The sequence below is a fragment of the Lepisosteus platostomus genome, chromosome 13, assembly GCF_059453375.1.
Source record: "Lepisosteus platostomus isolate fLepPlt1 chromosome 13, fLepPlt1.hap1, whole genome shotgun sequence".
NCBI classification, from domain to species: domain Eukaryota; kingdom Metazoa; phylum Chordata; class Actinopteri; order Semionotiformes; family Lepisosteidae; genus Lepisosteus; species Lepisosteus platostomus.
In genome coordinates this window covers 24,736,224-24,854,484 of record NC_142623.1, presented here as the reverse complement: position 1 = coordinate 24,854,484, position 118,261 = coordinate 24,736,224, and the positions used below count along the sequence as shown (strand labels likewise).

Here is a 118,261-nt window from a genome sequence, read left to right as displayed (position 1 = left end):
CTGTGAATGAGTAATGAACAATAAAGGGAATCAAATGCCACATGAGGAAAGGGAACTGGTGTGAGGAAAGGGTCTGAGTATGATTAGTCACTCCCCTAGGCCAATTATGAGGCTTATAAGAGTAGCTCAGACACATGATGGTGCAACAGTCCTGGATTCAATGTTGATCCTGGGATGTTAGCTGTGTGGAGTTTGTGTTTTCCCTGTGTTGATGTGGATTTCTCAGAGTGCTCCAGTTCCTCCACAGTCCAAAGATGTACTGGTAGGTTAACTTGCTTCTGGAAAAATTGGCCCTGATGTGATGTAAGTGTATGCATGGCAGTGGTTGGCCTGCAGTATACTGGTGTCCCATCCAGGGTGTATAGTTCCTTGTGACAGTTGATCGCAGGTTTAAGGATAAGGCCTATTATTTCTCTTACAATTAAGCATTATCAAAGTTTCTGTGCCTTGACCAAGCAGCTTGTGCCTCTCTCTTAATGCACAGGAATGTGGCTAGGGAGCTCCTCTAATAAGAAATATCAGTAGACTGTATCAAGCTGAACAATGTTGTGATGTATAGCACAGATGGGCTCCAGCAAGTCTCCAGGCTGGTTCATTCCTAAAAACCACAGGTCCAAGGTCACCATTCATCACCCAAAGGAAGATCCACAAATTGGGGATCTGCAGGTGGGTACCAGAACCAAACCTAATAGCATTGTGGCCAGTCAATAGCATATGTCACCCCATACAGTATGTTACAGTTGTCATCCCTCCTCTAGAGGGTGCTCCTACATTTTTCGTTGTGTTCACAGTTTTATTTGTCCCAGCTCTGTCTTATCCCCTTTTCCCTATTTAAGCCTGGCGTCTCCGTAGTTTTGGGCTCAGCTTTGGAAGACAGATGACAGGAGTGGCCCGAGGCCATAGGCTTCATCATGGTGTCCTGACCTACTGAGTCCGGGGCTCAAAACACCTTATCCCGTCAAGGTTTTAATTATCTGTATTCCTAGTTCCCCTGTGTTTCGTCTTGGATGGATCTCCCGGCACCTGGACCTTGGACTCCGCCCTGATTTTCCCTATTGGACTTCCTTTTGGACTCGTTTGCCCTGCACTCCCCCCATGAACAAGATCACGGCTGTCACCACCCCCTGTGTTTCTACCTGACCTGATCCTGCTGTGTCTTCCCTGATGTCCTACTACAGTCACTTCCGGATTATACCGCCTCGCATAGGGTCTTTAACAACGCATTTCACAGGAGTCAGAACCGACATCCGTGACAATATAAAATGGAACACAAATCATTTTTCTCCGGTCAACCACTGCATCTCTAAATCTCTCTCTAAACTCTTTTTTTCTCTCTCTCTTTAATGATCATGTGACTGTAAGCAGTTCAAATCAAGACAAACTTTTCTCCAAGAAGCCAGGCTGAAAGTGTGAGTCAGTTAAGTATAGAACTCTGCTGAACTCTCTCGGAAACAGAAGCAATCTTGTGTTTGCGAACCCACAGTTATTTTCAAATGATAAACAAAATTGGACAGCTGGACTTTTTGTTGACAGAATATTCTCAACAAAACTCTATAGCACGGAATAAGCTCAGTTCACCTTTTGTCTATTTTGTGAACCTCAAGAGGACAAACTATGCACACTGTCTTAAAGACCAAAGCAGGGCATGATTTTAGCAGGGCTTCATGGGGCCAACGCAAGCTGCTAAGCAGAGCAAAGCAAAAGCTCTCACTCTGGGACTCTCCCAGGACCAAGAAGCTGCTACGGAAGCCCAGCCACCTTTTACCAGCACAAAGTTTAAACTCATTAAATTAGAATTTGTGTTCACAGCAAATTGTTTCACAAATCTATATTCTATTACATCATTGTTTGTTATGCATGTTTTGGTTATATCAAGAAATTGGATATTTAGAATCTGTGTGTGAGACTGTAAATTGGCTTTTTGGCTGCTTCCAAAAATTAAGTACTCTTGTAATTTACTGTTACTGTTTTCTAATTGTTACAGCAAACTAAAACCCCCAATGCAGCGATTTGTGCCTTGACTCTAGTCTGAGTGTGAGGAGAGAATGTGTGAGAGCTGTACTGCAGAGAGTTTTGGATTAAACTGGCTTACAGGCCCGTGAGACGCCGTGAGTGTAGAATAGTTGAGTAAATACAGCATAGGTTTGCACTGAGGTGCTTCAGATGCTCTGTAATTTGTTTGCCAGGCTCAGTGGAGTATTAGCATGCTGCAGAGAATCAGGGTGGGCCAGCTGAACAAAGGCAGACAGGAGGCATCAGTGCCTGAATGAGTTGGGTATTGCCAGGCAGTGTAGCAGTGTGCTCTTCAATTGTTGAAGAGAAATAGTAGTCTAGATTTTCACACTTGGTTTCACCAGAAAACTGGACAATGTTTGTGTTCTTCTCTAGCCTATACCCAGGTTTTTTTCATGATCCTTTGAGCCAGGAAAGCGAGTTGCTTACACAGATAGCATGTTGGTCCTTGAGTAATCCCTGGCTTCAATATCAGCAGACTGATGGGGAGCCTTGGGTTGTCATTATTGAGAACCACAAACTGGCAGTTGCTGTGTCAGGGGTGCAACTTTTGTTTGTAAGAATACAGTCCCTGGCCAAACAGGATCAGCCAGTGGGTAGTTATGGGTAAACTTAGTAGCTGCTATTCAAGATTTAGTACTTTGTGATGTGTGAGATAGAATAGTCATTATAGGGCTTATTAAAGTGAAGACTGGAAAATGAGTGTGAGGCCAATGCATTATATCTCTTTGTGTAAAATTGACATTTTAGTAAATATTTTAGTGAATATTGGCCAGCAGCCATATCTTGCATCTCACAAATAGCAACCCACTGAAGCTAAGCAGATGTAAGCCTGGTCAGGACCTGGAAGGGAGATCTCCTGGGAAAAACTAAGGTTGCTGCTGGAAATGGTGTCAGTGGGGCCAGTAGGGGCACTTACCCTGCAGTCTGTGTGGGTCCCAATGCCCCAGTATAGTACCAGAGACACTATACTGTAAAAGGGCACCGTCCTCTGGAAGAGAATTAAAACTGAGGTCCTGACTCTCTGCGGTCATTAAAAAACACAGGGCACTTCTTGGAAAGGGTAATATCCTGAAAAGGGTACTACCCTGGCATTCTGGCCAAATTTCCCATTGGCCTTAACCCATCATGGCCTCCTAATAATCCCCATCTATGAATTGGCTTCATCACTGTCATCCTCCCCAGTGATAGCTGATGTGTGGTGAGCATTCTGGCGCACTGTGGCTGCCATTGCATTATCCAGGTGGGTGCTGCACATTGGTGGAGGTGGGGAGTGTTGATTACTGAGAAATGGAAAAGGAACTATAGTGAAGTGCAACTGAATAGAAAATGACTTTTTGGTCTTCAGCAAGAGGTTTCAACAAGAGGCAACAAAAGGACAGACCAAAAGTGAAATACCATTGTCAGCCATTTGATAATCAGTGTGCTAGTATCCTCACATTACAATATTAAGGAACCAACTAAATCAAGTCAATTTGTTTGGGGGATGTAGTGATGTGAGAAGCACTGCTATATACACTGAACCCAGGAAGGAGTTAATGTTAATGGAGAAGATGCTGTAAATTTGACTAACGTATGTGTCCTTCAAACTGGCATTTGTATGCCTACAATAAGCTAAAACAATTCGGTGGTGCTTTGATGCATGTGTGGATGCTTTCTCCAGAAATGTAATTAAATTTTATAATAATAACAAAGGGAATCCAATTAACAAAATTAATATAAATCTTTTTAAGGTTATAGTGATTAGAGTCATAATTACTTGCTCTTATCATTAATTTAATCTTCTGAGTCTCACCTTGTAATCACTTAGACACTTGAATCAGATGCACTCCCCAATGATAATGGTAGTGCAAATAATACCTTAATCATGAGTCTTTGGATCTTGTGTCTGGCCATTTTATAGTTCAATTAATCAGCTCAAGACCCAGATTTCAACATTTCCAAACATTGCACTATACTATTTTGCAATTTACAAAACCATCCAAGCAAATAATGAAAAGAGTGAGAATAATGAGTAAGAGTACAATCAACTTTCCATTATCTGTAAAACTACCTACAAGCATACAGTATAAAACACAAAAATACATTTAGATTTTTGCCCTTCATCGTAACATTTAACTCTAAAGCAGAATCACACTTTCAGGGCTTTAACAATTAAACAATTGTGGATGTGTTAAAGATATATTTGGATTTCTTCGTATCCACATACAGTACGACACAGTTGTTCTTCCACTATGAATCTAACTTACTAGAATTCGTCAAACAAGCAACAAAGATAATTGATTACAATAAAGCACAGGTCACCATAAAGTATGTTTTGATTTGCAGAAAGTTTTTGATAAAATCCCTGATTCATCTGTGGAAAACTGTAGTTTTTTAGTCCAAGGTAATATAATAGACATGAATGGAGACCAGTATAACAAAAAGGGAAACTGATTCTTAAGAGCCACAATCACTTATTGGGAACAATGTAAGCAGTGCAGGAATTACAATGCAGGAATCAGTTTGAGGCCTGTTGACCCTGATCTATCAATTTATTTGTTATAATATATATTTGTTTATTATATATAAGTATAGGTTTTTGTGATGTCAGCAGCCATATCACCCTGCAACTCACAACTGGCAACCCACTGAAGCTAAGCAGGTGTGAGCCTAGTCAGTACCTGGATGGGAGACATCCTGGGAAAAACTAAGGTTGCTGCTGAAAGACGTGTTAGTGGGGCAAGCAGGGAGCGCTCACCCTGCAGTCCATGTGGGTCCTAATGCCCCAGTATATTGACGGGGACACTATACTGTAAACAAGTGCCGTCCTTCGGATGAGACGTAAAACCGAGGTCCTGACTCTCTGTGGTCATTAAAAATCCCATGGTGTTTCTCAAAAAGAGTAGGGGTGTAACCCCGGCGTCCTGGCCAAATTTCCCATTGGCCCTTACCAATCATGGCCTCCTAACAATCCCCCTCTATGAATTGGCTACATTACTCTGCTCTTCTCCCCACTGATATCTGATGTGTGGTGAGCGTTCTGGTGCACTATGGCTGCCGTCGCACATTGCACATTGGTGGTGGTGGAGGGGAGTCCCCATTACCTGTAAAGCACTTTGAGTGGAGTGTCCAGAAAAGCGCTATATAAGTGTAATAAGTAGTAGTAGTAGTAAGTAAAGCCAGAAATCAAGATAAATCGTGTCAGACATTTTTCCATCTTTACATCTTTAATATGACCTTGCAACCAACAAAATTCAAGAGAAAAACAAATAGATAATTATTAGGAAAAATAATTAAAATTAAAAAACCTACAACACCCTGGTTGCATAGGTGTGCACACACTTTTATAATGGCTGTAGCTGTGTTCACAGTTAACCAATCACATTCAAAATCATGTCCAAAGGTAAGTAGCATACACCTGGCATTAATGAAAGTGATTCTGATTAACCCCAAATAAAAATCAGCTGTTCCTGTAGGATTTCCTTGAAACTTTCATGGTTGCATCCTACTGGGATAGCCATGGTCCACAAGGAGCTGACAAAACATCTACGGGATCTTATTGTTGAAAGGTATCGATCAGGAGAGGTGTATAAAAGAATACCAAAGGCATTGGATGTACAATGGAGCACTGTGAAGACTATCATCAATAAGTGGAATAATGACTAGCTCCAAATATCAAGATATTTTGGCACAAAACCCGCTGGCCTCTGTCAGAAAGCTGAAGATGAAGAGGAATTTCACTTTCCAATATGATAATGACCCAAAGCACACATCCAAGTCAACCAAGGAATGGCTTCAGAAAAGTAAGATCAAAGTCTTGGAATAGCCCAGTCAGAGCCCAGACCTCAATCCCATAAAAAACCTGTGGAATGACCTAAAGAGGGCTGTGCACAGGAGATTCCCTGGCCATATGAAGGAGCTTGAACTTTTTTGCAAGGAAGAGTGGGATAAAATTGCAAAGTCCAGGTGTACAAAAAGTTGATAGAGACTTATTCAAAAAGACTTAATGCTGTAATAAATGCAAAAGGTGCTTCCCCAAAGTATTAGTTATTAGTAATTATCAATTTGTTTTTCTCTTGAATTTTGTTGGTTGCAAGGTCACATTAAAGATGGAAAAATGCCTGACATGATTTATCTTGATTTCCGCCTTTACATCACAAAAACCTGCAATTTCACTAAGGGTGTGTAGACTTTTTATATCCACTGTAATCCTTTATATTGTCTCATTGTTTTTTCAAATATTTTTATGATTTGCAAATTTAACATATTACTGCCATGGAGAAAAAAATATTTATTGTGTTTAAAAGAGAAAATTATTGCAATTATAAAAGAAAGAATTGCAGTTTAACAAGTAAAGTATTGTGTCCTACATATACGGTAGGAAGCTGCTAACAAAATATATCTGGGTGTTTATGTAGACTTTTCTGTGTCCTCATCAAGACACTGTGGGGAAATGTTAAAAAGTCAAACAGAATGCTTGTGTTTATAGTACAAAATGTTTAATTTAAATCCATGCAGGTGTGCTCAGGTTTAACAGTATACTCATGAAAACAGAATATTGTGTTTAGTTTTGGTCAACATGCTACAAAAGGGATACTACAGCCTTAGAAATAGTTTAAAGCAACAGACATTATATAAATTTATCTACAGACAGGTTAGGTCAAGATAAGGTCAAATCAAGGGACTATAATATACTATAATATTGAAAGGGCACAGGGTCACCGATGGAAGCTAAAAGAGAAAAAATGTATGCATTAAAAAACATCTTTCACAAAGAGTTGTGGGTATTTAGAATAGGCTTCCCACCTTGACGAGAACAGTTCAGCAATGACTGGACAAAAATGTAAACTCACTCTGATGCTAAACTACTAAATGATCAAGATTCCTCTGTTTAAAAAAAATTATATCCCTGTGTTCTTATGATAATGTGTACTTTCCCACAGAAAGCAAGAATATACTTCTATTACCAGAAAACCTCCTGGATAGCAGTTTCCAACAACACTTTCTCCGTTTCCAGTAATTCAAAGATTCAATTACAATGCAGTACAGAGTACATTGTATTCATTGCATACAGGTACACACCGTACGGGTAATGTACTTGTTAATTATAACTCTCAGGCACTTCGCTCCAGCTCAGCGGTTTGTGAAATCAGCTTCCCACTCACTCCATCTCTCCGCTAATGTGGGGATCTTGCATCAAAGAGAACTTTGCTAGGTATGCCAAATTTACACTCTTTTATTTGCCAGTGCAAGAATACTATCCATCCATTTTCTATTCACCTTATCCAGTTCATGGCCGAAAGGGAGCTGGAGCCTATCCTGGCAAGCAACTGGCACAAGGTAGGATATATACTACAGTAAATATGACACCAGTCTATCAGAGAGCACACACAGACACAAACACATCTGCATCTCTCTAAACATATAAACATGTACTGAGATCATTGCTGTAACTTATAAAATGATGTCCCATTTCACCATAACTATGGTTTTGCAATTCTGCTCCAACAGAGCTACCTGCAGCAGCAAATCTGTATTCCTTAGAGATCTCCTATTGCAGTACTTTATAATGGTCCAGTCCATAATAAAAAAAAACCCAAAAGACTTAATTTTCTGGTATCAGATGAGATCAGGCTGCAAGACGTTAATACCTATGGACTTTTGGTGGGTGTAAATTGCTTTTTTTAACATACAAACACTGCTAGAAATTATGTGCAACTGACATGTAAAGCTAAAAAAGTAAAAACTATTTAGTCTTGAACAATGAATACTGGAAAGAGATTTGATACACGTATTCAATTTTCTGAATGTTATTAACAAAATCATTTCAGCAGATTACTTAAGGAACATCAACAAAAGAGACACATGCTGAATTGAAACAGGACTGCACGTGTGGTACATTTTGACAGAATGAATGTCCATAGGTGTTTATGTTTGTGCAAAATAAAACGATGTTTCCACATGATGGAACTATCTGTGGGTTTTCATTATTTGTTGTAACTTTCTGTTGATTTAACATTGTCTTATCAGGAACAGCAATGGCAAAAAAATGGCAAATCTAATGTTCACAACTGCAGTTATCTATTGTTATTCATGAAGGGCACACTTGCACAAAAATAATTGTATCCTCAATTTGAAATAAAATTATGAATTAATTCAGGATTGCATGGTGGCACTGTTGTAATTGCAGCCTTGAAGTGATAGAACTCTGCATTAAATTCCTGGGGTGCTATCTGCAATGAGTTTGTATGTTCTTCCCTGGGTTTTCTCCCACATTCCTGCTTGCTTCCGTTGCTTGCTGGGATGACACCCTGTAATGGATAAAGTTGATAGAAAATTGATGGATGGATTAATTTGCTTTGTTAAATAATGTGTATTAAAATTATTTTTCAGTACCATATTTCAAAGTTCTCACAGAGTTCACTATGCAAATATGTTTAATGTCTTAACATTGTATGATATCAGTTTAATAGCATAAATTGTAACTGAAAAAATATAAGAAACATAAAAACTAACAAATTTAAATTAGTCAAATAAACTACTTTAAATAAACTACTAATAACTGAATAAGTCTCAACAGACGAAACCTTAATTCTCTATTATTTTAATTTCCAGTAGAAATGAACCTTCCCACCCACTCCAACGGCAGGCGGAGCGACGCGCAGGTTGGAGTATTCTTGGTCGCATTTAATGGCAACGTCAGCTCAAAGATTTGGTTCAAACCACCAAATGGAGACGGGCGTGCCGACAAGCGGACCCTGCTGATGCGGCATTAACGCTAGGATGAGAGAGAGGGTAGAAATGAACCTTTACTTGGTTATTTACGTATTTTACTCCAAATAACGTAGAGGAACCATATTACCTGATGGCAGGGCAGATGCAGGGGAACAATTTATTGAAAGCACTTCCGAATTGGTTCCTGCCTGAACCGGAAGCGGAAGTAGCTCTTTTTTTGGGGGGGGAGATACAGTGGAGGAGGAGGTGACCTGTCAGGATACTTTCACACAAACCGGGTAGCAGAACGTTTTGCATTTGATTTCAATTGTATACCAAAGGAGTAAGAAGCTCTATGCCGCTATGGGAGCGCACCTTGTCCGTCGTTATGTGACCAGTCCAGACACCGAACCGGACCCCCTGAAACCTGCAGGGTTTGCCCCCGACTTTGGATTTCCCAATAGGAAAGAGCGAGGTAATATTAATTTAAGGTCTTCGTATATAGCTTTGTGTGCTTCCACTCCTCTTACGAATCGGATGCTATTTTTCTTTTTATAGTTTGAAGGTTATTTGGTCATAACGAGGCTGAAGCTTCTTATTCACGTTTTTCGTTCCACCTTAAATGCTGCTGCTGTGATATTATATCGCCTTTCGCCTGTAGATGGCTCTCTTCGGTTAGTACTAATCCGAACTGAATACTGTAGACACGAATTTGCACTGGCAAATTGTGACTGCACTTTCTGCTGAATTGCTGTGGCCCTCCCTCCTGATGATACAATTCTCACAATTCTGACACCAAGATGTGAGAGACAATGTGATAGACTGTCAAAATCCTGAAGTACAATACATTTTACTGTACCATTTTTTAAATATGACCCTCTGAACATGGCATGAGAGAATGCATTGGGAAAAGCTGATTGCACTTTCTGCTTAATTGCTATGACCTTTGTCTCAGAACTCTGACACTGAGGTGTGAGAGACATTGTGACACTGTCAAAATCCTGAAATAAAAGAAAATTTACTGTACCATTTTTTAAATATAACCCTGTGAACATTGCATGTGAGGATTTATAGTTAACAAAATAGCGCATCTTCTGCTGATTTGCTTTGTCCCTCCTTCCTCATGACCAAAACATCTTAATATTGCGACACTAAGGTAAGAGAGACAAAATCACTCATCATGTACATTTGTAATTACAACACTTCACTGTTGCATTTCTGCGTTGTGATTTGTCATTGTCTTGCTTTCTGAATGGAAAAACGTCTTTTTTCAGTGATTATGATACTTCGGTATGACATAAAATATGCTTCAATGCCAGAATAAATAATCAAGGAAAAAAATGCCCACAGTGGTCATTCAAAGATTATAGGAATGCTATATAGCAGGTGGGTAGCTGTGTCAGCATGTGTAGGCTTCAAAGGAACAAGTAAAGGTTTATTCTATGCTGAAAAGATATGAAAGAAGCAACTTTTTGGCTGTAGAGCCTTCTTCAGGTGTAAGAAAGATAGGGAAGTCAGCAAAGATTATCTTTTGGTAAAAGCAGATGAGGTTGACTTGGTTTTGCGGGATGTCCAGCTTGTTGGGGACTAGTACAAAACTAAGGCCTTTGCTGAGAAGAGATCACTCATCCTGTGAAAGGAAAAGGGCAGGGGGTATAGTAACAACAAGGTTAGGATTGGTGGGAGGGGTGTTGAGAAGTTGAGAAACTGGTAGAGCTGGGAGTTGAGGGATCTCATGAGGTTAGTTATAAAAGGAATATGATGTGGAGCTGTTACCCATAAAAATTCCTTAACTTTTTTTAATGTTGTCATCAAAGATAAACTGCAGTCAGCAAAGATAAAAAGATAAGTATCCTTCAGAGGGTCATATTTAAAAAATGGTACAATAAAATCTCCTGAAGTTTGATAGTCTGTTACATTGTCTCTCATATCTCAGTGTCAGAATTTTGAGACGTTTTTATAACTGGGGGTAGGTTCATAGCAATTAGCAGAAAGTACCATCACCCTATATTCTCATATGCCATGTTCTAAATGTCCCATTTAATACTGCTATATTAAAATGTCTTGTAAAATGCAATAATTTGAGACTTTCTTAAATGTTTCATACAAAAATGCAATTTGGACAGTCACTACTTAAATATTCCCCTTTACTGAGGATATGTACAGTAATCCATTAGTACATTTAAAAAAGATTGTAGAGAGCCATCTACAGGCGAAAGGCGACGTAACATCACAGGAGCAGCATTTAAGGTAGAACAAAAAACGCGAATAAGAAGCCAACTTCAGCCTCGTTTGGTCATACTGAAATAATTTCCAAAAAACATTATTTCAATAAATTAAAAAAGGCCTCAAAAGTAGGTGCTTTCATCAGTTAAAAATCACAATGAAATAAACCTTTTAATCCGTTTTAAATGTTCTCCTCGGTGTTAGATGCAGAGACAGACTAAAAAAGTCTTAAAATCCGATGGCTTTTGGAATCGGAGGATCCGGGTCCTGCAGGATCACAACACCAGCAAGTTTTCTTTCGAGCCCAACTCAATTACATAATTCAATCCTTAATTGAAATAAGTTTCTTGACTGGAATAGTTGCATTTTTTTCAGAAAGTTTGGGAATTGATTTTATAGTCTAAATCAAATCGCTTAAAAGGTGACCTCCAACATGTTTAAGAGATGAAAACAATCAATATTAATCTTTTATCTATATAATTGAGTCAATTAAAGATTCAATTGTGTAACTGATTGCTTGGCTGAAACACAAATCAGCAGTTACTTGCTTGCAGGACAAGGATTGTTAACTCCAGAGTTAGATGCTATAGCGCATAACATGTCAGTCTACTCAGCGATTGATCTGAGACCATTTTTTCATTTGTTCACTAACCCTGAGAAACATTGGGATCATTGCAACACACACAGCATGTGCTTCAAAATGGTTGTGATTCGTGATTTGATGACAACTCATTTAGAAAGTGAATAAGATAAAAAATGATTAGTTATAAATGGTGCATGTGGAGGGAGAGGGGGGTTAGTGCTTTTGTGAAATAAGTATTTGTGCCATTAAAGCTTCTGCTATCTTCCAAAGGGATTCCATTATTAACATGTAAAGTTAGAGCTCAGGCTGCAAAAGACCTTGGTCAGGGTCTAATAGGCCTAACTTCAGTGTCTTAGTTTTCATTTCAACTAAGCTGTCTGGTACATGGTACATTGCAAACATGAGATCACAAAATATTAAACACAACTCGTCATCAAAAGGTGCTCTAAAGCAAAGATGTCCTTTGATAGTAGGTACATCCTAATGCACAATGACATCACATGAATCCAATAATGAACTGAAAAATCTTTGGTCTGTTCAGCAGGTACAGAGTCTAGTGTTTCCTGTCTGTTTGTGAAACAATATGCATAAAAGTAACATAATGGAATTACAGTGCTCCAATTGTGTGCTTGGCAACATTATTATTATTATTATTATTATTATTATTATTATTATTATTATTATTATTATTATTATTATATCCCTAAACTGTGTGAGATGTGTCCTAGAATTTCTATACTCTTATCATGGGGTGAAGCAGGACCATACCATTCTGGTCCCAAGCACATTATTTAGTTGTTCTAATTTAAAATATTCAATGTTGCATTTTAGAAATTAAAACTTGTGTTTCTCTCATTACAGCAGTTATAAGATCAGCCATCTGCAAGTCCATCAAAGTACATTATAGCACCAGGCACCCAAGTCTTATTTGGGATTATGGAATAAAATATGTGTTCATGTAATGTGTTTAATTACCATGTGGGACATATATGAAAAAATAATAATGACAACAATAATATAACACTTTTCTGGACATTCTACTCAAAGGGTCTTACAGGTATTAGAGACTCTCCTCCACCACTACCAATGTGCAGCACCCACGTGGATGATGTGACGGCAGCCAAAAAAAATAAACCATCCAAATTAGACCTGATCTGACTATTACTGCACAGTGTGGGTATCCTGAGTGTAGAGTTAAAGTTTCCTTTCAGTCCTTTTGTTAACTAGATTTCTTAACTTCTAGTGTTTTACTTGAAAACACTACATGTTGACTACAAATTATTTGTACCAGTTCAATTTTAAAGCTAAATGGCTATAAAATGCCTATTGATAAGCTGCTGTCTTTCCTCTACATCATGGTTTAGGCACAGATTTGAAATCTTGAGAAAGTGATCTCTACTTATTAATGAGGTAGTGTACAGTATTACAGACATTGTACCAATTTCGGCTATGCCTTTAATGTAAGAAAATGCTCATCAGAGCTGAATGCATGTTCCTGTTCTACTTTTTATATTAATGTCTTAAAGTAGTGTCTTAAATTTCCTCTGCTTCCATTAATGACTGCTGTAATCAGTCTGTTCATCTTTCAAACTGTTTAACTTTTGTTTGAATAAAACCGGATTGAGAATAAACATATTTGACTATCATTTGATAGGTTAAAAAAAGTTTAACTAGGTTCAAATTATGGGCTGACGATAATAGTCAAGGTTAATATCTGGACTGAATTAATATCATTAGGTTTATTTTGTACCACATTAGTGTATCTTTGCATTACTGTTTCTAAAGTTGCTTGGTTATATTAAGTTTAAGGTATATTAAGGTAAATAAGCATTTATAAGCATTTCATTGCACTTGTGCATATGAAAAAATAAACTGAACTGAAACTGATAAGGAAAATATCATATTTGAATTCTGTTAAAAAACATATCTTTGACTAGATCTAGATTAAGAAAAGACCTGGAAACAGTATTTGATAATATCTTGAGTTCTGTATACCCCTCCTGCATAGGTTCACATGTTTATGACATCAGCAACAGACCCTGAATTCATCCTATGTAGTGTTGGGAGGTAGCCTATTTCCTTTTTTGTGCCCAACAGTGATGGTAGCCACACAGCAGCAGATGGACGATGCCCAGCTGCCTCTATCGCAGCGTGATTACTGTGCTCACTACCTCATCAAGCTGATGAAGTGCAATCGAGACTACTGGCCCAACTTCCTGGCCTGCAAGCAAGAGCGCCATGACTGGGATTACTGTGAACACCAAGAGTGAGTCCTCGCTTCCCATTTTCTTGCATGGAATTGTTCTTCAATCTTGCTTTGCCTTCCAGAGAGTGATGAGTTGCAGTTAGGTCTTGGAATTAACCAGTCCACGGTCTGCACTATCCCGGGAAGCATTGGGCATAAGGCGGGATACACCCTTGACAGGACGCCAGTCCATTACAAGGCACACGCAGACCCAAACACACACATGCTCACACCAAGGCCAATTTTTATAAAAGTCAATCAACCTGCCAGTATTTGGACTGTGGAGGAAAATTTATGCAAACACAGGCAGAGCATACACACTTCATACAGAGAGAACCTCAGTAATTTAATCCAGAGCCCCAGCACTGCTAATCTTGCCACCCAGTTTTATTAAATATGGCGACCTTTAAACAAAGCATTGACTTCAATGTGGCCACCTTCTTTCTACAGTACTCTCAAATTCACAGGGTACGTAGAAGTAAAAAATAAGGGGAAATTTATCTTATTGTGTTTTGTGTTGCAGTTGACTATATGTTGCACTACTTATTGTAATCGATTGTTAAGGGATTTTTTTGTTTTTCTCTTTTATCTTGCTTTTGTAGAAAAGTCAGAAGTAGTTTCTGACATCGAAGGACCCTTATCTGCTAACATCATAAAAACAAAGCTTAGATTTCTGAAACATTTTTGTCATGTCTGTTTTTGGTACAGAACTGAATTAGGCTGTCTGGTTAGAAACTAGTTCTGCCTGCAGTAGTGTATTCAGCCTACAAATTCCAGATGCCCTATAGCTGCTTTATATAGCTTTGTACCAAAAGCCTGAGAAAATAATTTGATTTAACTTTGTCTTCTTTTAAAAAATAAAATTTAAGAATGAGAATTTTCTTCCACCTATGTTAATATGGACATCTTGTCATTGTTTTTTTCCTTTATAGATGGTAACTAATGGATCTATCTTCCAATTTTATTCGGCATCATTCTGAAAAGGTCACAGTGTAAAGGAGGGATTAGTCTTAAATCCTAATCATACATTTATTCCTTTTGCTTTTACTGAAGTCTTATGTTATCTGATTAGCTTAATACAGCTCGTTTCATTGCTCATGACAATGTCATGGTCCTGGCAACTTGTTCTTTCTTGAACAATTTTCCAAGTGATGTTCTGTTTATTCTAAAACAAAATTGATTGCTTTCGAAAAGTAAAGAGAATTCTATATCATTTACTAGTATTTGCCAATAACTTTTTCATCATAAAAAATGATAGAAGAAGAATTATTTCATTTTTGATGTTGCTCCTATTTATATGACACAAGCACTATATGACAATGTGTAAGTGGACTGAGTTAACAGGCTGAAGTAGAGTACTTATGGCAATCATTTGTATTTGAAACAGAAGAATTTCTAGTTTGAACTCTAGTCTATACCCTAGACAGGACATTTAATCCTGAAATCACTGGACTATAACCTTGTGATGGGAGAACACTGTGCTATCTGGTTTACAGATAAATACCAAGTTTAAAGATGCAAATGCTGGATAAAGGATTATTTTCATTATACCCTGTTCTGGTGTTCATATAAGAGATGCAAATTCTACAATGGAGATGAAAGCACTAAAAGCTGTCTATGCATTAAACTTAAACACTTGTTTCCATCTTGCCTCCTCATCTCCAGCTATGTGATGAGGTTGAAAGAGTATGAGCGAGAGCGGCGTTTGCTGATGAGGAAGAAGAGGCTGGAAGAGACCAAGGCTGCATGATCCCAGCTTCAGCAGAGCTGCCTCACTTTGCGAGAAAATGGAACCCTTTTCTGTACATCGAAAATAAAATCATAATTAATCTAGTTGGTTCTCTACCTTCTTCCCTTTTGTTTTTCAAAGTTAAAGTCAAATGGTTATCAGGACATTTATTGTTTCTGTAAAGGATTTTCAAAGCCTGCACATAACCAGCCTGCTCTGGTTTGTGTTTGTAAAGGAGAAAAATAGTAAAAAAAAATCAGGTTGCTCCTGGAAGTAGGGTTGGTCCCTAACTGTAGGAATGGGGACTCTGTGAAAGATGCCTTTTTTTCACATATGATGTTAGGAATAAATTTGTGACTGCTCATGTTTATTAAATGTTACAACGCTGTCAAATAAGGGTGCTGAAACCTGGTTACAAAGCTTAAATTCCAATTCTGGTGTGTTTCATCTCTCCACATGGGTTCCTCAATGTCTGTCTCCAGCACCTGTGCTATGTAGTCAAGCTGCACGCAGAAAGCTGTTCCCTTATATTTTGGAATTCTTTGGCATTAAAAGTGCTGCATTAATTAGTTCTGTTACTCCTAGAATCGTTTTTTGCTAGTACAATATAAAAAATACCATGCAGTCAAATGAATAGTGAATTGGTAATGTCATGTCCTGGGCATGCATGACCACCTCTGAAACTGGCTCACTCATTCTTATTCATTCCTCTTTATAATGTAACTAATGATGGCAGCCACAGAATGAATTTACGGAAACTTTGTTTTGGTAGAAGAAAGGACTTCTGGGTTCTTAAGCAGAGCTTTACCAAGGAACATTACAAAAAATACAGCAAATGCAACCAAGAATTTCTTCAGGAAAAAAATGAAGGAAATCCTAGATGCCTATTCTTGGGGTGTTTTAGAAGATTGAGGTGTAAAATGCTTATCATTTTAAACATTGGGGTGGAGCGGTGGCTCTGTGGCTAAGGATCTGCGCCTGTGGCTAGAAGGTTGCGGGTTCAAATCCCACAGCTGGCAGAGGAATCCTACTCTGTTGGGTTCCTGAGCAAGGCCCTTAACCCCAGCTGCTCCAGGGGTGCTGTACAATGGCTGACCCTGCACTCTAACCCCAAGCTTCTCTCTCCCTGTCTGTGTGTCTCATAAAGAGAGCAAGCTGGGGTAGGCAAAAAGACAGATTCCTAATGCACGAAATTGTATAGGGCTAATAAAGTGATCTTATCTTATCAATTGGATTTCAATCTAGAGACTGACAAGGCCAGAATGGCTGCAGCAAAGGCTTGGGAGAGCAGCTTAAATTGCTCCATAAAGCTAGGTTTTGGTCACTTGAAATTACTGGGTTGAACACTGTGTTCTAATATGAGCAAATGTATTTATTATCCAAAATTATAATGTGTATTGTACTTATCAGTCATATTAATCTCATTATCACAAATACCAATTGCTTTCACAGTAAAATACTTTTGTTTGTGCTATCCCAATACTTTTGAAGGGCACTGTAAAGAAGTTCTATAAAGCACAGTAAAAAACAAAATATTTTATAGTCCAGAAGCCCACTCGGATAACTTTGAAATTAAACAGGAATGCAAAAATAAGTTGCTGTTAAATTATTACTGGTCTTTTCAGATTCACAGTCATTTCTCCTCAAGCACTTGTGGGGGTTTCAAGAAATTAAAAAATGACCTAGGAACAAAGGTGACTCAAACATGGACTTGTTTTTAAGAACAAGCAAGGACTGGTATCTTTTATTTGTCCATTACAGCTTACAAGACACACCATTCGGAAGGTAAGAAAAATGTCCACATTAAGTAGAAGCAAAAAAGACAACCAAGGCCAGCAGATGTCTGCATTCTATGTATTTAGACTGTTCTGTAAACAATCATTCACATACAAGAAAATGAGTGACAGATCAAATGAAAAAGACAATCGCAAATTAACATTTTATAAATTTGTCTCATTAGTACATAAGCATATTACAGAGCAAATCACGTGATTTTTTCAACCTCATTTCTAACTCTGTTGTATTAACAAGACTGAGTTTAATTAGAAGACAGAGAATGAGTTCTTTCAAAATTAAGACCAGGAGTTAGACGGCATTACAGACAAGTAGGTTGCCACAAGACTGGAGTACTTCGCTGCACTTCGACAGCAGTAATATGAAAACGCAAGCAGAAGACAAGAAAATACATCACTCTTAACTATAGGTTGTAGATTTCTGTTCATTTTGATGGACTACCCAAATGTAATAATCAAAAAACATCTATAATGCAACTCAAAAGCCTCAGAAGATCCTTTACAATGCTAATGGTGGCTACTGTAGCGCTTTAGAAATTAAAATGCATTATTTAACATTGGCTGTACTACTAGCACTGAGCTTCGACAGATTTAATCCAGACTTCTAGTTTTGAATGGATTGATCTACAGTACACAGAACATGTCTTGCAAATTAAAAACTGGAATCCAGTCTGTACAAAGAAGAAGCTCTAAGAAGAAGAACAAAATATGTATGGTACTGACACTATTTTGTTAATATTCATATTCAGTCACTAGACAAAGTATTAAGAACCCCCAGTCAAATTAGTATACTTTCTCAGTGGCAGGCAATGCATACCTGCCTTGAGGAGCAGGAGACAGACTTCTGTAACCATATTTAAAAAAAAATAGCATTTAGGACTGAACATCATGTTTCTGCATATGTACCATTACCTCAATAGATTCCTGTGCTACTAGGAGAACAGGACTGATCCGCACATATTTAAAAAACTTGTTCAAACTGTTACTTCTGCTCAATACCTTATTCAATAGATTTCTAATACACGTTGCTGAAATATGTAGGCCAAGGCATTTCCGTTTGAAACTGTAGAAAACGTTGTTGTACAAATAATTCAACCCATGCTCCTAAATCAAGACTCCAGTCCAGATGCCAAGAAGAATTTATGGTTATAATCCACACAACTCCATTTCTTAGTTACTCTGCATAGTTAATATGTGCCACACAAAAAGATGGGTGGCCACAGAGATGTTACTGAAGTCTTTTAAAAAAGATTTTTAAAGTCTTTCAGTTCTGTGTATCCTTCTTAGCTATAACTTTCTCTTTCTGCTACAGACATCCTGTAAACCTCACGTTGCTACAATTGCAACATAGCACTTTTTCAAATTCAGCAGCTCTCAATCAATTTTAAAAGTAAGTCACAATTCAGTTAATTTTTTATTACAAACAAATCCACTTTTAGCCTTTCTGTAGTATCATACTTCCTTCTACGTCACTCCTCAGGAGGTTACAGGGATATAGCAGTCATCTTAATTCTTCAGATTCTAAACGCCCCATATTTCTAAAACATTTATGAAAACAGGGGTTCTGACTCTAAAAAGCATATCCCTAGAGAGTAATACTGCCCCATACCACTCTCATCAGTGTCATAAAACTTGATATAAGTACCTTTCTGTTCACACTTTCTATTACAATCCATAAATAGACTAAAATGTTTTTGTTGTAGAACAATGATTACTGGAAGAATCAATAAAATCTGGTTGGAAGGTTTTAAGTGAATGAAAAAAATGGTTTGGGTTTAGGTATAAGTATTTGAAAATGACTTTTTTCTGCAGTTGGTCTTGAAATCCTGACACACATTAACCAATAATGAATTATCATGTGGGACATGTGAAAATGTGTGGATCTCACCACAAAACCTTTGTGTCTTCAGGAATAAGAGCAGCATTTTTAAACATTTGCCTTTTTTAACAAAAATCAAGTGCTTTTTCATACTTAACATGTCAGCAGGAAGGAGAAACTGCATCAGGATCCTCACTGCAAAAACTAAAGAAAACTGTTAAAAATATTAAGAATTTTTTCTAGCATTCATTATAGGTATACAATACTGAGAATGTTATCACAAAAAAATTGCAGGAAGACTAAACAGAAACAAAGCTGTAATTTGAATGGCAGCAACAATTTCCACACACCACTAGCTACATCAAAAGTCTTTTGAGTTGCATTATGACGAATATTACTGTAAAGATTTTTTTCTCTCTGTTTAGACCTCCCTCTTTCTGATTCCAAGCTCCTTTCCTGGCCAGTTCCCAATGGTAATGTGAGGTGATCTACAGTAGCTCACAGTAGGAAAGGCATAATAGGGGAGCGCAGAGGAGGGTAGTCCCGAAACTCCTTCAGGTAGCTGCGGTGCTTCCCCTTGGCCCACACGGTCATCTGGATGAAACCCACCAGAGTGAAGAAGGCCACTGGCAGACATTGGGTCATCACCGTGAAGCCCACCCAGGAACCCAGCTGTCAAGAGAATCTGACATAAGCACACATCCCCTTCAAACTTTACATGAAAAATGCTTTAAAGAACATTTAGATCTGCCCTCATACTAGACATGTGCTAAAGTTTTTCCATCGCACATCTCCATGGCCAGTGCCATTCCATACCAAAAATACCCTGAATGGATGGAGCTGCCTGCCTCTCACCTTCAGATTATTAAAGAAAACAACTACCTAAAGTGCATTTAAATTCCATCTAAGGCCAACTAAAATTCTCAATCAATTAATGACTACTAAATGGGCAAGACGAGCCTAAGGGCCACCTATTATTTGTTATCTTTATGTCCTTATATCATGACTCCAAAGCAAAGTTTTCATCTTTCTCAATAAACTATACTTCTGGATAAATTGTAAAAAGAGAATAACTGTATAAAGGAAAGGTTATTCACAGAATTAAAGTTACTGACCTTTGAAAGAAAGGTCATTTGAAAGGAAGGAGAATAAAAAGGGTCAATAAATATGCTGTCAGTTGTCAATTTATAAACTTTTATTAAAACTAAAAGTTCAGTGTTTTCTGTAAGGATTCCTTTGTGTCAGTGCCACCACATGCTATGACCATCTGAAAACAATAATATTATAGAGCTAAATTATTAATAATGATAAATTATTTGACATGAACAGCTAGCAGCCATGTCATCCTGCAACTCACAACTGGCAACCCACTGAAGCTAAGCAGATGTGATCCTGGTCAGTACCTGGACGGTACTGGAAGAGGTGATAGTGATAGTTGAGATTTTGATTTTTCAGCTGAAACAAACGCATTTTTGAAACCATGGGCATCCCACTGTAAGCTGTGGCCAGAAATGCATACACCAGCAGAGGGCACTCACCCCACCAGTATAGTGATCGGGGACGCTATACTGTAAAAAACCGAGGTCCTGACCATCTGTGGTCATTAAAAATCCCAGGGCATTTCTCGAAAAGTGTAACCCCAGCATCCTGGCCAAATTTCCTATTGACCCTTTCCAATCATGGCCTCCTAATAATCCCCATTTATGAATTGGCTTCATTACTCTGCTCTCCTCCCCACTGATAGCTGATGTGTGGTGAGCATTCTGGTGCACTATGGCTGCCGTCGCATCATCCAGGTGGATGCTGCACATTGGTGGTGGTGGAGGGGAGTCCCCATTACCTGTAAAGCGCTGTGAGTGGAGTGTCCAGAAAAGCACTATACAAGTGAAAGCAATTATTATTATTATTATAAGGTCTTGAAAAGCAACTTCTCAAGCTGCTTTACGGGAAAAAATAACAAATATAAGAGATAACAAAATTAGCACAAAGATACATAAGGGATTAGACATGTAGTAGAAGATGCAAGGAGAAGACAGATGCCAATTACATAATAGTCTTTCTTAAGAAGAAAGTTTTGAATCAGGATTTGAATGCACTTACAGATGCAGCCATTCAAAATGGGTGAGGTATTTCGCGGCATACCGCGACACGCCCACCGGGGTATCACGCGGTATCACGTGTGTCACGTGACTAACTATCCGGCGTCGCCTTGTAAAACCGCCAGGGGGAGCTTAACCTCTCATGTACAGCATTCGAGCCTTTAATTTTGAACTGTGTATTACAGCATGTTAATCATCAGTCATTCAAATGTTGGTATATTTTACGAAAGCAAGATTGCTCAGTTGGACAAAAGTACACAACCTACCTTTATCAGAAATATTTATGCATCAAAGCCTTTACTGAAGATATTACTAATAGTATTAATAATGGATGACTTTGGACAAGCTGTATACTCAAAGTATAATTTCTTTAGCACATTTGTACAAGCACTTGGAATCTGTCCAAGCCATACTTTGTCATGCATTTTGTTTTACTTCAACGGGCATAAAAACTTCCTTGCTTTTAACAGGGCGTTTCATAATTTCTAACTACGAAAATGATTTAAAATGCGACACCTATCATGAAAAGAAAAAAATACACACCAGTATTCCATTTCTCCCTAAACATTGTAAGCTTCGAAGTCTTTAACTAACGTGATACCGGAGTCAACAAGCATACTTTTAGAATTTGATTAAAAGGGAATATAATATGGAATCGCGTATCTCAAGAATTTAATAACGGTATGATTATATCCGTGTACTGCGGCAGGGCTGTGTAGGGCTGTTTCGCCTGCCTGCTTATGCGAGCTGTCTTGTAGCCTACTGGTCTAGGTGCGTGACTACCAACTGGCAGGTTGTGTGTTCGAATCCAGCTGGTGCTGGACCTTTCAGTTTTATTTATTTATTTTTTAATCGCGTAACATAAACATATTACCGTATGCAAACTGTACTGTATACAATATGTATATGTATATTTAATGTCTTAACTGTGCCCGTTTAAGTATTGAATATTCATATCTAATTTTACCACTGAAGGGAAATCTTAACATAAACATGCAGTATATGGCTGGTCTCGGTACTTTAAAGAAAAAAATACACACCAGTATTCCATTTCTCCCTAAACATTGTAAGCTTTGAATGAAACCACTAAATAAAGACATAAATATAGAAATCTTAAGATTTGTTTTATTTAATGTTGGTAGCAGGATGAACAGTCAGAGTGTATATTTTGTCGCAAAGTTGCTACAAGATGTTAACAGTGAAAAAGGTATTTAGAAATGAGTTATTTCAAGATGAAAAAGAAAACATACACGAAACATGGTTTCATTACGACCAGAATCGGTCTTGAGATATTTTTAACTTGATTTACAGTATTTGAGAGGTATGTCTTAACACCGATACTACAGTGCTTAAGTACTGCTCACGTATATGTTTCTAGGTTTATATTATGCATTTCATACGGTCAAATTACTTTTGAGCAATTAATAAGAAGTGCGAAACGGTATGCGTTTTAGTTTCGTTTTGTGCTGGAACCCGTGGATTGATTAGAGATATCAAGTACATACAAGTCATTTATTAAATGTTGTAGTTCGTCTTGAAAAAATGTTACGAGTACATCATCTATCAACAATTACACAGGTTCTGTTTCCATATTGCGGATTTTGGTTAGGTACAGTATTATCAAATCCAGTGGCGCTGTGTGTTACTTTACTGAGTTCCATGTCACATGGTCTGTGATTGAAACCTGTAAAACCGGTTTAATTCGTCACAGCCAGCACTCTTCAGGTGTGAGGGTCTTCTGCTCAGAATGAAACGCTAAAATGTTTGTGTATATTCTAATGGTAGTGGGGGCAGGGTGCGTGGGAACACCCTGCATTGGAGATCTATGTTCTTCACACCTGAAACATTTTCTTTGAAAGGATTTTCTTCGCAGTTTAACCGATCTTGTTACAGCATGTTACAGTTTACTATTATTAACCATATTAATTTTAAGTGCTTAATGTAAAATCTTGTAAAAATATATTTTCATTGTTCAAATATACATTAATATACATTAAGTCTGACTATCATATAATAAGTTAAATACAAAACTAAAGAAAAAATAGGGTTAAATATAATTCAAAATATTTTGCTAACAATGTTAACTGTTTATGAATAATAAAATGTATTAACTAAGGAGTAGGATGGCACAGTTGTTAGTATGTTTTTTGTTTTGTTTCTTTTTCATAAATACAACAGTAGTACCTGATGTCTCAGTGGCTTTCAAAATTAAATTATGCATGCAAACCTGTGAACTAGAAAGATAACTAAGATTTTAATACTAATTAAATGACCGCGGGCACTTTCCACCCCCTCTACGTTCTCAGAGTAGAACAGACTAACCTTCTAATGAAAGACGGTCCACCCCCCACGGACAGGAAAAGTGCCCACAGGCACTTAAACTTAATATGGTCAGTAACAGTAAACAGTAACATGGTAAGAAGGAGCACGTACAAACGTTTTCGAAATAACCACATGTAAGACTCTGATGCTTAAAATGTTTAGGGAGAAAGTGGAATACTGGTGTGTATTTTTTCTTTAAACTACCAATACCAGCCATATACAGTCTGTAACGTAGGGATTTCTATATGTCTTTATTTAGTGTTTACATTAGTGACAAAGGCTAAACTTTTAGCTTCAGTAACGTGTACATATCTCTTTTTATAAAACGACTTGGTTGAAAACTGTTCCAGAGCCACTGTTGTTTCATCAGTGAAAAGTACATCATGAAATGCCTCTCCCTGTTCAATCCACTGGAAAAAAGAAAAGGAGCATAAAGCTTCTGATGGTCATAAACGATATTCATTTAGGAGCAGCATCAGAGGTATGTTTTTAACTGCACTGCATTGGAGAGAATACCATAGTGTGTTTTTTTTTTTACTCCCTGGCGGAAACTGGCTTCCAGAAGAATCAGTATGGCTCAGAAATTAAATAAAACTTCACAGACATTAACGAAGAGCATAACGCGTGTACTGTATACACTGCAAGTACAACCCAACTCTCTGCAGGAGTGCTGGCTGTGACGAATTGAACCGGTTTCACTGGTATTTTCAAAGTAGGAGGCGAGATTTCCAGCGAAAGACACCCCCCCCCCCTCAAAAACCCAGTAAATACAGTACTTACTAGTTAAAGGCTAGGCTCCCGACTACGGCGAAAGGAACCCTTCTTTCATTAGAAGACAATGAACATATTTTAGCCCTGAATGAATTAATAGCAAACATGGTTTACATAAAAGACATTTTTCCAAGAAAGTTTAGCCTTTGTCACTAATGAAACCACTAAATAAAGACATAAATATAAAAATCTTAAGATTTTTAAAATACATGACTTTGCTAAAATTTATTTGAAAATAAAAACAATTACAACCGCCAGGGGAGAGAGAGAACAGGGGAGGGATGTTGGTTTTGCATACGGGGCGGGGCTATGGAAATTAGGTATGTTTGGGAATGAGTAGTTACATGTTCTGGCTGTTTGTGAATTATCGTTGTTGAGTATGGAGTGTTGAGGTATTGATTTTGTGTAATGCTTTATGTTGAAAATTGAGGTGGATTTTGTTTATGATAAACAGGATAAACTGGGATGGGAGGAAGGTTTGGTTTTGCATAAGGGGCGGGATTATGATAATTGGAGGACTTTGCGAGAGTAAAATGGTTTGATTATTTGATTTTGTATTGTGGTTGTTATCTATGTTTTTGGTTGGTATTATGTTTATATGGTTGTTTTTGTTGGTTGGTTGTTATTATGGTTATTCATAATACGATCTATAGTTGAAATCTGAGCCTAAATAAAAAGAAAAAGCAAGTGATTAGGTTTATGAGCAATCTAATTACTTATTCGTTTAAAAAGCTATATAAAATAAAGTTTATTATTAATTTGCTGGACAGAACGGTGAACATTATTATGCATAAGACAAAGATAACGATCCTGATCAGTTTAGAAATCTGTGTACGCTGTAAGGTTTTTACTTCTTAAACTTTTAAAATACACGTTTTGAATAGAAAGAAATCCTCTTCCTGGTACAGTATGTATAGCAAACCAGCACGTCTTTTTTCTCCAATCAGAGGGGTGTCAGATGGTGTCAGCCAATCACCATTCTGCGTTGGGTAGCAACGGGTGACTGTTCTCAGGCGGAAGATGTAAACAGCTTAATGTTCGTGTTAAATAATTTTTTTAAATTAAAATTCATTCTATACAGCAATCGCATATTTGGGTACCGTTTCATAAAACTTTCATGCTTAAAATGTTTAGGGAGAAATGGAAGACTGGTGTGTATTTTTTCTTTAAACTACCAAGACCAGCCATACACAGTACAGTTTACATACATACAGTAATGTTTATGTTCCTAAATTAATATCGTTTATGACCTTCAGATGCGTTATGCTCCTCTTCTTTTTATGCTCAGCTACTAAAATTTCCCTTTAGTGGTAAAATCCATATAAATATTCAAAACTAAGCAGATTAAAATGTGCACAGTAAAGACATTAAATGATTAAATCTTTGCACTACCAACCAATGCACCACGAGTGCCCCTGTCGGTCATTTTGGCCAGCCAATCACTTGCCCTGCGGTACCCTCCGGTGCCCCGCGGTGGCTTGTGGGTAGGTTACCGTACCGCGGGTTTTTACCGCGCATTTTGAATGGCTGCATCTGTAGGTGCAGGTAGGTGACTCTCTAATATCATTTGAGATAGAATTCCAGAGCTTTGGGGCATAACTAGAGAAGGCCCTGTCACCCATAGAGTGTAAGTGAGCTTCTGTGACAAACAGGAGACAAGATAGACAAACAAAAATTGCCAGGTGGAGTGTAGAAAGATAATAAACCAGATATGGACTTAGGAGCCAAGCCATGAAGAGCCTTAAAGATAAGCATGAGGATTTTACAATACAGGAGGAATAAAATCACTTGCACGAGACCTGGTCAAGATTCTGGCTGCAAAAGTCTGGATATACTTAAGTTTGTTTAGTGTGAATTTAGATACCTCAGCGAGAAGGGCACTGCAGTAATAAATTCTGGAAAAGACTGATTTGCTGACCAGCTCTTCTGCTACAGTCAGAAACAACAGCAATTTTTCTGTAATGGAAGAATTATGTTTTTATAATATTTTGCACATTTGATCCAGACACACATTTCACCCCCAATCTCTTCAGTTTAGATTGTACTTGAATGTACAGTGCCCTCCACAGATTGGGTTTCTGCACTGGCTTTAGATAGTTGATGGGAGGTACCAAGAAGCATGACTTAATTCTCGTTGCAGCTTAAATGAAGGAACTTTTGAGTCATCCAGGGTTTTATGTCAGAGATCCAATTAAAGAGGTGTTACTTTCAGGGTGTTACATATTTTTTTCTTTGTTTCTGTAGCATTCACATTAAAGTATGAAAGATCCAAAACAGACCAACTCAAGAAAAGCAATTTCTAAAGTTAAAAACTAACAAATGTTCCAGCGACCACTGCTCTTTGTGGTCCAGAAACAGGGAGACTCACCTCGTAGGTATAATTGGGACAAGAGACCAGCAAGAAGAGCCATGTGAAGGGATTCTTTGTGGGGTAGGGAATCTTCCGGGTCTTGGAGCCTAGGGGACAGAGAAAGAGGCCAGTCTAAAATCATATCAACTTTTGGTTAATGTTAAATGACCACCAGTGTTTATCAGGGTGGAGTCTCTGCATGTTCGCAGTGGTCACCTGTGAATCTTTCAAATCCACGGCAAGCTCCATATTCGCCCTAACATTACTTAAGCATATTTGCTTGACTTGATAATTTATTCTAAAGCATTGCTTTATCTTTTGCTTTTCTTTTTCCTAATTAGCTGGATAACTCTCAAGCGGTCTGGCAAACTCCAAATGGGCTTTAAGAGTTTTTTTTGAGTAAGGGCTTCTTTCCTGCCACTGTCCTATGCAGGCCAGTGTTAGAGCTCTGGATATAGTTCACTGATGCACCTTCACTCCACTCTCAGCCACTCTTTCAGGTTCATTGTTGGCCTTTCAGTGGCTTTCCTCACAGGTCTCCTTCTTGTGAGGATGCTGACTTTTCAGGAATGGCCTTTCCTAGGCAGTGTCTGGGTAGCGTGATGCAGTTTCCACTTCTTGACTGAACTAACAGCGCTAACTGGGATATCCAAAAACTTTTGTTTTGGACTTTTTACTTATGTATGCATTTTTGTTACAATGTTCTTTAGTCTTTTTTCTACCTTTCCTTAAAATTCACTGCCTCACCAATGATCCCTAAATAGACTGGAGATTTTATCCAGTTAATGCAATAATCACTTCAATGGCAGACAGTCAGATGCCAATGGTACAGCAATTACATCCATGTTAGGGTAATTTATTTAAGCTCTGTAAACTACCAGAGCACAGGATTCTGAATAAAGAAAGCAGGATATCTCAGCTTTTTTACTTTCTTTAAGATATCTGCTGACAAATAACTAATTTTGTCTTTAAACATTTTCTGTTTAAGCTTGTGAGTTTGCAATAAAACCGCTGATTGGAAAAAGATGTGCAAGTATCATTTGTGCTCAGTCCAGCTTTGCACTCTGTGCTACTAAGATTAGAGGCTTTGTGGTGATGAATGAATAAATTCTAAGGATATATTTACTATTTTTAATTTTAAGCCTTACTAATAAAAGTGAATTGAACTGAGTAAGAGGCAAAACAAAGGAGGCTCTGACAGTGACAAAGTATGACAAAGAACATAAAAGAGACAAGCACGATGCAAAAGCCAGTAGTTTGAATTACAAAGTGTACTTTAAGTACTTATGCCAAGGTAGACCCACAACAGCAATTATCACAGATGATGTCAACAGATGAGAGATCTTCTGGCAATTATGGAAAAGCAGAGGCGATTAAAAATTAAACCAATGTTAAATTCTCACTCCCCATCAAACCTTCACACATGTTCCGAGTCCGACCTTCAACACTGCCCTTAAAAATGCTGTTGGACAACAACACTGTGCATTATACAAAACTGATCTTTCAAAGAAACTATTGTTTAGAAAAATGCACGTAAGCAATGCATGCTATCACACATACAAAATTTATGCAATGTGACTACAGTACACTACTCGCAGAGCATCAAGGCTGCTTTTTCTATTAAGCCAACTATTAAGCATACATTTAATACTGCTTCAACACGTTTACAATGGCATTGGAGTGGTGACAATGTTATATTAGTTTAGTACAAAATGCTTCTAGCTGCTGAAGATGGTTAAGAAAAAAAGTGGCTGCTTCACAGCAACATGACCTTGTATATTAGTAGACCTAAGCCACAACACTAGTAGTGTTTGTGAGTTCAAGTTCAAGCTTATTGTCATTACACTCATATACATGGTATATGGTATAACGAAATGCTATTTAGCTAGCTCTCGGACATAAGTAGTACAAAGAGAAAACAAAACAACAATAACAACAATACAATTGTGTAGCAAAAGAAAGACAGAGACAACAGGCAGTGTGCAAAATACAACAACAGACGATGTGCAAAAAAACAACAACAGGCAATGTGCAAAAAACAACAACAGGCAATGTGCAAAACAACAAAAAGGTAATAGGTTATGTGCAAAAATATGCATCAACAGAATAAAATAAAGGGATAGAAATTATGGGGAGTGAGCTTTAATATGTATGGTAGAGGTAGATTTTCAATGTGTGTTTGGGTTTTTGGTAAGAAAGAAAGAAAGAAAGGAAGAAGGCACTGTGAGGTTCAGATCATAGGTGAGAAGTGAGGTGAGAGTGAGAGTGGCTGGGAATTTAACAATTTGATAGTGTGGGGGTAAAAACTGTCTCTGAGTCTGGTAGTCCGGGCCCGAATGCTCCTGTACCGTTTTCCAGATGGTAGCAGATCATAAAGTCTGTAGCTGGGGTGTGTGGGGTCTTTGATTATGCTTAGAGCTTTCCTCAAGCACCGTCTGTCATAAATGTCCTGGATAGATGGGAGGGTAACCCCAGTGATGGACTGGGCTGTTTTCACCACCCGCTGTAGGGCTTTGCGGTCAGCAGCACTGCAGTTGCCATACCACACTGTGACGCAGCCTGTCAGTGTGCTTTCTGTAGTGCATCTGTAAAAGGTAGTGAGAATCTGGGGACATATCTTGGCTTTCTTCAATCGTCTTAGGAAGTACAGGCGCTGTTGCACTTTCTTGATCAGACAGGTGGTGTTGAGAGACCATGTGAGGTCCTCGGTGATATGGACACCAAGGAATTTAAAGTTACTGACCCTTTCCACTTCAGTCCCGTTGATGTGGATAGGGGCATGTCCGGTTTGCAGTTTCCTGAAATCAATGATCAGCTCCTTGGTTTTGCTGACGTTGAGGGTGAGATTGTTGTCATCACACCATGTTGTAAGGAGATTGACCTCCTCCCTGTAGGCCCTCTCATCATTGTCTGTGATCAGACCTACAACTGTGGTATCATCGGCAAACTTGATGATGGAGTTGGTGTTGTGTTTGGCCTTACAGTCGTGGGTATAGAGGGAGTAGAGCAATGGACTAAGCACACACCCCTCGGGGACCCCAGTGTTCAGAGTTACTGTGCCGGAGGTGTGGTTTCCAAGCCTGACAGCCTGAGGTCTGCCTGTCAGAAAGTCCCGAATCCAGTTGCAGAGGGTGGTGTTGAGACCCAGTGCACTGAGTTTCTTGACTAGTTTCTCTGGGATGATAGTGTTAAAAGCTGAGCTGAAGATGAATAGTAGTCTTGTGTATGTGTTCTTTTTGTCCAGATGGGATAGGGCCGTGTGTGTGGCAATGGAGATTGCGTCATCTGTGGATCTGTTGGACCGGTAGGCAAACTGGTACGGGTCCACTGTGTTTGGGATGGTGTCCTTAATGTGCTTCATGACCAGCCTCTCGAAGCACTTCATGATGACAGGTGTTAGTGCCACTGGTCGGTAGTCATTAAGACATGTCACTGTGGTTTTCTTTGGTTTTGGGATGATGGTGGTTGTCTTGAAGCAGTTCTTATCATATTTATTATAACTAAAATACCCTGAGCCTAGCACACTTCATCTTCTGCTTAATTCTCTGTATCCATTTCTTAACTCATTCCCATCTTTCTCTCCTTGAAAATGTTCTCAAACATCAATCATTTCCACTGCAAGCTCTTCCCTAGCCACTGCTAGTGTAACAGAACTTTATATAAGCTGAGTGAACTTCTGTACTGTGAACCTTTACACTGAGGTTGAAATGCTATTGGTTTAATATTCAGGATGACAATCACTCTTAAGAGAACTTCCCTTTCTCTGGTGCGGGGAAGTACAATAATCCTTATGTTGCTCTCACCTTTGCTGCCCGAAAAGCCGATTGCCACGTCTCTTCATAAATATATCAATGGCGTAAAATGTTTGCTTGGAAAAAGTATTGGTGCTTTCTGAAGGCACAATAAATTAGCCTTTTCTTTTACTTCAAAAACAGAAAATAAAGCAAATTATTGAGTCTTCATTTGATAATTAACGGTTGTTAATTTTTGAAGTTAGCATTAGGGAACTGAGAATTCATCAAATGAATTACAGTATTTTTTCCCCAACAGACCTTAGAACGATGCCCTTTTACTCAAGATTTTGACAAATTAAACAAAGCTATTTGGCCTGCACCCATCAGTGTTGTAAAAATAACCAAATACAGTTCTGACTGGATGCCTGAAAAGTGCAGTCATCCAGTCACATGCCTGCTAGAAGGCAACCATGGGCTTGCACTTCACGCTGTGTTGATGGCGGCTGAATACGGCGGAGATTAGTTATAATTGTCTTCACTGACAAGAAGCTCAATGAAATCAGCTCACTAAAGAGATACATTTTAAACAGATAGGAGTGTCTCACACCAGTGGACATCCAATGGGAAAACAGCTGTAAAACAAGTAGTGCACCTGCACAAAGACAGGCCAAAATATTAGGAACCCCTGTCACAATTTAAAATTGGAAAAGCTAGCTAAAGTTAGCTGAAATCTGTTAAGAAAACAAGAAGCCACCAGCAACTTACAATTTTGTAACATTTAACAAATGGCATTTAAAGAAAATGTGTCTGTAATTTTAGTATAAGTCAATCCCCTTAATCACTCAAGAAAGCTAGCCTGCTTGAAAGGCCATCTCTCTTTGCTCTGGAGACTTCACTTTTATGTTTAAAATAAAAAAAATCACAGGAATCAATTTTCTACACAATTGTAAAGGAAGCACAGAATTTGAAACAGAGTGCAAACATTTGTTCAGCACCAAGAGACTGTACATTGTTACGTCCCAGTGTGTGGTCCATGTGTGTTTTGTTGCTATGTTTCACACTTCCTGACCTTGATTGTTCTCCCTCCTCCACTGGTCCATCATTACACAATTGTTTCCCTGTGACGTCATCATCAATCAGCTTCTCAGCCAATCAGAGTGCAGCTTATTTAGTATATAAGTTGGAGGTTTTCTGAATTCGTTTGTCTTCGGTCCCGCTCGGCTTAGCTTTGGTTTCGTTTCGCTTTTGGTTTTGCTTCAGCTTCGTGTGTTATAATATAGCTTCAGCTTTGTTGTTTTGTTGGTTTGTGTTAGTCTCTTTGTACTTTCGTTTGTTTTTGTGTTATCCTTGATTAGCCATTACCTTGCCCAGATGTACTGTATCAACCTCTGTGTTCTTTTGTACCCTGTTACTTGTTTCTACTCTTGGTTTCCCTTATTGGTATTCGTAGTTCATTTGTGTATTTGTGCGAATTTTTGTGTATAGGGTTATTGTAGGTTGTTGGGTACAATTTGCACACGTAGCTGATTTTTGTATTAGTCGCACTAGTTTAGTACGGTGAGTGCCTTTTTTGTCTTGTATGGTTTTGGGTAGTCAGTGAAGGTTAGCTAGGGCGTTTGAAGACGCTGAAGACCGCGTGTTTCGGGTTTTCTTTTGAGGTTAGGTCAGCTTCCCTCACTTTCTTAGCCAGTTCCATTCTTTTTGTTGTTTTCTTTTCTTTGGCACCACTAGTTCCTTTTCACTGTGTTATTGTGTCCTATTACGTACCAGTCACTTATTCACGTTAAAATAATCACTTTTGCATCAACCTTTGTGATACGCTTCCTAGTCCCTCACCAGAACCCACCTGTATCCAAAAATTATCCTAAATGTTACACCCCTTTACCCTAGACACTTGGGTCGTAACATACACATCCAGGCTGTACCATCTCCAGCTCTCTTAAACAATGTCAGTTTAATAAGTCTCTTCAACGTTTACCTGGTGGCCGAAGGTTTCTTAGCGCAATATGAATAGAGAAGTTTCCGATCTGACAGAACTGTAGAGGAAAAAAATACAAATTTACATTTCACAATGAAGTATTGATGTTAACACAGGGAAGGTTCTTGAAAGGGACACCTGAAAGTGCTTTTATGAATATTACATGAAAATGTAATATTCACTGCTGTTATACAGCAAACTTTTCTGTTCTCATTTAAAGATTACCTACAAAGATAAATGATGAAAACACCACTGTGAAACTTGAGTTGATTTATAACCTCCTTATTCTCGTCTGCACACATTACTTTAAACCACTCTGTGCATTAATAATATGATTCACCTAAGAGCAAGAAGGTACAAAACAATGATGTGACACCTGACAATCAGAGATAAAACTATGATTTGATCCATAAATTCTGTTCAATTCAATTCAGTTCAAGGAAATCTTTTACTTTATGCTCCTTGCATTCTTTTACCCGGAGACAGTGGATATAAAACGTCTACACACCCTTAGTGAAATTGCAGGTTTTTGTGATGTAAAGCCAGAAATCAAGATAAATCATGTCAGACATTTTTCCATCTTTAATGTGATCTTGCAACCAACAGAATTCAAGAGAAAAACAAATAGATAATTATTAGGAAAAACAAATGAAATTAAAAAACCTACAACACCCTGGTTGCATAAGTGTGCACACCCTTTTATAATGGGGGCTGTAGCTGTGTTCGCAGTTAACCTAAACTAACGATCTTCTAATAGCTTCTGATTCTGGTTCTCTTTCTATACTCATTCTTCTTGATCTCAGTGCTGCTTTTGACACTGTTGACCATGACATCTTACTTTATCGTCTTGATACTGTGTTTGGAGTTTCTGACACTGTTCTCAAATGGTTCAAGTCTTACCACAATGATCGCTGTCACTTTGTCTCTCTTAATGGGTATAGGTCTGAAATTGGTCATTAAGTTTGGTGTTCCTCAGGGCTCAATACCGTGCCCCTTGCTCTTCAGCATTTACATGTTTCTGCTTGGTCAGCTTTTAAGACCAAATGGCCTCAGCTATCATTCCTACTCTGATGATACTCAAATATACATCCATACCAAACCTGACACTGATGTGGCTGTCTCTATTCTATAGTATATAATTGCATCTCTGACATAAAAACTTGGATGACTCAAAATTACCTTAATCTTAACTGTGACAAGACTGAAGTCATGCTTATTGGCACCCCCCATCAACTTCGTAAAGCCAATCATGTAACCCTATCTGTAGATGGTTCTGTACTTGAGCTTCAGTCTAAATTGAAAAACCTTGGGGTGATATTCGATTCTGGCTTAACATTCGACCCTCACTTGCAGCATATTGTCAAAACATCCTTTTTTCACCTCCGAAATATCGCTAGACTACGCCCTTTGCTATCACTAACTGTGGCTGAAAAGCTGATCAACACATTTGTGTTCTCTCAAATTGCATACTGTAATGCTCTACTCACTGGGGTATCTAAATATACTTTGAACAAACTGCAGTATGTCCAAAATTCAATTTATTGTTGTTGTTATTCTGTAAAGCGCTTTGAGAAGCCACCTTTAAAGGCCCTATATAAAATAAAGTTTATTATTATCATAAAACAATCACACAAAATCATGTTCAAAGGTAAGTAGCATACACCTGCCATTAATGAAAGTGATTCTGATTAACTCCAAATAAAAATCAGCTGTTCCTGTAGGATTTCCTTGAAACTTTCGTGGTTGCATCGTACTGGGATAGCCATGGTCTGCAAGGAGCTGACAAAACATCTACAGGATCTTACTGTTGAAAAGTACCGATCAGGAGAGGGGTATAAAAGAATATCAAAGGCATTGGATGTACCATGGAGCACTGTGAAGACTATCATCAATTAGTGGAGAAAATGTGGCACCACAAGGACACTGACAAGATCAGGACAACCGTCCAAAGTTGATGACAGAATAAGGAGAAAACTTATCAGGGAGGCTACCAAGAGGGCTACAGCAACATTAAAGGAGCTGCAGGAATTTCTGGCAGGTATTGGTCACTCCTTGCATGTGACAATAATCTCCGGTATTCTGCACACGTCTGGGCTATGGGGTAAGGTGGCTAGACGGAAGCCATTTCTCACAAAAAAGAACATCCAAACCTGTCTATATTTTGCCAAAAAATTCATTTAATCACCCTAAAACATGTGGGAAATGTCTTATGGTCTGATGAGACAAAGGGTGAACTTTTTGGCCTTAATTCTAAAAGATATGTTTGGTGCAAAGACAACACAGCTCATCATCCAAAGAACACCATACCTACTGTGAAGCATGGTGGTGGAAGCACCATGCTTTGGGGCTGCTTCTCTTCAGCTGTGACAGGGACTCTAGCCAAGATAGATGGGATAATAACTAGCTCCAAATATCAAGATATTTTGGCACAAAACTTGCTGGCCTCTGTCAGAAAAGCTGAAGATGAAGAGGAATTTCACCTTCCAACATGATAACAACCCAAAGCACACATCTACCAAGCAATGGCTTCAGAAAAGGAAGATCAAAGTCTTGGAATAGCCCAGTCAGAGCCCAGACCTCAATCCCATAAAAAACCTGTGGAATTACCTAAAGAGGGCTGTGCACAGGAGATTCCCTGGCAATTTGAAGAAGCTTGAACTTTTTTGCAAGGAAGAGTGGGATAAAATTGCAAAGTCCAAGTGTGCAAAGTTGATAGAGACTTACTGTTGTAATAAATGCAAAAGGTGCTTCCCCAAAGTATTAGTTGGGGGGGTTCCACACTTATGCATCCAGGGTGTTGTAGTTTTTTTCCCTAATAATTATCTATTTGTTTTTCTTTTGAATTTTGTTGGTTGCAAGGTCACATTAAAGATGAAAAAATATCCGACATGATTTATCTTGATTTCTGGCTTTATATCACAACAACCTGCAATTTCAATAAGGGTGTATAGGCTTTTTATATCCATGTCTTGACATGCACTATTAACTGAGAAAAATAAATAATGTTTTATATTTGGCTTCCAAAAGGGGATGACCATTAAATGTATGGGAGCTCACTTCAGGTAGTCAGGTCTCTTCAATATGACTATAAAGTACTAAAATAAGGACTTTGGAATCCTCTGTCTGTAGTAATCCTCTGCAGTACATCTAAACTAGATTATTCACAAGCCAGGTCTTGAAAAAACATACCAGGAAAATAATTAGAGCAATCTTCACTTGCTGTTCTCCATACACTGTAAACAAAAATAAAAATCAATTTAGTAATTTGTCACAGAACTTGCCAACGAATCACCAACCCAGCCACTTAGCACAGGCAAGGAGAAATACAGAATATTTAATTTTATCATTAATTTTACTATCTCAGTTTGAAATTCTAAACTGTTAAATCATCTCACAATACAATCATTGGACCAACAGAGACGGAAGAAAGTTTGTGTACACTTTGCACTTGGAAGCACAAGTTTTCACACTGGCCGAGAGCTGCAGATTGAGATGGAATAAGCCAATCATATGAGTACCACTGACACAGCCAAGACTTGAACAAACAATTGTCTATAGGGCTCAATACCAAAACCAAATGAGTAGCTGGACCACTCAGCAACCATTTCCATACATGTCCTGTTTTGCTGAATTAAAAGTCACATATATGGTTTAAGTGAATATTTCTAATCAAAACTCGAATGCTCAAGCTAAACAGTTTAATGTGTAAAATGACCTTAAATATCAGTATAACCTTCCAAGAAAAATCCCAAACTATGTTGTTTGCTTAAGTATTCTCACAATTAGTTGGGTGGCCTCTGTGTTCAATAATAATGGGTCACATGATTTCAGAATAAATATATCTCTCTTAGTAAGGTTCCTCAGTCAGGTAGTGAATTTCAAGCATGGATTCAACAATGAAAACCAAGAAGAAACCAAGAAAAAATACTCAGGGATTTCGTCTTAGAAAGGCACAGATCAGAAAAGGAGTATAAAAAAATCCCCGGACACTGCTTAGATCAGGCTGTACTTCAAAACTGAGTAGCCAGGCCTTCATATAAAGCCTTCTGCCACTTCTGCAATATGAGATTTAATATACTTGGTCACATTTAAAATCTTTTGTACTTCTATGCAAGTTTAGAACAAATTCTATACCTAAGAAAACTTAACAGAGATGCATTTATTCTGAAGTCAAGTTAAATCACAAACAGGCTATTATTACACTACTTTTGTGAACTATCAAACTATTATTTTCCACTTGAACAGACTTAAGATTCCAGTTACAAAGGGGTTAAATAATTAAGCAATTTAGAATCTTCCATTATACTTTAAATGTCATGTACAGTAATGTAGCTTTAACACTTTTTGGCATGATTTTTGGAATAGATTGTTTTCAAACAAAGTCTGATTTGAAAGTGTCATTGACACTCAGAAGCCTCAAAAATGGGGAACTTCACAGGAGAGTGAATATATTTGCAAGGCACTGTATCAACTAGTACAGTCACAGGTTAAAATAATCAGTATAACATCATATTTGATGTTTTTCTTCTCTCTGGTAGCCATCTGAAAGGCACAGCAATTGAACAGTAAGAACAGGCCTGTCTGTGCACAGAACAGATACAGTACTTACTTGGAGGTGTGTAGAAAGGGTGATTGATATAGTATGCCATCCACGCTGCAAAGCCCCAATAGTACGTACAGTTCTGTGACAAAAAGTGTTAGAATCAAGGTATTGTATTATTCTAATCATCCATTCAACCATTTTAAGCCAACACTTTATCCTTAGAGGATCAGAGTAAGCCAGAGAGGGCTCCAGAATCCAAGCAGTTTGGAATCCAACATTTTACTTATGTCTTCCTAAAACGATCTACTCTTCCATTGTGCTGTTCTACAGATGTACAGCAGTTTCACTGTTTTATTACAATACTGTAGCAGCATATGATTGTGTAATGGTAAATGCATACAAAGCTTGTAAAGCAGGCAAAGTTTTGAAAGTCCCATGGCTCCTTCCTACCTTGAAGATGTTCCTTAGTGGCATGGTGCCATGAGAGAACCGGTGAACAAACAGCGTCTCCATTAGCCTTTTCACATAGTGGAAAGAGTGACACATGCAGGCCAGGCTGAGGGATGGAGCAAAGATCAGTCTGTTAATTACATGCAGAATTGTACACACTTATTCTAAAACTCGAGCAGAGTAAAACTAGAGAAACTAAAACAACCTGTACTAGAAATGTCAAAATTCAGAAGAAACAATATAAACAAAATACATTTTACACTTTCACCTCCCTTGCCATCCAAAGAAAGAATCTGAACTGAGCCAAAGTTCACAGTGAAGATCAATGCTTGTGCTCAGTAACAAGAGCATGAGGAATTAATACCAAGGAACATTAACATCTTGTATTTGTGAACTTGCACTGTATTCTGGCCTCTCGATATAATTTACTAACATGGATCCTTTAACTGCTAGGCCCCGTTACATGGGGGTTCCATAGCACCCGTTTGTACTTCAGGGGTCCTAAATTTGATACCTAAATACTATTTTCTTTAATACTCCACTATAAACACTGCCCTAGAACTAGTAGCATCAGCATCTGAATCCAGAAGATTTGTGATGAATTGAACACTAGGGCACACCTCTGACATTTGCAGGTTTCAAAGGAGATACTGCACTGTTGCCTGTCTGAGAGCGTTCTATGAAATCGAACTGGTGACGCACTTAGAATGGCCAATCAAATTTATTCAACAATCCTCTAGTCAGCATTACAAAAGCAATGTCCCTCCTCTGGCGACCTCTCAAGGAGGGTGACTTCAGAGAGGTGAAATCTGACCCGTACAAAAAATAGAGTCAAAGCTGCTGCTTACTGTACAACCCAATGCTTGCTGGTGGTGAAGTCATATTTGGGTGGGTAGATGAAGGGGACCCTGAAGTAGAACAGCAGGTAGATGAGAAGAGGTCCAGTGTACTCAGTCAGGAACACCTAGAAAAGGAAAGAGACACTGCCACCATTAAGCAATTTGTGCCAACCTCTCATTAAAGATCTTATGAAAACCTTACCATACACTGCCAGAAACATTTCTCTTTTTGGTTGAAAATTTTGAATTTCAAATAATTTGAAACACCAGCCTAGTATGGAATCGCCAATATTTTATCAACTTGGCTTGAGGGCTGGGACCAATAGTGTTCTAGGCTCTGGTTTCCCAACTGGAAGATCTAAGGAGTGGGAGTTGTGGAAAACCATGGAAAGCTGGAAAAGACTGGATCTACTCCATAATGGGGAATTATACTAAATTCCATTACTAAAAATATCCTAGATTTTGAAAAACTAAATTAGCTTTAAATTATACTAAGGTTTTTGTGCAGAGAAACAACATCAGACTTTGATCTTAAAAAAGGTAAGCAAGTGACAGCCACTTCATTACCGTACATAAAAGAAATGCTGTCCAAGGTGCTTGAATGCACAACAGGGAGCCTGGCCAGGCTGTATTCAAAATGAAATGAGAAGAATATTGTACAAACAAAATATTTAATTATATAATAAAACCTTGACATTAGGTAAAAAGGTTAAATATAATCCCAAATCTTTAGTTTGGTACCATTCCTTGGGATCACATTGGCATCCAAAAAAGAAAGCTAAAAGCCAGGAAAGACATTCTGTAAGCAAACTTTTTGTGCTGGATAAGTGCACTTCAAAGAATTCTGTGCTGTTTGGAAGAGAAGCCACTTTGATTGTTTTATGGTTTTGGGCTTTCCAACACACCCCATTTTGGTACTAATGCATTCTTAGTACCTAATTTCTGCAGTGATTAAAAAAGAGCCTGGAAACCTGCAATCTGTATATAAATACAGTAAAATCCCAGTTTAATGGACCAATGGGTTGAAAGGGTGTCCATTAAATAATGAATTATGTTTTTTTCTGCTCAGAAACACAGTATTACATGAGAAAATATATATATATTATAGATATGCTATCTGGATATGGAATCACATAACCACTCTGTGTATTAATATAACCTTTAATCCCCCCAGGCCAAAGTGACCTATATTGAAGTCAAATTTAGATCTGGCATAGTTCATGTAAGACCCCTGTAATATTCAATACAACTGGGAGTCTTTCACAAACTGGAGGCCTCCAGATAAACATGATCCCATTTAAACAATAATGATTGACCTGAAACAAAGATATATAACATCAAAAGGTCTGCCAAACTCTCAAATAACTCAGACATAGAAATCCAAGTCTCTATACATTTCAAGCAGATTTGTAGGTGGTTAAAATACTGTGAAAAATAAAATACTTTATAAAACGTACATGTTGGCACTAGGCTTCATCACAAATTCTGAACAAATACCACTGTTGTTATCATTGTTATCCAAATACAATGACAAACCCAACATTTCAGGATGGGTTTCAATGGGGCAGAGGTACTGTAAGTAGTCTTCTGGCAAAGAGAAGGCCTCCATTTGTCATGTGTGGTTGTCAGGTGGGATTAAAAGATTCATCTTAAATATTGCCCTTAAATCTCTTCCAACATCTGCAGATAGCACTTACAGTGACCCAGCTGATCTGGGCTCCCAGGTCCCTGAAGTAAAGAGTGGCAGTGGTCCCCACTGGAAGATTCTGCAAAATATCTTCATCTTTTAGAGACTTGCCTTCTGCAGAGAGATAAAGGAGGAAGAGAATAGCATGCTACCATATCACTCCTGGCTTATGTTGCTACACTTACTTCCAGTGAGTGCTACAGTTAATTTTGAAGTAAATGTGTTTTTATTTATTGTTTACATAGAGTTATACCTCCTTTTCTGAACTATTGGTTCCTTAACCCCTTCACTGTCCTGCAGGTTAATTACAGGAATGTAACACAGATTGCAAGGTGATCTTGCTTTTAAGATACTATTCAGTAGGTTTTAAAAATCATCTGAAACAATTAACTTTATAAGGTGTTTTGTTAAGAGAAAAAAAAATCTACCAATACCATAAAGAAACAAACACATCTTTAAATGTACTTTTCATTATGATTTTTCTGATGTACTAATCTTTTGATCTTTTGAACAGCGGTTTTGTTTTAAAGATGGTCTACCGCACTTTGAAAAGTCTTGACAATCTGCATAAAATGATAACGGTGATGATGACCATGACCACAGCTATAATATCATAGTGTAATTTGACGGCTTTTATGTCCAAATAAAATGTGTTAATTTGTGCCATTTATAACCATTTCCAAAAAAGTCCAACTTTATTTCCTGAAACAATGATGAAAAGGAGTTTCAATTTCCTTTCCCGTGTCTCATTTCACAGATCTTCAGTCTGAATGTTGAACAATTCACAATAGAGAATAAACTTGGCTTTGGACCAAATAATTCATTTCAAATTATTCAAATGGTCTTTTTTATTACCCATTAGTTACACCAACGGGAGAAATCTGCCTACAAGTTATTTAGCTATTCGTCAATTCCAGTCCTGGACTTTGGTCATGCAGGGGTGGTAAACAGAAAGCCGCTCACACCTGCTAAAATAACACCAACTGCAGGACTTTTCCTCATATTCAAGTTTAGAGATACAGTATGAGAAATCAATAACAGCTATTATGGATGGCAGAGATGAACAGCTTTGTGCCTCCATAGCAAAAGCACAGGACCTTACAACAAATACAGCCGTTGGACCTTGCTAATTGATCTGTGGCATGTTTTGTACATCCTTGTTGACCATTTGTTAGGGAATGAGGCAGAAAAAGAATGGCATTGTCCTATACAGCGATTTCAGAACAGATGTCAGTCTATACCAAAAAGAATGAAGTTTTGATTTCCATCATGTTTCTTTTAGCCTCATTCATGCTTATTTTGGAACAATGTCACTTTGATCAACATGAGGATAATTTTAAAAAATGCAAGAAGAGTTTGGACAGGTTAAAATATTGTAAGAAATGGGCAAATGAAATAAAAAAGCTATTTCACAGATGCTATGTGACATTCATTTCCGGGCAACAATTAAAGCAGAAGAAAAATACATACTGGGGTCGAGTCTGATGGACTGTCGAGCAGGATACCACTGAGGATCTGAAAGAGAGTGAAGCTGAATATTAGCCCCAGCAAAGAACACAACATTACGTAAGCTTGAAAATGTAATATTACTGGTAAGGTAAATAATATAGCATTTGTTTTGTCACTGTTACAGCTAAATCTCATTTATGGTCAGAAATGAGTGTTATTAAATTTCCAAGTATCGAAAGGACTTATTGGCCATCTTTTCTCTGTCAGGACAGGACTTTGTAGATGCAGTGAAAAGTGTAGATTTTAAAGCAAGGGTAACATTGTTGAAATTATACACTGCACTCATAAAACCTTTTAAAAAAATCCACTCTTTGCAATCTTATTGAAAAGGACACTGCTGAGTTCAAAAGAACCACCAGCATAAATTCTTGGTCTTAAAAGCAACGTCATACACTTTTTTTCTTTCGTTTTACACAGACTGGATTACATGAAAATGTGCTTCAAATATCTGAAATGCCAAAAAACATTAACAAACCAACCCAAGGGAGCACTTTAAGCTAAAAAATGAAACGTGGGCCAGAGTACACAACTGGAAAGTGTGGGAGTGTTTTTGGACTAAAAACATGAGGCAATTTTTCATGTCGAGTCATGGAGCTTTGGATCAAACTTTCTATCTGTGCTGATGAGACTGACAGTCAGGGACCTCTCAAGAGCAGCTGGAAGATATTCTGGGATAGAGGAAAAGACCAGGATGGGAAGGAACTAAATTCTTCCCATCGCAAAGTGCTGATGCTCAGAAGTCCTAAATGTCAATCTATAGGTCTGGGTCCCCCATCCCCCATCACCCAGTACTTACGGGATTTATGAAACATCCCCTTTATTTCTCCAATTGTGGCATTGGGCTCCACCTGCAAAGATAAGATGTTTGCATTAGACAGTGGCAACGTATGCACGTGCTTTGGCACCTGCAAGGCCACTGACACATGACTCTGAATGAAACAGTAAAAAAAAAAAGTAGAACAGTATAGCTTAGAGCAGTGGTTCTTTTTGGACCAAGTACCACCCCTGATCAAACCAAAGCATCCAAGTACCACCTACAAGTCATCCCACAGGAACCACAGAAAATCTCAATGACCAACATGAGCACGCACGCGCACACACATACTCATATTATAAATATAATAATAAACTTTATTTGATGTAACGCCTTTAAAGGTGGTTTCTCAAAGCGCTTTACAGAATGAGAACAGGAACAACAATAAAAAAGCACCGTTTCAGTGAGAGGGGTGAGCCTGTTTAGTTGAGCAAAGCAGATGTGAATTAATTGGTCGAGCCTTGATACAATTCACAACAGAGTGGCATTTTCTTGACTGCCAAGACCTTGCGGTGGATGCTGCAGTGCGCCCACTTCGTATTTGGAGCAACTTCACCGCTGTGTCGGCTTGTCATCACTCTAGCACCGTCGGTACAAACTCCGACGCATTTTATCCAGTCGATTCCTTTCCCTTCGATAAATTCATTCAGAAGCTGAAAGATGTGCTCTCCTGTAGTTCCTGTTGGTAGTGGTTTACAGAACTGAATGTCATCATGGGACATGCCCTCAAACTCGTATCTAACGTAAACAAGCAAGTTGGCCAAATCAACGACATCTACAGACTCATCTAAATGCAGTGAAAAGCATCTGCTCATCTTAACGCGCTCCATCAGCGTACTTCTGACATTATCTGCCATATCAATAATTCTACGAGTGACTTAAAGGGGCAGCAGGTCGAACTGTTTAACAGCTTTTTCTCCACACAGGTTCTTCACAAATAGAGTGGGGCATACCTGCTTTAGAAATCCGCAAGCTTACATTTTTCCCCGTTTACGTTTCAGGAGTCCATCTCAGAAGTTAAAAGAAGTTTTTATTTCATGCGCATGGGAGCGAAACACAGAGACGCTCTGTATTTTTCTCAAATTAACCTAGAACAGTCCTTAAATATTTTTCTGTTACCTATCACACTTTCCTGTGCTCACAAGATTGTCAGTGTTCCAAAACCATGCACATTCTCCTACCTCCCTATTTGCTGAAGATACCTTTTTTTAATACAATTGGTCACTAACATTCATAGTACGCATTTCTATGCTTTCCTGTGCTTACAACATTGGCACTGTTCCAAAATCACGCACATTCTCCTGCCTCCCTATTTGCTGGAGATAACCTTTTTTAAAACAATTGGCCACTTACGTTCGTAGCATGCATTCCTTTTGGTATAGAACTACATGGTAACTCTTGTGTCCACCCAAGTATTGGCGCGCTGTATCATAATACATAGTTCTGCGTATTTGACACATAAAGTCATTTTATTAAAATAGAAAATATGAAAACCCATCTCAATTTTTCAGCGCACACAACAAATTTCCAGGGTCATCTGGCGTATCACCTGGGGGCGCGCCGTATCATAGGTTGACAACCGTGGGCCTTGAGTATGGTACACATACTGTATATATGGTGGAGCCTCTGCAGAAACAAGTTGTCAAGAAATTTTGATTAGTACCATTCTCCTTTAGGCTACAGAATGTATAGATAATATCCACAAAGCTCATTGACTAGCACACAGGCAACTGTGAAAGTAGGATATGATTGTGTTCTATTTATCAGTCAGGTCTCTTGTTAACAATATATTTAGCCAACATGATGATTAACTCCAAGATTATTGTTCTTTGATGCTTTGGCATTCTGTGACACCGATGACCACCCAAACAGTGCCAGAGGAAGCTTCCCACACAGGCTACTTGCTAATTAGCTTAATCTAATCACTGGAATGAGTTTTAATGGAAACACAATTCTTTTTACTTCTTTTTACTGCTGTTGAATGTTCTTCCTTTGTAATTTGCAAATGAGAGCATTTGTAGTTTTTAATGTTAGTGATTTTCATGTTTTTTTTTAAATTACTCAATCCTACATTATACTGACAGGTCTTTTGGAACATGCTGTAACACACCCCTTTCTACTAAATGTATTCATAGGCTTCAGCAAACGGCGATCAAATGGCAATACTCAGACACAGAGTTCCACTCCATGACAACCATATTCTAAAATGCACACCTAAACAAACCTGTAAATAACACTACATACTACATAGCACTACCGCAGACACCAAAGAATCACTGTTGTGCATGAAAAGGTTCAAGTAAGAGAATCTGAATTTCAAAACATTAAGTACTATACAATTATCTCTTTAAAAATAAACAATTAAAACTTTTGTTATTTAACAAGTTCTACCAGAAATTTAAAACGGTAATGTTACAAGCTGAGGCAGATGTAATACCTTACAAGTGTCAATATTTCCACTTCCTAGAGCTTCAGATAAAGAGATGTTTACTTAGTTGTGCTGGGTGTGAGAAACACTGTCCAAAAGAATCTTCCGTTTACTTTAGTTAACTAAATTTTGGGTAAATGATTAAATGTCAATCAACAGTCCAAAAAAACACAATATTAGATCAGATCAAGAAAGAAAAGAGGAAAAAGAAAAAGGGCAGATGACAAGAGGAGACAGAAAAAGACAAAACATAAAGCTGGTGCCAGGAGTTCCTTCTTCAAAAATCATCCAAAAAAACCTGGAGCAAAGAATCTGAATCTTGCTAGGAGAGCTTGAATTTCTGACTGAAGAATCACTCACTTCAAAACTGCCTCTTCTGCTAACTGGTGCATTTTAAAATAGGGAGTTAGGCTCCCATTTATTTTGTGGCATTCGGGTTAGAGGGAGAGAAATGTAATTGAAGGGTGTATTTTATTTAGATTAGAAGGCAGCTTCTCCTTTCTTTGGCTTCTGTATCCATTATTTAACAGTCAAGTACTTGGTAGCAGCCCTAGGGTTTTCTGGGTAGTCTGAAACACCTGGTCTGTAAACTTGTAAATACAGTAACTTGTGTGTTATATGTCTATGGTGTGTGTAGTGTAGTGTGTGTTATGGTTATTGTTAATAAATATTTGTTTAACCAAGTGTTAACCAAATCAGCAGCCATATCACTCTGCAACTCACAACCCACTGAAGCTAAGCAGGTGTGAGCCTGGTCAGTACCTGGATGGGAGACCTCATAGGAAACAGTAAAGTTGCTGCTGGAAGAGGTGTTAGATTGGCCAGCAGGGGGTGTTCACCCTGCGGTCTATGTGGGTCCTAATGCCCTAGTATAGTGACGGGGACACTATACTGTAAACAGGCGCCATCCTTCGGAGGAGATGTAAACCGAGGTCCTGACTCACTGTGGTCATTAAAAATCCCAGGGCGTCTCTTTAAAAGAGTAGGGGTGTAACCTGGCCAAATTTCCCATTGGCCCTTATCCTTATCCTAATAATCCCCATCTTGAATTGGCTTCATTACTCTGCTCACCTCTCCACTGATAGCTGATGTGTGGTGAGCATTCTGGCGCACTATGGCTGCCGTCGCATCATCCAGGTGGATGCTGCACATTGGTGGTGGTGGAGGGGAGTCCCCATTACCTATAAAGTGCTTTGAGTGGAGCATCCAGAAAAGCGCTATATAAGTGCAAGCAATTATTAATTAAGTGTACTTGAATTATTACTCTTTTCATCAAAGCTGTTCCAGAGAACAAATAATTCATGAGACTCTAACTATACCAACTGCTCGGGAATATTCTTGGCTGAAATCTTAGCAAGCTGTGGGTAATGATAATTTTTTTTACTTATTTACTATTCTGCTCCGTCATTTCCTGATTTTCTCCATTTTTGTAACAATATTGTAGCTCTGTTAAGCAGGAAAGCACAATGTAAAATAAAAATGATTAGGTCTAGAAGGGGCCACAATGACTGTTTAAGGGAATACCAAGTAAAGCTTGTGTTTACACAGAGCTTGAACAGTTTTAACAGAGACAGCAGCATTTCTATATCCTGTGTAATATTTAACTAGCTCTTTAAAAACCTCTCTGAAAGCCCTGGTCATAGACTTAAATTTGCTTGGGTTTGATTTCTTAATCCTTCAAGCTAGAAATACATGGGAGGTCTCAGTTTGTAAGGCTTGAAATGGAACCAGTTATTTTGTTGGTTAACGTACTTTCTCTTGGGTTCAGTCTAGTGGGGTGCAATCAATCGACAATGTTGGTTAAGATGTCATTTTGCCAAAGCTGTTAAAAGATTGCTTTTTTTTGGAGAAATTAAACATTTGCATATCTCATTATGTACAAACTACAATTACTGAAATGTACAGCACAGTCCTATTAAAGCAACATAAACAAGTATGTCTGCAGTACTGGGATGTTTGTTTTATGTTTACTATGCTTCTCAATTTGTGGTACTGTACCTGGCCAAGTACAAGGCTAAAATGCAGTGACAGAGCAGTGATGAACAATACTCATTGTTGCTCATTTCAGTGTATGACAGGGAAACAGTAATAATGTGTCAGACAGCCTAGACACTGGACAAACCTTACTTTTTCCAGCAAAACTCTGACACAACAATAGCCTATATTCTACAGTTTATACAGTATACACTATATACTACCTACAGTGGTGCTAGAAAGTTTATCAACCCTTTAGAATTTTCTGAATTTCTGCATTAATGTGACCTAAAATATGATCATATCTTCATCTAAGTCATAAAATAAAGAGAACCCAATAAAACAAATAACACACGAAAGGATATACTTTTTAAATTTATTTATTGATCAAAATGATCCAACATTAAATGTCTTTGTCGGAAAAAGTATGTGAACCTATACTTTCAGTAACTGGTGTGACCCCCTTTAGCAGCAATGACTTCAACCAAACGTTTATGGTAACTGTTGATCAGTCCCGCACATCAGCTTGGAGGAATTTTGGCCCATTCCTCCTTACAGAACTACTTCAACTCGGTGATGTTGGTGGGCTTTCTTGCATGAACTCCCTGCTTCAGGTCCGGCCACAACAATTCTATTGGATTAAATGAAAAGAAGGAAGACCCGGACAGACAGAGAAACAAACAGAAACTTTTCACCAGGGCTGGGAGACTATACAGGAGCCGAGACTTTGACTCGGACATTCCAAAACACAAAATTTTTTCTGTTTCAACCATTCTTTGGTAGACTGACTTGTGTGTTTAGGGTCGTTGTCTTGCTGCAAGACCCACCTTCTGTTGAGCTTCAGTTCACAGAAAGATGCCCTGACATTCTCCTGTAGAATTTGCTGGTACAAATTCCTGGTCCGTCCTGGTCCTGGCAGCAAAACAGCCCCAAACCATGATACTGCCACTGTGTTTCACAGTTTGGATGAGGTATTTATGTTGGAATGCAGTGTTTGGTTTTCACCAAACATAAAGTTTCTCATTTAAGCCAAAACGTTGTATTTTCGCCTCATCGAACATTCTTCCAGTAGTCTTCTGGCTCATCCAGGTGGTCTTTAGCAAACTTTAAATGGGCAGCAATGTTCTTCTTGGAGAGAAGTGGCTTCCTCCTTGCTATCCTCCCATGCACACTATTCTTGTTCAGTTTTTGCCTGATGGTGGACTCATGAACACTGACATTAGCCAGGCCTGCAGATCCTTAGACGTTACCCAGGGGTTCTTTGTGATCTCCCGGAATATTATACGCCTTCCTCTTGGAGTGATTTTTGTTGGACGACCACTCCAAGAGAGAGTAACAATGGTGTTGAATTTTCTCCATTTGTACACTATCTGCCTGACAGTGGATTGGTGAAGTCCAAAGTCTTTAGAAATCGTTTTGTAACCTTTTCCAGCCTGATGTGCATCGACAACTCTTTTTCTGAGGTCCTCAGAAAACTCCTTTGATCGAGCCATGGCATGAGTTCATAAACCTGTGTGATGAAGACCAGACTTTGGTAGTGAAGACTTCAGGTTTATGTTTTAGGGCATACATCATGTATGTATCAGTATCTGAAAATGACTCCGATCCTGAGACTCTATTAATATTCATGTTGTTCCGACCCCAAGTGTCTAGGGGTAAAGGGGTGTAACAGTTAGGATAACTGATTGTCTCACACCTCACACCTCACACCAAACTCACACCTGATTGTCATCCCATTGATTGACACACCTTACTCTAATCCCCTTAACTGAACTGATAATCCTAGAGGTTCACTTACTTTTTCCGACAAAGACATTTAACATTTAACATTTAAAGACATTTAATGTCAGATCATACTGACAAATAAATGAATGAAAAGTATATCATTTTGTGTGCTATTTGTTTTATTGGGTTAGTTTTATTTATTTTTATGACTTACAGATGCAGCCATTCAAAACGCGTGGGGTATTTCACGTTACACCGCGGTGGGCGTTACATCAAAACGCAGTAACACGCAGTGTAACGCGTCATTTGACGTCATACCTGAAAGTATCTGGAATCACCTTGTAAAACCGCCAGGAGGAGCCAATAAAGCTTAACCTCTCATGTACAGCATTTGAGCTTTTAAATTTAAACTGTGTATTACAGCATGTTAATCATCAGTCATTAATGAAAGCAAGATTGCTCAGTTGGACAAAAGTACACAACCTACCTCTATCATAAATATTTTAATTATGCAGAAATATTTTATGCATCAAAGCCTTTACCAAAGATATTATTAATAGTATTAATAATGAATGACTTTGGACAAGCCGTAAACTCAAAGTATTACGCTGGTCCACATTCTTTCTAACTGTCGTTTTAAACAAAAATACTTTTATTTTTTTCTTTGACAAACACCACAGCATTTCGTTGATCTAACTAATGAGGACAGGACATTATCTAGCCAATATGATAAAGGAATAAATGACTTTTTTTGCTCATTTCTTTAGCACATTTGCACAAGCACTTGGAATCTGTCCAAGCCCTACTTTGTCAGGCATTTTCTTTTACTATAATGGACATAAAAACTCCCTTGCTTTTAACAGAGCGTTTCATAATTTCTAGCAACGAAAATTATTTAAACTGCGACACTTATCATTCAACCAGAGCTCAAAATATCACAAGGATCCTCAAGAGCACAACAAAGACTGTATTAAAAGATACTTGTATCAGATACGTGAGAATCCAAGCTTTTTTATCTATGCTTTCTTTTCCGTATACCAGAGATTATGGTACCACTTCAGAAGGGTGTCAGCCAGTCAGATTCCAGGACCGGAATTATCCGTTTTATAATCGAGAATATATGTAATCACGTATCTAAAGAAATTAATAATGATATTAATTTAAGGATCTAAATATCTAAATCTATGTATCTATATAGCTGGTAGTATTACTGTATTTCACTTTCTTTGTAAACACGTTTTGTTAACGCCCGAATCGCAGGTGGATTCTGTTTTTTGGTCTGTGGCTCAAATCCTAAAAAAACTAAACTAACTAAAAATTAGACACAAGAAGAGTATTATTGGACAATGTTGTGAGGCTCTGGTGGAATTTCTCTTTAAACTGAAGAGTTATAGAGGAGACAGGTTGTGTATCGCTTCTTTTGTCAGTTACACGACTGTGTACTGTATGTCGCTTAAGCCACTCCTATTTGGCTTTTTAGTTATGGAGGCGGGAAGACGCCCCCCCTCCCCTTCTGGGTGCCTGATTTGTCGCCATCTTTAACCGTTCCGTGTCCGAATCGCAGTAGCTAAGCGTACGAAATAAAGTTCATCCCAGCTACAATACATATATATTTTTGTGGTAAGATGGAGCAAAACATCAGTATTTACTGCCATTAATTAGTGTACGATTTATAGTTGAAATCTGAGCCTAAATATAAAGTTAAAATCTCGACAAAGCAATGCAGGAAATGATACGCAATTCCATATTATATTAGCAGAAAAGCTTAAGACTACCACTTTTTATACATGTTATTTTACATGTTAGTTAAAGACTTCGATGCTTAAAATGTTTAGGGAGAAATGGAATACTGGTGTGTATTTTTTCTTTAAAGTACCGAGACCAGCCATATACTATGATACTGTATGTTTATGTTCAAAAATTAATGTTGTTTATGGCCTTCACACGGGTTACGCTCCTATTCTTTTTATGCTCAGCTACTAAGATTTCCCTTCAGTGGTAAAATTCCATATAAATATTCAATACTAAAACGGGCACAGTAAAGACATTTAAATCTTTCTACGACCAATCAACGCACCATGAGTGCCCCTGTCGGTCAACCAATCACGTACCGTGGTATTGCGCGTCGATGCATGATGACGTAGTCAATTACCCCTGGTACGTGTCTGTGCCGCGCTTTGAATGGCTGCATCTGTAGATGAAGATCTGATCACATTTTAGGTCAAATATATGCAGAAATTCAGAAAATTCTAAAGGGTTCACAAACTTTCTAGCACCACTGTATACAGTATACTGGTACAGTGTCATCAAAAGTGCCATTTTTGCTGTATACTCCAGCAATTCAAATTTAAGATGACTTGACTTGACTTGACTTGAACTTTATTGCCATATGTAACCGGTGCTGGTACAATGGAATTCTTACTTACAGAAAGTCTCTCGATTGTAAAACAAGTGTAAAAAAACAAAACAAAGTGCAAACAGTGCATCAAGACAATGTACAAACAAACAATAGACAATGTGCAAGTAAACATGCAGACAGTTTGAATGTAAACAATACAGACGTGTAAACAATGACTGGAGACGTACAATAAATAAATTACAATGAGGTAGATGGTGATGGTGTAGGTGTGGTCCGAGGGGGATGGCTAAATGTGTTCGCCAGTCTCACTGCTTGTGGATAGAAGCTATTGAAGAATCTAGTGGTAAGTGTCCGTATGCTCTTATATCTCTTGCCTGAGGGCAGTGGGGTGACGAGCTCATGCCCGGGGTGGTGACTGTCCTCTGGGATGGCCAGAATTCTACCACGGCAGCGGTCCTCATAGAGCTTTTTAATCTCGGTGAGACCGCAGCCGATGATCTTCTGGGCCATATTGACCATTCTCTGCAGTGCCTTTCTTTCTCGCGAAGAGGTGTTGCCATACCACACGGTGATCCCGTTGGTGAGGACGCTCTCGATAGTGCAGCGGTAGAAGTTCACCAACACATGTATTGGCATCCCCCATCGCTTGAGGCACCTCAAGAAATAAAGGCGCTGCTGAGCCTTCTTCATGATAGACACAGTGTTCACAGTCCAGGTTAGATCTTTAGAGATGTGAGTTCCCAAAAACCTAAAGCTGGTGACTGTTTCCACTTCCGTTCCATCAATACTGAGTGGGCTGTGAGTGTGTGGCCTGTGTCTCCGAAAGTCCACTATTAGCTCTTTCGTTTTCTTTATGTTCAAGTCCAGGTTATTGCTATGACACCACCTAAGCAGCTGTACAGCAGCTGATGAAAATGAGGCAAAGGTTTGGAATGTCACCTTTTATTTCTGGGTATTTCTGCACATATATACTGTAATTACTTACAATAATACAACTTTTTGTGTTCCATCCTCAAATTTCAGGCAAGCTTAAGAACTGAGACAAATTAACTTAAAGTAATATAAAACTTTACATTTTTTTAACAATGAATGTAAGAAAAACAAATTAAGAATGGAATTAAGAAAAAAAAGAGTGAAAGAGGAAAGAAGAAAAAAAAATAAACAAAAACAGGTACAGTCGCAGCTATATCAGTTTACCATTTAAATGCATAAAGGTTATAGCATAGTTATATATAATGGCTTAGGCGTATATACTGAGCTCCCCTTTCAAACCTAATGCTCTCAAAGGCTTATCCCACAAATCTTTAAAACGGTCCAGCTCATCTTTTAGGATGAATCTTAACTTTTCCAAAGAGATCAAATTTCTTATAAGTAATTCCCAGAGGGCTACAGAGGGAGGCTCGTCACCCACCCACCTGATCATGATTGCCTTTCTTGCCAGCATCAGAACAGGCTGGACTACTTCCCTATGGTTCAGCAGCTGAACAGGCAAGACTCCCAAGATGCACGTGAGAGGATGAGGATCTAACTGTATTACACAGATCAAAGATATTTTTTTACATACCTCCCACCAGAACCTCTGGACATATGTACATTCCCACAGGTTAGGTGATGTGCCTGTACTAAATTTTGTTATAGATCTGTGGAGATATACAGTATATGCTCTATGTAACAAACTGTACTGCATTTCTTTATACCGGTTACAGACGGAGATTGTTGAAGGCAATGAAAGAATAGTTTTCCAAGTGTTATCATCTATACAGGACCTCAGTTCCTGGCTCCAGGTTGTCTGTAAAGATTTTTGGAAGTCTAGACAAGAAAGTGTAAAACTTGGATAGAAATTTCTTTGAGTTCCCATTCTTTAGAAAGATTTTTTCTATAGTGTGCGAGCTGCTGAATAAATCAAGACCACAATTCTTGGTACTCACATGGTGCCTGATCTGAAGATATTTAATTTAATTTCTTTTCATGTATATTATATTGTGCTTGAACACGTTCAAATGATTTAAATACACCCCCTTCAAATAAGTCAAAAATTCTATGTATACCTGCTGTTTGCCAATTAGTAAAGTGGGAGCATGTCTTTTCAGGAGGTAGGTCCGGTTACCCACAAGTGAAAATAGCATATAAAGAGAGGGATAAAAACTAAAGAATTTAGTTACCTTGCTCCATGTTCTCAGTACATTTATTATTAAAGGCTTCTTTTTAGCTAGTGGGGGTACATTAGTCATTTTCCTGCCTAAGAGGTTTACAAGAGAGGCTGGTTTACCATGTCCAGCCTCCATATCCACCCAGGTGGAGTCTGGTGGTGCATGAATCCACTGCTGGAGGATTCTTGCTTGTATTGCCCAGGTATAGTATTTCAGATCTGGCAATGCACATCCACCGTAATCCCTGGGTAACTGCAAAGTCTTATATTTTATTTTTGGTTTTTTTCCTGTCCATACATGTTGATATTCCTTTATTCAGATCCTTTATGTCAGCTTTAGTCATGGGAGCGAATATCATAGATAGAGGATAGAGAAGTTTAGGCAATTTTATCATCTTTACCAGATTAATTCTGCCCAGGAAAGATATTGGTAAATTTGTCCACCGGTTCATGTTATCCTTTAAGTGTATCAGGAGAGGTCTTATATTTTCAGGATGTCCCAAGGTATGTGATACCCTTAGGATTCCAGTGAAATGGTTTAATATATGTTTCTCCTTTTCCCATGTTCCCTAAAGGCATAATCTCAGATTTACTGAAATTGACCTTATAGCCTGATATGGTTGAGAACATTTTTATACCAGTAATAATTTCAGGTAGGGAGTGAATAGGGTCTGTTACTGTCATTATAACATCATCAAACTTGCCGTGTGCCCCTGTGCAGCCTGAATGAGGAGGGGGGGGGAGATGAAACCGTTAGTTTGTATTGTGGCTTTAAGTGCACTATATAATAATTTAGGTGAAGAAATGTCCTCATAACATCAAACATATATTCCCACTCCACTCTATCAAAGGCTTTCTCAGCATCCGTCGACACAAGGAGGCTTGAAACCTGTAGCTGGTCAAGATGGTGCATTATGTTAAACAATCTCCTGGTATTATTAAATTAGTTTCTTTCTTTAATAAACCCTGTCTGGTCTGGGTCAATAATGCTTGTCATTATTCTCTCTATGCGTGTTGCCAGTATTTTAGCTATCACTTTTATATCAACATTTAGTAAACTTATGGGTCTATATGAGCTACATAGTTCAGGATCTTTTCCTTTTTTGTGAATAATTGTTATGTTGGCAATATTCATACTTTCTGGTAGGGAAGATTCTTTAATAGATTTATTGATGGCCTTGAGATAAATGTTACAGATATGATCCTTCAATATTTAAAAAAATTCTACAGGGTAGCCATCCGGTCCTGGTGTCTTTCCTGACTGTAGTGATATGATAGCTGTTTTAATCTCTTTACTGGAGATAGGTTTATTTAGAAGTTCCTCCTGTGTATCACTGATTTGAGGAATGTCTATGCCTTTTAAAAAAGTGCTCTCCTAAAGCAGTTTTTTATCCGTTTCTGAGCTACAGTATATAGCTTCTCAAACAAATTCTTAAAAATGCCATTTATTTTCTTATTTTCCAGTGTTTGCTGGCCATTCTCATCTTTAATGGCAGAAATGAAATTTTTGGATGGTGCCATCCTTGCCAATCTTGAAAGGAGGCGGTTTGGTTTATTGCCCTTTTCAAATAGATGCTGTCTTGCATATAGAACATCTCTTTCAGCTTTTTTTGTCACTAGGTTATTAAGTTGTGACCCAGCTTCTTTAATTTCAATTAGAATTGTCTCAGATTTAGCAGTGTAAAACTCTTCTTCCAATTTTGATTTTTTTTTTCCTCAAGTGCTAATTGCAAAGAGATTCATTCCTTTTTCTTTTTACTGGTATAAGAAATTATCATACCTCTCATGTAAGCTTTATAAGCCTCCCATACTGCCCTAGGATCAGTTTTCTTCAATGTCATTGCACTGTAAATATAGCTTTGTTTGTTCATTGAGGAACTTTCTGAATTCATCATCCAGCAGATTAAATGGATTTAGTCTCCATACAAGAGAGCGCTCCACTGGTCGTGAAGAGGACATACTCATTGTCACAGCAGCATGATCTGATATTGTAATTGGATCAATACCTATATCTGTTACTAGATGGGCCATATGACTGGATAGCAGGACGTGGTAAATACGAGAAGCTGTTTGATGTGGTGAGGAGTAAAATGTGAAACCCCTAGCAGTTGGGTTGAAGAATCTCCATATATCAATAACACCTATTTCGCTGCATAAATCTGTCACTTCCTTGGACATTTTAGATGATGGTACATTAGCAGATGGCATCTTATCTAACCTAGGACAGAAGGAAAAAATAAAGTCTCCTGCAAGGATAATATTGTTACAATCCATAATAGTGAGTTGTCCAAACACATCAATAAAGAATTGTTCATCAGGGGCATATATACATCCTATCACCACTTCTTCCCCATATAGTAATCCTTTAACTATTACCACTCTACCTTCATTATCCACATAAGTTGAGTTGACTGTAAATGGGAGATTCTTATGAATGAGAATAACCATGCCTCGTTTTTTGGTGGAGAATGATGAGTATCTGCCTGGAGTTTGTACAGTATGTACTCCCCATGTTCGCATGTTCATGTTTTGCTCCGGTTTCCTCTCACAGTCAAAAAACACACTGGTAGGTTAACTGGCTTCTGGAAAAATAGGCTCTATGTGTAAGTGTGTGCATATCTGTGTCTGCCCTGTGATGGACTGGTATTCCACCCAGAATGTACTCTGCCTTATGCCTGCTGTTTGCCAGCCTATTCTCCAGCTTCCCTATGACCCTGAACTGAAAAAAGTTTTAAGAAAATGGATGGGATTGGAAACATTTTTTCCCCACTTTGATTCAGAAAATTAATTAAAATTAATTACATGGATATAAAAGGTAACACATTTATTTTTTTGTTCCAGTGAAAAAGTTTTGTGGTAAGTTTCTAAAGATGCTGCAGTGTAGTTCAAAACCAGATTTGCTATGGGATTTCAAGGGCACTCATCTTCATTGAATGTCCACTGCTGACATACTGTACACACAGGAGTAGGTCCAGAAACTGGGGGGGATTAAAAAAATAAAAAAATGGAAACAAGTATTTTACAGCTGACAAGAGACTGCTATTATGGTTAGCGCATGGTGCAATATACTACAGACTCTGAAACCAGTGATCTGGAGTCTAGGAAGGGCTCACAGATGACCAGATTAATTCCTGGTCTGAAGGTAAGTCATACACATAGACAAACTAAATGTCTTCAGTTTTGAATCAAGAAGATTATAAGGAAAACAGACAAGTATTAAACTGACAGTGTTAATCTAGAGGACTAATTCACAAATGAATAAAGTAGGGATCTGAGACAGGATGAATCTCGGATATAAATGAGGAAGTTTTTCATTATACAAAGGATGATGGGTGTATCTGCACTTCTCAGGCTCAACAATCTGCACATTCTCTAAAAACAAGATATATTCTGCTTAACAAAGAGAATCTATCAAGGAGAATCAAGACGTTAAACCAGAATATCATTACCAGTACAGTACATGAAGTTAATATATTTACTTAATTTACAAGATGCCTCCAATTTCTTTTGCCTCTTTTAGTATTTAAACAGAGAAACTGTCTCAAAGGACTGTCAGCACACAGAAACAATGTTTCATTCCATGCAGCTTTTCTGTAGGATCACACTGACATCTAGCAACCTAGTAAGTCTCACAGAATAATTTTTGAAGTTAAAGGGTCAAGTTCAGTTTGCCAGCAAGTAAAAAAAAGCAAGTCTGTTATCAATAAAAACTTACAACAAATTATCCACTTGGTAGATAAGCTAGCATTTATTAAAGAGATTTACCAGTAATACATTTAACTACAAACTTAAAATGCAAACAGTTCTCCTTCTCAACACAAGCAATTAGGTGTTTGTGGTCACTGAGTTTGTTTAACCTGTTTATAGTGTGAAATTAAAGAATGCCGGGAAATTGCTCTTACCTTGTCCAGGAAGCATAGCTTCTCCTTGGTCTTGGCATCCAAGATCTCCACCTCAAAGAAAACAACAGCTTTTTTAGTCTTTTTGGCAGGCTTGGGTGGACGTTTGATAGGCAGGGCTGGTGGAGTCCCGTTGGCAGCCTTCTTAGGTACCAGGCTAGCCTCCAACGCCAGCGAGTTCATATCCATGATTCCCACAGCTTCAAGGGGATCTGCGTCGTCTGAAACGAGGTCTGCACTGAGGAATGAAGCCACCGCACAGCACTTCTGAAATGAATCCCTTCCTTTATTTAACGCTAAATATCCCCATAGGTTACAATTTCAGAAAAGAAAAGCAGCCTTTAGTCTCCACAAGCGCTGGGGGTACTGCTGTTGGAAATGATAAACGAAGCCCAGTCTTTCAATACTTTAAAAAAGCCAGATAGGAGGGTTTTAGTCCTGGTTAATCCAAAACAAAAAACATTGGAGTTGAAGGAAAAGAAGAGTCTTGACTGAAAGAGGAGAGAGAGGAAAAGGAGGACACATTACTCTTTTTCTTGCTGGCTGAATTATACTCTCTGTAAAGATGTAACCTGATAGGACAGCAAAACGGACAGCACAGACATACAGCTATATATAAATGCCAGTTTCGCTCCAACTAACTGACCCCTCCTCCCATCTCTTGCCCTGAAACTCCTCTTCCCATATTCGTAACTCTCTTTTTAGGCCACTTTGGAACTCAGGCTGAGGTTCAAATTAATTGTCCACATATTTATTTAGTCCCTGGTTCTTCGCAGCCCTGTAGTGTCAGGTGATAATGTTGAAGATTTTTAGAGCTGATTAATAAGTAGGTCTCCAATTTACACAAACAACCAACAAAAAGAGAGCTTCACTGCACTGCCAGACTCAATCCTACACATACACGTCACTAAGGGCCAGGAGGGTCTGTGCTCCCTTTTTCTTTTAATTAATTCAAATCCATTACAGAAGTCCACAAGTATAGTTTTGGGTTATTCCATCACAAAAAGCACAGGACACAAATGTTCACAAAATGTTAATTATAAGATGGCCTGTCATTCAGAGCATTTCCAGTATATAATGAGTGTTATTTCTAACATTCCATGCAAAATAGTCTCTGAAAGTGGCTTCACAGTGTACACAGTAAAGATGTCTGCAGCTCCCATACAATAGAAACACTATAAAATATTTTTTGTGCTTCTTTAAGAGCAGGTGGCAGACTCTGCCATGAAGGCTCTTTTATTGCAATAGAAGAAGACTGACCAGCAGAGGATAATCTGACTCTCCATCTATGGGAATTGGACATTGAGATCACTCCCATTTCTGTTGCAAGTAACTCACTATTGAAACAAAGCAGGTGTAAATAAACACAGATAGCATTACAAGGTCACATAAGAGAGAAAAAAATGACTTTGGTCTCTTCAGTTAATTAAGAAACGTGATAGGATTGATTTGCCATGCAGGGCCACTGGAAGCACTCCCCTCTGTATCCAAGAATATTCCCATTTGCCCAAGAGAGACTCTCTGCTGCTTCTGGAACATATCCTGAACTTACACAGTAAACTCTAATTTCTAGAACATTTAAGAAAAAAACAGGGCTTGGCTATAAAGGAAAAGACCTGCCATGCACTCCCTCCATCACTCAGTAATTGGGGCAAGCATGAATGATTTATGAGCTCAAGACAGTAGGAAGGGTAGCTTGTGCCTTTCCCAGCGCTGTGTAATTCTGGAATATTGCTAGCTCCCTCTGCACACATTTCAGCAGGCAGCAGCTGAGGCAGGAGTATTAATAGCACCACCACCCACGGCTCGGGCTGCTTGGGAAAACACCTCTCCCCAGCGCCAGTAGCCTGGCCCCCCAGAACGCAACAAGACGCCAGAGCCCGCAGGACACCCTGCCCCATCACACGCATAGGTAAGAGCACCTTTTCACTGCGCAGAGACACAGTCTGCTGCATGTTTTTCTCCATCACTCTTCTTCTTAAAGCAAGTTGAAAGCATTCAGAGATTTAAGTTATACTAGCTCAGATCGATGTATCAGCCTGCATGCAATGTGGTTTGTCAAACATCTATAGAAACCCTTGAAACTGGCAATGCATATTAAAGGCCAGAGTTTTACTTACAGCTTGCTTAAAGTGTCCAAAGAGAAACAAAATAAACTGTTTATAACTCCATCTCAATTAAGTGAAAAAATGGATTTTGACAATCAGAGGAGCAACTCCTTTTCTTCCTCATTTTATAAAAGCAATAAATGAATACTCCAGTTAATCCCAGCATCTGAGAAGTATTCTTCAGTTACACTCTTTTCTAAATTACTCTTTAACTGGAATGAATCAGCCAAACCCGAGTCCTGGGGGTATAACAATAAAATATGGTACCTGTAATGGTATATAACACATAGCTTCCTCATTGTGAAAAGGGGTTCATAAAGTTAAATTACCAGCTGAGGAAGAAATCACAATTTTATTAAATAAGTGAGGGAAAACTGTGATGTGCCACCTTACTACAATTAAACTACAATTATTGTCTATGTACCGTACATGCAGAAATACCCTTTTTCCAAAAATGTAAAACTTAAACTCCAATAGAATAAGGTTTAACATAGATTTTATTTCACAAATAAGATATGTTTTCTGTTGTGTCTGAGATACAGCTACGTCAGCAGTGTCCTGGAATAGCCATAGATAATTATCCTGAGCATCAAAAAAACTTAACAATTACAACTAAAACAAATGCAGACAGTTATCAGAAAAAAGATAATCATGTGTGTAGCACATGCACTGACATTTTATTAAACAGAAAATACAGTATATAGGCGAACTGTGAGAATTAATGTTTTTAATTAACAAGGTTGATCAAGAGAGTGTCTGCTATGAAATCCAAAGGCAAGTAGCATGTGTGCCAACAATCCAATAAATACACCTGTAGTTTGGCACCACATTCTTCATAGTACATTGCTAATACTATCTTGGGGACCTGTCGCATTCTTCTAGTAGAGCAGAGACAAGCTGTTGTCTATTCACTTGTCTATGAGCCCTAGATGCCAAATATTATGCCAATGCCTTCAAGTCTGAAGGGTAGATCATCCACAGCATCACATTCTCATTGCTCAAGAAAGCCATTATTTAATGAGCAATACAAGGATGTGTGTTAGATGTGTGTTGTCTGGTGAGGATTAGCCCACAGAAAGGGCAGCAAGTGAGGTCACTCACACACTGAAATTGTCAAATTCCCTCCCTAGACGACACACTAGCACCTTCCGGTTGACTGATCTGTTGTACACAAAAAATGAACAATCACTTACTGCACAAAACTCCCTGGCCTCCAGCCTGGTCTACACAAAAACTTGACTTGGCATTAAAGAGGAAGTGATCCACTGCTGTCAAGTCTAACTGAACTCACACTCTAATCTGTGGTGAGACCAGGGGTTCGTGACAACATGGCGACTTACAGTACTTTCACAAAAGTTCATAAAGTTCATTATACTGTCAATGAATTTATTTTGTTACCAAGATTTAATAACCCAGATTTGCAACTGCAGTTCCCCTTTTAATCTGCACTGCTAAACTATATGATTTACTTTGGTCTACCAGATTGAAGTCTGTCACTGACAGACTGCATTTGGCTGTAACTTCTTGCCATGTTATAAACTGCTGACTTTGAATACCTAGATTAAGTCCAGAGATGATTTAGTACAGCCTCCAAACATACCAACTGAATGATCAAACTTGACATTCCATAATAGGAGGTTTGCAAGCCTTAATCATCAATGTGTATGTTATGCATGTATATCTAGTATCTCAATTTTAATTGTGTCTCCTGGTTGGTTATAGGGAGACTAAGTGCTATTTTTATTCCTCACCTGTATTTATCTGTTACTCTAGAAGAGGAATATCTACTGTAGAGAGGTGCTGAAAATTGCTTTTTTTCAGAGTTCTGCTCTGGCTGTGAGAAATATAAACGTAATAAAAAAGTGAAAGAAAAATAAATACCTGAACTGTAAGGGAAACATGATGGAGAGGGAAAAATGTATTTGTATTGTTGACAGACAATGCCTAGAAATGTATTCCTCTTTGTGCCTCAGAATAAAAGAGAAACAAACTATTAATAGTATTGTGGGGCAAAACCTGCATGAAAATTTGACTCCATCTGGCCTTCTTAGATTTAAGATATCTTGAACTGTATAAACATAAAATGAAGAACTACGTACAGTACAGTATGTCATACAGAGGCTTAGGGACTTTAATCATCTTGATTCTACCCAAACTATGTTCTCAATATTTGCTTCTGGTCAGCTACAGAAAAAAGGAATAGATTCGAATAAATTATTTATCCTCTAAAAGATGTAATGCATTTCAAAAATGTATTTCCAGGCTCACAGTTAGAGCAGGATTTCCGAGAAGCCTTTAAGAAAATATAATATACATAAAGATACAAAAGATAATATATAAGCAGAGCTTTAATTTACTTATAATACTGTAGGTCACAACATCTCAATTTTGTTTGTGAAAGTATAATAATTGTTCACAATCTTGCCAGTGCACATACACAAAAGTAGTGGACACAAAGAAAATGGATAGTCCTTGGTAAATGAGGGACACAGTGTTCCACATCCTTGATTTCAGTATATTTTTTTTCTGGCCTGGTATGGGTTAATTCCCTTAACCCCTCATGCTAATTGCTACTCAGTTGTTCTGAACAATCTTCATCCTATGTTGCAGCATTTCTTTCCTGTCGGGAGAGGTGTTTTCCAGGATGACAATGCCCCCACCCACAGATCATGGAGTCTTATCTGTACCTTTTCCTGGAGGAAAGCGGCAACGACGCAGGAAGAGAGGTAAGCAGGCAGGTGTCTTGGTTAGACAATGCAGCAATCACCCTCCACTTCTGAGCATACTGCTCGCTAATGTTCAATCACTTGACAACAAGTTGGACGAGTTGAGAGCAAGGCTTGCTTTCTAAAAGGACATTAAAAACTGCCATGTGCTAGTGTTTACCGAAACTGGTTTGACTCAATTATTCAGGACACCGCTATCCTCCCGAGAGATTTTTCTGTCCATCGTCAGGACAGGACAATGGACTCGGGGAAGATCAGGGGCAGAGGGGTGTGCATCATGGTTAATAACTCCTGGTGTACAGATGTGGAGACTATTTCATCATCATGATCTCCACAAGTTGAACACCTGACAATAAAATGTCACCTGTTCTATCTACCAAGGGAATTTACATTGGTGATCCTCACAGCGGTGTATATTCCACCGCAGGCAAACACCACAAGAGCTCTGGAGGAACTACACGAACACCTAAGCAGACATGAAAACTCATACCCTGAAGGTGCATTCATCACAGTGGGGGACTTCAATAGCACAAACCTGAAGAAAATCGTGCCAAACCTGCATCAGCATATAAACTGCCCGACGCGTGGAACAAACATGTTGAACAATGTTTACACTCCCTTCCCGGATAGCTACAAAGCCCTCCCCCGTCCTTTTGGCAAATCCGATCACACCTCCATCCTTCTACTCCCTGCCTATAGGCAGAAACTCAAGCAGGAGAAGTCTGCAACAAGGACCAACCAGCACCAGTCAGAATAATCGGACTCTATTCTAAATCATTTCTTTGGAACCACTGACTGCCGGGAACTACATTAGTTCTACTAGTTATGTATTATGCTACTAGTATTATGCTACTAGTTATAAAGAAGATGTGGTCCCCATGATTACTTGCACATACCCAAATCAAAAACTGTGGGTAAATGGTTAAGTAAGAGCTAAACTCTGAGCTAGAACACCTGCCTTAAACTCTGGAGATAAGGACATGTACAGAAAATCCAGATCCGATCTCAGAAAAGCTATCAAAAAAAACAAATATAACTACAGGGTAAAACTGGAATCACACTATTATGACGACCAGGACACTCACCAGGGGGGAACACCCACTGTCTGTCTCCAGAGCTGATGTGTACAAAGTCTTTAAAAAGACTAATTCACGCAAGGCTCCTGGCCCTGAGTCCCCTCTTGCTTCAAGAAAACCACCATCGTCCCGATCCCCAAGTAAACCAGAACCAACTTCCTAAATGACTTCTGCCACATTGCACTCACATTCATCATGAAATGCTTCAAGCAGCTGATCAAAGCACACATCACCTCCTTACTGCCTGACACCTTAGACCCAATGCAATTTTCATACCGAGAAAACAGATCAACTGAGAACGCCATCACCACTGCTCTACACACTACCCTCTCACACCAAGACAAGAAAGAAACATACTGTATGTGAGAATATTGTTTGTTGATTACAGCTCAGCATTCAACACCATCATACCCTCAAGGCTTATCACCAAGCTCCAAGACCGTGGACTAAGCTCCCCTCTCTGCAATTGGATCCTGGACTTTCTGATATGCCGACCGCAGGTGGAGAGAGTAGGCACAAATACATCCTCCACCCTGACTCTGAACATCGGCCCCCTGCAGGGCTGTGTACTCAGCCCTCTCCTGTACTCCCTATTCACCCACGACTGTCGCCAGGAACAAAACTAACTCAATCATCAAGTTTGCAGACTATGCAATGATCATCGGCTTGATCACAAACGGTGATGAGTCCACATACAGGGAGGAGGTAGACGCTGACAGCATGGTGTCAGGACAACAGCCTCTCTCTGAACACCAGCAAAACTAAGGAGTTGATCGTGGACTACAGGAACAGACCACGCACCCATTCACATCAGCGGGTCCGCAGTGGAGAGAGTCAACAGTTTCAAATTCCTAGGTGTCAACATCACAGACAATCTAACCTGTACCCACCACACCAACCTCGTAGCCAAGACAGCACGGCAGTGCCCATTCTTTCTCCGTAGGCATGCCGTCACACATCCTAACAAATTTTTACAGGTGCACCAAATCATAACCGGCTACATCACTGCCCGGTATGGTAACTGCTCTGCCCGAAAGCACAATGTACGGTACTCCAGAGGGTGGTGAAACTAGCACAAAACACTACCGGCTGTGCGTTACCAAATAACGAGGATATCTACTGTTACATGCCTTAAGAAGGCCAGGTCTATCCTCAGGGACTCCAGTCACCCTAACCACAACTTGTTCTCTCTACTACCATCCGGAAAACGATACCGAAGTACACAGACCAAGACCACCAGGTTTCATAACAGCTTCTTCCCCCAGCCTATAAGACTGCTAAACAGCCAACCACAGCAGACGCCTGCAATAACCCAAATGGCCGCTGGAAAATAGGCAACCTTCTTTAACTGACAGGGTGCACCGGCACCCTCCTGTCACTTGCACTCTCAGGACACATACGAAGAGCACTAAATACCTCCTATCCTTGTTTTCGCACAACCTGTAAATTGTATTGTAAATTGCAATTGTGTAAATTATTGTATCCTAATGTTAATCTAATCCCTATAAATTTAGTCCTTCTACTCTTCTATCCCTCTTAACGAGCTCTCGGACAAAGCATTTCATTGCCGCTGTATGCTGTACTGTCTGCTGTACTGTCCGTGCATTGTGAAATAAACCTTGATTGATTGACTATGTCCAAGATAGTATCTTCCATCTCTATCATGGCATGGGTTGATTCACTTTCTTATGGAAGAGTGATGAGGCAACTCTCGTGCAGAATCCCACACAATGCCAGACTCCCTGTCACAGCACATACAGGCTTCTGAAATGACTTCACACTGACGTTTTCATTTTTAGTCTACTATCGGTTGATTATGTTTCATAGTGTCTGTTAGGAATGTCTCTACATGAGGAAAGATAACTTGCAAAGTCACAAAGATTCAGGCACTCTAGAGAAAATTCCTACATAAAAACATTCAAAAGACGCCAACATATATTTTATTGTATGATCCACTGTATGGATCATAGGTTGAGTTTGTGAGTGTCTGGAACAAGTTACTCAGGCCAATGAACATGTTACCAAAGCCAATATTCTGACATCCTTCAAGAAACATCTGGATGAGATCCTTGGAACAATTAGCTACTAGATACCAAAGGTAAAAAAATGGCCTCAGTCTCAGTTGAATCTCAAGGTCAAGCATCAGTATCTGATGAATTATGAAACTGCAAAATTTACTTTAAGCGGCAACATATTACAAGGAAAATAGAGTTTCTGTGCCGAGTGCTTTCAAAACCAGTTATTAGATCTACAGCAAACAATTTGAACAAGCTGTGGACCGTACAATATTTTAAATCTTGCAACACACTTTTACTAGTGTTATAAAAGGGAAAAGCATAGCCTAAATGCACACTTAACTCAGTGTTTTGAAAAAAATATATCACTGAATTGTTTTATTAAGCAAGCTGACATTAGAGAACATGTGGAAATGTAAATATAACATTTTCACAAAGACAATTCTAACATTAAATTAATCTTCAAGCACCCAAAAGAAAATCTGAACTTATTTGACATTATCATCACCAATGTCTTTTCTGCTATTCAGAATGTGCACCAACTCTTCCTCCCCATTAATATGTGATAGCCAACATCAAAAAGAAAACTGTTGATAAAAAACAGAATGGCCATAGATGGGACAAGACAATGCACTTCACCGAGCTCACAGGCTCATTGTATTGGAAACAAACCTCTTACATTGTGCATGTCTGAAAAGTCAAATCTAGAATGTTGTCTGGTAACACCAGAATGCTGTGCTGGTTTTGTTCCTGTGTAGAACAGAACTGAATATCCTTACTGATAAAACCCCCAAACAATAAGGCCTGACAGGTGTATGGAAAGGTGGGAGAAATGAAAAGCACCTAAGTGTTACTAAGCTTCAGTGTTCCACACATTTTGAACACATTTAAACTAAGTTTAGTCCTGTTCCAGTTCTTAGTGAAACCCACCAAACCTGTTGCAAATTTTGAAACAAGATTCATAGCTCCAAGTCATATCTTTACAGAGTCACATTATTTTGCCTTTTGATAATTAAAAGTCCTGCACTTGCCCTGCCACTACACTTTGGTTATATCTAGCACTAGTTGAACTAGAAAGCTGCCAATAAATGTTTTCTGCTGCTGTAACATCTTTGGACACTGTTCCCAAATCACAAGTACACCTTTTAAAACTTTAAGGATTTATAGAAAGTATCCAGAGTTCAGATGGAACATTTTCTGAAAGAGGATATAAAAAACAAATGAAAAGCATAAACAACAGTATAAGAGGTATGAAATGGGAAACCCAGGGATTATACCAAAACTACAATCCTAATTGTAAAGCAGCAAATAATTGTTCTTTCCTTTAAAGACAAGAGGCACTGTTTGGCAATAAAGAAAAGCCATGTCCCTGCCACATGTTCAGTTTATTTTTTCATCTGGCTGCAGAATGAACCAGGCTTCATTTGTGCGTCTCAGAACAACATGTGGGCTATTGGTTTGGACACTCGGACTTCACTACTGGTCCAAGCACAAGGAACTTGATCTCCGGCTGGAACGCAGAAACATGATCTTTTAATCTCTTCTGACTTGTAAACTCAACAGTTCACCTCACGGCAGCCTTCCACCCCACACAGCACTGATGCTGCTGCAGTAGAAAATACATTAACAAGTTACCGACACCATTTACACCCCACCCCTACCCTCTACAGACTATATAATATGAAGTTAAAACCTATAGGAAGACTAGAAGCAAACTTTAAACTAAATACTGACTGTGTACTGGAAGCATACTGAAATCATACTGCATAATGTGTAACAAATTAAAAAAAGATTAATTGAAAAGGTACTCTAAGCACCACGAAAGTACAGTGTACACAACAGTTTCACTACCACTGACATGTTTAAGTTCTTTGCATGGAAAGACACTGTATTGTATATTTTGTTACAGTTTTTTTACAGTTTTTTACAGTTATTGCATATCACAATTACAGAGCAAATGACCATGCAGACAGTCCTGGACAATTCAAATCACATCATTTTCAATATTCAAAACTTACATTTTCAAATTATCCTACAAACCTAGAATGCCATGTATGATCTTTCTTAAAGAAAACTAGACACAAGAACACAAATCACTTCTAAAGGATCCCCATGGACACCAGAACCACCTAGGGAGTTGATTAAAGCAGTGCCTCCCGTTTTCTATTCTGGTTGTTACTGAAGTTAATTTTCACCTATGTAATCCTGTACTATTGGTGACTATGGACAGGAAAAAGAGTTAATTGTTTTCATAGATCACATATTCATGTTCAGTCCCACTGATCTGATATTCATGAGAGAACCTGTTGTCTTGGTCCTCTTATCTCTTCGTGTCAATTTAATACTGGTGATGCTCAAATCCCAAACTTCCATCTCACTGACACACATGCCCTTTCCCATTTTTCTGTTTGTCTTCTGGATACAATCTAACCATCTTTAACATAACCTCAAAGTCTGACCTCCTTTTCTTCCACAGACCTCTCGATGCTGTACCTGCTACCTTCTTCCTCTTTTTCAATGCCAGGAACTTTGGCATCTCTTGACTCCTTCCTTCACTGCCATATTCCTACTGCTTTGTCACAAGCAACATTTGCAGGACATGTTTGCTCATTACCAGCTATTTTGCAGTTCTAATACAAGTCCTGGTCCTGTCCTGCTGAGACAACAGTAACTCCTGCTTGGCAGACCTCTCTCCAATAACCATCTATCCATTCCAGCTCATCCAAACATGTAAGTTCACCTTGTCTTTTCTCTTTCTCTCTTTTCTCAATCCAATTCTTTGACTACATCCAATTCAAAACCCTTGTCCTCATCTACCATTGTCTCAACCACACTGCTCCTGCCCGTCTTCTCTCATCTCCCTCTAAACCCCCTCTCGTCCTCTCTACTTCTCTGTTCTAGACATTCTGTCCCCCCCTCTTTGGTCTTCTATTTCCATAGAGCAGTGGTTCTCAAACTTTTTGGACCAAGTACCATCCCTGATCAAACCAAAGCATCTAAGTACCTCCTACAAGTCATCTTCTCACTACAGAAAATCTCAATGACCAACATGAGCATGCGCACACACTCACATATAATAAAAATAGCACTGAGCACTTAGTTAATCTGGATCGTACCGCCTTGTAGCCATTTCTCCTACACTAACACTAGCAGCGCTGTCTGTGTCAGGTTCACCAGAAGAGCTAGTGTTGGTAGTTGATAGGGTTACCACACATCTGGATTTTCCCAGCCATGCCTTCTATTTTGATCCTCATATCTCCATCCGGGGGGAATTTTGAAATATCCAGAAATATGCCTGGGATTTCAATCCCATTATTTTCACCATGAAGAAAAATTAGCAAAAGTTATAAAGATGGTTAGAAAGAGGGAGAATTTCTAAACATCTCTAGTTCAATTCGCAACCCACTGTCATTCCGTTTTCGTCCTGTACGTGTATGATTATGTCATGAGAGAGCGAAATCGGCCGTCAACATCAGTGTCTTTACTCTGTACAGTGCAGAAGCATTCCCTCGAAAGACTCCCTATTTTGTTTCTCATTTTCCTACCCTGAAACACAATGCCAAAGCAAAAGTGTAAATTAACAGTAGAATTAAAAAATAAAGGTGTACTTGACTTGCAATCTCATGTTACAAGCTCATGTTGACTCAGACAAACACAAAAAGGCAATTAGAGGAAAGAGTTCGTCAACCAAATTAACAGATTCCCTCTCCATCCCGACCCCCTTCCCAGATAAGGCAATAGGAACGTTTCTCAGGGTATCCTCTTTTTTTATGTTCAAATATGGTAATCCTAGTGGCTGATGTACTGTATAATCCTCCTCATTCTCAACAGGTGTGCGTGACCTATCGGAGCTAGTGTCAGTACTGTTGGCGTCTATTCCTTTCAGCCATTACATAATACTTGATTTTTGCAAGGTATTCATTTTAGATCACTTGTTCTGTTGGTGAATGTGATGCTAAGCTGTGTCTCTGAAAGCTCGACAGGAGTATGAACACTCAAGTATAAGCGCCCACTGTAACAACGTAGCTAAGTACGTAGGCTGCATATTTGACACAAACTAATTTTATTAAAATAGAAAATATGAAAACCCGTCTCAAGCTTTCTGAAACCGATTAAGTAAATTACAGATGAACATTTTACATAATTTTTAATTATACAATTTTTATTTCCCAATTTTTCAGTGCACACAACAAATTTCCAGGGTCATCTGGCGTACCACCTGGGGGCGCTCTGCGTACCACTTGATAACCACTCCCATAGAGCATTTATCCTACACCATCATCTTCAGTGGTGAAAAGAACTACCCACAGGAGTTAGAGCATTCCAATCTCTAACTATTTTTCAGGTGTTCATACAGCATCTGTGATCACTCACTTTGTAAATACAGTTTACAGTTTACAAAAACTTAGTCATCAGAAGCTGAAAATGAGAAATTAATTGTTGAAAAAGTAGTCGTTTGCATTTTTAAAAAATATAATCTACTAAGATATGTTAGACTGTTAAGTGCCTTTTTAGTCCTTTCTGTTACACAAACAAACATTTCTCCCTCTCACACCATAGTGCACTAACATTCTCTAAAGTTCTCTTATGTATTTGCTAATTCGCCTTACAGTATTTACCATAAACAGGGAATACACCTCATCATTCTGTTTTCATTATTCCTTTATATATTCACTGTTTTATATTTTACTATTTCAGATAGAAGTTCACTTCCAGGTTATGTTGAACTTATTTTCCTTTGTGGTCTTTGTACTTACCCACAGTAAATGTCATATACATAGTTAGTAAGTCGCAACGGATAAGGGCACAACTTAAGCAATTAATGAAATGAGTTTCTGTAAAATGCCAGGAACTGTAAGACTATATTCCAAGTAGCACCACCTCTGACAGTCATCAGTCTGGCTCCAAGATCTTACAGCAGAGATTAACCTGTTGATTACTGATGCCATTATACTAAAAGGCCATTAAGGTTGACAGCTTACAGAAGCAGGAAATGACATTAAAATGAAAAGATCCTAAGTGACGCTGAATTTTTTTTACAGAGCCAAAAGACTTTTATACCACTTTGTCTCCACATGGAACTGTTGGAAACTTCAAGTGCAGATCACAGCTTCCCAGATTTAGCAGGCTGTTTCGTATAATTTATGTGCAAAGTTGAAGTATTTACAGCGTTGCAATCATGCAGCCCACAGGAGGGTTTCAGATGTCAGAAGCATTAAAAGCATCCAACTGAAACCAAAACAACTTGTCTCCATTGGGTACAGGAATACTATCACCAAGACTTAACGCTCTGATGTCACCTAGTGGGCTGTGACTGTGTAGAAGAGTCTGGTTGTGGAATATTGTGACAGTACTGCAAAATACTTCAGACAACTGCAATGAAACATTTTGATAGGGAAGCCTATAAAAAATAAAATCTGATTTTAAAAAAAGCCAAATAAACTTTCACAGTTAACTGAATCTGTTGTAACGGCAGAAGAGTGGATGTGAAAGCAGCTTTTGAAAAACCTTTACCAACACACAGCTCTAAACTGAAAGAGTAAAGACTGAAAACAGATTTTAGAAAAAAAACTTAGTCATCAGAAGCTGAAAATGAGAAAATAATTTAAAAAAAAGTAGTCATTTGCATTTTTTAAAACATAATCTACTCAGATATGTTAGACTGTTAAGTGCCTTTTTAGTCCATTCTAATGTTACACAAACAAATCTGAATATTGCACATGCTCTTGATATATTGCTTTTGTCTCTCCTAGACCACATATCCCTGATATGGAGGTGCAAAATCTAACTTAAAACTATCGGGATAAGCCTCCACCGTGTTCTCCCCCTTCGAGTTACTATATGGGTGACAACCCCAAGGAATCCTAGACGTCGCCCGGGAGGCTTGGAAGTCTCAGCGCTTGTCCTCACACAATGTGCTCGACTTTGTCCATTCCCTTCAGGACAGGCTTGCACAGTTGAGGCCACTAGTGGAGGAACACTTCAGCAAGCGCAAGACAAACAAAAAAGGTTTTAAGACTGTTCAGCCCGGAAAAGGATTTTTTGCCCTGGGGATTGCATAATGCTGCTACTGCCCTCACCGGAGTGCAAGCTTAACGCGAGATGGCAGGGACCCTACGAAATCCGCGAACGGACCGGGGTAGTCACCTACAAGGTATACCATCCAAACCACCGGAAAAAGGAAAAAATATATCACGTAAACACCCTGAAACCTTGGAGAGAACCCCCGTCGGAAGTGGCCATCCCTGGATTACTGTCCAGCGACACTCCCTCTTCCTCCGTGGACCTAAATTCCCTCTCTCCAAACCTCTCCCCCCCCCACAACCAGGTCAAGGAAGCCCAGACGCTCTGCACCGGAACCGTCACCTCTTTTCAGATCTGCCGGGGCGGACATGCTTGGTACAGCATCACGTGGAGACACCCCCTGGAGTTGTTGCACGGGTTCCCCCTTACCGGGTACCCGAAGCGAAGCATGAGGAGATCCAAAAGGAAGTCCAGAGGATGTTGGAGCTGGACATCATCGAGGAAAGCCACAGCCCCTGGTCCAGCCCCACTCTTTTCATCCCGAAACCTGACGGCTCCTGGCGCTTCTGCAACAACTTCAGGAAACTAAATGACATCTCCCGTTTTGATGCCTACACAATGCACCGGATAGATGAGCTCCTGGAGAAGCTGGGGAAGGCCAAATTCATCACCACCCTAGACCATAGGAAAGGATATTGCCAAATCCCCCTTTTGAACCTGACAAAGCCAAAGACCGCTTTTTCCAACTCCTCTGGGGCTTTTCCAATACAAGGTCCTGCCCTTCGGACTCCATGGAGCCCTCGCCACCATTAACGCCTGATGGACTGGCTTCTGAGACCAAATCTCCATTATGCGGCCCCCTACCTGGATGACTTCGCAATTTTTAGTGAAACTTGGTCCGGACAGATGGAACATTGCTAGGCTGTCCTCTCTTCACTGAAGGAGGCAGGTCTGCATATTAACCCGAAGAAAAGCCGGTTCGGGTTCGCATCCACCAGATACCTCAGGTACATTGTGGAAGAGAGAAAAATCTGGCCTCAGTTAGATAAGAACGAGGTCATCCAAGACTGGCCAGTACCAAAAACAAAAACCCAGATCAAGGTGTTCTTGGGGCTGTTAAATTATTACTGGCGGTTTATTCCCAGGCTTGCCGAGAGGGCTGCACCCGACGGATTTCACGCGCCCTAAAGCTCCCCAGACTGTGCGCTGGACCCAGGAACCTCAAGGTCACTTTATGCCAGGATCCAGTCCTAAGGGTCCCGAACTTTCAACAGAGGTTGAAAACGGCATAGGGGCAGTCATATCGCAAGAATTTAATGGTGAAGAACATCCCGTCATATACTTGAGCAGGAAGCTACTGCCCCGGGAGCAAAAGTATGCAGTTGTGGAGGAGTATCTGGCAGTTAAGTGGGCAATTGAAATGTAGAGGTATTACCTGTTGGGCAGGGAATTCACCCTCATTACGGATCATGCACCGCTCACCTGGATGAAATCTAATAAGGAGAAAAATGCCCGGGTGACCAGGTGGTTCCTTGCCCTACAACCTTATCGTTTTGTGGTAACACCGGGCGGGGATTGCCCACCAAAATGCGGATGCCCTCTCCCGACAACATCAATAGGATGCTTAGGAGATTCTCTCCAAGCTGAGGGGGAGGGTATGTGACACACCACACCTCCAACTGCACTCCCCACTCCACAGCGCGTGGGAATGCGCAGCTATCACACCGGAGGCTAATCAAGGCTGCGCTTTAAAGATCCCCATGCGCCCGCAGACGGGGTTCATTTACTTGGATCCACGAAAGGATTCTCACGTTTACTAGAGGACAGACATTGGCAGATGACTACATACCAGCACAGAAAACAACAAGCGTTCTGCCGGTGCTCAGGCAGCTTCCTATTACATCTGACACTATCACACCTCATTGCATTAAAGCATTTATTGTCAGTAAGGTTAGGCATTGACAGATACACTGTCTCAGAAAACATGCTACACATTCAAGTGTCTGCATTATTCTCTGCCAGAGTACCTGGATAATAAGAAATATCTGGGTGACAGATTTTTGTGATGAAAATTCCAAAATGAAATGATGAAAAGGGAACAAGACACATTTATAGAAGTCATCCTTTTTCAAAAACTTGAAATTGATAACTTTACACACAAAGAACAACAACTGAATTGACACCATAAATTACAGTGGTAACTTTTTTCCCCATACACTGTGTATAGCAAAAGAATTAAAGCAGTGACACCAAACTGGAAAACTAGCTGAATATTAAATGACCTTGTCTTTAAAAGTCCAGTCTGTAGAGACAAGAGAATACAAAAGAACATTTGGCTCATTGTGTTTGTTTAGAAGCCAAGTGAAGCAACTAGGCTGGGTACTATATTCCAGAACCCTACAACTCTGTACAGAGGTGTTTTCTGTCCAACATCTTAAATGAAATTGATTGTATTTTCCAATTATGACCTTGTATCCCAACATTGCCACTGATCTGGAGTGTGTATTTGATATACAGGAAAGCAAGTAAACCAGAGACAACCATGCTACTCATGGCATGTTGTAAAAGCACAACACTAAATGCACACATTGTAAAGTAATGTTGTAATGATACAACAATAAAAACCTTGATGTCTTGTGTGGCATGTTCACTGGGCATCCTCTGTAAAAATAATCAACATTACATAAAGCAGGGATGTCATCCTTTAGAAGTGTGACAGGCTTGGCTGCCTTCCAGAGACTAACTGGATCAGCAGGAGTTGCAGAACAGAACAAGCGATTCAGTAAGATTACATTAAGTCTTTCCTGGTGCTGTAATAGGAGTCCCTGTACAGCAAAGTCATTGTAAAAAAAGAAACAAACCAACGCCACAAAAAAGGAAAGACCATCTGAGGTTAGTGGAAGGAGAAACTGTGAAATACTGTGAAAATTAGCAATTATGAGGGCCTAACAGCAAATTCCAGGGAGGAGTTTTGAGAGTTTCACAAACGAGACAGAGGCAGATAAGGGATTACTGAAAATCAGGTTAGAGCTGAATCCATTTTTAACAGTACACGAGCTCCCCCTAGAGCAGGATGATCGAGCCTACTGCAGGGATGGAGTTCTCATGGGCTGGAGATTATGCAGGTTTGACTGGAACTCTTTAATAGTAACTTTTCAAAAACACAAGCAATCTGACTTTTTAAATATTTATTTCAGACTTATTAATCTTTCTCATTGGAGAAATTAAAAGCAACAATAAAACCATGCAGGCTGCTGCGTGTTGTTTTGATTACACCCTAGTACCGATGTACATGTTGGATGATTTTAAAGACTAGAATTGTGCATGTTGGACAGGGATCAGGGGAATGTTTGCACCTACATTGTGCCTGTACTGTACTACTAATCCAGTTTTCTTCCCCTTCTGCTTTAAATACAATCTAAAGTCGCAGGAATGACTGTAGACCCACTATGGCATAACACAAGCCGTAGCCAAAGACTCTGTGAATCTGGGCACTCGGCATGAACCCAATAGTAAACAGCACAGGTGTTTTAATACATTCTGCTTCGACCAACAGCATACAGTAGGACATTCGAAACCAGGGATACAGGTATTAATTGGAAAACTATGAAATGCAAATGAAATTCAATTCTGAGTTTCCATCCCTTATCTCTGCTTCTAACCAATAGCCAGTACTCAATCAAAATACATGCAGCAATCTTTTATGTGGACCTTTATCAAAACATTCTGAAAATATACAAATACCACATTATACAATCCACTGCATTCATTACTAGAGTTTGTTCATTACCATTGAAATAATCCTCTAATTTAGGTCTGACTATCATTTCCACAACCTTACATGTAATTAAAAAAATATTTTTTTAATTATTGTTAATATTAATGTTAATATTATGAAGCCAGCAACTATATCACCCTGCAACTCACAGTTGGCAGGCCACTGAAGCTAAGCAGGTGTGAGCCTGGCCGGTACCTGGACGGAAAAACAAAGGTGCTAGTGGGACCAATAAGGGGCGCTCACCCTGCGGTCTCTGTGGGTCCTAATGCCCCAGTAGAGTGATGGGGAAACCATACTATAAAAGGCGTACATACTATATGTCAGCCGAGACATGAAACCTAGGTCCTGACTCTCTGTGGTCAATAAAAATCCCAGGGAGTTTATTGAAAAGAGTAAGAATGTTACCCTGGCATCCTGGCCAAATTTCCCATTGGCTTCCTGACAATCACAATCTATGAATTAGCTTCCTCACTCTGTTCTCCTCCCCACTAATAGCTGATGTGTGGTGAGCGTACTGGCGGACTATGGCTACCATCGCGTCATCCAGATGGCGCTGCACATTGGAGGTGGTGGGGGGGAGTCCCCATTACCTATAAAGTGCTTTGAGTGGAGTGTCCAGAAAAGCGCTATATAAGTGTCAGCAATTATTCATCTATAATCACTTGGACCAGTTTCAAGATACTTTTCGTTGAGTATTCTACAGTACATTAGCTTCATCCAATACAGGGTCACAGGTGAGCGGGAGACTATGCCGGCAAGCAATAGGAAGAGCAAGTTAGGGTACACCGTGGCCGGAACACGTACAGACCCAGACACTCACACAAACTGAACCATTTTCTGCTGTTAATAGACTTTATGGGTTATGGACTTCGTAAATTAAAATAAAAGAACATAATTCTAAAAAGGTTTTCAATTTACTCAAGACGTTTTTTGGGTGGCAGTGGTTGTTAGAGACTGTTCTCTAGAACACCCCATGTACCATTGGACAACAGTTTGTCATCTTCCTGGAGCTAAGGTGGCTGATATCGTCCATAGAGTCAGCAAGACTCTTTGAACACAAGTGGAAACTACATTTAAAGTGCCTTTAAAACTAAGAAAAGCAGCATATCTTAAGTGCGGAACAGGCTACCCAAATATGTTGTGGAAGCAAATTCTCTGGACTCTTTCAATAAACAGCTGGGTGAGATTTTTGGATCTAGATGGGTCAAATATCCTCCTCTCATTTGTAAACTCTTATGTTCTTACAGAATTTGATTTTTTTATTTTTAAATGTTGCCGACACCTGCAGAATGAAAAAGCACTCCTTTAACTTAAATGAAGTTGCTTAAAAAAGTCTTTGTTAAAATGTTAGGTCTTTTTTAGAAAATCAACCTTCAGAAATCATCAGAATTTCTACTCCCACAGCAAATTTGTATTAAACTTTGACTGAGCTGTTTTTTTTTTCACTGGATCGCCTTCAAAGCTGCTACAGGCCAAGCCCTGCTGTTGCCTTCCTGGTACCTACAGTAGCAACATGAGACAGTTGTCCATAAACACCAGTTACAAAAAGTGAGAAGCGGCAGTGAGGAGACTGGGTAGAGACTAAGAACTCAGTTCCCTGCATGCTAAGAAAATCACAAAACCTTCCTAATTTTTTCTCAGCTGCAACATTCCCAAAATTCTGCAGCACACCTGTTGGAAAACACCCTACATACAGGCATGCTATTTTAACAAAGATTTTAATTAAAAGGCAAGAAAAACCAGTCTGCAGCATTATACTGTCTCCCTTCTTCAATTTGGTTTATAAGGTTTCATATTAACCCAGTCCTATTCACTTGTCCCCTTTCTCCTCAGAGTGCTTTGTAACTCAAAAGCACAGAGGAAACATCCAGCAACCACTGCTCAAGAAACTAACAGGTTTATCTGACACACTTACTGTAGCACACAGCTTCCTGGGTCTGAAAACTCTGTTTTAACAAATTTTGGCTTTACTCCACAGAAACAACATGAGAAACTTGTTAGACCACAAGAGCACAATCCAATATATTTCTGGGACCTTTACCATGTACAGTCCTACCTGTGCAGGCGGGCAAAGTCTCTCACAAATCCCATGCCAGAGGTGAGTGACCTTGGTCCTTCTGCTGCATTCCATAGAAAGGTATTATTGCAGCTTACCCTTCAATATCAGTAACCTTAAATGATTGGGCCAAATCCGTAGCTATGGCTGATTAAGTGGTTGAGGTGGTATGTTTGGCAAATACACAAACATATTTGCAAATAATTTGGCAAATATGTTTGTGCTTTATTTTTGTAAAATGGGTCGTGCAAATGTAAGTCTTGTAACAATACTTAATAAGAAATTAATTAAATTTAATACATTTTAAGCTTAATTATACAGTAAATATTTTATTCATTGAACTGTAAGGTTTTTCATTGTTAAAATTTTGACTTAACTGCTTTACTTACATGTTTTTGCACTGAATTGCATTTTTAACATTTTCTCACAATAGCTTTTTTTTACTGATTTTATTTTATCTAAGATAAACATTTATGAGAGTTAATAGATTAAATAACTTTGAGATAAGAGATGAAGAGTGGCTGAAAGAAAAACCTGCCCTGCTGCCTGCTTCACCCAAGTGATGCTGTTTCTTTCCAGCTTACAACTGGGTACTCATAGTGTATTTTGTCTTTAAACTACTGGCTGTTCCAAGGTCTTGCCCAGGTGTGTTAAATTGAGAATAACATCCTAAGTTAAAAAAGCAATATAAACTGACATGCATTGAAACAAAAACACACAAGTTAAGAATATGTAGACCATGAACTGCTCGTCATTCTCTGACTGAGCCTGTACATCGTCTTTTCAAAACATTATATCTGTACAGTACATACATTAAATTCTGGAATTAGGAGTTATGATTTAATACTCTATTAGAACAAAAATGCACAAATGTCAGCATGATCCTCAGACTACTTAAAGACTGGATGACTCAGCAAGACTTTAAGTCTATGTCTACTTTAAGGTGTAACCCCGGCGTCCTGGCCAAATTTCCCATTGGCCCTTACCAAACATGGCCTCCTAATAATCCCCCTCTATGAATTGGCTACATTACTCTGCTCTCCTCCCCACTAATAGCTGATGTGTGGTGAGCATTCTGGCGCACTATGGCTGCCGTCGCATCATCCAGGTGGATGCTGCACATTGGTGGTGGTGGAGGGGAGTCCCCATTGCCTGTAAAGCGCTTTGAGTGGAGTGTCCAGAAAAGCGCTATATAAGTGTAAGCAATTATTATTATTATTATCATCATCATCAACTTTTATTTCAATAACGGTAATGATTAACAGCTCCACAAATAAGAAGACAAGATTTTTACTGTTGTACTACTGAACAAAAAACAGTATCATTCTGATCTCAACAATAAAATGTTTAAATGATTAAACATTTTACAACCCTGTCTTCTCCAAAGTTACTGCCATGGCTCATTCACTCTCTTGGCTCTTGCCATGGAGAGTAAATGAAGTTAGAGTGAGAATTAGCATAGATCAGGATCAATTCTATGCATCACCCATCAGCACAAAGAACCAGCATTTCAGTTATGACAATGGCAACCAAAGAGGGAACACTTTACAGTCTTCTAATGCCTGTAGATACAGTCAAATAGTAAAACCTCACAATTCCTAAACAGTATTGGAATTACCTGTCCTTTTAAACTACTGTGTGACGAATGAGCTACGGCACATGGCTATTGTGTAACATACACTGGACTAATAAAACATTCAAACCTTAACCAAAAATGACAAACAGGCCAGTATCTACTCAGTTCAGCTACACATACTGTAACCCACTCTCCATTTCCAGCTGTTGGGTTTTGCTGATAAAGAACAGCAGATTCGAGTGTTGACAGGGTATTGGGTGAACTGATGGTGTGGATTACAGGGGAGAGATATTTATATCAGTGTTAACAGAACTCTGTAACATGCATGCGAAGTAGTTGCACCATGTGTCTTGTATGTACACATATACACATGGATTACTTTGTCCCACTGCAGCTACTGGGAAGCTATGTGTTATATACATCAATGGAAATGTGGCAGTGTGAATATGGTTAGTTATCCCACCCTCTTTTAAGAGCAGGAATTGTACAGCAGTTAGAATATGATGCAGAGATTTGTAACCTGACAATGTCAGGGAGCTTTCAAGCAGTGGTTGAATGAGACACTGAAATGGATTATCAGCACCCAATGGTTATCAAGATCAAGATGGGCCCAATGACTACCTCTCATTTATAACCTTTCCTTTTGCTCTCACTTAACCTTAACTCAAGTGTCTCCATCTGACTTTGTTGTATACTATATACTGGACTGATATCACATTCAGACCTTAACATGAAACGACAGACAGGACTTGTGTCTATTCTGTTCACCTATAAATAGGTGAGAGCAACTGACAGTTACAGGTGTCAGTAAAGTCACAGCTCAAATGGAACCAAAAATCAAACACACTTGGGACCATCTGTGTAAAATATCTGTGTAAAATATCTTAAGCAGAGTTTCCCCTGTAGAACTCTTCAAGTTTAAGAGTATTCAGAAAATCAGCTGAACACATTAAGATCAGAAGAGACAGGTTAAGGCAAAAATGACCTACATTTAATAGTTATGGGTTTTGAAGCAATATGAACCAGTGGAACTAGGATTTAACAGCTCACTTCTAACTTTAAACAAAAAAGCAGTTGTCACAAACCTGAGCGCATGAGAATAAAGTTCACGTGCACTGGCCAAAAAGCTATTTTTCTGAGATTTTCAAGACAGACCTCAAAACAGGGACATTTCGCTCTTTTAAACAAGGCGTCGTGTTTTAACAGCGTAAGTGAGATTAAACCAAACTGCCCCGTTCAAGCACTCTTGACAGTATAGAAACAAAACTCAAGTTAATTTGTCTCGTAACAGAAACAAGCATAACTGAGTTTATTTACCATGCTTCTGTTAGGCAATTACTTCCTTTGAAACTATTTAGTTTTTAGATGTCGGTGTAAACAGTCGGGTATCTACAATCGCGGTCAATAAACGGGCTTTACATTTCCCGTATAGCTCAGTAGTTAAGAAATTGAATACTACCTGCTTACTAATACATTGATAATGCAACAAACAAGTATTAATCTAGCTACTGTCTTCATTCACAGACCTAAACGTACCCCCTCTCCTCCCAATAGTAATGCACCTGCTGAGACAATGCTGTACTCTAAATGAATATTTCTCATTTTTATTGATACAATCATATAAATCCCAAAGGCAAAATATTCAACGGATTATTGCTCTTGTCTTGCGACTCCATGTTTAACACCATTTCCGCCTCCAGTTATTATCATATATTTGACACCCCGTGCGGCCCTGGCATAGGGAAACTTGTGTGCAATAATCCCACCCCCACTGAAGCTTCAGCGGAGACGATAAATCTCTTCCAAGAACCATGGAAATGCATGAAACACATTCTTATGCTGAATTACAAAATCACTTTGATATTCTAATTCATTCAACCATGTTTCAGTCACAATCGGTACAGGAATACATATGGTATGAGAACATATATTAATTTATTCTTTACCTCGTAATGCTTCATCCCCGCGATTTGAACTATTCTTCGAGCGAGAAGCTTGACCTCCGCACTACCCAATGGGAGTGCAGGAACGTTGTAGCTTTTCCAATAGAAAGCAGACAGTTGATGTTTCCGTAGCCAATCGTAGACTGGGTAAGAACAGACACTAGCCAACGAGAAGACACTGTCGGGATCACTCCAGCCAATTGGGAAACAGAATTTACCTATGGAGTGATGTTAGTTTGGCAAATTGGAATACAGATAGCTCGTTTCCTCAACGTTCAAAATCTTTCATAGGTTCTCTTGTGATGCAGGGGTTAATGCTAAAAGTAATTGTTGTTAGGTGCATTGCATTGGTGTATGGGGGGCGGAAAGTGTTCAGCATTGTACCATATCAGAGTTGGTGATCTCGTTCACGCAATGTGCAACTACACGATAGCAGATGTTTCTTCCATACTTTTCTTCGGTGTAGCCTTTGTAGATCGAATAATTCAATCCAGTTGCGTCAAATCTTTAAGATTTACGTATGTTGGACCTTAGAACAACGTTCTAAGAAATGTGAATGTGGCCACTTATTAAGTACTACTCATAAAATGGTCTCTTTTTCTGAATGCAGTACTACACAGGTTTATTATAAAACATAATAAACATGTCATGGGATGCCCTTTACCTAATAAACTGCATATTAAATCTTAGTATTAACCCAAAATCCTAAGTGTTACTTAATAAGGGCTGTCCATTATCAAGATACAAGAAGCTGCTATTTTTATTGCTTTGACAATCCTGGCAAAGTTTAGGTTTAATATAGGCCAAAGATGTATGAGTTTTTTTACTTCCATTAACAGTTTTCCAGCCTGTTTCGAAAATGAATTTATATATATCTTGAGATTTTTTATTCATATTCAAACCAGACAAACTGTTTTTGTGGTTATGTGGAAGCAGTGCTTTAGCAGATGTATGTATATTGTAACGCATACGGCCACCATTGCAGGTTGTGAGAGCCGGCTTACCAGAGCGGTGACGTCACTTCCCTGTGAATAGCAGGGACCGCAGCCGCCGGGCTGAAGGGAGATTTCCCTTTGGCTCAAGTGGCTGGGTCCCTGTTGAGTGATGTCAGAGGCCTGTGTTTGAGTCCCTGATGGTGGGGGGGCCGGCCTGAGGCGGCAGTGGTGAGGGTGCATACCCACGTGAACCCCGTAGCGTTACAATATGTAATATGTATTGTGGGCTTCGGTAAGCTGGCAGAGCTGTGCATGAGATGTGAGCATGATGAGCTATCTCTAAAATAACAATTTAGATCTCTACAATATTGATATCTAGAAATCATAAAGCATGGCTGGGCTGACAAGATAACAAGCTGCTTTAATCAAAGTAGCAGAATCATGTGCATCAACAATAGCTAAATCAGTCATATTCAGTCATACTAGCGCAGCACATCAAAGAAACTACCAGTTTGTCATCCTCAGGAATCTTGAGACATACTGTATCCCAGGTCATTCTTATTGCTTTGGACAGGATGGGTAATTCTAATGAATATTATATTCTCAAAACATTTGGTAGAACATTAACAAAGGAAAGCTGGAGAAGTTAAATACCAAAAACTGAATCTCATCAATCATGAACAGAGAAGATTACAAAAACACTGGGTTCAAATATTCAAAATCCTCAGAGGTACTGACAACTCAGCAAAGAGAGTATTGTAGCACCCACGTGGGGCGCTTTAACGGTTGCTCCCTCCCCTTTAGCCATGAGCACAGGGTGGGCTGGGAACAGCGCCTGAGGGCCAGGACTTGTCGGTGTACTGTTCAAAGCCTTTTCCTGAGTCCTACACTTGCTCCACTCCGTACCGAACCCCGCAGTAGTTACGTTGGTGTCAGCAGTGGGACGGAGTGAAGCAACACAGAGCCCTGAGCACGAACAGCGGCCTGAGCGTGAGGAGACGCCAGGGCATGCAGAAAGAGGCCCGGTGCACGGACAGCCCCAGCGAGAGCCAGCACGAAGCCCCAGCGGAGCCCGTGGAGCAGCCTGCCTTGCGTGTGCAGCCTGGAAGGATGGTTTGGACTTGGCTCGACTCTTAGGTGGGGACAGTGTAGCGCCCACATTCACCTCCCAGTGAAGATGGCCATCCAGTCTCCACTCAAGATATTCAGAAACTACAAGCTTCTAAACAGGCAACATATGTTGAATCAACTCATCTCATCTGTAAAATCATGTACAGCTTTCCTGCAATCATATCATAGAAGAAGAATTCTGAAGCCTAGATATGAGGAAACCATGTTGTGGATATATATTTTGTATCAGAGTATCTAATTCACATATTTTCTATCTCTCAAATTTAGGAATTACATAAACTGTATCTCTTTAAAAGTGGGGTAAGTTATTGCATCTTGTGTCTTTCAGACCTACCTGACGATCTCCGTTGTGTTTGGGTCCTCAGTTTGGAAAGTATTTAAATGAATGAGAAATGTAGTATCCCCCTTACACTGGGACAATCAAGAAAGTTTTTTTTTTTCCCCAATCCAGGTCCCAGAGAAACAGTGTGTGTGGGTTTTCATTCCAAATAATCTCTTAACAAAGAGCTGTCCTATTCTGTTTGTCTCTTTATGTAAAATCATACTATACTTTGTGAGTATGACTGCCTAAAAAGTCTACACCACTGGACCCATAAGAAGCATTTTCACTTGAAAGCTAATTTATTGTGCATATCCATGGTGAACTCAACATCTAGAAACAAGTCTAATTTACCTTTGTAATTTTTTAAATTTAGATTGAATTTATTGTTAGTTCCAAAATATTTTTAATAATGAGAATATTTTTTTAAGTAAGAGCTGTATTTGATCACTTTTTCTTTTATGGTTTTGAAAGACAAAAAAGAGCAAATTAATGCAGAATTAGTGAGTGCTCCACACTGACAATTGCAGCAGAAGATTGAAAAAAAAACCCTGTCAATATATTTATGATTTTTGATCATAGTGATTTGTAACTTTACATTCCTCATTTTGCAGCTGGATTAACAACTACTCACTTGTCATGAACATGAAAACTGTGGCCAAAGAAGGCATCTATGTTACTGAACATATTGTTATTGGGATAAAGGGATAACAGAGTGTCTTGACTAATTGAGTTAGATTAACTTCAGTATTTCACAGAGCCTCTAAAATGTGGAAGTGGTGCTTAGTAATTCTCACTGCTCTCCGGAAGCAGGGTGTAACAAAAATAAAACCAACATAAAATCAGATATTCAACTTAGGCAGGGGTTTCCAATCCTGGTCCTTGAGGCCCGCATCTGCCGGATCTGCCGGTTTTTAGTCCACCCAAGCTGTCAGTTACACAAGTGAACCCTTAATTGACATGGAAACAATTAATTTTTGAGGTCACCCTTTAACTACTGCATGGTTGAGGTAAAAAAAAAAAAACAACAACTTGCAAATGTTCCAATTAAGCAGCTTGTTAGATCTGCTTTTCAAGGGTTCAAATAAGTAAGTTCTGCTGGAATAAAAGAATCATTAGGAGTGTAGTACTCCAGGAAAAGGTCTGAGAACTTCTGTGATCAAAAAGGGAAAATGGGAAACAGAAATATACATAATTAACTCACAAGAAAGGCAGCACAGTGATGTAGTGATGAACCTTGCTGCCTCACAGCTTTGGGTCCTTGATTTCAATTCCGAACCTGGGTGCTCTCTTTGTAGAGTTTGTATGTTCTCCCTGTGTTCACGTGGGTTTCCTCTGGGTGCTTTGGTTTCCTCCCACAGTCCAAAAACATATTGGTAAATTAATTGGCTTCTGGGCGAATTGACCCTGGTGTGGATGTGTATATCTCTGTTTATGTCTCCATGTGCTCTGTGATGGACTGGTGTCCTGTCCAGGGTGTACCCTGAGTTGCGCCTGTTGCTTGCTGAGATAGACTCCGGCCCCCCTGAGATCATGAAATGGAAGAAAATTGATTGATGAATGAATGAAAATCCTGTAGCATTGGAAGACAAGGATTAGCCAAGATCACAGACAAGCAACATCTTAGAATCCAGGTGCCAAGATAGAACAGTCCTGCATAATGAACACATAGAAACAGATATAAAAATGAAAAGCTATGCATTTAACATTTAATATATTCTTCATTTTTATAATGTATAATTTACTGTTGCAGATGCACTTGTAATTTTCATTTAGTTTAGTGTATATGTAAATGAAATGTTTATTTATCAAGTGAGTCTCAGAAACACACAAGCAAAAATAAGAGGAAGAGTAATAAAATGTACTTGGGTATTCTGAATTTGGAACCAAGGAATAACAGAAAATTGTCCGGTCCTTGATTGCTAAGAATATCAAATAGTTATGATATAAGATAACAATTCATTAATATTAAAACTAATTTTTAAACAAAAGCAATTCTACGTTGATAACATCAGTTTCCAAAGTGATCGATTCAATGCTACCATCTACAATGTGTGCTGGGTAGAGTGGAGAGATGTGAATAAACAAGTAGAGATTATTTCCCTCCTGAAATGTTTTGGCTGTGGAGACTTCTTCACAAGGACAGAACAGAGACTTATTAAACTACAGCAGTTGCCATTTTCTTTCCTTCATAGGTTCCTCTACAATCCCTTCTGTGAAGTGATTCTTCTTTCAAGTGAGGCTAATACTCCTCCATCATCACTCTAAAACTTCATTCCCTAGGCACACATTATGCCAAGTATGCCACACGTCCAGTATGCCAATAGTACAGTACTGTCTGACTATCCACATTGCTGCTATTAGAGACCACAGTCACTGTCAATAGAAAAAAAAGACATCACTCAAAGTCACTGTTATTTTTAGGAAGTGATCTCACCTCCATGGAGATTTAAGTTTCTGTCTAACTCTTGTTCCTAGAAACTGTTGTCACATTGTTCGTTGTTGTGATACAGATTTTAAATTGTTCCTGAGAAGAAGATTAATTTGAAAGGTCAGCTTTAGGCAGATGTCACCTCTTCTTCTATGGGATCTGAAAGGACTGTTGCAGGGATTGGGGTGGTAAGAATGGGCGTATTTGTTTCCATTATGTTGAGTCTGGCCTTGGTGTTTGGTCACAGCATTTCAAGTGGAATGTTATAGTCTTATACTGAAGGGATGTCATCCCATGTTTCAATAAATAAAACTTATATCATACAACTCAGAAGGCACCAATGGAAACTACATAGACTTGTATATAAAACCAAGAGCAGGAGGCACTTTGTGACACCAACAACACACATCACAATAATAACATTACTGCCACCATGACACCTTAGTTTATACATGTTTTAAGTGCTTTGTCTTTCCTCTTTCACACCCCCGGCAGGATACAGTGTTTCTCTTTCAGGGAAAACTGCTCTGTTCTTTTTCTTCTTGATTGCTTTTCATTTAGTTCTATTCAAGTCACTAGATCTTCAAGTCCACTAGAACAACCAATAACTCTTCTCATCACTAACTGTAACAGCTGATCCCATTTGGGATACTTTTCTTTAACCATCACTTGCACCCCTGACATAGCAGCCAGCTTCTCACACTTCTCAATCTGTCTGCTGATGCACAGACTTTATTCAGGACACAATCTGTGCAATCCAGACTTCCTCTCAGATGCAACCTTTCCAAGAGACACAGCGGTCTTACAGGTATCAACACTTCCAGTCAGCCCTGGTTAAGCTGGCCAGCCATGTTCCTCAGCAGCAAACATCAACCCTACTGTGCTTGGCAAACTACCACATCTAACAAACACAGGACAGTGTTCTTCCCTCACTTTTGAGATTTTTGGAATAACATTACACTGCCTCCCTTACCTTTTTTATTCCTTTGGTTTGTTAATCCCTTTCTTAGTTTTCATGTAGCCTATCTGTCCAGCACCTGTAACACTCCTCAGTAGAATTTCAAACATCACCAATTAAGCGACATTAAGGCAACCCAATCAGATATGAAAGAGAACTCTCTCTGAATGCTTATTACTCTATCAGACCAGGTGTGCCTCATTCCATAGGTTTTCCCTCCCCAATTAACAGATGGCTGTCTCACAAAGTCACCTGTCACTACCTCACACAATTCTTTGCCAAAAGGATTCTGAGTATGGAACTACCAAGCCATCTTATTGAAACTGATACCATTTATTTCAGAGGTTCTTAACCTGTGGTGCACAGACCTAATGGGGGTGAGCAACATACCAGATTTTTTAGTAGGTAAATCATCACAAGCACAAATTAAGTACAACTAACTTTGTCTAATCAAACCTACTGTAGGTATTTTAAGGTACTGTAAACTTAAAATTATCCTTGAAGAAATGCTGTTTTCAGGCCTGTAGATCTTCCCAATTCACTTTATAAACAACTACAGTATGTATAACTTTTTCTAAAACAGTTTTTGTTTTTTATTTCAGCTCTTAATCAATTGGACAGGTAAGAGATTACCATTAACCTGGTATGATACTCATTTCCTATTAACATTTAAATAACCTTGTAAGTCAACTTGAAGTCCAGTCCATGCAAAAATCAAAGTATAAGATGAGACAAGCTCATTCAGACCATGTTGCTGTTTTGGTTGTCAGAGTAAAGAAAATTCTCATTAAACTGATATTGAAAAGATTGACACTAACTATATAATTATTACAATCCCATGGCACTCTTCGTATGAAAAGGGGGTGTTAACTCTGGCAATTCTGCTCTGGAATACGATTTTTTTTTATAAAAGCAAGAATTCAATTAAATGCAGGCATTGTTGTTTATGTAACATCATCAGTGGACACGCATTATATAAAAATGTATATTAAATGCAAGCAATATTTGTTTTTTACGTGTGGCTTTCGCTCAAAAAGAAGTCACAGAACTATGTTTACGAGGGATGTGTTGAGAACTAGCTGATCAAATGGGAGCGTGGTCTTGAAAGGTTTGTCAGTCCGTGGCGTTGTAGAGGAGGGCGTTGCTGCCTACGCAACGACACTCTGACGTATGACGGGGGTGTGTGCTGGAAGGCAGTATGAGGAAGTGATGCATGTGGAAGAATCTTGATGGCGGGGGAGAGTTCTGGAAGTTTCTGCTGTGTTATAAATACTGAAAGCAGGCAGAACCAGCGTTCTGCAGCTTGAGAGAAAGTCGTAGAGAGCTGGTTGCGCTTTATTTTGTTAAGGGTATTGCGTCGTTGGTGTACGTAATACAGGTGTCTGTATATATGACATTGGGATTCCGACTTTTTGTTTATGCTGCTTGGATCTGTAAAAGGAACTACAGTAGGAAACCTTTAGCTGATTCGCGTGACTGCTGTTTGTTCACTGTGACGACGTCGTGACCTTTTGCTTAAAGAGCAACTTGTGTGATTTTCCTCTGGTCGTCTTGTGAGTGTAATTGATCACCGGGGCTGTAATGGGTAAAGATTATTATAAGGTGCTGGGAATCCAGAAGGGAGCCTCGGAGGACGAGATCAAGAAGGCATACCGCAAGCAGGCATTGCGCTACCACCCGGACAAGAACAAGTCTTCGGATGCCGAGGAGAAATTCAAAGAGATCGCGGAGGCCTATGACGTTTTGAGCGACCCCAAGAAAAAAGACATCTACGACAAATTCGGGGAGGACGGTAAAATAACACTTAATTAAAAATAAACTCCACAACAGCAGCATTTCGGCAAGTTTAGGACTAGCAGTGAGATTCCGGGTGTCCCGTTACCTCCATGGAGGACCTCTCACTTCTGAAAACGTTTGACTCCTTGTGATGCCCAGAAAAGCGTTTCTATTAAGATGCCATGGGGAGAGAGCTGTTCCTAAAAGCTCAGTCGCATCAAGCGGGTTTGCTGGGTGAATTGCGTTGCATTTTGCGGTCGGTGTTCAGATTTAAAGTCCTTGTGCGTGTGTTGAAAGTGTGCCCGACTCTCCCAGCCTACCGGCATGTTCTGGCAACTTCTGGGTGTGTGTGGCAGCTGATAGAGCCCAAAACCGAAACTAAAGACGTATGATCGACCAGTGCGCTTTCGAAAGTTCTAAGGTGCAGTTTCAGTTAGTGATGGTACTGTTTAACCTTTCTCGTAGTATCATACAGCTGACACGGGCAATCCAATACTGACCGATTGACCCCTGCAGGTAATCGGGTTCGATCTTAACTAGGTGCCGCGCTGGACAGGATTCCGCTGTGGACTGTGGAGGCCTGGGGCTACAACGCGCAATCTATTACATTTTTGTTGCTTTAAAATATCGATCCCCCTTTTCATATACCTGTTAAAGGTGGGAAGGCACCACATTTTCTCCGTCTTATGCCCCCTTATTGTCAGACTTTAAACTTGCTGTAGAGTAAGAAATGCAAGTTTTGCTCGGAATCTGGAAAAATGACTGCTTGTTGAGTGTTGGTGAGAAAAGCCCCTTCAAAGTGTGAAGTTGCATTATTTTTTTTTAAAGAAATGCAAACATTCTTGAGCACTGCCGTGTTTCTCTGATGCTTTTCAGTGTAGGGTAGAATATTAAAATGTTGCCAACGTCGTGAGATGTTTTGTGGATCGAGTTTTGCACAACAGCCGATTGGAATCATTAATCGTGAGTCTTGTAATGTTTGTACATTAACCCTTATCTGCCTTAATAATGGCGTTTAAATATGAAAGCATAAAATACAGATTCGTTTAGCATTAACCCGTGTTGGAGGGATCAGAAACCATAACTTCTCGTTAAGGATGATCAGTTAGGGAAGAGAGAACTTAACCTTGTCTCGCTTTGACCAGTCTCGTTTACTTATTTCCAAAACAAGAATTTAAGTCCTAGTCAAAAAATGTTTTAGCCGCTTGAGTAGATATAGAGGTGATGGGTTCCATAGAAAAACAGTTTTCTTTTGTAAGTCAGCTATTCGTGTTATAGACTGATTTGTGGTTGTACTGTAGTTTTGCCATAGTCAGCGGGTAAATGTTAAGTTACGTAAATGTATTAATGTCATTGAATATCTAATACTTTACTTTCGCCGTTTTCTGGCGACCCGGGTGCGCTTAGCCGCTGATTGGCTCAGTACATGCCTCGCGTGCCTTCTGGAAGTTTCTCGCCTGGTCCTGTCTGGGGCTCTTAGAGGCTTACTCTGAGCTTCTGTCGGGATTATGCAAGGGCAGGTTTGCAGCAGGGGTTCAGGTTCGCTTTGAACTAAACAACCGTCGCTGGAACCTCAATTGCAATTCACAAAAACGTAGAGGACGTTCGGCGCGGGGGGGGGATTTGAGGGCAGAAAGAACTTTTCTTTTAATTGGTGCCCCTGTTCTTGTAAAATTATCTGATTATTTTACTTATAATTGTTTAACCCTAAACGACACTTTGAGAGGCCACATTTCTGTTGTGATGTTTCCATTTTAAGTGATATGGGCATTAAAGAACAGATAAGAAAGCAGTATTTACAGAATGCCTTCTCAGAGTACCTTGAGTACCATGTACCATGTACAGTACACTCCATGTACATAAGGTCAAGATGTGCTAAAATAGTCCGAAATAGGCAGAAATCAAGTAATGATTTGTTATACCAGAAACAATTTTCAAAAATTTCACTGTTCCTCATACCTCATAATCCTGTGTGAAATAAAAGATCCATCTTTTGAATGTCTTTGGTTCTTTAATCAGAAATTCAGTTGCTGCTCAATGGTGCAGCTCTCTTCAGGACAGTGCAGAAAGGCTTGATTTTTCTGACCTGTGCGTAATGTTTTGTGCCTTTTCCCCCACTCAGGTCTGAAGGGGAACGCTGGAGGTGGCGGACCAAATGGCACAAATTTTAACTACACATTCCATGGGGACCCCCATGCCATGTTCGCAGAGTTCTTTGGGGGTCACAGCCCTTTTGATTCCTTCTTCAGTCGCAACGGGGGTGACGAGGATATGGACATCGATGACCCCTTTGCGGGATTTGGCATGGGGGGGTTCTCCAGGGGCTTCACACGCATGGGGATGGGGGGACGTGGGTCCCGGGATGGCATCGTGAAAAAGCAGGACCCCCCTGTGGTGCATGACCTGAAGGTGACCCTGGAAGAGGTCCTCACAGGCTGCACCAAGAAGATGAAGATCTCCCACAAGAGGCTGAACCCTGATGGACGTACCACCCGCACAGAGGACAAGATCCTCACTGTGGAGATCAAGCGTGGCTGGAAAGAAGGCACCAAGATCACCTTCCCCAAGGAGGGTGACGAAACGCCTACCAACATCCCGGCAGACATCGTCTTTGTGGTGAAGGACAAGCCCCACCCAGTGTTCAAGAGAGAGGGGTCTGACATCATCTACCCAGCCAAAGTCACACTCAGGGAGGTATGTGAAAGACAGTGGTGCTAAAGTTGGACAGAATGCTTAATAAAGAAACTTAAGGGCTGTCGAATGGTTTGACTTTTCCTAGCTCAGTCTAACCGGATTTAACAATTTTTGCATACTTGTTAAATCGAAATTACTTGCTTACCAACATATAGATTGCATAACATTTGGAGGCTTAGAGCATGTTTTCTTCATCCTTGTGTGGTCTTTTTCAACTGGTACATTGCTCATTTGTCTTATCTTGCATTAAACTTTTTTTGTACATTTTCATTTATGAGGTATAAGAGTAGCTTATTTATATCACTCTATCCATTGTAATACTTAACTTGCTTGTGACATTCATATTGCCTGGTATTGTGATTTTTTTTATGGAAGTCATCTTAAAAAGAGTTCTCTGAATGCTATTGGTAATTCTTAGGCTTATTAATTTAACTAGAACAAGTAGAAAAGCACTCAAGGAACTTGAGGCATTGGTTTCTAAATGAAACTTATAGGTTGTAGGTTGTTTTTGTATGACATGACCTTTACCAATCATCTTATTCCTCCCATGCCCAGGCTCTCTGTGGATGCACTGTGAATGCCCCCACATTGGATGGGAGGACCATTCCTGTTACCTTCAGAGACATTATCAAGCCCGGAATGCAGCAGCGCATCACAGGGGAAGGCCTGCCATTACCCAAGTGCCCAGAAAAGCGTGGAGATCTGATCCTGCAGTTCGAGGTGAAATTCCCGGATCGGATTCCACAGCAAACCAGGGACGCTTTAAGTCAGGTGCTTCCTCCATGAGAGCTTGTCCCAGGGAGCTGTGTTGCCAGAGGTGCTGTGAGAAAGTGCTGCTTGAAACGCTGACCGGCGACAGCCAAGTCTGCACTTTGTTATTCAGGGAAAAAAAACCAAAACAAGATGTGTAGTTTTGTATATCTGTTCAGATTTCATTTTCTCATTAATGTTGCCTCATCATCTACCACTTCAAGCACTGCCATCACTGAAATCTGTGCAATGCTAAAAGAAACTACAGGACTTCATCTTACCTCCTGGAGAGAGGCAGTGATTACTGTGAGATGGGAGAGGTTTAATTGTAAGGGCTTCGCTGTATTAGCTTCTGAAAGTTGAAGGTGAAGGAGCCTTTTTGGGTCTGTTTTACCTGAGCAAAATGACTATTAATATGACTTCCTTTTACATGAAGTAGTTTACTACAAAGGTTTCTATCATACATTAACAAAGTGGCTCTTGTTTTCTCATAGATTAACTGATTCATCTTCTATGCCACTCAATAGTGAAGATTGAAAATTAGGTTTCTTTCAGTATTATACAATTTATGATGTGTGTGTGTGTATATATATACATTTTGTGGAGTATATGGACCTTGGATTTTCTGCAACTTTGAAAACCACATTCCTCTCTTAGGACTAAAACTGTGCATCCTTTGTAGAGGGGAAAATTGATGGGGTGGGTAGGTATTAGAGCATCTAAAACTCAAAGTGCTCTCTTGGGCTTTGAATTACAATTTGTAATACACTCTGTGCAGAAATAGTTAATAAAGTGTCCTTTTGCTAGAAGTGTACAAGAATCATTCAGTAGACTGAATGTCCTTGTCATGGGCTCGACGCAATGTTCCATTGCCTGAATCGGTACTTCAGAGCTAAGAGCAGCATGTTTCCTGTCTGTGATAACATTTACTAAATAAATGAGTTAAACCTTTGCGAGATGTCTGCAGATGTACTTTACAACAATAAGAGCAAATTGGATTTTGTGGCCAATTTGTTTTTATTATTGTTGTGTGAAGGCAGATGAAATATGATGCTTATCTTCTATAGATGCAATATGCCTGGTTATACAGTAGCTTTAAAAAATTTAAGTAATCACCTGACAAAATAGAAATACATTTTATGATCATTCTAGGGGTATAGGATAAATACAGTACGGTGAGGGTAGATTTCAACAGTCTTGATTTTCTCTTTCAGTGTGGTAAAACCAGGACTGAAGGTAAATATTCACTGTTTATTCCAGCTTGCATAAGCTGTACATAAGCACCATATGTATTTTTATTTGTATGTTATATTTAGTTACACTTAGCACTGGTTTAGATGTTTCGGATTACCAACAGTTGTAGTAAGAGTACACTAAAGTACTCCAAATATGCTTAAAACCATTCTGGTCAATATGCTTGCTGTATGTTTTTGTGGGAATCTTTAGGTTTTTTTTTTCTGGATTAGGAAAAAAAATCAAAATGCACTTCTGGGTTCTTGCTCTGTTTAAGAACCTGGTTACAGAAAATAAATTCTGGAGAAGACTTGCAGTGTAAGTATAAACAGGGCATAAGATGTGTGAATGTTTAAAGGTTTGAGAGTAGTTCTCTGACCATATGCTCGAACAAGGAGAGAAAGGTTGCTAAAGCCAAAACTGCAAGCAGCCATATCACCCTGCAATTCACAACTGGTAACCCACTGAAGCTAAGCAGGTGTGAGCCTGGTCAGTACCTGGATAGGAGACCTCCTGGGAAAAACTAAGGTTGCTGCTGGAAGAGGTGTTAGTGGGACCAGCAGGGGGCGCTCACCCTGCGGCTCATGTGGGTCCTAATGCCCCAGTGTAGTGACGGTGACACTGTACTGTAAACAGGCGCCGTCCTTCGGATGACACGTAAAACCGAGGTCCTGACTCTCTGTGGTCATTAAAAATCCCAGGGCGTTTCTCAAAAAGAGTAGGGGTGTAACCCCGGCGTCCTGGCCAAATTTCCCATTGGCCTTTATCAATCATGGCCTCCTAACAATCCCCCTCTATGAATTGGCTTCATTACTCTGCTCTCCTCCCCACTGATAGCTGATGTGTGGTGAGCGTTCTGGCGCACTATGGCTGCCGTCGCATCATCCAGGTGGATGCTGCACATTGGTGGTGGAGGGGAGTCCCCATTACCTGTAAAGCGCTTTGAGTGGAGTGTCCAGAAAAGCGCTATATAAGTGTAAGCAATTATTATTATTATTATTATTATTATTATTAAAAACTGTTTTAGTTTCTGATTGAAACTCAACTAAAACCTTTTCTTATGATGATTTCATTATGTTCTCTTGTGGAATGCAAATTTTAAGTTGGAGGTGTTCCATTCCAGCTGTGAAGTGCCTCAAGATCTTGTTTCTTATTCCAGGTTAAGCTCTCTGTAGATTCCTGTGATCACTAGATTCCATGCTGGATGTTTGTACAGTCTAAGGAAAGCACTTGATAAGAGGTACTAGATCTGTAAATTGGGTTGTTTCCTGGAGAAAAGTGTTAATTTATCTGATTAAATAACTAGACCAGTGAATCTGCTGAGCTTCAATGTGGGGTAAGAAAAAGACATGTAACTCACCTCCTTATATGAGTCTGAGTTTGATACCCCTTGCTGGTGGGGAAGGACTTGACTTTTTGCAGGTGTCATAGCTGCTTTCAATTGTAAATTGTCAATATCAAGCTTAACTCTTTCTCCCTTTGTGGGAGTCATGGGACTAAACGTTAGCCTGACTAGGAGTACAGACACTTACTCTTCACTGTCAGGCTTTCACTTGACCTTTAAGGACCTCCTGCATGTGTCTCAGCTGCTTTTATGCAGGTCTCTGTATAACTCTGAAAGCAAATGATAAAACTCTTTTCTAAGAAGCAGGTATTTGATATTCTGTTCTTTTATTGTGTACCAAGAAATGCCAACACATTTAAGAAATAGATCAAATATGGAAGGACCTTAAATATTTTTATTTTCTTCACTTCTGTTATAAATGTTGTGTGTTTGAAATCATTATATAGAGTATGATTTATTTTTAAATCATAACAATTCTGGTTAAGCTCGTATCTTGGGGGGGAAAATAAGCTCATGGATCGAGAGTGAGATATAATGTTACTGAAATTATTCTTTCTTCCTTTCTCATTTTATCTACCATTTCTTCTTGGGGAATCAAAAATTAGAAGAAGTGGGAGGGGTCTTAATCACACTATATCATTAATATGTGATGTGAGTTAGGGTTTCAGCCTGCCCATGTCATTGTACGAATTAAAGAAAATGGATGTAAGGAATTCCATACTCCTGTGTGTGGTCATTCCAAATTAATAAGAGGGCAAGAGCTCTCTTTAAGCTTGTAAATGTAAAAATGTCACTTCATTTAGGAGTTTTTCTGTACACTTTGAGAAAGTGTTAAGTGTTGATAAATGATTTAATGAGATGATAATCCATCTCAGTGGGCTTTGGTTTTGCAGTCTTACGTATGTAAGAATCTTTCCAAGGTTGCCAATGCCTAAAAAGGATTTTTGTACATTTACCCTGTAGGGTTCTTAGGATTTTCAGTAAAGTTTTATGTATTGAAAACATTGGCTGTAATATAAGATGGTGTATCTGAAATGACCGCTGTTTGATTTAACTGAAATAAAGCTTTTTGTAATGGCACTGTGTTCTTTTTAAAAATGTATATTTCAATTCTTGTTTTTATAATTTACTAAATATTTAAATGGTGTCTCAGTGGGTCCTATAATGACTGTGTTCTGTATCAAAGCAATAAGATAGATAGATAATACTTTATTAATCCCGTAGGGAAATTGATCAATCAATAAGAACATTGATTTATTTTAATTAATGGTAGCCTTGTTCCTTCTAATTCTGTCCTGCATCTTAAACTAGTCCTAAACGCCCTGATGCTCCACCAGTATATCCTAGCCATTCCCTTTAGTCAGGTCACCAGTTTCTCATGTCCAAAGATGGGACAGTGTTGTGGTCATGAAGCTAATTTCTTTTTAAACACGTTTGTCTTAAGAAGAACCCCATTAGTGGGAACTGTCACCCCTGTTTTGCACTTCTGCATGTCTTCCGTGTCTAAAGCTCAGCAGTTGAAAGTGTAGGATCTCGGTAGAGTAAGAAAATGTGATGGTTCATGCACATTAGTCTAGTGCAGCGATGCCATGTTTAGTCATATACAATGGCAAGAGACTGCTAGACATTGCTGTAAGAAAGGGGAATATAACATAATAAAACAATAGTACAGTATTTTAGCAATTATCAAAAAAGCACTGTATCTCTATTATGGTAGAAAATAGTCAAAAAGCTTAGTTAATTGATCTAATAAAATCCAAAATTAAATGACACATTAAAAGCGGTTGTGAAAAGACCCGATTAAAGATGGGTTATAAAAATGCCAATAGTCAGAAAGTGGCAAATGGGTCTGGGCAGTGAGTTCCACAGACCTGCTGCAGCACATGAGAAGGCCTTATTACCTTATATTGAAATATTCATTATGTTTCAATATAAGGTATTACATTGTAATTATATATTGTAATATAATTATATTCTATTACAATATAATAGAACGCCTTATATTGAAATATTCAGGCATGTCAAATCCAAAAGCATTGCTCTACTGATCAAGTGGATGTATGGTGGTAACTACAGTAGGTGGTTGTAAGGTGTTACTATAGATACAACTTAGGCACATAGGGCCTTCTCTGTGCTTCAAGCAAAAGTGTAAGTTCCAGAGCTTTAGTCAACAGTAGTGGCAGTCATGCTTTTCTTGGCAGCCAGCTAGGTTCAGTGTAGAGAAGTAAGTTAGTGAGAGCTGTGGAATGCTTTTTAATTTAATTCCTTACAGTTATAAAGCACTTTTCTAGACACTCCACTCAAAGCGCTTTACAGGTAATGGGAACTCCCCTTCACCACCACCCATGTGCAGCACACACTTGGTTGATGCGACGACAACCATAGTGTGCCTTTGCGTTCACCACAAATCAGCTATCAGTGAGGAGGATAACAGATTGATGAAGCGAATTCATAGATGGGGATTATTAAGAGGCCATGATTGGTAAGGGCCAATGGGAAATTTGGCCAGGATGCCAGAGTAACAGTTTTACTCTTTTTGAGAAATGCCCTGGGATTATTAATGACAACAGAGGGTCAGGACCTCGGGTTTATGTCTTGCCCCAGGGGTGCCGAACCAGTCAATCGGAGTGCTTGCCAATCGATCGTGAGAATGTTTGGCAAAAAATAAATGGGCTATTTGACGATTTTACTTATTTCAATAGCCTAAAAATTCATTCAGATCTGTGCATGTAATGTCATACATTTTACTGCCCTTGTGTGTGTTTAACCCTTGTCAATAGGGTTGTAAAAGTCTCTTCCCTGAGTGCTGGTCGACACTGGAAAAAAAGGCTACAGGATCTCCATAAATGAAGAGCGGTGTGTGCGATACCCAAGAACGTTCTCTTGGTTATTGCAGCAGGAACCCCACATTCGTTACAATGCATAGTGGAGCGAAACAGACTGGCCGTGACAAATTCGCCTTCAGTTTGATAAGTTTGAATGCCTATTTGATAGTTGTAGTGTTTGAACGAAAATGATGAAGCAAAAAGACCGAAAACATACCGTTACCACAAGGAATGGGAGCATGATTATTTTTTTGTACTATCGCATTCAAATCTGCAATGCTGGCGTCTACGCGAAAAAGGAAAATCTAGAACATTTCAAAACTGTACACAAAACCTATTGTAGCGCCACACAGGGCGCTTTAGCCATGCGCACGCAAGACAGGCTGAGAACAGCGCCTGGGGGCGGGACTACGGGAATGTATATAGTGGGGCGGAGGCTGGGGAACAGACTCTTCGCTTCATGTGCGTGCGTTCAGCGCTGTAACTCCTCTCCCTGTGTGTGTACCTTTCCCTGGTTCGAATTAATATTGTTCAACTTCATTCCTTGAGTCCTATGCCTGCTCCATTCCGTACCGAAACCCGCGATAGTTACAGTGATGTGGACTTTCTGGCTAAAAGTGAGTTACGGAAAAGAAAAGTGGAAATATTAAAATGTCTAATAGTAGCAGTCGGTTTTCACGAGGCCTAATACAAGAGAGAAAGCGGCAATCATCGCATCATTCCGTGTGAGCCACGTCCTGGCTAAACACAAAAAGTCATTCACGGATCAAGAAGTAAAAGGTTTTGCTGAGGTTGCCGACTTGCTGTTTGGAGATTTTAAAAACAAACATTTTTGGCAGGTTCAGACAGCTGTTGCCTGAAATCAAAGAGTTTCTCAAGTCGTCTAAACATGGTGAATATGCTCAATTAGAGGATGAGCAGTGGCTTCTGGATTTAGCATTCCTCACAGACTGGACTGAACTGCTGAATGAGCTGAATGTCGAGCTGCAGGGACAAAATAAAAATGTAATCAACATGATCAGCAGTGTCAACACATTCAAAAAAAATTACAAGTGTTCTCAAGTAAGTTTCTCAGTGCCAATGCTCACATTAAGGTGGGATATTCTTTTTTCTAAAATGGGGAACATTACTTGTTCACTGTAGCATGAGTCACTTGCTTTTATTTGTTTTCAACTGAGTGATGGGTATCGGTATTGTAATGTGCCCACAGTCTGTTTTTCCTATATCAGAGCTTCACACTGGCAGATCACACTGGACTGGCAAATGAAAAAGTAAATCTTACATTAAAAAAGGTCGGCACACTGAGCACCCCTGTCTTATCTGAAGTGACGGCATAGAATCAAGAGATTCTAAACTGAAGTGAAGCTGAGGACGTTAAAACCCATTCAGACATTGATGTGCACTTCCTTCTTGAAAAAGTTGCCTCAATTTTTGAAAAACTGGATCTTCTACAAAAATTAGTAATTGATATGAATAACTTGAAGGAAGCTACCATGTCCAGTTCAGGAACCGAGGGAGGGTGGTGGTCCTGCAATGAGACTGCCTGGCTCCCTTCAGGGCTCACGACGGGGTACTGGAATGGGAGGGCACGGAGGAGCGCCAGGTCCAGATTTCACCAGGCCGGGGGCCGGACCGCCAACACTCCACCTTGACGCAGCGGACGCACTTGCCGGGTGCCACAGAGGCTACTGGACTTAGGCAGGTTATTTGATGCAGGCAGGACGCTAGACGTCTCTTGCTCTCTCTGGCACTCGCTCATTCTCTCTCTCTCTTTCTCGTGCAGTGCCACGTGATGCTGGCGTGCAGGCGCAGGGGTGCTGTGCTGGCTACACTGAAAAATAAAGCGCCGTTTTTCAGTCAATGAGTGTCTGAGTCATTGTGTCTGTCCTCACCGAACCCGAAAAAATACTACTTTGGTGTCAGAAGTAAGAGGATGGACAGTGAGCAGCCGTTGATATCGGACTCGGAGAAGCGCCGGCTCCCCCAACAGCCAAGTGACCCCCTAAAGCCCCTTTCGTGGGTGAGCAGCAGCCACCAGGGGCCACAATGGCCCCTCAGCGCCACCGGTGGCCACAGCCCTTACTCAGCAGAGGAGGGACCTTTTTCCATGTCATCTCAGTCCATGTGGCAGGAAAGAGACGCCAGACCCGGCCAACACACCTGGTGGGAAGGAGACACCAAACTAGCAGGGTCCACCCTGCCGCCCCTGCAACAGCCGGCGCTGGTGCGACCGAGTCGCTATAATGGGAGGGTTCCATGGGAACTTTTTGAGGCAAACGGCTGGTCTCAGGTGGAGATGGCGGGCCATCTCGCCATGGTCCTGGAGGAGAAGGCCTGCCAGGTGCTGCTGGATGAACCCGGGGACCAGCGATACAACTGCGCAGCATTGGCGTTGGCCCTCCGGAGGTGTTTTGGTGGGAAAGGGGAGGCGCCGGGACTGCTGGGGGCGAGGTTGGCCTAACGCCACCACCTAGCGGGAGAGTCACTGAGACCGGTCACCGCAGACGTGGCCTACATAGCCTGCCAGGGTTACCGTACTCTCCCGGAGGAGGCCCACAGGCAGATAGTGCACTAGGCATTCCTCCGGGCCATTGCACCGAGGTGCAGCGCCACGTGATGCTGGCTGCGCCGGTCTCCTTGGATCAGACCCTGGCTCTGGCTGAGCAGGCTCATGCCCTGTTCTAGGAGACCAGCGGGCACCACCAGAGGGGTGCCCCCTGCCGGGCAGTGGAAGTGGCGCATGTGGAATCAGATGGGGAGGAAGAGGCCGCCAGCACAGCGACACCGGGGGAGCGACGACTGCAGGTCATCTGCCACTACTGTGGGGAGAGGGGGCACTTTGCCTGGGAGTGCTGGGTGCTGGAGGCCGTCGGGAAACGGGAGCAGGGTGGCCTAAGGGGGGAAGGCCGTCCGTGAACGACGGTACCCCCGCTCTGGAGAGCCAGGAGGAGCGTTTCACCCTGTCTGCTGCCGTTTTATGTCTTCCCTGTCTTATTGAGGGCAGACCCTGACAGGTCCTGGTCGACACCGGTTCGACCATCACCCTGCCAGGCACCGAGGCAGCCGGACCCCAGGATGGGAAACCTTCGGCCACGGAGCAGAAGTTTCGGGAGATGGCCGGGAGTGATCGAGCCCTCTGCGAGTCCGTGGTCCTCCCCGGTCATTTTAGTCTGGAAGAAGAACGGCTCATGGAGGTTTTGTGTGGACTACAAGAAGCTGAACGAGGTCACCCGGAAGGACTCCTATCCGCCCCGGGTGGATTATGCGCTGGACTACATTTCCGGGTTGACCTGGTTCAACTTGCTCGACCTCCGCTGTGGTTACTGGCAGGTTCCGCTCGCCCCCGAGGCCTTCTCCATCGGTCAAGGGCTCTGACAGTTCACAGTCATGCCTTTCGGACTTTGTAATGCCCTGCCGACGTTTGAGCGGTTGATGGAGCGAGTGCTGGCATCGGTTCACCGGAGCAAGTGCGTGGTGTACCTAGACGATTTACGCGTGCATGCCTGGGACGAGGCTCAGTCCTGGAAAATGTGAGCTTCTGCGGTGGGAGGTCACTTTCCTGGGGCATGTGGTCAGGCCGTGAGGGATGGCCATGGACCTGGGGAAGGTCGCTGCAGTGCGCAACTGGCTGGTGCCCTGCACCGTGGCGGAGCTCCGCAGTTTCCTGGGGTTGGCGTCTTATTACTGGAGGTTCGTCCGGGACTTCGCCAGCCTCGCTGCCCCAGTGCACCGTGTTTTGTGTGGGACACGGACTGTGAGGCGGGCTTCCGGGGTCTGTGGGAGGCACAGGTGGGGGCTCCCGTCCTTGCATTCCCGGATCCGTTGCTGCCCTTTGTGCTGGATACAGACCCCAGTGATACGGGGAGGGGGGGGGGGGGGGCACAGTGCTAGCACAGGATGTGCCAGACGGGGAGAGTGCACAGCTTTGCCTGAAGCTGCCTGACTCATGCGGGGGTACAGCAGAAGCGGTACTACGATCTGCGCTGCAGGGGGACCCCTTTAAGACCTTGGGACCTCGTCTGGGTCTACAACCCACGACGCCGCAAGGGCCTCAGCCCAAGGCTGGCGCCGGCCTGGGAGGGACCCGGGAAAGTCCTGGAGGTTGTGGGGGAGGTCTGCTACCGTGTCCGGTTCGGGAAGCGAGGGAGGGTGGTGGTCCTTCACTGAGACCGCCTGGTTCCCTTCAGGGTTTGCAAGGGGGCACTGGAACGGGAGGGTGTGGAGGAGCCTGGGGAGCAGCCAGATCCAGATTTCACCAGCCCAGGGGGGGCTGAGGGGGGACCGCCAGACTCCACCTTGATGTAGCGGGCGCACTCGCAGGGTGCCGCGGAGGCTGCAAGATTGTGTGCTGGACGTAGCCGTAGGCTTTTCAAGGTCTCAGGTGGGGGCACTGTAGTGCATTCGCCTGGTGCTGTGGCCAAAGAGCACCCGGCTGGGGTACACGGCAAGGGGCAGGACGGGAGTAGTAGTGGCCAGGGCAAAATAAATATTATTAAGTGAAGTCGTATATTAATAATGGTTAAGTTTAGATACTGGTATAATGATTAACTTGGGTGAGTAAAAAGCAAAGTTTTTTATTCTCAGCTTCATGATCAGTAAGGGGAATGGAGGGAGGGGGTGGGACCTTGAGACAGCATTTTGGCTTAACATTTTGCCTTAACATTGTGACATGGAATGTTAAAGGTGACAATAATATAACCAAACGCTATAAGATATTGAATAGTTTTACAGGTTAATGCAGTAGCATTCCTGCAAGAAACTCATCTGAAAATGAAGGATGTGCATCACATCTGTAGAAATTGGGTTGGACAGTCTTATGGATCCGGAGTTTCATCAAAAAAGGGTGGGGTTGCCATTCTTATTCATAAACATGCTCCCTTTTCACTCAAAAGTAAAATAGAGGATCAAGATGGTAGATATATCTCATTAACTGGTAAATGGAAGTTAGTGAGTTTTGTTAATGTATATGGTCCTAATTTAGATGATCCAGTATTTATTACAAAGATAGAAGCTGAATTGGTATGGTTTGCAAACACCTATATTATTCTTGGAGGAGACTTCAATATAGTTATGAATCCTAGTGTAGACAAAACTGGGAAACAAGTGCGACAACCCTCCAGAGCGGTCCTAGCACTTCACAAATTGATCAATGCACATAATTTATCAGATGTATGGAGAGTCCTCCATCCCTCAGAAAGAGACTACACTTTCTTCTCTAATGGGCACAAACCCTTTTCCAGAATTGATTATTTCTTTATTTCTCAAAATATCATACAACACACTAGGGATGCAGTTATTCATTCTAGTACCATCTCTGACTATAGTCGTATACAGTTTATAGTTTTGCTACCTGACATAATAACACCTTTAGGAAGATAGATATTAAAAGGCAAGTAGAGCAGTTTATTCAGAATTTTATGGAAACCGGTTTAAATTCTGTCTCTGACCCAAATATTATTTGGGAATTACTTAAGTATTGTTTAAGGGGAGAACTCATTAGAATTGCTACTTTTTATAAAAAGCAAAGGGAGTCAAAAGGTTACCTACTCACCAAAATGAAGGCTATACAGCCCAAATTATCAAAAAAATGTAATGAACAAGACTGGGCTAATTTGATGCGAGTACAGCTACAATATAATCAGTTATTAAGGGTGAAAACAGAGTTTGCATTAAGTAGAGCACAACTTAACTTCTGGAAAATGCTTTTAACCTGCAGCCAGGTTAATAAAGCACTGTATGTGCAATACTATAAGCAGCATCAAGAAAATGGATGGATCAATTACCCAAGATCAGAAAGAAATAAATTCAACCTCTGTAAGTTTCTTTGAAAAACTATATTCATCTGAAGCTTCTAGCACATTGAAAGATATGCATTGCTTTCTTGCAGATAAAGAGCTCCCAAAACGTAGTACACAAGCTAGGAACATTCTTGAGTCATCTCTTACTTGATCAAAAGTTAAAGAAGCTATTGCTTCCTTTTCTCACAATAAACCACCTGGACCTGATGGGTATACAGCTGATTTCTACCAGTCCATACTTAGTCCAATCTTACTGCAAACATTTAATAATATGTGGTTAACAGACATGACTTCTCTAATAACCCTTGTATATAAGAAAGGTAAGGATCCATCATTGTGCAGTAGTTACTGCCCAATAAGCTTAATGAATTTGGACAATAAGATTCTAGCTAAAATACTTACTAATTGGTTAGGTAAGGTGCTACCAAAAATCATACATCCAGATCAAACAGGATTTATGATAAAAAGATATTCTTCAGATAATACAAGAAAGCTGTTTAATTTGATTAATCATGATAAGCTCAGTAAATAAACATCAGCTATATGCACACTGGATGCTGAGAAGGCCTTTGACAGAGTTGGAAGTACTTATTTAATGTGCTAAACTATTTTGGTTATAGCCCATATTTCATTAAATGGATTGAAATCTTATATCACAGTCCACAGGCATCAATAATGACTAACACCTGTGTATTCAAACGTTTAGATGATAAGCACAGTAAATAAACATCAGCTATATGCACACTGGATGTTGAGAAGGCCTTTGACAGAGTTGGAAGTACTTATTTAATGTGCTAAATTATTTTGGTTATAGCCCATATTTCATTAAATGGATTGAAATCTTATATCACAGTCCACAGGCATCAATAATGACTAACAGCTGTGTATCCAAACGTTTGTGTTTATATTGAGGCACCAAAGAAGGCTGTCCTCTTTCACCTTTACCATTTAATTTAGCACTCGAAACTTTAGCCTGCAAAATAAGAGCATCAATCCAGATAAAATGTATAGGTATTCATAAAAAATGTTTATAAGATGGCTCTATTTGTAGATGATGTTATACTGTTTTTAACAGATGTGCACAAATCAATCTCTGCAGCAGTAGAAGTCATTGAAAGTTTGGTAAGATGTCAGGCTATAAGGTCAACTGGAGCAAAACAGAGCTTATGTATCTCAATTTGTCATCATTGAATCATAAGCTTGCTCACCCTGTACAAGTTACAACAGAGATAGGGTATCTGGGTCTGTGAATAAAATCTATCTTAAAAGCTACCAGAGATGTCAATTTAAGGGACTTGTTAAATAAACTAAATGGAGACATACTGTACTCAGATGGAGATGTTTACCTATTTCTATGAGGGGTAGAATTAATATCGTTAAGATGTCAATACTGCCTAAAGTAGAGACACTGAGAATGCTACCTGTATAGATTGACAAGAAATGGTTTTAGGCGCTGCATAAAATTATTACATCTTTGGTCTGGAAAAGGAAAAAAGCTATTTGCTCTTTTGAAAGACTAAGTGCAGCAAAAAATAAAGGTGGATTAGACCTTCCCGATTTTTATAATGATATCTTGGCATTTGGCTCAGTTCAAGCAAAGAAGTGGTTTAAAGCAGAAACAGAAAAGGACTGGGTACAAATTGAGCATGATACAGCATCTGAGCTAGGTATCTCCTTAGAAAGTTTGTATTATAGCAAGGTATGTCCAAAATCTTTAATTGAAACACCAACTGGCTCTTCTTTTAAAATATTAAAAAGTTGTAATAGAATTTTATATTCTATTTACATATACCATTATTTAGATCACCAAGACTAACTATACTGTCAAGACCAATTAATTGGCCAGTATGGATCCAAGTAGGTGTTAGTAAATTGGGTCATATGATTAGAGATAACAAATTCAAGTTCAAGTTCACATTTATTTGTCATTCCAGCAATATTCTGTACAAGTATACAGTGGAATGAAATATTGTTCCTCCTGGTCCATGGTGCAGATACAGACAGGACAGACAGGACACTGACATAGACATTATAGACAGGATAAACATAGTGCAAAGTGCAGATAGTGCAAATTACAAGGCAAATACATAATACAACATACACAACACACTGGGGGGATTTAAACCCTGTTTCTGGAATTGGTGTGGGTGCAAGTAGATTCCAGGGTGTTGAGGAGATTGACAGTCTGCGGGAAGAAGCTGTTACAGAGTCTGGTGGAACTAGTCCGTACACTGGGATATCTTTTTCCAGATGGTAGGGCAGAGTGTTTATGGCAAGGGTGGGAAGGGTCATCTACTATACTGGAGGCCCTGTGTAAGCAGCGTTTGTGATAGGTGACAGAAATGGAAGGGAGGGAGGCTCCAATGATCTTTTCAGCTGTTTCCACAATTCGTTGCAGGGTCTTGCGGTCTGAAGCGTTGCAATTCCCAAACCAAACAGTGATCCAGCTGGTCAAGGTGTTCTCAATGGTGCTTCTGTAGAAAGTGGTAAGAATGGGCAGGGGAAGGTTTGCCCTCCTCAGTCGCCACAGGAAATAGAGATGCTGCTGTACTTTTTTGGCTAGGGATGTGGTATTGAGGGACCAAGTGAGGTCATCTGTAATGTGTTGTCTTTTTCTGAAATATCTTATCAAACATCTCTTCCAGCAAAATAATTTTTAAATTACTCAAAACTTAAAAGGTTTTCCGTTAAGTAAACTAAAACAAGAAATGGATAATTACAGCAATAAACTATTGCAGACTAACATACAAGTGAAGGCCTGGACATTTTACAACCTACAGGTACAGGACCGTCATACAAAGAATGGATTAAAGAGGCTGTATCACAAGTTAAATTTGAAAAGATTTCATATAATTTACAGGGGAAACTTAAAGAGTATATGAATGCTTGGGGCCCATTAGAGACATACTTGAATGGCACTGGATGTAAAGAATATTAGTAGGAAGTTTTTGAATTGTCCCTGTCACGATACTTGGGCACACAGACCATAGGGTGAGTGCCCCCTAATGGCCCCAGTAACACCACTTCCAGCAGCAACCTTAGTTTTTTCCAGGTGGTCTCCCATCCAGGTACTGACCAGGCTCACAACTGTGTAGCTTCAGTGGTTTGTCAGTTGTGAGTTGCAGTGTAATATGGCTGCTGGCAACTTCAAAACATGGTTGGTGGTTGGCCAAGAGGTCACCAGGTGGAATAAGTCTCCATCTCCTACAGGTCTTTTGGATAATTGTCCACAACCTGTGAATTTAAGACCATGATCTAGATGTGCCTAGGCTCTCTGCTAGATGTCTGCGAGCCTGGCATTCATCATGAGAAGCATTGTCCTGGGTTGTGTTAGTGTCCTGAAAGATGCTCTATCAGAAAGCTCATCCTCAATTGTGAACCAGTACTCAAGGAAGCTCCACTGAAAATCCATAGCAACACCTAATTCTGTGTTTAATTTATAAGCATTTCTGCTGAAAGAGTGTCCCAAGATTAAGAGCTGTACTATGTGTTAAGTCCTTAAAATAAGTTGGAACTAGATCATTCAATGCTTTTACATTTCATAGAATCCCAAAGTCCACTCTAAATTTCACAAGGAGCCAGTACAATTTGGGATCGGAGATATGTGCTGATGTAAAGCACCTTTAGTTAGCCATCTGTTTTCTAATCACTTTATTCATTGGAGGGTGGCAGGGGAAACGGAAGCAATGGATGCAATAGAGGATGCACCCTGTACATTACAGGGCAAACACAGGCACAGGCACAAACACCACTCACACCAGGGCCACTTTTTCCAGAAGTCAATTAACCTCCCAGTATGTGTTTGAACTAAGGGAGGAAACCAGAACATCCAGAGGATACCTACAAGATTACAAGGAAGACATACAAACTCCATGGAGATAGCACCCCAGAAAATGAACCCAGAGCCCTAGCACTGCAGGGCAGCAATGCTAACCTTTGTGCTACCATACTAACTTATTTAGCACATGATCTGCAGAATTCTGATCAATGAAGTCTTTAGTGCATTAGTAAGATTTCAGCATCAGCAAATCTGTTTGTCATCAGCTCAGCAGCTCATGATGGCAAATAATTTGACCATGAAGCAACATACAAATAACAAAGTTCCCAGTACAAAACCCTTTAGAACACTGAATATGTACATAAAATTTAAAATTTGTCAAATAAAGTGAAAGGAAGTATCAATGATCCCTCATTAATTTTCTGAGATCTTTTAGTAGGATGTTCTGCTTGACGGTATCGAAAGCTCCATTTAATTCAAGCAGGAGAAGAATATTAAGTGACCCAGAGTCAGAAGTCATTAGCAAATCATTACTTTAGCATGGGCTGTTTTAATACTAGGACTTCATCTAACTCTAAATCCAGACTAGTGTAGGGGTTTTGTGCATTTACTGGGACAATTATTAATTGTAGCAGTAAGTCACAAAATGATTCTTTATGGCTATTAGAAAACCGACCTTGCAGGATAACTCAGCAACACACACATGGATACTAATACATGACAATACATTTATTAATACATAAAATGTTCATATAAACATAACAGATCTTAATAGTGAGGGTTAGCAGAATACAAAAGGTATATATTCAATAACGAAGAGTTACAAATACCAAGAGGGACATACATTCAGTATACCATTCATTTATACCATTTTGTAAATGAACTTTGATTACACCTCTACACTAGATACTGAAAGGCAAGTACATCACTCATAGGAATTAAATTGATATCAACTGTGGTTGAGGTAACAATTGAATTCTCGAGCTGCAAAGCAGAATACTGAATACTCATCTAATCTCTGGATTCAGATCTCCCGCCGACACAAAGGAACAGCAGCAGGCTGTTGCTATGTCCAATCAGCATCCTCTGGCCCGGTGCCAGGCAGTGCTGGTCCGGCGTGAGGTGGGAGAGAAGGAGGGAGAGATTTCTGCTGCAGCGTGCCAGCAGTGGGCTCTCTGAAGACCGGCGAGGTAGTGTTGGCTGAACTAACAGAGATTGTGCACACAGAAAGTGACTGTGGGTCCAAGCAAGTCACATTCTTTAGATGAAAAGAAGACTGGTTTGTTCCCGATATAGCGTTAGTCCTGAATCCTGAGATTCAGCTGTCCACAGTTCCGACCGTAGTTCACTTGTTGATCAGGTGAGCGTTCGCAGTGGGTTCATGAGGGTTGCTGTTGGGTTAACCTCGGGCGGATCCTTTGGTTATGCGCAGCGACTTCCATTCTCGACTCTTAGAACAAAGTAAAGTCCTGGCATTCAGACACACTGGCCATTACATGATTGTCCGAGATGAGTCTGAGAATGTCCTGGAGGAGCCCCCTTCTGGGCCCTGTGCTGCCTGTTTTACCTGGAGGAACTACGGTCGTTCATTGGTTGAAAGTTTCGTGGGCATCTGAGACCCACGTGGGGTTACCCTGCCCTACCAGTTCCTGATTGGCTGATCGAGGTGGATGATGAGTAACAATGCACTCTGACCTTAGGGTTGTAAACCTTGGGATGAGACTCTCCCAAGGAATTTTCCAAACAGTAAGGAGCCAGAGATTACCATTTATTAGGGTGGCTGGTGAATCTCAGCTTTGGGAGCTGTTCCTTATCAGGAAACTCTATCAGCTAGAAAAGCACCTTAAATATGAACCAAATGGAATGGCCTCTCTGGATCCAGCACCACTGAGATGAGAGACAGAGAGGCTGGCAAGGGAGCAGCAAACTTAATTCCTGAATTTTTAATAAGCCTTGCCGCTACACTAGAAAGGATTAAAGAGTTAATTGAAGGCAGAATGGTACTGTAACTGAGCTGTCACTACCCGTCCTAGACATTTTGTGAGAAAAGACAAGTTGGAACAATTACAGTTGGTAATTTTCATTACTGTTTCCTCTGCATCTGGTAATGATTATTTCAACAGAAAAAGGTATTTGTCAAGGAACCAATACGTGGAATAGGAGGATCCTTATGCGTGACCGGAATCCCACAGGACACAGAGTAGCAAAGGGACAATCCAAAAGACAAAATCCAAAGGCAGGGTCGATAAGGGAGGCAAAGGGTCCGGTAACGAGAGATATTCAAAACAATGCAAAGGCAAAATCCAGAAGGCGAGGTCAAGAGGCGGAAGCAGAAGATTCGTAATGGGAGATCAGTCAAAAGGTTAGGAAACACGCACTTGAGGAATCTGATGCATGTGAGAATGTGCTGGGTTCAATCAGGGATGAGATTGGGAAGCAGAGGTTCCGGGAATGTAACGTCGTTTGCGAGGGAGAGTGTGGGGCGTGACAGTATTACTGCCTATTTCCTGCTCTTTCATTCTGTGGAAATTATTTTCAGGAAGCACATTTGTACAGTTATTTCCATTCTTCTAAAAAGCACAAAATAGATAGCGAGTAAAAATGAAATGCCATCCTATCAAATAGACTGCAGGGAGAAAAGTGATTTTCCCACTCACATGGAGCTGTACTCAGTCAAGATTCAACCAAACTAACGTTTATTGTATGCTCTATTTACGCAGGATTTTCCCACTAATTTGATTGCTGTACTTTAGTTATACTACCATCACCACTGCTGTAGCAATTCTACACATCCTTTTTCCTCCCCAATCACCTTCTTGTATTTACTTCTACTCTTCCCTCCTCTTACCTGATGTGCTGCTCATTCTCTTCCATTTCACCCCTATTGAATAATGATACCCACAAACATCAGAACTACAATGTCTCCAGGGCTGCTTGTCCAGTCTACACCTTAAGATAATCTCTCACCCTATATAAATACTGTATATAAATATTCAATTTATACCACTCAACATTTGAATTTTAACAATACAGTAATGTTTTGTTCAAAGGTAAGCTTGAATAAATAACGATAATTAGTTAATCATGCTTAGTACAATAATCAGGTACAAGTAGAGGTTAAATCCATGCTGAAAAGTAGAAAACAATTTTTTTACTTTGGAGCCTACACTGTAAATCAGATTTCATGTTGATGTACCTACATGCTCTTAGAACTAGGTCATTAGAGAAGAAATGCAAATGGAGTGGATTGAAAGGGAAGAAAATTAAGAAACTATATATGCTGCACTCCATAGTTATGTATAGTTATATGCAGTTATGTGTGCCATTTTAAAAAAACATAACTTCAAACTGTTAATACATAATATGAAAAATTATAAAGTTAGACTTATAGTTTCGTCGTACTAATAGTGTTCAAAGAAGAGAGAGTTTCCATGATAAATCTTTTAGAAAATGTCTGTTATTTTATCCATCCATTTTCCAACTGCTCTAACCAGTACAGGGTCATGGGAGATGCTGTAACGGATCCTGGCAAGAGACGGACCATATCCACCCTGGGGAGGACACCAGTCAATCACAGGGCACACACAGACACAAACCCACAAAACCTGCACACATTCACACCTGGGGCCAATTTTCCCAGAAGACAATTAACATACCAGTACTGTATGTCTTTGGATGTCTGAAGAAACCAGAATACTTGGAGGAAACCCATGTGAACATAAGAAGAAAGTAAAATCTCCATGCAGATACCACCCCAGCAATTGAACCCACTGCCCCAGTGCTGCGGGGCAGCAATGCTAAACACTACACTGCCTTGCCACCCCTGTTATTTTATGTTTTGTTAAATTTTTATTTACTCATAATAAAAAGAAATGTCAATGTTATACTTAAAAGAGAAACGTATAAGAATTTCATTGCTCCTACTAATGCAAACAACTTTTTCTGCTGGTCAGCGTCGTCTTCTCCTGATCTCTTCAGATGATGCCACCAAATATAAGCTCTTCATTCACTGTTTCAAAAAATGTGAAGAGAAACTCTACAGTCATCTCTGTGGGCAAACTAATGATTCTGACAGTTTCTTAAGTTCCCAAACAGAGGACAAAATCAGATTTCATGCTGCAGACAATAACAGGTATTTTCCAATAGTTTACATAGTGCCCAATGGCAAAATCCAGTTACTGACAAGACATTTAGCCTTGCTTGATGTACTGTACTGTATATATTTGACTGGAGGAAGACGATAAGAGGTGCTGGCTAGGAAACACTGGTCCACCAACCTGAACACCAACATTTGGTACCCTATTCTATTTCTTCTTTTTGATAAGCATCAATGCAAACACACTGATGCAATGTATCATGGTATTCTGTAGTTAACTGGGAACTTCATACACAGGAATAATAATCTCCCAGGTCTACTTTATATCAAATTAATTAATGACAGAACTTATTCTCTGCTGGAGAAATTTGCACATAGAGACATAAAACTGGAGTAACTAAATCGTAAATGAGAAGCACTAGACCAAGGCTCAAGGACTGCTTGTGTATATATATAATAAGTACAAAAAGTGATACACAAGTTTCACAAAAGAAACATAGCAGTAAGGTCTAATGGCTTTAATCAAATATTTTAATCATAGGTATCAAACAAAATCATAGAAAATCTGGAGAAAACTATTTATGGTTTCAATATAAAAGATACTGCCAAAATGAAAACATTACAAATTCCATATTGGCTGTGATCTTTCAGGGTATTGATCTAATTCTGCCAGTGTTGACACAAATACCTGATCAACCTCTGATTGGACTGCTGAAATGCTAACTCTTTTTGTGCAGTTGTAGCCAGATGGCAAAGGTTGGGCAATCATGGTTGTCACCTATGAATGCCATTGTCAAGATGGTCTTACAGATGTTCTGCTAGATTCTGCAAGCAGCCATATCACCCTGCAACTCACAACTGGCAACCCACTGAAGCTAAGCAGGTGTGAGCCTGGTCAGTACCTGGATGAGAGACCTCCTGGGAAAAACTAAGGTTGCTGCTGGAAGAGGCGTTAGTGGGGCCAGCAGGGGGCACAGACCCTGCAGTCTATGTGGGTCCTAATGCCCCAGTATAGTGATGGGGACACTATACTGTAAACAGGCGCCATCCTTTGGATGAGGTGTAAAACCGAGGTCCTGACTCTCTGTGGTCATTAAAAATCCCAGGGTGTTTCTTGAAAAGAGTAGGGGTGTAACCCTGGTGCTTTGAATGGAGTGTCCAGAAAAGTGTATATAAGTGTAAGCAATTATTTTCAGCATGGAATAAACCTATTACGTGTTCCTTTGCAGCCTACGCATGCTGACCCAGCTACCAACCTGAACTAAATTAAATAGGTATTGCTTTTCCCAAATGGAGATCACAGCTTCTGTCATGTTTGTTATATTTTCAACATCATATTGAATTATACATATATTTTTATATTTATTTGTTTTCCAATTAAATTACTATTAAAGTAATACATTATATTATATGAAAAAACACAAGCACAAAAGAAAGTGTGAAAGAAAGACGCCCCTACCGGAGACATGGTGTCGGGGAGACATGGAGACCCACTGTCCCCCAGGCTACAAGAAGATCATGGTGCCCTCTGTCAAAAAAACCCAAATCACTCGGGGCAGAGACTCTGGGGTGACCATTGTGAGCGGAGCTCAGTCACTCCATACAATTAGTAAAGAGAGAAGAGTCATGAGTTTGGCTTAAAATCAGAGGAAATATCAGCTGTACAGAAAATGAGGTTTTCTGTGTGCTTTCTACATCCCACCCTCAGAATCCCCTTACTACAGTGAGTGAATCCTCCCCAGTCTCCACACAGAGATCAGTCATTTCCAGGGCTAGGGAAACGTGCTGCTCTGTGGTGACCTCAATGCACGAACATCCACGCTGGCAGACTTTACCAGCACACAGGGAAACACTCATATATTCGGACAATTCCCTCTGTACCACACACTGGTCACCTCACACAGGTGCAGCCATGACACCACATTCAACAACACCTGGCGCGATCGGCTTCAGCTCTGTCAAGGGCTGGGCCTGTACATCGTCAATGGCAGGACTAGAGGGGACTCTCTAGGCAGGTTTACCTACAGCACAGATCTGGGTAGCAGTGTGGTGGACTACGCCATCACTAACCTGGACCCTTTGTGTATCTGTGCCTTCACTGTCAGGCCACAAACTCCTCTCTCCAACCACCAGACAGCCAGATCACACTCTACATGAAGAGAGCACACCAGCACAGAGACACACTAACACAGCCCAGAAAGCTGTACGACCTCAACCAGGCATACAGATGGGACACAGACAGCCTAGACAGATAACAAACTGCACTGAGCAATTAAGAAATTCAAACTCTGTTGGACACATTCCTAAACACTCCATATCAAACCAACAAATTAGGCATAAACTTAGCCATACAAAATCTAAATAACCTATATAACAAACTAGCACCAAAATCTAAGCTAAAAACAAGTAAAATAAAAAAACGACCAAAAAACAAAAGCAAAAGAAAAGTGGTTTGATAAGGAGCGTAAAAACATTAAATATGCACTACGAAAACTCTCAAATCAAAAACACAGACAACCAAACAACACAGATCTGTGCCTCAGCTACTGTGAAACGGTAAAACTTTACAAACACGCTGAAAAAGAAAAGAAACACATACAGTACATAAACAAACAACTTGCAGAAACTGAGGAGTCACTAAATCAGAACTGTTTCTGGGAGAAGTGGAACAATCTAAATAAATCAAAACCAGAAGAATTGGCCATCCAAAATGGAACAATCTGGCAAACATAATTTAAAAAATCTCTATCAAAAGCTCCTAAATACAAATCATTTAGACCAAAACACCATTTATGAAAAACTTGAAATTTTGGAATTGTCTATAAAAAACAACCAAAACCTCTTAGACTCCCTGATCACTGAGGAGAAGCTATTGGACAAACTCCAGGCCCTCAGCCCACACAAAGCCTGTGGCTAAGATGGAGTCAACAACGAGATGCTGAGACACAGCAGTTCGAAGTTGCAACAAGCCCTGCTCAAACTTTTCAATCTCTTCATGACAGCTGGGTGTTTCCCCAAGGCCTGGAATCAAGGACTGATCATGCCCATCTATAAGAGTGGAGACAGACTCGATCCCAACAACTACCGGGGCATCTGTGTGAACAGTAACCTGGGGAAAGCATTCTGCAGTATCCTGAATACATGAATACTGGCCTTCCTTACCAAACACATTGTCCTGAGCAAGAGTCAGATTGGCTTCTTACCAGATCACCGCACATCTGATCATATTTACAGCACACCCTACACACACTGATAGACAAACATGTCCACCAAAAAGACAAAGGAAATTTTTTTGTCTGCTTTGTCGATTTCAAAAAAGCATTTGACTTGATTTGGCATGAAAGATTGTTTTATAAACTACTCCAAAGTGGCATAGGGGGCAAAGTTTACGACATAAGTAATTAAATCAATGTATTCTGATAACAAATGTGCAGTATAAATTGGAAACAAAAAGACCAAATTCCTCACCCAAGACCGTGGGGTGAGACAGGGCTGCAGCCTGAGCCCAATACTGTTCAATATCTACAGTATATCAAGAAATTAGCAGGAATGTTGGAAAAGTCTACAGCCCCTGGTCTCACACTACACAACACAGAAATCAAGTTCCTGCTCTATGCAGATGACCTTGTCCTGCTGTTGCCCACAGAACAGGAGCTGCAGGAGAACCTGGCAGTGCTGGAGCACTACAGTCAGACCTGGGTGCTGACAGTCAATCTGGACAAGACCAGAGTCATGGTTTTCTAGAAGAAAGCCAGACCTTAGGGAAACAGGTACAAATTCACACTCAACAACAACTCATTGGAGCACACATCCAGCTACACATATCTCGGTCTCACCACCAACTCATCTGGGAGTTTTGAGCTGGCAGTGAAGGCACTGAGGGAGAAGGCAACCAGGGCTTTCTACGCAATAAGAAGGAGGCTCTTCAACATCAATCCACCAACAAATTTTTGGCTCCAAATATTTGAAAGTGTAGTCCAACCCATTGCCCTATACGACAGTGAACTGTGGGGTCCCCTCACAGACCAGGACACTCAATGGGACAAACACCCCATAGAAACTCTGCTCATGGAGATCTGTAGAAACATCCTTCATGTGCAGAAAAAAAACATGTAACAATGGGTACATGGCTGAATTAGGCCAGTACCCAATATTGATAAATATACAGAAAAGATTATTAAAGTATTGGCTACACCTAAAAAACAGTGACCAAAATTCCTACCACCGCAAAGCCCTGCTGAGCCAAGAAATGAGTCCAAAACAGAGCCCCCTGAGCCAGCTGGTCCTGAGGCTCACTGGCACGAGCCACACCGACACCAGCCAGCCTCAGGACAGCACTGCTAGAGCACCACAACTCAGAATCAACCACATCACAGTACAGATCAAACAGCAATATCTCACACAATGGGGGACACACAAACACAACATAAACTGGAATGCTACAGAACCCTAAACAGACAAAACACACTAGCCAAATATTTGACCAAGATAAGAAACAGGAAAAAGAAACAGACTATGAGGAAGTACAGGCTCAGTGACCACAGCCTGGCCATGGAAACTGGGTGACACAAACAGACCTGGCTGCCCAGAGAAGACAGGCTGTGCTCCTACTGCCAGCTGGGAGAAATTGAGACAAAGGTGCTTCCTACTGTACTGTGACACATATTCTGGGATTAAAGAAACATTCTTCCCTAAATTCGGAAATCTAATCCCAGAGTTCCCACACCTGCCAGAATCACAATGGGTCCCAATCCTAGTGGGAGAGGGAGGAGGGGAACTAAGATGAACTGGCAGCCCAGTATGTGATCTCCTGTCACAGCCTGAGGAACAGTGAGTCTGTCTCCCAATAATGCTCCATATGTTTAAAGTATATGTAAATATTTTATGATAAGTAAAATCTGTAGATTTTATTATATTTTTATTTTTTGTTTTGTTTCATGTTAATTTTTTTATTTGCTTTGGCAACACTGATTGTACTCATCAGTCATGCCAATAAAGCATCTTGAATTGAATTGAAAGAGTACATTCCATTGACTGACATGCTTTGATATTAATTAGAAAAAATAAGTTCTGTGAGAAATTAAAACTGCTGTTATTAATCACAAAGAGTGATGAAAAACAGAAAAAAAAACTTGGGACATTCAGTCACTATCCATCCATTCATTTTCTATTCCTCTTATCCAGTAAAGGGCCATAGGGGAAGCCACAGCCTATCCTGACAAACAATGGATGCAAGGCAGGATACAACCTGGACGAGATGCTAATCCATCACACGGCACGGACACAACTCTAATCCATCACACGGCAAAAACAGACACACTCACACTAGGGCCATTTAACCAACCAGCAAGTGTTTGGACTGTGGGAGGAAACTGGAGCACCTATTGAAAACCCATGTGAATATGGGGACAACATACAAACTTCATGCCTGCTTTCTAATGAAGACTGACGATTTTTTTATGGTATCCCCTATAGTACATCAGGTACTGCTGGGTGAAATTCAAATCCAAATTTTAAAACGCAACCCAAAAGATCAGAGTGTACATTTGTTTCCAAAAGTATTGCAACACTGGTAGACCGAGACTTCAATTGAGAGGAAATGTCGGCAGAGTAATATCTCCACCTGCAAAAGGCCTTGAGACCACAACAACCCATTTCCTCCTGCTGAGGAAAGGCTGGGTTACATGGAGGGATCCTGCCTCTAGCATGATGCAATGAATCACAGTTAGAGCAGTGACACATTCCTGGAACTGTCTCTTTGTCCACGCAGGCCTCGGTAGCAGCCTGGCACTTATCATTGTTGGCTTTTAGTGGTGTCTGCAGAGGTAAATCTGATTCAGCATGTAATACATAAGAGAATTTCATTGTGAAATGTCAGCTTGCTGCATTCATATTAAAGGTCGACTCTAAAAGTGCACAATAGCTTCATGCTCTTTCCTTCTAATGTACTAAATTAAAATAATACTGATTTCAATACCGTGGCATGTTTTATTTTTGCATTTCACTAAGGCAATCGGTCTGAAGACCCACACTCCCCAAATCGATCAGCTGCAGAGACTCCTTTACTTCCTTAACTTTACTTCATTCTAGATTACCATATGAAACCAATAAAGGGAACAAAATAATAACAAGTGTTTGTTGCTGATGAGTTAGTGAGTGCAGCACTCCTTTCTAACTTTTGACCCTGTCTTCGAGCCACTGCACCCAATAAAAGTTTTTGGGGGATAAAGCAAGTTTAAAATTTGTGCTACCTTAAAACAGTTTTATACCCCTTGAGACATTCTGATGGTTCCAGTTTAGTCATCAATCCATCCCTTTTTTAACTTGTTTAGCCAGTACAAGGTCGGGGGGATGCCAGAACCGGAAAGAAAGATGGGGTACATCATGGACAGGATGCCAGTCTATCGCAGCACACAACACGCACACCAGGGAAACCAATAAACCTATCAGTATGTCTTAGGACTGTGGGGGAAAACTGGAGCACCCAGAGGAAACCACACAAGCACAGGGAGAACATACAAACCCCATGCAGATAGAAACCCAGGAACCGAATCCAGGGCCCCAGTGCTAAAAAAGGCAGTAATGCTAACCACTGTACCACTGTGTAACGGTACTGACCCCAAGTTCATGTGTCACTGACATTGTGTTAATTGTATGTGGCCTTTGCCTGGGCTCATCAGGAAATAGGCATGCACAGAATACCACAGTCTTCTGTGTTTCTGGAGGCACAGGGCAGCAGTGACTCTCAACATTTATGATGGTGCAAATGGATAGAGACCACTTTAGTAAAGTGTTGCAAAAATAGCAGAATCAGTCACAGAGAAGTTTAATGTGCATACAGTAAGTGATCTTATGGTCTTCTGGATTGTTATTATTAAATAGTAAGGGGGATTTGTTACTTTTTCCTTTTTGCAAGTATGCAGAAGCTTGTTTTTCTGCTATAGTCTTGCTATACTTCTGATTGTGTGTAGTAATTTGGGGAATACTGCATTTCAAAGAACCACTGTTCTACTCAAAATTGTAAGAACTGAATAAACCCCTTTGTTCGTACACTTAAACTTGTGTGCCTGGGCATTAGGGGAGAGTTGGAGATTGGCGGGGCTCTTTTTACCACATAGGTAAGTCAAAGGTACATAATTCCTACAGCTGTGAACAAATGTAAGTATTAACAACTCTTTAAAGGTAAAGTATTGACAGTGAACCATATGCTCTATACTGTTATTACCTTATAATTAGCAATTTAACAAGGATGGAGAGGGCAACATGCTGCTGAAGCTTAGGGTATGTGTATTTTAGACTGAACAGAAAGCACCTCTTTGTATCCTTTCATATGATTTAATGCAAACAGTCTGTAGAATAATAAAGATTTTTAGATCATCCCTACATTCTTTCAGGACTCTTAGGAATATTGAAAAATCTTGCAGGATACTAGTCTTTAAAGGAACCTATGTCTATTTGAGACACAGAACCCTGAAGGACAGCAGCATGTATACGCACAGCTCATTAAGAGATAGTATGTGACTCACTATGACGGAATGGAGGCAATGTCTCTTATGACAGTAAGGTCAGCGAATGACACATTTGTTCATACCGGATTAAACGTGACCAATGGAAGTGAAGAAACTAACATTAGGAATTAAATTTCTGGCTAAAGAAGGAAAACCTGAACAAACTAGTTAGTAAGAAAAACTATACTTATGCATTTTTTATTTAAATTCATCAGTCGCTTTAATAGTATTTAGGATGATTTAAAAAAAATTCCTGGTACTATGCATAAATTGATGAGTGAAGTATTTTTTTAATTGCTTTATCGCAGTCCTTTGTAGTTACGAAACAGCAACAATTTTAATCATTATATTCTTATTTTGCTCCAAACACCCCACAGGACTAACAAACACTTTTTTTTATTTTTTATTCGTGTAAATTAATTTATTTTCTTATTAAACATCAATTTGCCGTGTAAATCTCTTTCTGTAGTATCACCGCCGGTTTTTGTCTTTGATCAAGTTTAGCGAAATATTTTCAGATCAATGTCGTACAAACGCACGTACTGTAAAGGAGAGCCCTGAAAATAAATCCCCCAAACTAGTCTCGCTTTCTTATCTACAGGAGCACAGAACTGCTCCCTAATGCCTCCCTCATTTCCGAGTCCCGGT

The 118,261-nt window shown here is 39.9% G+C and overlaps 3 protein-coding genes and 1 long non-coding RNA gene across 12 annotated transcripts; 3 read left to right on the top strand and 1 right to left on the bottom strand.

Annotated features, from left to right (window-relative positions):
- The first annotated feature begins 8,921 nt into the window (after positions 1–8,921).
- Positions 8,922–15,596, top strand: ndufb7 (NADH:ubiquinone oxidoreductase subunit B7). The gene is made up of 3 exons (XM_088603837.1): positions 8,922–9,184; positions 13,616–13,784; positions 15,429–15,596. Exons 1-3 carry the CDS (start codon positions 9,073–9,075, stop codon positions 15,511–15,513), a joined length of 366 nt encoding a protein of 121 aa, XP_088459963.1. The 5' UTR covers positions 8,922–9,072; the 3' UTR covers positions 15,514–15,596.
- Positions 15,597–17,203: 1,607 nt separating this feature from the next.
- Positions 17,204–80,132, bottom strand: tecrb (trans-2,3-enoyl-CoA reductase b). Of its 2 annotated transcripts, XM_088603818.1 has the most exons (12): positions 80,040–80,132; positions 56,738–56,788; positions 42,183–42,234; positions 41,348–41,392; positions 39,888–39,991; positions 38,200–38,315; positions 37,352–37,457; positions 36,968–37,040; positions 35,548–35,591; positions 32,359–32,416; positions 26,665–26,753; positions 17,204–19,776 (listed from the first exon to the last, which is right to left on the bottom strand). In XM_088603818.1, the coding sequence occupies exons 1-12, from the start codon at positions 80,052–80,054 to the stop codon at positions 19,603–19,605; spliced, it is 927 nt and encodes a 308-aa protein (XP_088459944.1). In that variant the 5' UTR covers positions 80,055–80,132; the 3' UTR covers positions 17,204–19,602. The 2 variants fall into 2 exon arrangements, with proteins under 2 accessions (XP_088459944.1, XP_088459943.1); XM_088603817.1 differs by lacking the exon at positions 80,040–80,132 and having other exon boundaries at positions 56,738–57,293.
- Positions 58,336–76,555, top strand: LOC148650228 (uncharacterized). Of its 2 annotated transcripts, none has more exons than XR_015926063.1 (3): positions 58,336–58,646; positions 61,453–61,568; positions 76,440–76,555. It is a non-coding gene; the product is annotated as an uncharacterized LOC148650228 (long non-coding RNA). The 2 variants fall into 2 exon arrangements; XR_015926062.1 differs by lacking the exon at positions 76,440–76,555 and adding an exon at positions 61,996–62,372.
- A 6,895-nt stretch (positions 80,133–87,027) lies between the features above and the next one.
- LOC148650226 (dnaJ homolog subfamily B member 1-like) lies at positions 87,028–109,788 on the top strand. 7 transcript variants are annotated; one of them, XM_088603803.1, is made up of 5 exons: positions 87,028–87,602; positions 89,709–90,280; positions 90,836–91,000; positions 92,245–92,266; positions 109,504–109,757. In XM_088603803.1, exons 1-5 carry the CDS (start codon positions 87,392–87,394, stop codon positions 109,740–109,742), a joined length of 1,209 nt encoding a protein of 402 aa, XP_088459929.1. In that variant the 5' UTR covers positions 87,028–87,391; the 3' UTR covers positions 109,743–109,757. The 7 variants fall into 7 exon arrangements, with proteins under 7 accessions (XP_088459929.1, XP_088459931.1, XP_088459930.1 ...); XM_088603805.1 differs by lacking the exon at positions 109,504–109,757 and adding an exon at positions 97,991–98,294 and having other exon boundaries at positions 87,030–87,602; XM_088603806.1 differs by lacking the exon at positions 109,504–109,757 and adding an exon at positions 98,217–98,294 and having other exon boundaries at positions 87,031–87,602.
- The last annotated feature ends 8,473 nt before the right edge of the window (positions 109,789–118,261 follow it).

Excerpts from the sequence above, each read along its gene's own strand:
- ndufb7 (XM_088603837.1), top strand. The coding sequence starts at position 9,073 with ATGGGAGCGCACCTTGTCCGTCGTTATGTGACCAGTCCAGACACCGAA. Across the intron at positions 9,185-13,615 it reads TCCCAATAGGAAAGAGCGAG|TGATGGTAGCCACACAGCAG; the intron begins GTAATATTAATT and ends TGTGCCCAACAG. Across the intron at positions 13,785-15,428 it reads GATTACTGTGAACACCAAGA|CTATGTGATGAGGTTGAAAG; the intron begins GTGAGTCCTCGC and ends CCTCATCTCCAG.
- tecrb (XM_088603817.1), bottom strand. The coding sequence starts at position 56,923 with ATGGATATGAACTCGCTGGCGTTGGAGGCTAGCCTGGTACCTAAGAAG. Across the intron at positions 42,235-56,737 it reads AGCTATGCTTCCTGGACAAG|GTGGAGCCCAATGCCACAAT; the intron begins GTAAGAGCAATT and ends TTATCTTTGCAG. Across the intron at positions 26,754-32,358 it reads AAGAAACCTTCGGCCACCAG|GCTCCAAGACCCGGAAGATT; the intron begins GTAAACGTTGAA and ends TCTGTCCCCTAG.
- LOC148650226 (XM_088603803.1), top strand. The coding sequence starts at position 87,392 with ATGGGTAAAGATTATTATAAGGTGCTGGGAATCCAGAAGGGAGCCTCG. Across the intron at positions 91,001-92,244 it reads ATCTGATCCTGCAGTTCGAG|TGTGGTAAAACCAGGACTGA; the intron begins GTGAAATTCCCG and ends TTTCTCTTTCAG. Across the intron at positions 92,267-109,503 it reads TGGTAAAACCAGGACTGAAG|TACAGGGTCATGGGAGATGC; the intron begins GTAAATATTCAC and ends TGCTCTAACCAG.